The sequence below is a fragment of the Schistocerca nitens genome, chromosome 2 (assembly GCF_023898315.1).
Source record: "Schistocerca nitens isolate TAMUIC-IGC-003100 chromosome 2, iqSchNite1.1, whole genome shotgun sequence".
Taxonomy (NCBI): domain Eukaryota; kingdom Metazoa; phylum Arthropoda; class Insecta; order Orthoptera; family Acrididae; genus Schistocerca; species Schistocerca nitens.
The window spans coordinates 316032432-316176610 of record NC_064615.1 but is presented as its reverse complement, the minus strand read 5'-3'; the positions used below and the strand labels follow the sequence as shown (position 1 = coordinate 316176610).

The following is a 144179-nucleotide window of genomic DNA, read 5'->3' as shown; positions in this document are numbered from 1 at the left end:
AGTTTGACTCCTCTGACTGGATGTGTCAACTTTTAGCGGATTCTCTCTCATCCGTGAGTAACTTGGAATTGCAGGACTGATGACCTTGCTGTTTGGTCCCATAACCCCCCCGCCTCCTCCCCCTGGTCCCATAACCCCCGCCTCCTTTCCCTCAGTGAATCAATCAGTCTAATTCACTTTGGGGAAAGCTCATGCTCTGTGACCACGTGTGATGTATATGAAAGACTCTGAAAACTTAAGAATAAATTTAATAAGGATGCTAACTATATTAGAAGGGTAGATTGCAGCTCACAGTAAAAATGACACATGGAGTTGCAGACAGGCACAATGAAAAGACTGTTACATAATAAGTTTTTGTCCAAAGCCATCATCAGTAAAGAAAACAAAAACCAACACGCAATCATACAAGCAAGCATGTCACACACATGAATATAATCACCAGCAGCTTGGGTGCCACCTTTAACCCTACACCCAAATTTAACCCTGTCAGACTTTTCAAAGACGTACTCTCCTTCTCCTGATCCCTGCAATCGAAACACTTACTTGCACCAATGCTTCCATCAAAAGCCAACCTAATCCTAACAAAGAACCCTGCCTCTCCTAGTCCATACCACCAACCAACTGCGATCCTCCCTTCCCACCACCTAACAATCCATTGCTTATCTCCCAGGAATTCCTTACTTCCAATGTGGCCTCACCATCCTTTTCCAGGTCCCTTCCTAAGAACAATCTTTCAGTAGAAGAAAGGGCAGCCATACACAGCCTCAAATAAATCTTCGTCCACTCAACCTACCTGCAGACAAAGGTTCTATCACTATCATTATGAACTGCAGTGACTACCTGACTGAAGACTTGTGCCAGTTGTGTGATTTCTCCACCTATATACTTTGCCTGAGTGATCCCATCCCGGAATTCATACATAACATCCAATCTTTGCTTAAAGCCTTAGTCCCTTCCTTAACCTCTCCCCTGAACCTCCTTATCTCCTCACCCTTATAACACCCCACCCACCCACCCACCTTCTGTGTGCCCCCTAAAATCGACAAACACAGCAATCTTGAATGCCCCATTGTAGCTGGTTATTATGCCCCCATGCAAAGGAATTTCGGACCTCATTGACCAACACCTCCAACCAGTTGCCTGAAATCTAACCTCCCACATCAAAGATACCAACCACTTTCTTCAACATCTACACCCCTTTATCTCGTCACCATTGTTGCTGCTTCCCTATTCACCAGCATCCCTCATGCTCATGATCATGCCACTATTGAACACTACCTTTCCCAACATCCTTCAGACTCTAAACTCTCTACCTCATTCCTCATACTCCTACACACACATCCACAGCACAGTCATGGGCACACACATGGCACCCTCCTGTGCCATTTTGTTTATGGGCCATGTAGAGGAAACCTTCCTAGCATCCCAAAACCCCAAACCAGTGGTCTGGTTTCTGTTCATTGATGATATCTTCATGATTTGGACTCAGGCCCTAGACATACTATCCTCATTCCTTCATAACCTCAACACCTCTTCACCCACTTGCTTCACCTGGTCTTCCTCAGTCTGCCATACACCTTCCTGGATTTTGACTTCCTCCTCTCTGATGGCTCCATCCACACCTCTGTCCACATTAAACCTACCAACCACCAATAGTACCCACATTTTGACAGCTGCCATCCCTCCCACACCAATAAATCCTTCCCATACAGCCTGGCCACCTGGGAAGGCGTATCTGCAGTGATGAGAACTCCCTTGTTCAGTATGCTGAAAGCCTCACCAAGGCTTGGACAGATAAGCACTATTCCACAAACCTAGTCTGCAAAAAGATCTGTGTCATTTCCTCACACATGCCCAATCCTCCCACCACCTCCAAGAACCAGCTACAAAGGAGTGCCCCCTTCATCACCCAATATCGTCCTGGACTGGGACAACCCTACTACATCCTTCATCAGGGTGCTGATTACCTATCATCATGCTCTGAAATCAGGGATTTCCTCTCTAATATCCTTCCCACACCACTGAAAGTGGTGTTCCATAACCCATCCAACCTCCACATCTTAGTCCATCCCTGTGCTGCTCCCAATACCAAACCCTTGCCACAGTGATTGTAACCCTATGGAAGACACGGGTGCTAGAGCTGCCCAGTCCACCCACAAAGTACTTCCTATTCCAGTCCTGATGATGATGATGAGTCCCATACTCCTTTCCAGATCGTAGGGGAGCGACGCGGGAGAACCGCGCCGCCTTACTAGGCAAGGTCCTAGTGGAGGTGGTTTGCCAGTCCTGCAACAGGTTTATCTTAGCCCATCACAGGCCAGGCTACCTGTGAAAGCAGCTGTATCAGATATCAGCTCTGCTGCAGTCATTGCACAACTTTTTATAGTGGTATGACTACCAACCAGCTGTCCACTATAATGGACAGCCACCGCCAAACTGTGGCCAAGAGCAATGTAGACCATGGCTCAACATGCAGCTGAATATAACATGCTTGATTTCAGTGGCTGCTTCACAACCCAGGCTGTCTGTATCCTCCCCTCCATCACCAGCTTTTCTGAACTGTGCAGGTGAGAGTTATCCTTACAACAAATTCTCCACTCCCAAAATTATCCTGCTCCTAACCTACAGTAACATGTTGTTCCCACACTTTCCAGCCAACAGTCACCCCCGCCCTTTCCTATAACGTCCTCCCTATTCATGTCGACTCTTCCTTGTTGTTTTCCACCCTGTGCCAGCATGCCCACCTGTCCCACCTGTCTTTCTCCTTCCCTGCTCCTCTCCGTTTCTGCTTCCCGTTCCTGCCCACCTTCTTAGCTCACAGTCTCCCAACTCTGTGCCTAGCAACCTTGTCACTCCTCCATGTAGTCCCTGCATGCTCCACTTGACAGTGTTATTCTCTCCTCCCACCCATTTACTGCTGTCTGTCCATCACCCTTCTCCGACCCACTCCAGGTTGCTGGCTACTTATGTTTAATGTGACGGTTGGTCTGAGGTTCTGGTGGTGATCATTTGTGCGTGAGATGTGCTTACTTGTATGAATGTGTGTATGTTTTCTTTTCTGAAGAAGGCTTTGGTGAAAAACTAAATGTGTAACAATCTTTTTGTTGTGCCTGTGTGTAACTCATCTGGTCATCTTTACGGTGAGTAGAAATCTATACTTTTTGTAATATTGTTGATATTCCATCCTGGAGTTCCGCTTGTTCTGTTTAGGATACTTTGAGCATTCATTGCTGTAGTCAAAGGTGTAGTGCAGACTGTGAAACTTGGTAATGTAATGTAGACTATGGTGATCCATATATATTCTGTCACAGTACAAAAATTTTTGCAAGATGTAGCAGCAGAGAATTGGGACGTAGGTTACCACCAAACATTTCATGGCATAGATGGGAAAAATTTATTATTGTTTCGCTGTCATTTGGAATGAAATCGTGCTTTTTATCAGAATACAAGCAGGAACAAATGTAGTGACTGAATGATTTAAACTGGATATAAGATTCAGCATTCCTGCCAGAAGTAACAGTACAACTGATTATTTCAGTTTATGGCTGCACTGAAGAGTGCAGCTGATAGCTGAATGTTTATGAGAAAGCTAAATTTAATTGAAAGGCAACTGTTCAGTGCAGATTTAATATTTTTCAGTTTTCTTACTTTGTTAAGCTTTCATGTTCCAATTATTAGTAATTTAAAATAAACCCATTTGTAGATTTGGTGGTTGATTTACAGCTTTTGTTAAAGTGGTGTGCATTAAGTCAAGAAACATTTCCAAGGCCATAGAAAAGTATGTAATATGTTGTTTGTTCACTTAATTCTAAATACTATTTCCACAGCCATGGGAAGAATAAAAAACAAATGAATAATAGTGTGTTAGGTCCTAACAGTTCAGTGGAGTCTGTGTTCCAGTGAAGCTAATGCTTTTGATACCTGATATTCACTGTTTTCCAATAGAAAATTTCAGATTCCAGGATCCTTATAAACATACTAAATAGTGGTGATAGAACGGTGTTCATATTTCCTTTATTTCTTATTCCTTATTATATCATAACTCTGGATGTCTGATTGAATGGTGACTGTGTGCGACACATCTGCTGGCCTGTTAAAATAGCTCTCGAGACAACAGTATGTTGGCCCCTTTAACTGTTAATCATGAATAATAATGCAGTGTCATTTTAGCATTGAAAAAATAGGTACCCTTGCCAATTTCAGCTGTAATTTAGTGTAAACTTATTCCTATGTTACCTGTTTGTCTGACTCACTTTCTTTATTTTTCTTAATAGGACCTTTTAATGACAGTATTCTTATTGCTATTAATAACATAATCTTTAAGAAGCAAAAGTTTGTTACAGTGTGTGTCACAATGCCCAATATATAAGACATATGGCCTATACTTTTTTTTACGCAAAACAGGTTGAAAAACATTGGCTAACTGCCTCAGAGATACTTGGGGAGTGGAAAACTATTCATTTATTATGCACCATACAAACAAAAGCTATGAAAACACATTAATACTGGAGTTATACACAATATGCCTATGTAAGCTTTCAACACATCCCACATTATACTAGGTATTTTTTATGAATATGAGCCATGAAGCAAGCAGCAAACTTGCTAATTTTTTGCAATTTATTTTATGTCCAGATCTCATCGACACCGTTCAAGGAGCCGTAGTACAGAGAAACGTTCCAGGCGACATAAAAGTCGCAGTCGTAGCCCAGGTCATCGCAGTCATCGAAAGAAGAAGTCACGTCGTTCTGACCGTGAGAAGAGCAAAGAAGAAAGTGAATAATGTGCTCCAAATAAGATAAATACACATTGACGAAAACTTTAAAATGTGTAAAATTAATTATCAAGCAGTAAATAATTTTTATTTCAATAAGCAAAAATGGGTTTTTGTTTCCTCAGCTCACACCTCCCCAAAAGTCGCTTACTCCAAAAGTGAAGGATATGTTTTGAGCATATATGCCATATTGCAAGTGCTTACACTGTGAAACTTTTTAATTTGGAAACTAAACAGTGTACACAGTTAGTCATTTCATTTTATAAAATCTTCTTCCCAACTTTTCATTACTGTCCTGAGGCAATTCGCGAGTTACCGTATGACAGAAATATGATTTTCTATTATGAGTGAGAATGAATTCATCGACGTACTGGTCAGAAATGAACTTATTTTTTGACATGGCGCCATTTAGATCGATATAAAGGGTCCCTTAACTTTGACGTGTGTGGGTTCTAATTTTGTACTACAATTCTGGAATGTCTGCAAAATGCTCGTCTGTAGCTACCGTAGAATCTTGAATTATCACAAAAGTTATCCTAGCTGCAGATTTATTTTGATGCAGTTATGAAAAGAACTTGGTGGGTACCAGACCTGATGTTTCTTCCTACAGAGTTGGCACCTTTTTTGAAAATGGCAGAAGTGTTACAATTAGTTCAGTTAGAGGGATAGTAACAGAATGTTTTTTGCAAAAATACGGTAGGAGTAAAGGAGACCACTCACTAAAAAGCAGAAATGTTTAGTCGTCGACATGCTAGCAGTCAGAGTAATCCTTTCTTGAGCTACAGTACAAATATACACACATTGTTTTTCAAGTAATTACTTAGTGGTTCTCTGTCAATGGAATCTGTCTTAATTTAGGGGAAAAAATCCAGTATATTTAGTACTGTGCAGTAAATAGAGTAACAACAATTAGTCTTATCACATGAGGTCACTGAAAAACAAGTTGCTTTCAACTTTTGGATGTAAATATTTGATATAGAAGCTACATGATTTGAACTTCTCAAACCGCTAAGTTTAGCAACATTTACTCTTTGGAAATGTATCAACATCTTAATATATCTTGCATATTTCTACCCTACATACTTTGGACCTCAATGAGACTCTTTAGAATGTATAATATTAACTACCAAACAAACTTCTTATTGCAATAAATAAACATATTGCATATATTAACAGTGCAACCATAGGTTAGATTGGAAAGGAGAGGCCAAACTAATATATGGTTTCTGAAGAGATGCATAAGCCTTTTCAATGGTTGCATGGGCGACAGTCTGGATAATTGACTGATCTGGTTTTGTAACTTTAGCCAACATGGCCTTGCTATGTTGATGCTTCCAGATGGCTGAAAGCAAGGGAAAATTACAGCTGTTATATTTCTTGAGGACATGTAGCTGTACTTTATGGTTTAATGATTATAGCATTCTTGTTATATTAATGGGTTAAATATTCTGGAGATAAGACAATTCACTATGTGGATTCCCAGAGAGAGGAAGTAGTCTACAGAAAACATAAATTTATCTTTCTGTGAGTTGGAGGGTGTGTGTTCTTTATTTTTGTTGTAATTCATTGTTTTTCGGTATTATATTACAATTGGAAATATATCTGTCACTTACATTACATCTATTTACACCACACATTTAATTTACTTCCATTGTTGAAAAATTAAAACTATTAACTCCAGTTAATTAAAGAACAAATAAATCTGCAACTAAATAACATAGAATTTTTCAAAAGAAAACATTATTCTCTTTCAAGACATAATGCTGCCAAACCATCAGATACTGTTAATGGCACAGAGGCTCTTGAATGCAGAATTAGGACCGTTGTCCAAGACAATAACCTCCAGAAGATCTTTTAATTTGAATATGTAGGCTAACACCTGAGTGGCAGCTTCTGTTGAGTTGGAGGATCTTTGGACCATGTGAAGTTCAAGATTGCAACTGTGATTGCCATCCACATACTTCATTCAAATGGGCCTGCAAAGTCCACATGTAGGTGTTCCCAGATGCGTTGTGGTGGTGGTCAGGTCTGAAACTGCTGATCTATATGTACTTCTACATATATACATTGCAAGTCACTGTATAGTGCACGGCAAAAGTTTAATCGTATCAGTGTTGTTCACATAGTGGACAAGAGAAAAATGACTTTTTATATGCCACTGCCATGCATTCCTAATGTCTCATACCTTAGTTCAATGATCTCGGTGGGGTGTATACAATGGTGGCAGAATAATGCTAGCAAGTCTATGTTTAACACAGGTTCTCTAAATTTACCTAAGAGCATTTCACGAGAACTCTGTCATTTTTTGTTGGAGGATTCTCATTTAATTTCTTCAGCATTACTGTGACTTTTCTTAAGGGTTACAACAACTTGTTACATTCCTAACAGCCGGCCGGTGTGGCCGTGCGGTTCTAGGCGTGTTAGTCTGGAACCCCGAGACCGCTACAGTCGCAGGTTCGAATTCTGCCTCGGGCATGGATGTGTGTGATGTACTTAGTAGGTTTACCGTATTTACTCGAATCTAAGCCGCACTCGAATCTAAGCCGCACCTGAAAAATGAGACTCGAAATAAAGGAAAAAAAAATCCCGAATCTAAGCCGCACCTGAAATTTGAGACTCGAAATTCAAGGGGAGAGAAAAGTTTTAGGCCGCACCTCCAAATCGAAACAAAGTTGGTCCATTGTAATATGAGACACAATTTAGGTCGAATGAAAGACGATACAGCTACAGTAGTTTGGTTCGAGTCGTAAGCTTAGCAGTTAAGCTTTACCAGGTAGCCATTGCTATGCGTCAGGCGCTCCGTCCGTATTTATACGGGTACCCTTCCTTTTTCACGTGCTTCGTCTGGTTTGAATCGATTGCTTATTTTGCTTTGATCTGATAAGTGCCGTTTTCTTTGTTATAGGTGTTTACGTCACTCTAAACTGAAAATGCATTACTGTACTGTGTAATGCATTGTTTGTCGCATTTTGATAGTGCGTGTTGCGTGTTTACGGCCTGTCGCCGCTCGCGGCATGACTTGCTTTTGTGCGCGCTACCGCCGCTTAAAAAAAAAAGAGGAATCGTCTCATTAGCGAAACAATGGCAAGAGACTGCTATTTGTTGTTACTTACACTGCTGCTTTCTTTGATAATGATCAACAAGAACCAAATGCGTATGATAGAACATGCGTATGATAGAACATGTTCTGAACGAGAGTTTTGCGAAAATTTTCCTCCGTTTGAAAATCTTTGCGGCCGCTTCTTTAGTACATCAAATTCTGCACAGAAATTAGTCATCTTACATTTAAAATCTAGTCAGTTGCCGTGCTTCATTTCTGACTGTATCACTATTAGGCATAAGAATAATACGAATATAAACATGACACGATACGTATATTCTTCCGCGTTTGCTGTTGTCTCACTCTGGTTTCGTAGTTTATTACGCAGACAGGATTTAAATGAGATAGCAACAAACACGAAAGAATACATGGCAAAATGTTTATATTCGTATTATTCTTATGGTGAAGAGAATACTGCATGTGATTCACATTTCATCAGGTTCCTATTAGCAACCATCTTTTCTCACAGGTAGGAAAAAACTCGGAACGTAGAGTTGGCCATATTGACAAACATCCCTAACAGTCTTGCCAGTCGGATTTTCGTAGTACATTGAAATTCTGCTACATTCGAAGATGAACAATACGGAATTTGTATTTACTTCGTTGGATAATGTATGAAAATGCAGTGGTCGAAACTCGGGGCGGAGAAAAAAAAAACGCTCGTCTTCTACCTTTTTTTTAATTTATTTACTGATGCAGAGGTTTTGGCGCCAGTATTTATCTTTGTGCCCACAAAGCATGCTTGTGTAGAGCTACATATATTCGACGGCAGAAGTTAGTTGTGGCGGCACCTATCAACATTTTTCAGAACTTCCGCTTGCTTTACACTCGATTCTAAGCCGCAGGCGGTTTTTTGGATTACAAAAACCGGAAAAAAAGTGCGGCTTAGATTCGAGTAAATACGGTAAGTAGTTCTAAGTTCTAGGGGACTGATGACCTCAGAAGTTAAGTCCCATAGTGCTCAGAGCCATTTGAACCATTTTTGAACATTCCTAACATGTCTCTGAATTCTTTTGATGTCTGATGTCGTGCCTACTTGATAGTGTGCTTAACAACACACCATTTGGGTTCTTGGCAGATTACTTATGATGACACAATGGAGCAAAGAATGAACATTAAGTTATGCATTAAGTAAGCATGTGCAGGGGAAGCACAGCAATTGCACGGGGGTGGTCTCTGTCCCTAACAACCCATACATTATGTTATGTTGACAGTTGCACGTTGGCAGCACCAGTTGTGATTGTGCCTAGAACATAGGGGCTGGAACAGTGAGGAGCGGGGTCAAGTGTTATTCTTGGATGAGTGCAGATTCAGTCTGAGTAGTTATTGTGGACTTATCCTTATATGGGAAGAGATGGGAACACATAATGCACGAAGGAATGGAGGAACTCTCAGAATCAGAGGATCTCCAACAAATAGACTGGCCTGTCCGTTCCCCCCATCTTAAATCCCATCGAGCACATGTGGGAAGCATTGGGGAGATGTCTTGCAGCATATCCACATGCACCAACAACCAACCAGCTGTTGTCAGCCATTCAACTGTGCTGGTGCAGGAATGGAATGCCCTGCCTCATGAACTCTTTACAAAGCTTGTGGCCAGGATGGGAGCATATTGCAGAGCATCCATTGCCATCTGAGGTGATCACACTCCCTATTAAGAACCATGTTTCGCCTTTTGTTATCTCCAGGGACCATCATAAATCAAAGTGACTTAAGTGTAATTATCATCTTTGAATAAAAGTGTCATTTCTGTCTGCCTCATTGTGTATTTCTCTCAGACACCTCATGTACTATACTGTAACAGGTATTTTTATGTATAGTCCAACTTCCATCAAATTATGTTGCTTGTTGGTGACACATCTCGCAAAAGTTTTTTTGCCCTTAACTTTTGCACACCATTGTATTATAGTATGCTCAGGCTATTTCGTTGCCATCAAGTTTAAGTTATTTTTAAATGTATAAATGCTTCATGGAGTTCTTTCTGCATCATATTTGTCAGTCTCAAGCTTTCAATGAATTCGTCCATTTTAATTGTCAGCAGATATGAGATATGTCCACAAAGTAAGTTCCATTTGGTTATATAAAACAAATGTGTACAGATACAGAAAAAATATTTATTGAACAAAAATCTGCAACTGTTAAACTGCTTTTCTACATAGCTTCCGAAATTTTGTAGGCACTTGTCATAGCATGTCACAAGTTTTTGCATGCCCTGTTCATAGAAGGTTGCCGCCTGTGTATTCAACCATGTGGTAACATGTTCTTTCAGCTCATCATCATTGTTGAAGAGTTGACCACCAAGGGCAGATTTTAGGTGCAAGAAGAGATGAAAGTCGCTAGGAGCGAGGTTCAGGCTGTATGGAAGATGATCACATGCGTCCCAGTGAAATTCCTGCAAGAGTTGTTTGGTCACATTCGCCGTGTGCGGGTGGGCATTATCATTGAAAAAAACAACACCTTCTGACTGTAATCCTCGGTGCTTGTTCTGTATTGTGCAGCACAATTTCTTAATGGTCTCGGAGTAACCATGTGCATTGATTGTTTGACCTTGTGGTAAGAAATCAATCAGTAAAATGCCTTTTCTGTCCCAAAAAATGGTGCACATGACTTTTCGAGGTGTCAAGATTTGCTTGGACTTAACCTTCATTGAGGATGAAGTGTGCCTCCATTTCATTGATTGCCATTTTTTTTCAGGGGTGTCATACGATACCCAAGTTACATCCCACGTGACTATCCAAGAAAGAAAACCATCGCCTTCTTCATTGTATCGTGTCAAAAACTGAATGCACTGCCCATCCATTGTGTTTTGTATTGTTCAGTAAGAATTTTGGGTACCCAACGTGAGAAAAGTTTTCGAAATTTCAGTTTTTCAGTAACAATTTCATGAATTAGTGAATGTGAGATTTGTGGAACTTCCATAGCAAGGGCACTAAGTGTAAACTTATGGCTGTGCCTAATCTTCTCTTCAGTTGTGTGAACCACTCATAGCATTTTGTCCAAAAAACCTCACAGATTTGCTGATTAATTTCCTTTGGTTTAACTTTCTTTGCATTTAGAAAACGAGTCACAGATCTGATTTCACACGCGGCGGTATTTTCAATTACGGCTGACATTATAAAGAAGCACTGCAAAGCACATGTCGGCAGCAGCAATCTGAAAATGGCATACATGTCTTCTCCTTGAGTCAGAATAACTGCTGTGCATGCTCGGAACTGCGATCGTAGCACTGCCGTGGATAGAAATAGAAACGGAACTTACTTTGTGGACAACCCTCGTATTTCAGTAGTTCATTAGGTACTTTTGTTGGCTGAATTACATCACGAAAACATCATGGGGTCAGGGAACTCTGTATGCTACCAGAGAGAATGTCAATGTCTGTGGCTGAAGAATATTGGCAGCAGTGTTGATTTTGTTAGATGGTGGGTGATTCAGCAGAGTTCTCTGTTGCCTTTCAGCATCAAGTGCCCGTTTCCATGCACTAGTAAGGGTGTAGCCATTGTCTTGATCATAACTGTTACACATTCAGATTTCAGCGGCCTCTTTGATGACAGAATTTCTATAGATAGGTAAGTGCATTGGATAACATTTCTGTTTCATCAGACATAATTGTTTGTTTGTTGATGAGGCTATAATCACCAACAGCAGATTTGTTGAAATCACAATATTTAATGTGACATCAGTACTCTGTGCAGTGTTCTGAAATCATTCTTATTGACTGACTAATGTAACTGCTACCACAAAGTATTTTATAAAGTGTAGAAACACTGAGACCAAGACTGTCTTTTACTGGAAGCAGCAACTCTTTAATTTTCTTCAGTTACAGACATTGACATTATCTATGGTAGCATAGACTCCATGACATTTTCATGATGTAATTCGGCCGACTAAAGTACCTAACAGCCTATTGAAACATCTCATGACTATGATGACGGAGGAAGTTATTGAAAGCTCGAGGCTGACAAAGCTGGTGCAGCAAGAACTTCACGAAGCATTGAGTTTACTACCAATGTGTCTGAATCTTGTAGTTGGTAGATGCTTTCAGTTATTAATCTAAGTCCATGGACCCCAATAACTCTTGCCCATACAAGTTCACTGTTGAATTCATTTTGGACCTCGCTAGACCTAATGCTCCTGCTTATCACCACAAATACTCTTCCTCCTGCAGAGCCTAATCTATCTTCTGACATTCATTCCATGTGTTGTCAAAAAACTGCCGTACTCTCTACTTTGGGTTTCAACCAGCTCTTCAGTTTTTAGTATGATATGGGGACAACTGTTTTCTGGGAGAGATGGGAGCTCTGGGACATTATAGCAAATATTCTGGCAGTTTTTAGATTCTTACTCTCCACATTTTCAATCTGTTCTGCTGGAATAATTGGTTTATCTGATTCTGGTTTTCCACTTGGGGTCTCAGAGTGTCGTCTAACCTAACAGGAAAGGTTTATTCCACACACTTGGTTACAGACCAGGGGGGCCCATTCAGACTTTGGAATGATAGTACAAATCAACAGCTTTGAAGGCATCTCATGATGAGTCTTGCTGCCTCCACTACTTCCCGCCAGTCACCAGAAAGAATTGATAATGGTCTTGCAACCCAAGTGACAAACTTCATTGGTGCTGACGTGAGTGAAGATCTGCAGCTGACTTAATCTGTGCTCTCAGATGTTCCCAGGATGACCTCTTCCACCTGGTGGCAATTTCTTCTGCGATACACTCCAAGTGCACATTTGGTTCACTTCCCTCTCATGATGCTGTTTCCCTAAGAGGGCCCACCACATGCCTGCCATTGGAATTAATTACCACTAATGATCCTTTCTTTCCCTCTGTGGGTACCCTGACCACAACAGAGGAGAGACCACTGCACGAGCAAGAAAGGCAAGGCCATCTGGCTCCATCGGAGTATCAGCAGATGACAATACCTCCAAAACTGTTTGTTAGAGAAACCTTTCAGCCATTACCAACCTTAAACATTCCTCACTAAACAGCTCAAGATGCGGGCACATCCCATTAGTCACCATCAGATGACTGCTTGGTGCCAGACTGGAGTTCTCTGTGCACCATCTGTGATGGGGAGGTGGCTGGAATGAGCTACACACCTTGCAGTGTGTGAATATCTTGGCAACGTACTTGTTCATACTGTGCCAGGACAAGTAATGGCTCACCAGCTGCTTGTCTTGCCAGTGCCCCATCGTTCCTGATGGAAGAGTATGAAGAAATTCCTTTGGAGCACCTGTGAAATTAAAACACTTCCTAGTGTGACTGAAACAGGTGGCTGATGGAAGGAGAAAAGGCTTTTGACCTCAATTTGTTTTGGTTGGAATCCTGTAGGTCAGCAATTGTAAGTATAGTCACAAACATGCTGTAGAAGTTGTTGTTGTTGTTGTTGTTGTTGTTGTTGATGATGATGATGATTGAAAGGGGGCATAGCTAGGAGTTTCAGTCCCTTTATTCAGTTTTAGTCTATGAAAGATATTACAATTAAGTTGTTGGATTGCTAATCATACCCAGCTTCTCATCTTGGTTGATATCTGACATGTTTCACTTTAACAAGATGGATTAAAATGAGAAGCAATACCCTCAGTCGTAATGGTGGAAGTTGTTAGATCTAGAAGGCAGAAGGGAATTTGTGTGCCAGTGTGAAGGTGGACACCTCTCTGTGCAGTGTATTATCTGTAACAAGAGGCATTTCCGTCCACGTTCACCCCGCCCCCCCCAACCTCCCATCCCCCCCCCCACCACCACCACCACCACCACTGACATCAGTACAAAAAATATGTAGAGGGATGTGCATAAAACATGATATATAAAAAGGGCCTTTTTGGATTTGGGATACCACCAAGTAGCACCATCTCTGCACTCACTCCCTAAGCCAGTGCAATGAGTAACTACTTTAGATTTTATTGCAGTGCCTTCTGTCCCTCCCTCTTAAAAAAATGAGAAATATCTTTAACAGTCACATAATCAGCTAGCATTTAAGCTGGAGGCGCATCTAATTTCAATTTACATCATAGGTCAGTTAGGATGACACATTCTTTGAATATATAAAGTACCATCAGTGGTTCCTAACATGTGCAAAAGTGGGAGGGAGGTGAGGTGTTGCCATTGTTGCAAGAGATATTCATGATCAAGATTGGTGTGAGTGACACGTAATTGGGGTAAGATAACTGCTGCTTTTGGAGTGAAGGTCCCATTCTTTAGTTGTGTCTTTAATCAGTTAGTGATTGTCGATATGCGCAGTATTTTGCCACTCCGTGTCCCATGCCTGCGGGATGTGGAGTCTTCGATGTGATTGAATGTCAGTGCCTAGGGCTCTCAGTTGTAATGTTGCTGTTGCAGTTGCATTCTTGGTGAGTCTGTCAATGAGTTCACTGCATGGCATTTTCACGTGACTCAGTTGTCCAAAGGGTCACAGAACAGGAAACATCTCTACTAAACTGAATGGAAAGGCTATAAATGATGAGTCGGAGATAGCAAATACATTTAACTAGTGAACCTAGCAATGCTTTGCAATTGCTAAATATGCCTGGGAATTGGATACATTTCCTAATCTCCTTCTGCCCACTTTCTCTGGTCATAACCTCTTCCCCCTATTTCTCTCCATTTCCTCCTCCCTTTCTCTCTGTCCGTATCCTCCTTCCCATCTCTATATCCATTGCCTCCCCCCCCCTCCCCCCAATCCATCTCCTTTTTCTTTTTCTCTCTGATTTTGAGTCTTGTTTATTATTATTGCAAATGAAACCTTGATTCGAAGTTGACTTTTCTTAAAATGAATGAGAAAATGGAAAATGATGGGTATAATTGGTATGTGGGATATGAGAGAGACCTCTCCAGCTGCGGGGTCTGTAAGGATAATATCTTCAATGACGGTATATTGTATAATTTTAATCTGCAGATGGGTAGGATTAAAATGTTCCAGATGATTCAGATTCTGTAGTAGTATTCTAATCATAAGCCAATAATCCTTATTTTGTTTAAAAATCAACTGTGAGAAAGGGAAGAAAACAGTGAATTGTTGTGTATACAATGCTTCTTTAAAATTGTATTTGAGAACAAAGAATATATTTGAGAGAACCTGTCTAATGATTTAAATACCCTGCTATTGTAGTTGAAACTGACATGAAAATGTTAGCAAAACTGCACATTTTCACAGCACAGCATTTTCTTTCTTTCAGTTATTTTTAACAGAAAACATGGAAATTGTTGTTTGCAAAAATATATAGTCTTTGTCAGTATTTGGAGTAAATCGGTCAAGCACATTTCAAAATTAGTACTACATTTATCATATATGTGGCTCATGTCCATTTGAATGTGAATTTGAGTATCTCGTAAAATTTTCAAGTAAATCAGTCAAGAACTTTGGGATATTTGCTAACAACATTTCCCCTGTGTATATTGTTGTTGTTGTGGTCTTCAGTCCAGAGACTGGTTTGATGCAGCTCTCCATGCTATCCTATCCTGTGCAAGCTTCTTCATCTCCCAGTACCTACTGCAACCTACATCCTTCTGAATCTGCTTAGTGTATTCATCTCTTGGTCTCCCCCTACGATTTTTACCCTCCACAATGCCCTCCAATACTAAATTGGTGATCCCTTGATGCCTCAGAACATGTCCTACCAACCGATCCCTTCTTCTGGTCAAGTTGTGCCACAAACTTCTCTTCTCCCCAATCCTATTCAATACTTCCTCATTAGTTATGTGATCTACCCATCTAATCTTCAGCATTCTTCTGTAGCACCACATTTCGAAAGCTTCTATTCTCTTCTTGTCCAAACTATTTATCGTCCATGTTTCACTTCCATACATCGCTACACTCCATACAAATACTTTCAGAAATGACTTCCTGACACTTAAATCTATACTCGATGTCAACAAATTTCTCTTCTTCAGAAACGCTGTCCTTGCCATTGCCAGTCTACATTTTATATCCTCTCTACTTCGACCATCATCAGTTATTTTGCTCCCCAAATAGCAAAACTCCTTTACTACTTTAAGTGTCTCATTTCCTAATCTAATACCCTCAACATCACCCGACTTAATTTGACTACATTCCATTATCCTTGTTTTGCTTATGTTGATGTTCATCTTATATCCTCCTTTCAAGACACTGTCCATTCCATTCAACTGCTCTTCCAAGTCCTTTGCTGTCTCTGACAGAATTACAATGTCATCGGCGAACCTCAAAGTTTTTATTTCATCTCCATGGATTTTAATACCTACTCCGAATTCTTCTTTTGTTTCCTTTACTGCTTGCTCAATATACAGATTGAATAACATCGGGGAGAGGCTACAACCCTGTTTTACTCCCTTCCCAACCGCTGAAATATATATTAAAAATATGTAGCCTACATATGCCCAATCACTTACTAAAGTATCGTGGAAAATTTGAATTAATCAGTGAAGAACTTTTTGAGATCTTTGCTAACAACCTTTACCCTTTAAATATCAAAATATGTAGCCAATGTCTGTCCAAATGTTGGTGTGAGTAATGTGTAAAAATTTGTCTAAGAATCTGAGGTAAATTGCTCAAGAACTTTTAGGAAGTATAGGGACAGCAATGTGTTGAAAAAGCGACTCTTATAAAAGTCAGCCAAAAGAATGTATCATCCTTCTGCAATTAAGAAAATTATATATTTTCTCAAAAATAAAAGCTCATCTGATTTTGATGGTGTTTCTAATAGCCCACTAAAGATTTGTTCCCATGTAATAAGCCTGGGCTGAAATATGTAATGCATCACTAACTTAATCCATTGTTCCAGAGAGACTGAGTTATGCTACTGCCAAACCACTATTTAAAAAAAAGTGATGGGAGAGATATCAATAACTACCGAACTGTTTCACTGCTGGCATCAATACCCAAAATTTTTGAGAAGGTGATGTATTATAGAATAGTATCTCACCTGAGCAATATTATCCTCAGAAAATCACGGTCTGGATTTCAGAAGAGTTGTTTTACCAAGAAAGTCATTTACATGTTCATTCACCAAATTTGACAATCATTAATTAATAAAATTGTGCCAATTGGTATTTTGTGTGACCTGTCCTAATGCATTTGACTGTGTGACTCACAGTAATCTCCTAGATAAATTAAAGATTTATGGGATTGTTGACATAGGCAACTAATGGACAATGTCATATCTGACCAAAAGACTGTAGGAAGTTGTACTCGGTGAATCAACCAATGTATCCAGGGACATAATTCTGATGGGAGAAATCACTTATCGGATTCCCCAAGGTTCAATCACAGGTCACTATTGTCTTCGTATTTGTAAATGATCATCTGTCTAATACATAAGCGAAATTAGTTTATTCATTTTTTTTTAATTTTTTTTCCTGGATGACTCTAGTATTGTAGTCAGTCCAAGCATGCATCCAGAAACAGAAGAAATGGCAACCAGTGTTCTTAAAAGTATCATTTACTAGTTTTCTGCAAATGGTCTCACCCTCAATTTTAAAAAGATACAACATATTCAGTTTTGTACATCTGGGCTAATACAGTAATGACAAGTGCAACACATGATGAGGAAATAATAAATATGGTGGAAACTTCAAAATTCTTAGGCATCCATACTGATGAGAATTTAACCCTTTAATTGGCAAAGTTGCTCTCAAGCAACATCAAACTTCTATCCTGTTTTACACAACATGTTTAAGGTTTCATCCTGGGATGGTCAGTGGTGCTTCCACACCACATTTAAGCTCTCATAACAGCAATATTCTGTTGTCTCTGATGAAAAGTTTCTGAATAGTGTGCATTTTTAGCGGACAGTATGCAAGTAATGTGAGCATCAGTTGCCAGTATAGCAGTTTCTTTCTAATTGGTGGTGCTGTTTTTTCTTGTGCAATGTAAACTGCTTCTAAACGAAAAGAGGAAGTCTATAAAGTGAGTTATTACACAAATAAAAAAACTGAACTCCGCCCAAACAGGCCATGCAGGTTCTACAGTACTGACTGGCTGCCATGTCATCCTCAGACCACAAGCATCACTGGATGCGGATATGGAGAGGCATGTGGTCAGCGCACCACTCTCCTGGCCATGCAGCAGTTTACAAGACCGGAGCCATTACTTCTCAATGAAGTAGATCCTCAGTTTGCCTCACAAGGACTGAGTGCACCCTGCTTGCCAACAGTGTTCAACAGACCAGATGGTCACCCATCCAAGTGCTAGCCCAGCCCAACAGTGTGTACCACTGCGGCAAGTCTTATTACACAAATGTGTTAGCAAATTCTTTCCTAGGACATTGGAAATATGCTCATCTTTCCCAGGAAGAGGAAGCCTGGCATTGATTACTGGATGGACACCAAGAACAGAAGAAGAATAAAACAGTAGCTCCTGTGACAGTGAATGATGTACAGTATGACAGTTTTTATCATGTTCCAAAAGAATGCATGTAAAATTGTTCACATGATCATGAACATCTAATTCAAGTAACTTAATATTTGTTCATCATAATATTTCTGTATGTGCCAAATAAATGGTTAAACTGGAAAAAGCACATTTTGGAACTCCTAAAGCAATTTAGTTCAGCCACATTTGCACTTACAATAATTGCAAATATCGGTGAGAGACAAATCAGTAAGTTGACATATTTTGCACATTGTCATTCAGTAATGTCATATGAACTTTGTTATAGACAATTCACTGCAGTTCAAAAGGAACAATGATGTACATAATAGCAATACCAGAAAGAAAAACAATGTTCACTACTCCACACTGAAGTTGCCTTTAGCACAAAAAGGGGTGCACAATGCTTCAACAAAAATTTTGACCACTTACTTAATGATATAAAATGTCTGACAGGTATGAAAGTAAAATTTGAAAACAAACTGCAAAAGTTTCTTCTTGACAACTCCTTCCATTCCGTAGAAGAATTTCTATTATTGTAATGTGTGAAAGGCAGTGTGTAGAGTTTACTGATGTTCGGGATGTAGCACCGATATTTAGAAATTGATTTGTGATGTGAATGTAAAATGGCTGCTTCCGCATCATTATGATTCATCATGCAAAATGATCCATGAGGTTTCTGTTCTATTGAGGTCATAGATCAGGTAGTGAATGTTGTGGACCAACACATTTTGTTGATACCATTGGTCTACTGGTTGCACATGTGCTCAATGAGACACTGTATACAAGGAAACTAAGGTGTAGCCTACTTTGGATATGTTGGAGAGCTCTAAATTTAGCTTTCAGTTCTGCAGTAAATGTGCTGCAGATATTCGGCAGAAATCATTTCTCAGAACCTCCTGAATTTACATATACATAATTGACACTGTCACGGACCTTAGAGCCATCAGTATATGTGACTTCGTGGCGTGGATAATCATAACATACAGAGTTAAAAGTCCGCCAGTAAATGGTGAGCTCTATAGTTCCATTGGTGCCCCAGTGCATATCCATCCATATTACTGAACATACCATGGAGTCGTTTGAGATGAGGTTCTTTGCATACAAATGGGTGGGACAGTTGAAGTTCTGTATATATGTCCTCAGCCATACCTCAGCTGGTTTGCCAGTGCAGCAGTGGTTTATATGCAACCAGATCCTTTCATTTTGAAACAGAATTGGGTAACAAGGGTTTTCCAGTTGCTGGTTGATAGTGATCACATAGTTGATCAGGAAGAGGTGGCGTCTTACTCTCAAAGCTGGGATGCTCACTTCCATAATGGGGCTATTGACTGGACTGATATGAAATGCTCCAGCTGTTAGTCTTACTCTGTTATGGTCTAATAACCTAACACAGATCATGCTGCTGAACCATAAGCAACACATTCATATTCTAAGCGAGATAAAACTAGAATATTATAAAATCTTAATAAAACCACACAATCTGTTCCCTAAAAGTGTGGCTGAGGAAACAGAGAGCACTTGGTCTTCTCATTCAAGCATCCTTGAGTCATCGGAATATGTGGTGTCCATATTAGTTTATTATCGAATTATATTCCTAAAAAGTAGGTATGGTCAGATACTTCTAGTAGCTGGTCTCCTAAGTAAAGCTCTGTGTGAGGATGTACAGATTGAAGGCTGTAAAAATACACGACAGAAGATTTCATGGATGAACAACTGTACCCGCACTTCTGGAGCCAGTCTCTTATGCTTCATATAGCATTTTGAAGTTGCTGTTCTGCAGTATGGAGAGATAGAGGCCTGGAAAGTACATGATGTGTTTCAGAAGGAATGGCCAACATGCACACATATGACAGAAATGATTATTCAAAGCAAAAAAGTCTAGTAAATATGGGCTCTAAAATGCGTACCTGAAGCTTAACCTCATGACATCTGGACTTGGTTTCGCCAAGTGCTGAAGCCACTCACCACAGCACTCCTTGAACACCCAACAAGTCGTGCAGTTTCTGAAATGCTGTGTCGAGCCTTGAGGCCATCACAGTCTGCCCTTGGTCAAATTCAGACGGACCATGCACCTTCCCCATTCTACCCAAGGACAGCATGCTCACTGATACTGCAATGCACCATGCGTGCATCTGACTGTCAGTCATTCCTCACCAGGTGGTGTTGCTATTGCCTGGAAGGGTTTATATTGATAGTGCGTCGGTGATCACAATGTTCTGGCTCATCAACCAATTATATTGCCCCGAGCACTTAATCTAAATATAAACTCTGACCTTGACAAACACAATACCAGAAACATAGATCAGTTTCATCTCATAAGACATCAAACTGCATTTTATCAGAGAAACATATTATATGCAGGATTGAGGCTTGTCAGTTCATTACAGAGTTCAGTTGCATCACTTCCCACTGCAAAATTTAAAGCCAAACTAAAAAGAATATTGATCACCAGTCCACATTATGCACTAGATGAGTGTCTCTGTTTTGCACAGAATAAAGGCAATTTTGTATGGGCTTCGTTATGTACGTTTAGCATCGCATAATATAAACACTTCATCATCCGGTTTTAGTTTTAACTTATTTCTTAAATAGCTAATTTAAAATAGATCTTAGTTGAAATCAAACAATGGAAACTCCAGGTTGGAATGTCAACAATACAAGGAAAAGATAGATTGCTGCTCACGATAAAGATGGCATGTTGAATTCCAGACAGGCCCAACGAAAAGATACTAAACATTACTCCAAAGCCTTCTTCAGAAAATGAAAAACACACACACTCACTCACTCATTCATTCACAATGTGTGTGTGTGGGGGGGGGGGGGTATTTTTTTCCAAAAATGGAAGGCTTTGGTTTAAAGTGTCTTTTCGTTGTGCCTGGCCTGTCTGTAACTCAGTGTGTCTTATTTACAGTGATTAGCAATCCATCTTTTTTTTCCTTATATTGTTGATGAAGATCTTAGCTGCTAAGGTGAAATGCTCTCTTCCTTAAAATCAAGCAACCACTTATAAGTAAATTACTTGTAGACCTGTGCCTTAATGTATCACAATTTGTTGTAAAAAATTTACGTATGTGTAGGATTTGTTATGAACTGACAAATTCAGCAAAATGATCCTTGTATCATACAATGTTGAGTAAAGAATTGTCATTATTATAATTATAAGCATTATTATTGAGGAGAACCAGTTGTCCACTGTCACATTTCTAAATGATGAAACCATTTTGAAAACCGCTGTAGGTTGTCTGTTTAATTATGCAAGATGCCTTTATTGCATTACTGCCCAATCTTTTGCCAGTTCCAAATGTATAATGTTGGTAATGTGTATGTCACAATCTGTAACTAGTTTCATGCCACATGGGTTCAACAACAAACAAGTTTACAAACCACAGAAAATCTTACTTTCAGAATATCATGTCAAGTATTATCTATTGTAACACTGGTGCTCAATTGACAGTGCTAGCCATTACAAACTTAGCTGTCATAATATGCCACTAGGCAGCATGATTGTAGGGGTGCTGCGATCTTGTGTCAAAGTTTGATGGACAGTTGTTAACAAAATCAAATATCAACCACAAAATAACTGTAAACCATGGTAAAGGCTTTTTTTTTTTCCTTTATGAAAGCTAAGAATCATAAAAGTGTGAAGGATGGGATGGGAAGGAGAGGAAGACAAGAGAGACACAGTGGGAGGAGTACCAAATAATCTCAACTTTTATAAATGACAGACAGCAATCACTAGCACTGGCAAACTTAAAATATGGAAGAGACACCTGCTGTAACTCTATCAGTTGTTGCAAAAACACATAATAAGGTGAAAGTAAAATTTATTCACAGTGCATAAACATGTTATTAAATTATTACAGCTGTATATACATGAGCAGGGAACATATTCCATATAATGTTATTTCCAATCGATGAGTAGTCGGGATAGGAAGAAGTGTGGGTGAATATGCACCGGAATGGTTAGGAGGATTGTGGAGGAGCATAGGGCGGGCACTCGAAAAATTTATCTTTATTGACTTATAATGCCACTGCACTAACAAAGTCACAGTACAGTAAAATATCTTAAATTTACAAACAAAAAGCATTGACAGCAGCAATAGTGTTCACTAGGACTTAGAGAAGATCATATATTCCAACATTAAACATAGGAAAATGACATACATTTAAATACACTATGAATAGCATTAAAATGACAGTGCTGTTTTTCATATCTAAGAAGAAATCATCTATTCAGTCAGTTACACACAATCACTCACCCCTGGTTAAAAAACCACATCAGTTTATTTTTACAATGATTATTTATGGGATACACAAGTGAGGGGAAGGGAGCAAGAAAAAAAGGTGGAGCTGATTGTGCATGATTAAATGGAAAGTGATCATGCATGATCAAAGGAAGACGTAAACAGAAAATAGACTAAAGCTGTGGGAGGAAGGGGGGGGGGGGGATTGGGGCAGGGAGGCATATGAAACAAGGATAGCATTTTACTGTTTCTGGCACTGATGGCTGCAAATGCCAACATTAACAGTAAATGTAGATGTTATGTTGTAATGACTGGTATTGACAGTCAATAGGTGCTGGGTGCAGTAATATGGTCTTTGTGGAACCAGTCTGGCCTGTGGTTTTGCAATCAGGTGAGTGCCTTCTTTCTTCTCCCCATGTTTGGATATTGTTTACTGTTTTGTATAATTAATGACTTGTTTTTCATCTTCATGGATTATTACTAAAATGTTGCATGTGTTTGCATATTCAGCCAAGCATGAGATTGTGTATAAAGTTTGCATTCTTTGCAATATATGTATTAATTATCTAACAAGCTACCAGATGAAAGTGGGTTCCTATTAGCACACTGCTATAAATATTGCAGTTACATATTAGGACATGTGGTCCACAGTCTAATCTGAATGTTGTGATATAATTTCCTATGGTTTTGTACACTTCATCACCCCAAGCCCTCACCCTCACCCCTTTATTTCCTATTTAGCTTAGTTCTTCCCTTGCCCATGCCTGATCACCTTCCATTAGTCATGCAAAATCTAACCCTCCTCCCCCCCCCCCCACCCACCCCCACCCCAAAGCATATTCTGCCTGTGTAATTAGGTCAAATCTCTCAAGGAAACCAAGATATGATACCATTCAACCGAGCCTTGTGATCCAACACACAGAATGACTTCCACTCTGTGGTGCGACAACAAGTACGATACGTAGAGTCTAAATTGGCCGAGGAATCAGACTGGTCTTTTGGTCACCCTGAAAACATGAAACATGATGTGTCAAAGATACTCTGAGCCACAGAATACCAGGCATTTATAGTATTCCTCGCAAGTGTGGCATCAGTTATGTAGGGCAGTCTAAACAGACTGTTGCCGATTGCTGTGTTTAACATTGCCATCTTAATTACAGAAACATTGAAACCAGTAGTTCCAAGACCAGTCTAATAAATAAACACAAGATTGTTTGCACAGATGAGGATTCAGGCCCACAATACCAACTGTTGTGTGTCTACGGTTAGGAAAGCAGTACAAATTAGACTGTATGGTCACAACTTCAAGAGACACTCGTAGTGCACTTAGCAATTTATTTATTTGCTATTGTTTTTAATCTTAGCTAGATACAAGAACAGATCAAATGTCACACATAAGTTAGTATATATGAATATAAAACATAATATTTTAACACAATTTCAAACAAGGTAGTATATCTAATGCAATGCATGTAAACATGCACTTGAGAAAGGAAAATTGCAGAGGTAAACTTTACATAGTTTTACATCTACACATATCCACCGCGAGCCACTGTATGGTGTGTGGCGCTTGTACCACTACTAGTCATTTTCTTTCCTCTGAGTTTTCAAATTGACATGGCTTGAAAACTGAGAAGATTTTATTTATTTCCTTTCCTGTTCCACTCACAAATAGAGCAAGGGAAAAATGACTGTCTACAGCCTCCATATGATCCCTAATTTCTTTCATCTTATCTTTGTGGTCCTTATGTGAAATGTATATTGGTGGCAGTAAAACTGTTCTGCAGTCAGCTTCAAATACCGGTACTCTAAATTTTCTCAATAGCGTTCCTTGAAAAGATCATTGCCTTCCCTCCATGGATTTGCATTTGAGTTCCCAAAGCATTTCCATAATACTTACCATTGTTTGAACCTACCACTACCAAATCTAGCAGTCTGCCTCCGAATTGTTTCGACATTTTCCTTTAATCCAACATGGTGGGATCCCAAACACTCTTGCAGTTCTCAAGTATGTATCATACTAGTGCCCTATGTGCAGAGTCCTTTACAAACTATCCACACTTTTCCAAAATTCTCCCAATAAACTGAAGTCGACGATTAATGTCTTATCTACTAGAACCCTTACATGCCCTTACATGCCTGTTTCATATTGGTTTGCTACATTATGACTAGCTATTTAAACAAGTCCCTCCCATGGGACACTGCCTTATCATACGCACCTTCAGTGCCAGGTGGGAAGGTTTGCATGCCTTGATGAAGTCGAGAGCTATGCTGGTTGTAGCATAGCTACTGGCAGGGTCATCCAAGCCACACTGGACGCGACTGAGGAGCCAAATGAAGTGTGTCCCGTAACATAGGGAAGGGAGGGCTCTGTAGGCATAGGGAAGTCAACCTCCCTAGAGGAGTAAACTGTAAAGAAATCCAGGTCCTCCAAGACGGGGGTTGGTTGATAACCCCACACTGTAAAAATGACATATTACAGAACCTCAACAAGGGCCTTGGATGATGGATGAGACACAAAAAACACGACCTTGGCAAAGAAAAAGGACAGAAGATTTGGCAATAGTAATATGGAATGTATGAACCATGTTGAAACCTGGAAAAATGAAAGAAATAGCTGACGAGATCATGAAGTTCGAGCACAACATTGTAGTGCTACAAGAAATAATATGGCAAGGACAAGGACAGATAGATATGCCCCAGTATTCTCTGCTGTATAGTGGACCAGACAGAAGAGCAGGACAATCCATAATGGGATAAATAATAACAAAGGAGGTTGGTAAAAGTGTTTTGGAATCTGAAACCATAAATGAAAGACTTAGCAGACTGAGAGTGAAAGGGAAATTCAGAAATATAACAATAATAACAGAATATGCACCAACAGAGGAAGCAGAATAAGAAACAAAGGAAACGTTTTAAGAAGCTCTAGAAAGGGTATGCAGTAAAGTACAAAAGAATGATCTGTTCTTAGTTATGGGAGATTTTAATGCACAAGTTAGGCAAAGCAGATATGGAAGAGTATCTGGGAGATACACATTATATGAATAAAGTAATGAGAATGGATAAATGTTATGTCAGTTTGCTGCTAGAAATAGTCTAATCACCAGGAGCATGTTTCCCACGTAAAAGAATACATCTCAGAACATGGAAATCAAATGCAAGTAGAGTAGTCAATCAAATAGACCATGTGTTAGTAAAGGCACGACATGCTACGTCAATTATGGATGTGATGAACTGTAGGGGCCCTAATTGTGACTGAGACCATTATGCTGTAAAAGCTGTAGTGAGAAACAAACTATTTGTAACACCTAAACCTGGAATGGAGAAAAATAGAAACTGGGACACAGAAAAACTGAATGATTCAGAAATTGTGGAAGCACACCAAACAAAAGTTAGAGATGCACTGACCCCCAGCGAGGAAACAATGGGAACCCAAGAGAGATGGAATAAGATCCAGAAAGCGGTGAAAGAGGCAGCAGAAGACATAGTTGGGATGAGAATAAATGCAAGAAATGAGTAGTTTGATGATGAAAGCAGGCTAGTAATAGAATGTAAAAATGCGGCAAGACTGAGAGGCAAGACAGAGAGAAACAAAAAGAAACGTGGAGGTGTACAAAGAATTAAGATACAATGCCCAAAGAATATGCAAGAAAAAGGAATGGCTGAAATCAAAGTTTAAAGAGATAGAAGAATTAAAGGAATAGAATGAAATAAAGAAATTCTATCATGTTGTGGCAAAAAAGAGAAAAAATTTTCAACCCAAACAAAATGCATGCAAGAAACAAGAAACAGCAAGATAATAAGAGATGAACAAGAAATATTTCAGCGGTGGGCAGAATATTTTGAAGATATGCTCAACAAAAACTCAGATCAGGCCCCAAGAGGTACACAGGAACAGGAAGAGAACACAGAGGCAAGAGAAATTGAAAGGGATGAGGCACAAAAACCAACTGCTGGAAGTGGAAACAGTGATAAATAAACTAAAAAGTAACCATGCACCCGGTGTAGATGGGATTGTGTCTGAACTAATAAAATCAGGGAGGCAATCTCTAATACATGAAATATTTAAACTAATAAAGAACATATGGGAAAATGAAAGCATGCCGGAGGAGTGGAATACTGGAATAATATGCCCAATATATAAAAAAGGAGAAAAGCTGAATTGTGAAAAGTATAGGGGCGTAACCCTACTGAATATAGTATATAAGATTTTCTTTGGAGTGCTGAACGAAAAAATAAAGAAGTGCACCGAAAAGATACTTGGAGAATACCAATGTGGATTCCGACCAAACAGAGCTACATCTGACCAACTGTTTGTTGTTAGACAAACAATGGAAAAATTTTATGAATATGATATAGCTTTCCACTTCCTGTTCATTGTCTTTAAACAAGTTTTCAATAGTACTAATAAACCGGCATTGTATAAAGGGCTGAAAGAACTGAGCATCTGTGGCAAACTGAGAAGGTTAATCGAGATAACAATGAAGGATACAAAAGCAAAAGTAAAAGTGGAGAACAGAATGACCACACAGTTTGACTTTGGTTTCAAGGTAAACTTCATGGAAATCACAAGAGAAAACGAAAATACAGGAAGCTGTAATGATAACATTTTAACAAATCATAAATTTGATGATGCAAAGAAGTTATGTGTGGAATTAGGACTCTCAGACACCTCTGCTCTGTTCATGGACATAGGAAATGCAAATGAACCAAGTACTAAAAATACTTACAGCAAAAGACATTTTACTGCTGAAAATTTAAAACAGTTCTGCTCTAAATTAGAAGAGATGGAGTGGCAAGTTGAAGATGATACTCCAATCTCTGTACAATTTAACAGGTTTCTAGAAAGCTTCTTACATGTATTTAATGAAATATTTCCACTTAGAGTATTCCATACAAAGGTGTCAAATAAGGAATAAAAATATCCAGTTGGAAGAAAAGACAACTGCACAAGGAGTTGAAATACAACAAAGACCATGTTTTCATAAATTATGTCAAACGGTATAAAGGGTAGTGAAAGCTGCAAAAGAAATGGTAAATAATAAATACATCTTGGCTCATGAAAACAAATCAGAGGCAGTCTGGTCTGTCATAAAATCAGAACTGAGGATCAGAACTATCTCCAAAATTAAGGTGGGAAATAAAACTATAACAAATCCTGCTCTGATTTCAGAATCTCTTCACATTTTTTTTATAAATGTATCAAAATCAGTTGCAGATGTAAATGGTTATACGAAAAAGTACAATTAGGTCAGAAGGCGGAAGAACGCTTTAACAAATTTTAAAAAATTTCAGCCAAAGATGCAGAGAACACTATATTACAGCTCAAAAACAAAAATTCTGCAGGGTGAGATGGCAAACCTACTAAAGTAGTTAAATCACCTGCCAGGATAATAGCTCACCCCCTTTGCTCAATAATCAATAAATCACTCGAAGAAGGCCACTTTCCAGGCGCCCTGAAGCATGCAGAGGTAAAACCTTTGTTCAAAAAAAGCTCAAGAGAAGGTATGGAGAACTACTGCCCATTCTCTATTCTCCCAATTTTCTCAAAAATATTTGAAAAAGTGGTAGTAATGCAAATCAAAAAATTTATTAAAAAATCAAACTTATTATCAGATAATCAGTACGGCTTTCAGAACGGCAAAAACACAATAGACGCCGTAAATGATTTTGTGAAAAAAATTTCTTCTACCTTAGACAAGTCTAGCAAAGTTGCAGGATTGTTCTGTGACCTCACAAAAGCATTTGATTGTGTAAACCATCAATTGCTCCTATATAAAATGGAAAAATACGGAATTGGAGGTCGTGTTTTAGAGTGGTTCAGGTCATACCTCACAAAGAGAAAGCAAAGAGTATTTATATCATCCAGCAAGGGAAATTTCTTCTCTGAATTGATGATTATTTCACAAGGTGTTCCACAAGGCTCAATTCTGGGTCCAATTTTATTCTTACTTTATATAAATGACTTACCACTAAACATAAATTCACGCTCAGTTTTATTCACTGATGATACCTCATCAAAAGCAATCACTCACAACAAATTTCCTCAACTGTCACAAATCTACTAGACAGTTTAGAAAATACTGAATACTGGCAAAACACATTTACTACAGTTTAAAACTAAAACTCTAAGATAAATGAAATTCATATTACCTGCAGAAACCAGGAACTGAAAGAATCAGATTGTGTTAATTATTAAGAATACATTTGGACCAAAAATTTATCCTGGTCTTCACTTGTAGAATACTTAGTAAATAAGTTAAACAACCTGACCTTTTTATGAAGATTTTGTCATACTCAACTACCATGTAGATAACAAAAGTAGTTTATCACAGCTATTTTGAAGGTGTTATAAGGTATGGCATTATCATTTGGGGTAATACAAGCAAAGTCATTAGAATATTAAAATTACAAAAATCAATTGTTAGAATTATGTGTAATGCAAGACCAAAAGAATATTGTGGCCCACTGTTAAGAAATCTAAAAATATTAAGTGCCCTCTGTTTGTACATCTATGAACTGATTATTTTTGTATACAGTAACCCTTCGTTATTCACAGACAACAAGTTTAAGCATCAATACAGCACTAGAAATAAGACAAACTTCATGCTTCCTACTCACACGTTAAAGTTACATGCGCAAACCCTAGAATATATGAGCATGAAAATCTACAACAGACTAAAAAAGAAACAAATAAACAGCATGGAGCTAGGGCAACTGAAACCAAATCTGCACAAGTTATTAGTGCAGAAATGTTATTACTCCGTAGAAGAATTTATGAATGGTGATGTGGAAGTCTGAGCAAAGAAATGTCACCTGTAAATTAAACTTGGCAGTTTTGTGTCAAATAAATGAATGTAAAAATATGTTCACTACGTAAACACTGTTGTTATATATTACTGGAGTGTTGATATATTGTTTTTGTAGTACTGTATATACAAATTGTAATTGTAATATAAATGTAATGTTGACAAGTCCCCAGTACATCAGATCTGTGATTTGACTTTGTATGTTATGGGATAATAAAAATTCTGATTCTGATGGAGTGAAACAGGGTGATGGCCTCTCTGCACTCTGTTTAACTTAGTGCTGCATAGTATCATGTAAACAGTAGATAAAAGAGGAACAATAATGATGAAGTCCAGCCAGATATGCTCATATGCAGATGATATTGCCATTGTGACAAGGGATGTAACAATGCTTAAAGAAATATAGGGACAAATGGAAGCAGGAGGAACAAGAATTGGACTGCAAATGAAAGCAAGACAAAATATATGGTTATGTCCAATTCTGAAGGTAGAAGAACACCGCAGGACCTGCAGATCTCTGATAAATACTTCAAATATGTTAGATGCTTCCATTATTTAGGCATGAAATACAAATACAAGTACAAATGTTTTATTCCACTGCTGAACATTATTTACATGAAATTGGTGTTGTCGGTGTTTACATAATAATAATAACAATAATAATACTATAAACTTTGACATGACAAATGTTACTAACTACAACATAATAATCCAGGATGGATGCAATACATATTTGTGCAATTGTAAATAACAACAGGAAGTTTCCTAATAGATCAATTACAAGATAAATGAACTACATAGCTCAGTGGATGACAAATAAATACTCAAACAGATAATTAACAATAAGTACATGAAGTAGTAAAAAAAATACTTGCACAGTATGTCATATGTATAGGTTTCAGTTAATTTATAGTTAATTCTTGTAAGGAAAGTGGGTCATTTATCACACACTCAAGGAACTCTTGAGCAGAGTAAATTATTTTACTTTTGATCCCCCTTGAAAGACTAGTTTTAAATTTATTTACTGGCACTGTATAGGCATTTTCAGGTAATTTGTTGAAGTAGACAGGACCAAGACATTTGTAGCTGTTATGTGTCTTTTCAAGCCTAACCAATGATAATAGTATGAGACAATGCATTAGAGAAAGGATGCAAGCAGGAAACAAAGCCTATTATGCAAACCTAAATATACTCAAGAATTCTCTAATTATGAGAACAGCTAAATTGAGAGTATACTATTCCCTTTTGTGACCTGTTGCCACATACAGACCAGAAATGTGACAGAAACAGACAGTAACAGCCTAAGGGCATTTGAACGGAAAATCTTACGAAAAATCTATGGTCCAATGAGAGAGGCAGAAAGTTGGAGAGTGAGATACAACCATGAAATACAAGAGCTTATACAAGGGGAAGGTACAGTGAAATTTATCAAGTCTCAAAGAATATGTTGGTTAGGACAAATGGAGAGGATGTCGGAAGACAGGATGCCCAAACGAAAAATGAATGACAGACTGTATTCCAGCAGAAGGAAGGGCAGACGAAGAGCTAGATGGATGGACAATGTGCTGGCTGACCTTGCCAGGATGGGGATCTGTGGAAGGAAGAAAAAGGCTGAGAACAGAGAGAGATGGAGGAAGATTGTTGGGGAGGCCAAGGCCCACCAATGGCTGTAGTGCCAAAGAAGAGGAATTTAAACAACATAACTATAATGCTGTATTTTGAACATTACACAACTGTGTTTCCTATCCATCTGCATTTCAGGATAGAAAATGGGAAGTTGTGGTACAGAAAATGGCCCAGAGATCACCAGTGTGTGTGTGTGTAGTGAACGAAGAGTTATGAAACAATGTGTGTATAGTGGGTGCAGTGACTGATAGTGGGATATGAGTGAACAGTGTGGCATTACATTATTTAATAAGTTATTAGTAAAAAAAGGATTGTATACCAGGAGTAAATCCAATGATTGTCTCTAACTAGAAGTCTGTAAATGTATGTGTGCATGAATTAGCTTATTTTAAATTGGTCTAAACGTGTAGATATTTTGACATGTCCTATATCCTTGTAAAAAGAGATCTATGGATGAATAAAGCTACTACTACTACTAAGACATTACGGGAAAGCAGAAAGATGGAAGGAGTATATAGAAGGTCTACACAGTGGCGATGTACTTTAGAGGGCAATATTATGGAAATGTATGGAAAGGATGTAGATGAAGATGATATGGGAGATAAGATACTGTGAGAAGAATTTGACAGAGCACTGAAAGAAGTCAAAAAAAGTAATAGACAACATTCCACTAGAGCTACTGGTAGCCCTGGGAGAGCCAGCCATGGCAAAACTCTACCATCTGATGATCAAGATGAATGAGACAGGCAAAATACCCTCAGATTTCAAGAATTATATAATAATTCCAATCCCAAAGAAAGCAAGTGTTGACAGGAATGAAAATTACCAAACTATCAGTTTAATAAGTCACAGCTGCAAAATACTAACACGAATGTTTTACAAATCAATGGAAAACTGGTAGAAGCCAAAATCGGGGAAGGCCAGTTTCGATTGTTGGAACACGTGATGCAGTGCTGACCCTACAACGTATCTCAGAAGAAAGATTAAGGAAAGGCAAACCTACATTTCTAGCATTTGTAGACTTGGAGAAAGCTTTGGCAATGTTGACTGTAATACTCTCTTTCAAATTCTGAAGGTGGCAGGGGTAAAACACAGGGAACGAAAGGCTATTTACAATTTGTACAGAAATCAGATGTCAGTAACAAGAGTAGAGGGCTATGAAAGGAAAGAAGTGCTTGAGAAGGGAGTGAAACAGGGTTGTAGCCTATCCCCTGTGTTGTTCAATCTATATATTGAGCAAGCACTAAAGGAAACAAAAGAAAAATTTGGAATGAATTACAATCCATGGAGAAGAAATAAAAACTTTGAGGTTTGCCAATGACATTGTAATTCTGTCAGAGATAGCAAAGGATCTGGAAGAGCAGTTGAATGGAAAGCAGGATATAAGGTGAACATCAACAAAAGCAAAACGAGGACAATGGAATGTAGCTGAATGAAGTCAGGTTATGCTGACGGAATTAGATTAGGAAATGAGACACTTAAAGAAGTAGATGAGTTTTGCTATTTGGGGAGCAAAATAACTGATGATGGTCAAAGTAGAGAGGATATAAACTGTAGAGTGGCTAGGGCAAGGAAAACGTTTCTGAAGAAGAGAAATTTGCTAACATCAAGTACAGATTTAAGTGTCAGGAAGTCTTTTCTGAAAGTAATTGTATGGTGTGTAGCCAAGTACGGAAGTGAAACATGTACAATAAATAGTTTAGACAAGAAGAGAATAGAAACTTTCAAAATGTGGTGCTACAGAAAAATGCTTAAGATTAGATGAGTAGATCATGTAACTAATGAGGAGGTACTGAATAGAGTTGGGCAGAAGAGAAAATTGTGGCACAACCTGACAAGAAGAAAGGCCTGTTTTGTAGGACCATTCTGGGGCATCCAGGGAACACCAATTTAGTATTGGAGGGAATCGTGGAGGTTAAAAATTGTAGAGGTAGACCAAGAGATGAATATAGTTACAGGGTGTATACGTGGATGGGGAAAAAAATCCCGGATTTCCAAGTTAAAAATACACTTTCACCTGGATGGGGATACACTTTTTTCATGCCAAGTAACAGTATACTTTTCGTCGGGACTGTAAAACGTATCAATCCTTTCAACGGTTGTGGTTTCATACACCGGCGTAGAATTTCCCAGCAATTTACAGACGAACCTCAGGGAAACAAAACATGTTTTGGGAAGATGTCTGATGTGCAGCAACATGTACACTGCGTATTTTCATATGACGAAAGTATAAATTCGAATTCCACCAAAAACCGCATGTTACTTTCTGAAGGATTGAAATCGAGATTTAGATGTGCTTTTGTAAGCCAGTCGTAGCTTATGTCAAGCGATCTCGCCAGCCGATGACAACAGATATTCAGAGCATAAGAGACGTGATGTAGTCAGCCTATAGCAACATCACTGTTAAGTAGCTCGAACACACAAATAGGAAAAGATAATGGTTTAAGTTAATAGACATTATGTTGCTACAAGAAAAGAAAAGCTTTCACGTATAATATTGGTCTCTAAGATTAATAAGCTGCAAGACAAGCTAAGCTTTCACGCATAATGTTGATCTTTTTTGCGCATGTTACACTTCAAGATATATCACATAAATGTGCCAGTAAAATTTTTAACAACGACATAAATGTCTGATCTTCTGGGCTCGAAAATATTCTAAAATGTCCTCAAAGATGTGATTTTTGAGCGAGAGTCAAACGCTCTGTGATTTAAGAAATTCATCGGACATTCGCGCAGAGAGTTCATCTTGCGTAAAAGGAAATTTAGTTTGAAAGTAACGCTTTTACAACAACCATTCGGAATATTTTCCCGCGACCTCTTAGAAGAAATAGATTCGTTCCAGCAGTTGCCAGAGAGCCCCAGATAACAGGCGTCGCCGCGTTTGCGCAGCTACGATGACGCAGGAAGCCCGTTCGTTCGAACATGTAAAACATTGAAAGATCTTACATTATGTCATAAAAGAAACAAGATATTAGAGGATACTCAAAGAGCTTGGGAATTTTGTGAACTATATTAAAATGCACAATTCGGCTTAAAGTGCACATTCGTATGTCCAGATTCACACGTAAATTTTCTTGAAGTACCAGTCACAGTCTAACATTAGACTGTGGTACCAGTACTGCATTATTTCATGTTTGGTTCTTTATTAATGGCATAATACCATACGTGCTAGAACATGAAAACGTGAACATGAAATACAGCGGCCGGCCGAAGTGGCCGTGCGGTTAAAGGCGCTGCAGTCTGGAACCGCAAGACCGCTACGGTCGCAGGTTCGAATCCTGCCTCGGGCATGGATGTTTGTGATGTCCTTAGGTTAGTTAGGTTTAACTAGTTCTAAGTTCTAGGGGACTAATGACCTCAGCAGTTGAGTCCCATAGTGCTCAGAGCCATTTGAACCATTTTTTGAAATACAGCGAACAGTTGAAACTAGCCAATAGTGTGGAATTAAACACTTCGATTCAGATAAATTGACTGTCTCAGCAGAAAATATTAATAAAAGTCATTTTTTTAACAAACCGTAAAAAATAAATACTTGGTTCTGCAAGGGGATTAAAGTTTGACTGTCAGAAAGGTGGAAACAAAATAAAATCTGAAACTAATAGCATATTTTAGCCTTATCTAATTATGTGAATGTATTTTAATTTACTTGATAGCTTCCGGCCACAAGAAACCCGTTTTGCTTTTATTTGACATGAAAGCAATAAACGAAGAGGAAACAGCAAAATCACTTAAGGTAAACATGGGTCACGTGGAGACTACCACCTGCCCACTACAACTCAGACTACTCTGTGCTTCAGGTCCAGATCTACGATATTACCGAACCAGGGCAATATTAGATAGTGGCGCTCCCCCTCCCTTGAGTATTTGAGGTAGTATGTCAAAAATTTTAAAAAAAGTCGACTTTTCAAAAATATCTTCATTTTGCAGCACATATCTTTCTGAAGAGCCTGATACATAAAACCTATATGTTCGAGGGAACGTAAGACATATTATTTGATCTTATGTGTGCCAAAGTGCAGTGCCACACCTCTGCACACAGCATTCTTCCATCGCACGTCTCTGTATTTCGCTCTGTGGAATTCAAACGTCTAATATTTTGTAATGAGTGCCATCAAACTATATTCAGGCCAGTGGAAATTAAAATGTCCTGTGGTGCCTCTCCTGCTCCCAGGGATGGGATTATTTGTAACCGGCAGAACAAGAACTCTTCAGAAAATTTGCAGTCTTTACTGCTTATTAGCTAATAACTTGTTGCTTTGTGTGACATAAAATTAAGTATAGGATACATAAAACGAGTAAAGAGAAGAGACAAGCAAGGTAGTACATGTTTCTTCAATCCCTAAGTCCTAGCTTTTTTTTCTCTCTATTCTTGCCACAGCTTTATATGGCGTACTTTCCTTTCTGGGAAAGACTCTATTGCCTCATCAAAGTTTGTCAACGTTTTGCTACATGAAAAAAACGAAATGTCGTCGTCTAATACTAGAAACGCTGTTAATACAAATAGTACGTAAGACTGGTGTGGTTTCTCGATCTGATTACACGTATTTTGTCACTGTCTGCTAGATAAAACAAAATGGGCCTGCCTAATATTGCAGCAATTGTTACACACACCTGTTTTCGCACAAATGGTCATTTTTATAACACGACGGAATATAATTCACGAAGTACCAATATCAAATGCCTATTATGCCTACTACAAGCAAAAAGTTTTGTGTGACTCCCTGTTTCTTCTCCTTCCTCGTTCTAAGAAACAATATTGTCATCACTAATTCTGTAACTATTCCTGCCAGTGTCAAAACTTATTCTCTGATTAACTTCACTAACCCTGCCACAATCACCGATTTAGTTATCCCGCATTTATTCTCCGGTTTAGGCGTTATTATGTGTTTGAACAACGCGTTTTCCGCGCTACTCCCAGAATGGAACTTAAGTGGCTGCTAGCTGGAGACTGTATAAGTGGCCCTTACAAGGGAACCTCCCCATCGCACCCCCCTCAGATTTAGTTATGAGTTGGCACAGTGGATTGGCCTTGAAAAACTGAACACAGATCAATCGAGAAAACAGGAAGAAGTTGTGCGGAACTACGAAAAAAATAAAATATACAAACTGAGTAGTCCATGTACAAGATAGGCAACATCAAGGCAAGTGTAAGCTCAGGAGCGCAGTGGTCCCGTGGTTAGCATGAGCAGCTGTGGAACAAGAGGTCCTGGGTTCAAGTCTTCCCTCGAGTAAAAAGTTTGCTTTCTTTATTTTCGCAAAGTTATTTTCTCTCCATTCGTTCATTGGCGTCTCTGTTCACTGTAATAAGTTTAGTGTCTGTGTTTTGCAACCGCACCGCAATACCGTGCGATTAGTTAACAAAAGGACGTGCCTCTCCAATGGGAACCGAAAACATTTGATAGGAAGGTCATAGGTCAACCGATTCCTCCACAGGAAAACACGTTTGATATATTCTATGCGACACTGGTGACGGCATGTGCGTCACATGACAGGAATATGTTGTCGACCCACCTAACTTGTACACTTGGCGAATGGGTAAAAAGATTCTTCTACCTTGCCCGATTTAGGTTTTCTTGTGGATGTGATAATCACTCCCAAAAAAGTGATGAAAACATAAGAGTTTGTCACATAAACTGAAAATAAAAACTTAAACTCTTCACTTGCGGGAAGACTTAAAAGAACCCAGGACCTCTCGTTCCACAGCTGCTCACTCTAACCACTGGACCACAGCGCTACTGAGCTCACATACCCCTAGATGTTACATATCTTGCTCATTGACTACTCAGTTTGTATATTTTGTTTATTTTTTTCATAGTTCCACACAATTTCTTCCTCTTTTCTCGATTGATCTGTGTTCAGTTTTTCTAGGCCTATCCACTGTGCCAACATATAACTAAATCTGAGGGGGGTGCGATGGGGAGGTTGCCTTGTTAGTAGTGTAGCGGTCTGGGCAAAAATTTTCTGTCAAAATTTCATTTTCTTGGATACACGGAGAAAACAATAAGTAATCTTTGTTGTTTGTTATTCCTGTTAGTCGTTTATTTCCACTCTGGTATTCTAGATCTATGGAATTCGCTAGTAATTATAACAACGCTGATCATTTGTAAATCCAGTCAACCACATAAACAGCGATTGGCATTCACCCTTTCGGTATTCCGCTCAGCTCGTATAAACCTGTCCCCTTTTGTGCAGGAAAGTTTATTTCTAGATGCGACTCGGATTCCCCTGGCAAAGAAATTGCATACACTATGCACGCATTCAAAAATCAACTTATGATTCATTCAAAAATTAACTTAGAATTTGTTCAAAAATGTTCAAAAACCAACAGTGATGCGTTAAAAATCATAAGAGTATTTGATATATCTATGTGCTCTCAATGCTAGGCCCTTTATGACACAAGTCCCTACTGATGGTGATGAAGACTGTTATGAAAATGTAACATGGCAAATTAACAGAACTTTTTATCCATGTGAGTAAAATTATTATATAAAACTGATAACTGAGAATCTTAGAGAAATCTCTTCAGGGTCCTTGGGAGCCTTACACTTGCATGTCAATATATTTACTCCCTAATAGTATTTATTGTTTATTAATAGGTGTAATTTTACTATGTTCAGTGAAATGAACTTGCAAAATACAGGAAGTGAAAATAATGTCCATATACACTATGCATCCCTTCTTGCGATTCAGAATGGAATTTTACATTCTGATACAAAAGTCTTTAACAGATTGCTTGCTGGACATCAGGCAGAAAGCTGGAAATACCAAGATATTAAAAAAAATACAAAGTAAAAGATTATTTTATTACCCTCTCCTTCTATAATTAATTATAATTAAGCATAATGTTTAGACTGGAGAATGCATCTGTTGGTTAATATTAAAGTTTGTATTAAACGCAATGACGTAACTGTAATATGTAGCTTCGTATGAAGTATGAGAGAAAACAGCACTTGAATAAAAAAATCTGTTTCTAGCTTTCAGGATTATTAGTTCCTTCCTCTGGGAAGATGCATGTATTTCGAAAGATTGGGAAAGAGGGGAAGATAACTTAGACCACCTGTGCAGAACACGAGCTTGACCTATTCATGAGTACTGCTCAAACGTTTAACAGAACACATTGAAGCAACTCAGAGGTGGGCTGCTAGATAAGTTACAAGTGGGTTCAAACAACATGCAAGTATTATGAAGATGCTTGGCGGACTCATATGAGGATCCCTGGAGGGAAAACAATGTTCTTTGTGGAAAACTATTGAGAAAATTTAGAGAACCAGCATTTAGAGCTGATTGCAGAACCATTCTACCACCACCGATGTATATTTGGCATAAGGACGATGAAGATTGGAGAAATTAGGTTTCATATGGAGGCATATAGATAGCCTTTCTTCCCTCACTCTATTTGCTAGTGGAAATGAAAAGGAAATGATTTGTAGTGGTACAAGGCACCCTCCACTATGTATCATTTGGTTGCTTGCATAGTATCTATATATATTAAAATAAGGAAGAAAATCGTTTACAACATTAAAAAATATTAGTCAAAACTAACCCAAAACTTCACGATTTATTATCAAATGTTTGTTCCATATTTAACTGTATGTGATACACTATGATAATCAGTGACTTGCATCTGTAACAGTCATACAATTTTGGAGAAATGAGTATTGCTTAGATCTATTAATAATTCCTCGTTCAGCTCTGTTTATCAAAACGCCACATGAAAATGAACTGGGTTTTGAAAAACCACATATAGGAAGATGTGATTGACATACTACTCTGACATGTTCCACATCCTGGAGGACCGCCTCACTACGGATCAATTGGAATGAAAGTAAATCTAATCTAATCTAATACAGCTATTTGCTTACAGAACTATGGCGATCAAAATTTAAGCATATCAGTCACACAGATTGGGCAAGAGCACATACCCTAGCTAGAGCACTATATTGGATTACCCCTCCTCCCTCCTTCGCTAGAAACCTTGGCTGGAGTAACAAGGGGACTTATGACCACAGCAGTTGAGTCCCATAGTGCTCGGAGCCATTTTCGAGTAACAAGCTTATCTGCAGCGCAAGTCTGATGTCTACATTAAGTTGAAAGGTAATAATTTCATTGACATCTGTGGAACTCAGCGAATGTGGTAACATAAAGATGTGGGGCTTTCCTTGATATTGTGTTTGCTCCATATTTAAATGCACTTTTCGAAATTTAACGCATTTTTCATAATAGAAACTAAAACTACTGGATCATGCCTGATAACATATATTACACAATGAACAAGCATCCGACGTGTGTTTCGATGCATATTATGTACATATAGTGTACACAAACTGCAAGGGGCGTTCCACTACACAACTTTGATCCATTTTTGCTCATTTGATACTGCTGGTATAGATGTAAAGGCAAATTCGTAGTTAAGTATTGCAAACGTCTGAGTAGTAGCTACATTAGAAAGCTGCACTTAATATGTTAAAAAAACATTTGGAGGCATTTAGACAAAGGCGTAATATTATGTGTCATGCTGTAAATCACTCTGAGATTCAACTAATAATTCGTAATCAATTGGCTTCAATCAATCACATGCACTTACATGTAATACTAGCTACGCTATGGATTAATATGTCACCATGATCTGGATTATTCGCATTGGAACCTTGTTTCTACATTTAATTCTCATAACGGAAGCTTCATTCAAGCAATCTATTTTGACTTATTGTCCAAAATTGCAGAGGTGGGCAGGCCTGTATAAACGCTTTAGTCAACAGGTGGCTGACATCTACATCTACATGACTACTCTGCAATTCACATTTAAGTGCTTGGCAGAAGGTTCATCGAACCACAATCATACTATCTCTCTACCATTCCACTCCCGAACAGCGCGCGGGAAGTACGAACACCTAAACCTTTCTGTTCGAGCTCTGATTTCTCTTATTTTATTTTGATGATCATTCCTAGCTATGTAGGTTGGGCTCAACAAAATATTTTCGCATTCGGAAGAGAAAGTTGGTGACTGAAATTTCGTAAATAGATCTCGCCACGACGAAAAACGTCTTTGCTTTAATGACTTCCATCCCAACTCGCGTATCATATCTGCCACACTCTCTCCCCTATTACGTGATAATACAAAACGAGCTTCCCTTTTTTGCACCCTTTCGATGTCCTCCGTCAATCCCACCTGGTAAGGATCCCACACCGCGCAGCAATATTCTAACAGAGGACGAACGAGTGTAGTGAAGCTGTCTCTTTAGTGGACTTGTTGCATCTTCTAAGTGTCCTGCCAATGAAACGCAACCTTTGGCTCGCCTTCCCCATAATATTATCTATGTGGTCTTTCCAACTGAAGTTGTTCGTAATTTTAGCACCCAGGTACTTAGTTGAATTGACAGCCTTGAGAATTGTACTATTTATCGAGTAATCGAATTCCAACGGATTTCTTTTGGAACTCATGTGGATCACCTCACACTTTTCGTTATTTAGCGTCAACAGCCATTTGCCACACCATACAGCAATCTTTTCTAAACCGCTTTGCAACTGATACTGGTCTTCAGATGACCTTACTAGACAGTAAATTACAGCATCATCTGCGAACAACCTAAGAGAACTGCTCAGATTGTCACCCAGGTCATTTATATAGATCAGGAACAGCAGAGGTGCCAGGACACTTCCCTGGGGAACACCTGATATCACTTCAGTTTTACTCGATGATTTGCCATCTATTACTACGAACTGTGACCTTCCTGACAGGAAATCACGAATCCAGTCGCACAACTGAGACGATACCCCATAGGCCCGCAGCTTGATTAGAAGTCGCTTGTGAGGAACGGTATCAAAAGCTTTCCGGAAATCCAGAAATACGGAATCAACCTGAGATCCCCTGTCGATAGCGGCTATTACTTCGTGCGAATAAAGAACTAACTGAGTTGCACAAGAATGATGTTTTCTGAAACCATGCTGATCACGTATCAATAGATCGTTCCCTTCGAGGTGATTCATAATGTCTGAATACAGTATACGCTCCAAAACCCTACTGCAAACCAACGTCAATGATATAGGTCTGTAGTTCGATGGATTACTCCTACTACCCTTCTTAAACACTGGTGCGACCTGCGCAATTTTCCAATCTGCAGGTACAGATCTATCGGTGAGCGAGCGGTTGTATATGATTGCTAAGTAGGGAGCTATTGTATCAGCGTAATCTGAAAGGAACTTAATCGGTATACAATCTGGACCTGAAGACTTGCCCGTATCAAGCGATTTGAGTTGCTTCGCAACCCCTAAGGTATCTACTTCTAAGAAACTCATGCTAGCAGCTGTTCGTATTTCAAATTCTGGAATATTCCATTCGTCTTCCCTGGTGAAGGAATTTCGGAAAACTGCGTTCAATAACTCCGCTTTAGCGGCACAGTCGTCGGTAACAGTACCATCGGCACTGCGCAGCGAAGGTATTGACTGCGTCTTGCCGCTTGTGTACTTTACATACGACCAGAATTACTTCGGATTTTCTACCAAATTTCGAGACAATGTTTCGTTGTGGAACCTATTAAAGGCATCTCGCATTGAAGTCCGTGCCAAATTTCGCGCGTCTGTAAATTTTAGCCAATCTTCGGGATTTCTCGTCTTCTGAACTTTGCATGCTTTTTCCGTTGCCTCTACAACAGCGTTCGGATCTTTTTTGTGTACCACGGGGGATCAGTTCCATCTCTTACCAGTTTATGAGGTATGAATCTCTCAATTGCTGTTGCTACTATGTCTTTGAATTCGAGCCACATCTCGTCTATATTTGTATAGTCAGTTCGGAAGGAATGGAGATTGACTCTTAGGAGGGCTTCTAGTGACACTTTATCCGCTTTTTTAAATAAAATTATTTTGCGTTTGTTTCTGGTGGATTTGGAAGAAATGGTATTGAGCCTAACTACAACGACCTTGTGATAACTAATCCCTGTATCAGTCATGATGCTATCTATTAACTCTGGATTGTTTGTGGCTAAGAGATCAAATGTGTTTTCGCAACCATTTACAATTCGCGTGGGTTCGTGGACTAACCGCTCGAAATAATTTTCGGAGAAAGCAAGTAGGACAATCTCGGAAGATGTTTTCTGCCTACCACCGGTTTTGAAAAAGTATTTTTGCCAACATATCGAGGGAAGGTTGAAGTCCCCACCAACTATAACCGTATGAGTGGGGTATTTATTTGTTACGAGAATCAAATTTTCTCTGAACTGTTCAGCAACTATATCATCAGCGTCTGGGGGTCGGTAGAAGGAGCCAATTATTAACTTAGTTCGGCTGTTAAGTATAACCTCCACCCATACCAATTCGCAAGGAGTATGTACTTCGACTTCACTACAAGATAAACCACTACTGACAGACACAAATATTCCATCACCAATTCTGCCTAATCTACCTTTCCTGAACACTGTCTGAGACTTCGTAAAAATTTCTGCAGAACTTATTTCAGGCTTTAGCCAGCTTTCTGTACCTATAACGATTTCAGTTTCTGTGCTTTCTATTAGCGCTTGAAGCTCAGGGACTTTCCCAGCAAAACTACAACAATTTACAACTACAATTCCGACTGTTCCTTAATCCAAGCACGTCCTGTATTTGCCATGCACCCTTTGAGATTGCAGCCCACCCCGTACTTTCCCGAGGCCTTCTAACCTAAAAAACCGCCCAGTCCACGCCACACAGCCTCCGCTACCCGTGTAGCCGCCAGCTGAGTGTAGTGAACTCCTGACCTATTTAGTGGAACCCGAAACCCCAGCACCCTATGGCGCAAGTCAAGGAATCTGCAGCCGACACGGTCGCAAAACCGTCTGAGCCTCTGATTCAGACCCTCCACCCAGCTCTGCACCAAAGGTCCGCAGTCGGTTCTGTCAACGATGTTGCAGATGGTGAGCTCTGCCTTCATCTCGTAAGCAAGTCCGGCAGCCTTCACCAAATCATATAGCCGCTGGAATCCAGAGAGAATTTCCTCAGATCCAAAGCGACACACATCATTCGTGCCGACATGAGCGACCACCTGCAGATGGGTGCACCCTGTACCTTTCATGGCATCCGGAAGGACCATTTCCACATTTGGAATGACTCCCCCCGGTATGCACACGGAGTGCACATTGGTTTTCTTCCCCACTCTTGCTGCCATATCCCTAAGGGGCCCCATTACGCGCCTGACGTTGGAGCTCCCAACTACCAGTAAGCCCACCCTCTGCGACCGCCCGAATCTTGCAGACTGAGGAGCAACCTTTGGAACAGGACAAGCAGCCATGTCCAGCCGAAGATCAGTATCAGCTTGAGACAGAGCCTGAAACTGGTTCATCAAACAAACTGTAGAGGCCTTCCGTTCAGCACTCCGGTATGTCTTTCGCCCCCTGCCATTTGGCTTGGTATTTTCCAAAGATGAGGAGTCAGCACTAGTAGAGAATTTTTGACTGCCAGTAGAATGCATTATGGGTTGACTACAATTCAGTTGAGAATTCTTGGTTACCCGTATGCTTGTGTTTTATACTGCAAAATCCCTAAATCTTGTGAAGGAACAAAAATGGCGGGACATGATTGGTTCAAAGGCTTTATGGGATGACATAAGATACTATCGTTGAGGACCCCAGAAGCACCAAGTTTATGGCTAGCACCCAGCTTTAACAAACCAAATGTCTATCTCTTTTTAAATAATCAAAGTCTGTTTTTGAAAAATATTAACTTACACCAGATCACATATTCAATTGCGATGAACCAGGAATATCTACAGTCAGTACACCACCTAATGTTGTTGCAAAACGTGATGAAAACCAAGTAGGTCAGACAACATCTGCAGAAGCAGGGGAGCAAATTATGGCATTATTCACTGTAAATGCCACTGGGAATGTTTTTGCCTCCAGTTTTTATTTTTCCAAGAATTAGGTATAAAGATTTCTTTTTAAAGGGAAATGGATTTATTTTTGTTAACCTTTCCATTACATTGTATCCACTGACTCCAACCTCTTGACGAGTCAGTGTTAGCTCCATTTAAAACCCATTACAACTGAATTTGTAGTGACAGGTTACTAAATCACCCAGGAAAAACTATTTCCATCTGTTACATAGGTGAGCGGGTTGGACAAGCGTATCCTTTGGCTGTCACACAGAATACTATTTTTTCTGGGTTTAGGAAATCTGGCATACATCTATATAACAGTGAGCCCTTCACAGAGGCACAAATTTTTATATATTCTATAACTGATCGTCCTCTTCCATCTATGCAAGTTTCCCTTGAATCAGATGGACAAGAACCTACTACATCTAAAGAATCGATTCAGTCAAGTGTTTCTTCACAAGTTTCTTCTGTTTTAGTTGAAAAAGAATGTATAATTGGCAGTTCTTCAGTGATACAAGCAATAAGTCCTGAATAGGTTCGTCCTTTTCCGAAAGCAGAACCATGAAGAGAAGCTAAAAGAGGAAGGAAAAGGGACAAAAATTCGGATTTTAACTAGCACTGCAGAAGGCGCAGAGGCAGAAAGATTAGCACGTGAATAGAAAACAAAGCAATTAGGAAAATCAAGTAGACCCAGACCTAAAGTAGCTAAAACCTTTCAAAAAGTATACATTTGATAAAGATTCTGAATCATCAGAGGATGTCAAGTAAAAAGACATTGACATGTTTCTGAGCTCTGAGGAAGATGAAATGGAAGAAACAGACTGGGAAGGCAATCCAATGAAGATTCAGGAAGAAGACTCTGTTCTTGTAAAGTTTTCTACAACAAAATCTGTCATTTATTACATTGGCAGAATAATTAATTGTGATCCAAAGGATGAAATCGAAATTACATTTATGTGGAAAAAAGTGGAGTTTCTAAATTTTATTTTCCAGTTGAAAAAGATGTTAGTCTTGTGGAAACAGCAGATATTTTAATGTAGTTAGCAGCCCCATTGTGTTCTGGAAGCACTGAACATGTGTAATCTTTGTATACATTGTCTGTAAATCTTTCAATGTAGAATGTACAGTAGTGCTGTAGACCAATAAAAGTTATATGTTCAACAGAATCTTGACAAACTAGCACTGTATGATGTTGTCCCACACCTCCCTAGTTCTGTCCCATGCCCCCTTCAGTTATGGGAGGTGTGAGATATTTGCGCCAACTTACAGTACACTTCATAAATCACTGTTGAGGTGAATTATGCTGTCCATTTTCCTGAATTTGTGTGCATCAAAGATGGATGTAATATTATCTGTCATTAACTACATTTTAGAATCTATTGGAAATGAATGAGAATGAATAATTTAAATAATGTCACATTCCTCCCACTCTTACCCTACTCCTCAGAACTAGATGAGGAGTTTAGTCATGTAAAGTCGTGTAAAGAATGGACTGTTATTGGTTATCAAATAACATAATTAAAATGACAATACACTCAATCGCCAAACCATTAGCTTATATTTTTAATAAATGTGTAGAATTTGGAGTTTTTCCGGATGCACTCAAGGTATCAAAAGTTGTCCCAGTTTTTAAAAAAGGAGACGAACATCTCCCCCAAAGCTACAGAGCAGTCTCCATTGTTCCAATATTCTCAAAGGTATTTGAGGCGCTGATACACACACAAATAAGCAACTTCTTTGAAAAACACAATATCCTGTGTAACAATCAGTTTGGCTTTTGAAAGGGGAAGAACACAACAGGGGCCATCTTGGAAATCATTGACCAAAACTTAACAGCTTTTGAAAATAATAACATGGTATCACTGGTATTATGTGACCTAAGCAAAGCTTTCGATTGCATTCCTGTTGACATAGTACTGGGGAAACTAGAGTTTTATGGGGTGAGAGGGAGCATTTTATCTGTGATTAATTCTTATTTAAGTAACCGAAAACAATTCGTCTCAGTCAGAAATTTAAATTCTTCCATCATGGAAATCAGCACAGGTGTACCACAAGGGTCTATCCTTGGACCCTTCTTCTTCATTGTCGCTATTAATGGTTTACCTAAAAATATAGCTCACCCTGTTGTGTGTTATGCTGACGATACAACACTACTTACCACACATCAGAACATTTCAGATCTGAATAACCTAACAAAAAAAACACTAGATAAGGTCCTGGACTGTTTGCAGCCAATAAGCTCCTATGCAACCCTGACAAAACACAACAACTTTTAATGGGAACGTCAAATGAAGTACACAATAAGTCGGTAAAACTCTCAGGTATTCACATTGACTCAAAACTATATTGGGAGGAACATGTCAATCATGTATGTGAAAAAATATCTCGGGTGGCATACCTTCTCTTGAAACTAAGGGAGGTAGTGAGCTTGGAGTACCTCAGGGCGATATACTTTGGGCTATTCCAGTCACATATTTCATATGGTCTGATTATATGGGGGCACTCCCCTTACATCAAAAATGTATTGAAATTACAAAAAAAGTCATACGTATAATATGTAAAAATGGTCATAGGGAGCACTGTCGTCCTCTTTTTTCCAGCCTCAGAATACTTACAATTATAAATTTATACATCTATGTGTCTGTGCTCTATATTAAAAATAATATTTCAGAATTTATTGCCAGAAGGGAAATACACGAACACAACACCAGGGATAACGGTAATTTAGACATACCGCGCCACAGATTAGCGAGAACAGGAAATTCCCACAAAGTTAACCCTCTCAAAATGTTCAATAAACTGCCAGTTCATGTTCAGTCTATGGATACAAATGCTTTTAAAATTAAGTGGTACAGCTGGCTGTCAGATCATCCATTCTATGACATTATGAATTCTTTGAGATGCCTGAGGAGAATACAAGCATTTAAAAGTTGTCTGTACTTAAACATATTATTTTCTGCTGTGGTTAATCGTGTGTAATTACAAAGTTTATGCTATAAACAATAAAATACCATATTATAGTAGATTATAAGATAGCTTGTCCTACCAACCGATCCCTTCTTCGTGTCAAGTTGTGCCACAAACTCATCTTCTCCCCAATCCTATTCAATATTTCCTCATTAGTTACATGATGGACCCTTCTAATCTTCATCATTGTTCTGTAGCACCACATTTCAAAGGCTTTTATTCTCTTCTTGTCCAAACTATTTATCGTCCATGTTTCACTTCCATACATGGCTACACTCCATACAAATACTTTCAGAAGCGACTTTCTGACATTTAAATCTATACTCGATGTTAACAAATTTCTTTTTTCAGAAACGCTTTCCTTGCCATTGTCAGTCTACATTTTATATCCTCTCTACTTCGACCATCATCGGTTACTTTGCTCCACAAATAGCAAAACTCCTTTACTACTTTAAGTGTCTCATTTCCTAATCTAATTCCCTCAGAACCGCCCACTGTCCATTCCGTTCAACTGCTCTTACAAGTCCTTTGCTGTCTCTGACAGAATTACAATGTCATCGGCGAACCTCAAAGTTTTTATTTCTTCTCCATGGATTTTAATACCTACTCCGAATTTTTCCTTTGTTTCCTTTACTGCTTGCTCAATATACAGATTGAATAACATTGGGGAGAGGCTACAACCCTGTCTCACTCCCTTCCCAACCACTGCTTCCCTTTCAGGCCCCTCGACTCTTATAACCGCCGTCTGGTTTCTATACAAATTGTAAATAGCCTTTCGCTCCCTGTAGTTTACCCCTGCCACCTTCAGAATTTGAAAGAAATTATTCCAGTCAACATTGTCAAAAGCTTTCTCTAAGTCTACAAATGCTAGAAACGTAGGTTTGCCTTTTCTTAATCTATTTTCTAAGATAAGTTGTAGGGTCAGTATTGCCTCACGTGTTCCCATATTTCTATGGAATCCAAACTGATCTTCCCCAAGGTCGGCTTCTACCACTTTTTCCATTCGTCTGTACAGAATTCGCGTTAGTATTTTGCAGCCATGGTTTATTAAAGTGATAGTTCGTTAATTTTCACATCTGTCAACGCCTGCTTTCTTTGGGATTGGAATCATTATATTCTTCTAGAAGTCTGTGGGTATTTCGCCCGTCTCATACATTTTGCTCACCAGATGGTAGACTTTTGTCAGGACTGACTCTCCCAAGGCTGTCACTAGTTCTAATGGAATGTTGTCTACTCCCAGGGCCTTGTTTCGACTCAGGTCTTTCAGTGCTCTATCAAATTCTTCACGCAATATCATATCTCCCATTTCATATTCATCTACTTCCTCTTCCATTTCCATAATATTGTCCTCGAGAACATCGCCCTTGTATTGTCCCTCTATATACTCCTTCCACCTTTCTGCTTTCGCTTCTTTGCTTAGGACTGGGTTTCCATCTGCGTTCTTGATATTCATACAAGTGGTTCTCTTGCCTCCAAAGGTCTCTTTAATTTTCCTGTAGGCAGTATCTATCTTACCCCTAGTGAGGTAAGCCTCTACATCCTTACATTTTTCCTCTAGCCGTCCCTGCTTAGCCATTTTGCACTTCCTGTCGATCTCATTTTTGATACGTTTGTATTCCTTTTTGCCTGCTTCATTTACTGCATTTTTATATTTTCTCCTTTCATCAATTAAATTCAGTATTTCTTCTGTCACCTAAGGATTTCTACTAGCCCTTGTCTTTTTACCTACTTGATCCTCTGCTACCTTCACCACTTCATCCCTCAAAGCTATCCATTGTTCTTCTACTGTATTTCTTTCCCCCATTCTTGTCAATTGTTCCTTTATGCTCTTCCTGAAACTCTGTACTACCTCTGGTTCTTTCAGTTTATCCAGGTCCCATCTCCTTAAATTCCAACCTTTTTGCAGTTTCTTCAGTTTTAATCTACAGTTCATAACCAATAGATTGTGGTCAGAGTCCACATCTGCCCTGGAAATGTCTTACAATTTAAAACCTGGTTCCTAAATCTCTGTCTTACCATTATATAATCTATCTGATACCTTCTAGTATCTCCAGGATTCTTCCATGTATACAACCCCCTTTTATGATTCTTGGACCAAGTGTTAGCTATGATTAAGTTGTGCTCTGTGCAAACTTCTACCAGGTGGCTTCCTCTTTCATTTCTTAGCCCCAATCCATATTCACCTACTATGTTTCCCTCTCTTCCTTTTCCTACTATCGAATTCCAGTCACCCATGACTATACAATTTTCGTCTCCCTTCACTACCTGAATAATTTCTTTTATCTCATCATACATTTCTTCAATTTCTTCGTCATCTGCAGAGCTAGTTGGCATATAAACTTGTACTACTGTAGTAGGCGTGGGCTTCATGTCTATCTTGGCCACAATAATGCGTTCACTATGCTGTTTGTAGTAGCTTACCCAAACTCCTATTTTTTTTACTCATTATTTTAGTTGGCATATAAACTTGTACTACTGTAGTAGGCGTGGGCTTCATGTCTATCTTGGCCACAATAATGCGTTCACTATGCTGTTTGTAGTAGCTTACCCAAACTCCTATTTTTTTTTACTCATTATTTAACCTACTCCTGCATTACCCCTATTTGATTTTGTATTTATAACCCTGTATTCACCTGACCAAAAGTGTTGTTCCTTCTGCCACCGAACTTCATTAATTCCCACTATATCTAACTTTAACCTATCTCTTTCCCTTTTTAAATTTTCTAATCTACCTGCCCGATTAAGGGATCTGACATTCCACGCTCCGATCCGTAGAACGCCAGTTTTCTTTCTCCTGATAACGACGTCCTCTTGAGTAGTCCCTGCCTGGAGATCCGGATGGGGGACTATTTTACCTCCAGAATATTTTACCCAAGAGGACGCCATCATCATTTATACATACAGTAAAGCTGCATGCCCTCGGGAAAAATTACGGCCGTAGTTTCCCCTTGCTTTCAGCCGTTCGCAGTACCAGCACAGCAATGCCGTTTTGGTTAATGTTACAAGGCCAGATCAGTCACTCATCGAGACTGTTGCCCCTGCAACTACTGAAAAGGCTGCTGCCCCTCTTCAGGAACCACACGTTTGTCTGGCCTCTTAACAGATACCCCTCCGTTGTGGTTGCACCTACGGTACGGCTATTTGTGTCGCTGAAGCACGCAAGCCTCACCACTAGCGGCAAGGTCTATGGTTCATGGGGGTGGGGGGTGTCCAAGATACAGCCATGATAATAATATTTCCGTGTAAGTTAACCTTTTTACCAGGAGGTGGAATCGGATGTGACACATCTTGTTTGTTTTCGTTTGCAGAGGAAACAGCGCGAATGTTTCTTCTGTACCGCAAGTGAAACAACTCAAGTCGATTTGTAAGGGGAAAAACTATCTAAGTGTCATACACGGCACGGGCTTGCCACATGGGTCATTATATTCCATCTTGTGGCACGAAATCTAAAGATACTTACAAATGGCCGTTACTGTTTTATTTGCTGTAGGGGAGTGAAAAGAAGCTGAGGAGCTAATGAATACAGTTTCCCATTTAATCTGCAAATCCTTACAGAAGATTACATTTCAACATTCTTATCCCCGACTTTTAATCTCGAGGACCTCAGACTTTGTCATCTCAAAAAAATTATGGAAAGAACGATGTTTCCACAACGTTGTTCTACTCTCATACCAAATATTACGTTTTTCATATTTTGAATGTACACCATATTTCATCAGAATAAAACTGATGAAATAATAAATTTATTGATGTGAACAGTCTGAACTCTGTTTTGATGCATGTGCAATTGAAATATCTCATTTCTGAGTCATAGCCTATATAAGTTTAAAAATCGTATAAAAAGACTGTGTTGCATGTACAATTTAAATGTCTCATTTTTGAGATATAGCCTGTATATGTCTACAAATCGTAGCAAAAAACCTACTGTCCCTTACTTTGTAATGGTTCTCAGTGTAAAAAAAAGCGCTTTGACAATTTGGTTTACTTTTTTTAACTAATTGTCATTAGCAATGATAATTCCGTTTGTTTTGTATTTATCAGCAAATACACTAACGGGAGCCAGACAGAACAGGCAGTTTGTATTCTAAATGCTCACTCTTCTATGGTGCTAAAGTAATCTTAATAATCAATAATCCTGAATTCCTGCAATGCTGTTTGCACTTGACTGTTAATTTCTTAATTCGAAACGTCTTAAGCAAGAAAATTGCCCAGGTCACTAACACCGAGACTATGTACTCTAAAACAGTTTCCCAGTTTCCAGAATATTTCATGAACTCTGGTATAGTAGAGTTCTTGCTCTAATTAATTCTCATTAACATGATTATCTTATGCCAAAATACCAGTCAACTGTTTCTGATTCTCTACTTCAGTGGAATATATTAATAAACACTTCTGCACGTCCAAGATTGTGAAATATAATTACAACAGTGTTTGTGTTACTCGCAGACTCAATCTGTTGAAAGGAATGCCACATAAAAATACATAACCATACGAACTTCTCGAAAGAACTTCATGAAGCTCTGCCACTTAAAGATATAATTCAGCTTCAGGTTAATGAAAGAAACAAGTGACAGTGAGCTTTGTGCAGCTATCAGTGATAAACACCGGATTCAGCCCAATCTATCTGATTGGTCCTCTGCAGTCATAAAGTATATTATTAGTCGATTATGGCCATAAGAACTGGAACACTTTTCTCGTGAAAAGTTACTCGTAGTTTGACGATAACTTATTTATGTTTTTAGTTGTGAGATATATTTTCGAAGAATTTTTTGTGAAGTTATTCATTATCGTAAACTAGGTCCTAAGAGCTGCATAAGCGAGCTACATAGTTAATGTACAATTTTGAATTTCGCACAGAAAGAATCAAGCAGCTCCTTGTCCTTTGCGAATGTATAAGCTTTCATTGTCGTCTGTTAGTGCTACGAGCTGCAGACCCGAGGCCAGCCGAGCTCAACCGATCAGCACACCGGGTCGGCACCAAGATTTGCTGTCCCTTGACGCTGCTTGTTTGTGGCGCACAGAGACCACTGGATGGGCCCCTCTACTTTTACGACGCGACTGCCCAGGAATGCATGAGAGTGTGGGATAAATGTGCGCAAGCATCAGTATTGTACAAGCAGCTTGATGCTCGATGGAATTTTGATTATGCATGCTTGTGCAAGCCTTCAAACGTATGTGTACTTGAGTGTGTGTATCAAGAATAGGGAGGCTTGTGCAAGCATTTGTCAGTTACCTGCCCATGATTTAAATTTCATTGGTTATGATATATTACTTTCTGCACAAGGTTGTACTGTATTGGAAATCGCGTATCTGTTAGAAATCACAGTGACTGAGAAGTCACAGATATCACAGTAGCAACTTTACAGAATCTAACTGCGATTTCAGTCACAGTTAGCAGTCGCAAGTAGTATTTCACATTCAAAGACGTGAGCCATCTATTGGTCGAATTTAGCACTGCTTTCTGCGAGTTCAGTGACAAGTCGCAACTAAGAGTCGGAAGTAGCAACTAAAAAGCGCGGTTAACAGTGGCATCTGTTGGTCAAAGTTCGTACTACGTCCATCTCTGTGGTACGCTATGGAGTCCAACTGCGATTTCCGTGACAAGTCGCAACTAAGAGTCGCAAGTAGCAACTAAAAAGCGCAGTTAGCACTGCCATCTGTTGAGCAAAGTTCATACTACGCTATTCGCTACCGAGTCAAACTGCGATTTCTGTGACAAATCGCAACTAAGAGTCGCAAGTAGCAACTAAAAAGCGCAGTTAACATACTTTTCCTAGTGTCATCTGTTGACCGACGTACGTACTTCGTTATGAGAGCCTTGTGCCTCACGAGATCGATGTGCTGTGTGTGCATATGAAGGGCTTATTTCAATAGTGGTACAAGTCCATTTTTGTTCATTTTGAGATACAGAGTCGTAAAGTTAAATGAGCGCTGAAAAATCTGCAGTTGAGATACCAGAAATATTCAAGCATATGGCTTCTTGCTAGAGATGAACCTTTATTTATGTTTGTTTGGATCACTAATTTCAGAAGCATTATAGACAGAAAAGTGGAGGTAATGGACTTGTACCACTATTGAAATAAGCCCTTCATATTATATGAAGACATGCACATTCAGCATCAGTTATGGTTGGTCAAATACTGCTGTGACTCAATGTATTATATTAATAAGAAGCAACATTGCCTTTTTCTCCTGAAAATATCAAGTAACGTAACAAATGTGTTTGATTCTGCTTCCAATATGACAGTTTTGGTTAATACTCCACATGCCTACAGGACTTTGCAATGTTAACACAGAGGAACTCAGACATCTGTATAAGTGTAGTGAAATGAAAACAGTATTATTGGGTCATATGAATGCCTCACTTTTGTTCAGACACAGTTCAAGACTCGGGATAAAAGTTTTACACCTGGTGTTCTACATGGCAACTTCACACACAAGAACATTTTGCCGACACTACTACCACCTACATAAGTAAGCTTTTCCTGTGTTACTTTCAAGTAATGCACTTAACCTATTCCTGATTTAAATGTTAGATCTGTACTTCCCACTTTCATATCAACAGCCTCAAAATGCATATTGTAGACTTTGGGATATGTTACAGGTCAGTGTCACACCCAAGATTATTGGACACGGGGAGGGGGGGGGGGGCATGTCACTCTCCAACTAGTGTTTACCAGTAAATAAGTGGCGGAAAATTACGGGTGGGACGGCTTAAACATGTGGAAAATGAGATTTTCATTATTCTCTCACTGTATTTAACATTTATCATTCCTTTAAAATCGCACAACAACTTCAATAAAACACAGTTTAATCACTCATCTGCACACTTATTTCACAATTATGTCACTTTTAAACTGCAAAATCTTCTAAGAGCTGTCTTGAATCTTCACGAGTCTCTCTCAACAGCCTTGATGTGGATAGATACGTACAGCAACCAGTAATCAGAGTCAGAACTGTGTCTGCAAAATCACAGGGATTATTAAACAATTTTTGCTGTCACTAATTACAAGTAATATAATTGACAGAGTAGATTGCTAAAATTTGCTCTAATGAAAGCCACTCAATGGGGTACATTCCACATTTGCAAGAACGATCTCACTGAAGTAATTAAGTCCATCGAAACACTTAGAAACTAACCTCTCATCTGACGAAAACGGTCTAAAGATGCAGTGGCAATTTCTCCAAATCTGTTGACAACGATATTTTGAGTTATCACTTTACAGAGTGACTAAAATGTAGTTCGCTTACCTGTGAACATAACAATTTGGGAAATACAGAAGCGTCCGATCTTACCCGTCGGCTTTGACCCATGACGTCACAAATACCGCGGAAACGAGTATAAACAATTCCAATATGGCGGATATAAAAACATCGCATACGTATTGTAAACACTGAAATACACAAGTTTCACAAAAAGCCTAATGACTGTAACGGGACAAGCGTGGGAAATTAGGGGTTTTTGGGTGCGGAGAAACTAAATATACAGAAATGTAGCGACCGACCGCCATTCAAAACCACGCAAAACAACGAAGTAAATCAACATCACAAAACTGACCAAATACCAATACGTGTTTAAAGAACATGTATACGTAATATGAAGCAATTTGATGAACATATTGATCAAATCAATATTTTCGAATCATAGGCGGCCGCTGCCGCGGCCGCATTCCAAAAAAAAACTCCCAACCTAACCTCAAGTGGGCTACGCTACAGATCAATATGTTCATCAAATTGCTTCATATTACGTATACATGTTCATTAGTGTCAAATCAATATTTTCGAATCATAGGCGGCCGCTGCCGCGGCCGCATTCCAAAAAAGAAACTCCCAACCTAACCTCAAGTGGGCTACGCTACAGATCAATATGTTCATCAAATTGCTTCATATTACGTATACATGTTCATTAGTGTCAAATCAATATTTTCGAATCATAGGCGGCCGCTGCCGCGGCCGCATTCCAAAAAAAAACTCCCAACCTAACCTCGTATTCAGGGCTACGCTACAGATCAATGTGTAGGTCCCTTACGTGAGGGGTCAAAGCCGACGCGTGAGATCGGATGTTTCCAACCTATACCCAATACACAAAACATACATAAATAACCAAAAAAAAAAACGGAACTTACCTCAAAAAAGTTCCAGCTCCACAAACTAGATTGGCCACCACAATCACACACAAATGCACACACGCACGCACGCACAGACACACACACACACACACACACACACATACAAAAACACACACACACACACCAACGAAAAAATACTGAAGTAAAATAAAAACCCAACCCACCCAAACGTCAACCCCCTCCCCCACAACCCCAAAATACAACACACAAACACTATACAACAAAATAAACCACCCACCCACCTACCCAGCCCACCCTAACTAACCACTTTCGGTCTATACATTTTACCCACAGCCCTTAAAAAAACCCGAAGAATGCAATAGCCCTCTGGGACACTCTTCCGCCAACAGTACTCATCTAAATGAGACTGAAGGTTGGAAGAGCGCCTCTTACCCCTCCCAAGAACTGACTTAACCGCTCCCCACATCCCCTCAATTGTGTTAGTGCAAGCCCCAGTATCATAATTCTTAAACTCTAGACTGTGGTTCACTACTAAATGATTAAATCCCCTCTCACCCAACCCCCTATATGAAGAAAACGCATCTGAAACTACTGTGGACCCCGGCTCTACATACTCCTCAATTAACCCCACTAATTCAGGCTTCGACCTCCCCTCCACAATCCTAAAAACACATTCAGTACCCCCACCCCCCTGAACAACAGCCCCCCACACCCAAAGACCAGCCACAGACTTCCCCCTCCCATACTTCCTTTTACCAAACTGCGACTCATCCACCTCCACAAGCACCCCATGCCCACCCAACTTACCCCTGTACTTAATAAATTCGGAACACACCTCGCGGCAAAAGGAATACCAGTCTAAAACAGTCCTCTCACTCACACCAGTCTCAAACGCGCAAAAACTCTGTCCGCAACTGTAACAAAAATAATACGTAATAAGCACAATCTCACGCATGGCCAATCTAGACTTCTCGAACCAGGTACCACGCCTTACAGAACGCCATATGCCATCTTTCCGGCAACACCACATGTATCCGTCCCTGGTCCGAGAGTCCGGAACTTTAACCAATTTCATAGGTTCACGGCACACACCGCACTTCACGACCTCGGCAATTAAGCCAAATAGCTGAAGAAATTTAATCAGCTCTAAAGCTGTCTCCCCCATCATAGCCCTCAACCGAGAACTATTAATCCGGTCTTTCATATCCATTCCTGAACAAAAAACCACAACCGAATACACTTAATAACAAACTCACCCGACGTACAGCAATGAGCATTAAATTAACCATTAACTCACTATTAGAAATTCCGCTTCAAATCCAACACCTGAGCAACAGAAAACTGACCCCACCACACGAAACAAACGAAACAAACGAAAACCATGAACACACCACCAGAGAGCACGACAAAGAAAAACAAGACATCTACAAACACGCCACAATCGCAAATCAAACTCCGCGCCGTAATGACGTCACACACCACAACACGCTTACGTCACGGGTCAAAGCCGACGGGTAAGATCGGACGCTTCTGTTGACCCACAATTTGGTAGCATTCATTTTATAAACACGAACTATTACGCTACTGTATGGCTACTTACATATTAATTACACTATTAATATTTTCACAGTTGTTTCTTCAATACAAGATTAAAGGCAACGGAAGAACAAACGTAAAACATACTTACCAATGACAGGTTTGTTGAGATGCAATTTTCTGTGTGGACAGATGTAACTTTTTCATACGGTGGTAAGTCGCAGAAGTCGCAGAAGTAGCAGAAGTCGCAGAAGTAGCAGAAGTCGCAGAAATCACAGAAGTAGCAGAAATCACAGAAGTAGCAGAAATCACAGAAGTCGCAGAAATCGCGGAAGTAGCAGAAATCGCAGAAATAGCAGTGGCGGAGGGATACACGACCTAGGTCCCTTAACTGCGACTCTTAACTGCGACAAATCACAGTTAAGAATAACAGATACTGAAAAGTAGCATTCACAGAAATCACTGATATCGGAAAATCGCAGTTTAGCCCATCACTAGTACTGTGGATCAAGTCAAAGAATACAATGTTTCATGGAGAAACAGAGAAGAAAATCAACAGTATTGTGAGATAATTTCCATAGCGTTTCTACCACAAATAGTTAATATGGGAATAATGTTTTCGTTTCTTTAACCACTCTTACTCCTCATATCGCATTTCATTCCTTGTTGTTTTCGTAACACAAGCAAAAAGGTTGCTAAAGGCAGCGCATCATAGTCTGAGCTCGACATTTTCTGATAAACAAACTAATGCTTGTACAAACATGCTTGGCCGTGTGTAGGCGCCAGGAATTTGTCCATTATTGCTCAAGCACTCTTGCGCAAGCGTGATTGTCAAGCATGCATTTACGTGAGTGGCTGCCTGAAGAAAGCTGTGGCTTAACACTACCCAAAACAAACAACAATTGAAAAGAAAAAAATATTTGTAGAACGAACCTGGAAAACTGAAAACAAAGAGCCAGAAACGAAGCAAACGTGTCACAACAAAAGGGTGTAACTAAGAAAATACAAAAAAAATATGCCATATGTATATCTGAAATTTTTTTGCTTCTTTCTCAGTCCTCTATCCATTCGCCAGAGGTTTTCAAATGGCTCTGAGCACTATGGGACTCTACTGCTGTGGTCATAAGTCCCCTAGAACTTAGAACTACTTAAACCTAACTAACCTAAGGACATCACACACATCCATGCCCGAGGCAGGATTCGAACCTGCGACCGTAGCGGTCGTGCGGTTCCAGACTGTAGCGCCTTTAATCGCTCGGCCACTTCGGCCGGCCCAGAGGTTTTCCACATGCTAAGTAATACGTTGTATATTAATGACGTGGAAGACATTATTAACAGTGAATTCAGACTTTTTGCAGACGATGCAAAATGAGGTAGTATCCGAAGAAACCCGCAAAAAGAATATCAACGCTTGAGAATATTTCAGTGTGGTACAAAGATTCGCAGCTTCATTCAAATATCCAGAAAGGTAAAACTGTGCAATTCATAAAACGCTAGAATGAAATATCGTACGACTGCAAATCGAGTTCCAATTGGAATCTGTCATATACAATGAACAAATTTCGTCGGGAAGCATGTTGGCAGTCAACATGTTTGAAGGTCAATGTAAACGCATACGTCAACTAATACGAGATGTATTTTTAAAAAAATAACAATATTTGACTCTTTGCGACTGTTTGGGTGTCGAAACCATCCCCTGTCGCTCATTAGCTGAAATCAGTCATAATTATTGTTTACCTACGAGACACTTTTTTCTGATTGAAAGGAAAAAACTGTTTTGATCACGTGATATGTACTGTAGTTCTTGTAATAGGGATCGGGTTTGTCATGTGCTGCAGCTTAATCATTTAAGATTACAAGCTATGTCATTTTCAAGGTCCTTTCGCAGTGTCTTGCCGACGTGGTGGATTTCCTCTACAGTTGGCATGCACTGGACAGTGTGGACACTATATACTATATACTATATAGCACAATGAGCGCCGGAATCAGTGTTTTTGAACAACCGTAGAAAATGTTGTAGTTAAAAGTGAGTGAATGAATGCAACCGATTTTTATATGCCTCCAACATTAGATTAGTAGCCTCGTGGGGGAATCCCGTCGATGTAGAATGATAAACATGCCTGTTGTTAATCGTTCACCGGATGGTATTTAACAAATGAGATTTCAAATAGAAATTGTATATGATGGTGCATTTTTAGTTGATTTGTTGAATTTTAGCAATGAAACGTATCGTAGTAATTATAATTTATGTTGCTCATGTACATATTAACATTATTCAAGCATGGTACTTTGATCGATTAACAAATGTCGTTTCTGGAGTTTGGTGTCAAGCTTTCGAATGCTGTGATTCTACGTGGGAAAACGCCGACGTCTCACGTAAGTATTAAAAAAGAAAAAATCATGATTATACAAAGGACAGTGGACGGAGTTCTTTAAATTAGTAATCTTATGTAAAATATATTAGTAGCCGGCACAGCTTTCCTAGAATGACGGTGACGAAAACAAAGTAATCATTATTTTTTTCGTGTATTTATAGTCATAGCTTATCTAATTTCATAAGTCCTTTATTATATGTATAGACATGATAATTAGCTAAGACTAAAAAATCTATTTAGATTAAAAGAAAACTCATTGGCACCTACTGTGTAAAAAATTGATTTTAAGTTGTTAATTTTTCAGTGTTTTGAGTGATGAAATTCAAATCGGTTCACAGATTAATTTTAAAAAATCAGCCACTCAATGAAGTCACTGAACTTGCAGAAGCTTTGTGGGAATGAAGTCTCGGGCAAAATCTTTCGCACATTTATTTATTGCATAAGAGGTTTATTATGAACGAAAGATATTGATCGAATGGGACAAGTATAAGAGTACAGGCTTTACAGTTTTGTTATTTACTGGAAATTTTCTAGATGATTAGTAGAGAGAACCAAATTTCACCCACTCACTGTTCATTACTGTTAATATTGCTTTATATCTATCACAGAATTAGAATAACTAATTTTACATCCATTCATATATAGTTGTTTTACATTTCTGCTCTGTGAGCCCACATGTATTACAGAGTAGAGTAAGGATACTGCTTGGGAATGTCATGAGACATTTTCTATTTCCCTTCACAGTTGAAGCAAACGAAAAAAATCATTGTTTTATACCTGTGTGCTTTATGTTTTACATTTTCATTACTATTTTACCTAATAATGTCACAAGTTCATTGTGAGACTTATAACTGCACTGATTGTTTCACAGAAATGTACTTATTAACATTACACACTGTGAACCTTTATTGTAGACCCATCCAGAGAAATTTATTTGGCACATCAGTGGAGATGTCTTGTACTAATGAAATTGATCAGTCATGATCTGTGGTGATTGGTTTTTGACGCTTTACAGGACTAATGTGTAATAATGGGCTCCACACTAAAATGATGGGTGGACCTTTAGAGTAGCCCCAGAGAACCATAACCTGGTGTATGGCTTATGTTTAAACCAAATTTAAGTGGTCATTTGTTGTTACACATAGGCCTGCTGTGTGTACAAGGAAGAAACTGAATCATGTGGAAAGATGACAAAAAAATGTATTGCGCATTACCTGTTTTAAACAGTGGCAAATATTTAACTGTTAGAATGTAAGAATATTGTAAAGTGGATAACCATACATCTTGCAGTGTTTTCTAAGCAGTCTCCATTGTGGATGAAGTACAATCTTTTTAGCAATCTACCAATGGACTGAACTCTGCTACCTGCTACAGTTTAACCTAAGAGGTTTTTTCCCATGTTACCACAATTTGTGACATGCAGGTTTTTGAATGGGTTGACTGATCCGTTTGATACTCATCGATATTGTCATATACTATATTTTGCATTTTGTGACTAACACAGTTTGACATTTCTGAACATTTAAGGCAAGTTGCCATTGTTGACAACACTATGAAGTTTCAAGATCTGGCAGAATATTTCTGCAGCATTTTTTTACCTAATATTTAAGCATTAGATAACTGCTTCATTAATTGTGACGTTACCATTAATAGTCTGATAGGTCATTAATATACAACATGAACAGCAAGGGTCCATACTCTCCTAGTACACACCTGAAATTACTGTTACATCTGCTGAATGTGCTACATCAAAGATAACCGGCTGTGTCTTCAGACCCAGAATTCTTCAACCCAGTCTCAAACTTCATTTAATACCATGTATGTTGCACCTTTGTTAATAAACATTAGTATGGTACTGACTGAAACACTTTTTGGGAGCAAGGGAATGCTGCTTCAACCTGATTGTCTTGATCCATGCCTTTCATGATGTCGTGCAAGAAACGTCAGAGATGGGTTTGGCATGGATGGCATCATTCTGTTTGAGATACCTGATTATCTTATTAGAGCTAAGAATATGTTCTAAGATAACAATCAGTGGTATTAGATAATTGTTTTATGGACCACATCTGCTACTCTTATACATTTTTGTATTCCAGTAGTTCAATGCAACACTATACTGATCATTGCCGAAGCCACTTTCCCTTATCCTATAATTTTCAGCATTAACTCACACTGGATGGCAGTCAAAACTTGTTTTGTTGGTGCAATTAGAAATGTTTTCTAAAAGTATTGAGAGAAAACCATATTGCTTCACATGTAGAATAATATTTGTGTCTGAAATGACAATTGACAATTTGTGTCAGAACTAAGACTAGAAACTGCACTTCCTGTTTAGCATGCATCCTGGCCTGACAAAATTCTCTGTTTCAATTGATGCTCCCTACTAAATGTAAGAAAAAATATTCTCAAATCGAGGGCTGATTAGACAATCCCAGTGCCTTACTGAGTGTGGTTCTGTTGGAGTTGGTGTGCCGTTGCCTTCTTTTGACCTTTGAAGTGATCTACCTGGCCAATTATAGGAGATCTACAGTTTACAGTGAACCCCAAAGCACAGTGCAGCTTGGCGTTTTGCACATTAACAAAACATTGTTACAAGTGTTCCTTTAGACAACTGCATCATTCGTGAATGCCTCACAAAGCCTCCAACATTATCCTCTCGACTATTTATATTCATTGTAAGTAAATATTAACGGGCTTACAAAACTAACTTGAAGTTGTCTTGACACCATTCAGTATTGTTCTGTTAGGAACAGTGTATTGTTCTGTTTGAATTAATGTACTGAATTCATTCACAAGTCTAGTCTGATGCTTGTTAAGCTTGTATTTTGTTTGCTGAACAACAGTGCAGAACTGTACTGAATGACTTTCCAGAAGTTGAGGAACCACCTGGACACCTTTATCTATGGTGCTCTCAATCCCGTGAACAAACAAGTGGAGTTTTGCAAGTTCTCTGTTTGCAGAATCCATTTTAATTTTGGAGTATAGACTTTTGTTCTGAGAGAAAAAAAAAAAATTACAATGAGTGAGCGTAGAACGTGTTCCACAATTCTGCAACGATTAATATTAGTGATGTAGGCTTACAATTACATGCATGTGTTCAGTGACTTTTTGTTCCAATCATCTATGATCTATGACCGCTAAAAGGGAGGAAGTTCTTTCACATAATCTCCATAAGCCCCCCCCCCCCCCCTCCCTCTAGTCCCTATGGCTGTCTCATCCAGTCTAGTTGCCTTTCCACTTCTGAGCAGTTTTAGTTGATTTTCTACACTGTGATAGCTTATGTCAGCATGTGCAATATCGAAATTCATTCGGTGATTGAAAAGAGCAACTGTATTGTAGTAAAATGTAGTGTACAATTTCAGGAGATCGAAATCAGTGTTCTGTATGTCATCTTGTGGTTCGGTGCCTTTTTGGGCACTGAGCGACTGGATAAGTTATTTTGATTCACTTACTGTCTTTACATAAGGCCAGCGTTATGGTCACTTGTTTCCTTCCCCAATGTTAACCGATTTGCAAAGTTTGGGGCAGTTAGTTATTGGAAGGTCTAAGACATTGTCCTCAGGTATCAGTTCTTTAACTACTTGCTTGAAGTAATTTTCATACTAGACATTCCAAACAGACCCGATCTGGGGCAGGCAGCTATTCAAAATGATAGCGATGGTAACATCCAGAACACACTCTAATGAATCCTCTTCTCTGTCAACAAGTTCATTCCATGTGAAATCAACAAATAAAAAAATAAATTTGAAATTTGATGATTTATAGTTTTGTGATCTTTTTTGTCATTTTGTTCTACCTATCCAAATAAGGTAAAATAAGAAATTAAAGATTTTTAGATGTTACATTTTTAAGTTATTTAATTTCTAAAGTTTCCACAATTGTGCTATTTTTGTCATGTTTTGGAACCTTAACACGACCATACCTCAAAAATCATTTGACTTATAGACTTGCCATATTATTCAGTTTTTTTTATAGCCTTTAGAAGTATGCCTATGTGGCTATATTCAAATAAAAAGGATAAATTTTCCCAAACCAATTTTTTTTCAAAATCTGCATTTTTTTGTTGAAAAAATTTGTCTGGTGTGCACTGTTTAACATTTACACCAAATTTCGTGATGGTATTCTAGTGAGAACATATTGAATAAATTTTATTTTTCCTGAGATCTGTTTTCCTGCTGTCCCACAACAGCACATAGTTTTCAGGCTGCTTCATAAAACTAATGTTAAAATGAAAGTATTCTTTACAAATTAAGCATACTTCAGTTAATCACATTATCAGTGCAACAAACCAAGCCATAAAACAGTTTAAAATGGAGTTTACAGAACTTTATTTTTATCCCAATTTGAAAATAATTTCTTACTTTAATGATGGCACTGCAGCACAATTTAAAAATCTCAAAAACATTTATAATTTATGTCATCATTTTAAAGATTTGACAGGAATTGAGGCAGAATGGCATTTTTATGCTACTACACATGGAAAGGGGTTCGCTGCACATTAAAAAGGCTTGAATTCAAAGCCAGTTTGCAGAATCCTATGACTAATTGAATATTAACTCTTGTTAATATACAGGGTGTCCTATTTATCTTGACCACCCTAAATAACTGTTTGTCCAGATGCAAATTACAAAATGTTTCAAGCAAATGTTCTTTACCTGTCAGGGGGACATCAATCAGCATGATTGCCTTCATTGTAGCTTTGTTTTTTACAAAGATATGAACAGCGGTATGACTTTTTTTAAATGGCACCCTGTATTTTTTATTCAGTAATTCATTTGCTCTCTGAAATATCTATTCAAAAATGTATCACAGTATACGCCTCACTGAAACACAATGTTATTAATTACATTACATAACAGAACATTGACTTTGAATCCGGGATCACAAACTCGTTCACTTGCTGGAGTTGTCAGAAAACAAATGAAAACCAAGTCAAAACATAACACAAAATTGACTTTGACTCTCCTGTACCATTGCCCAGGAGTAGAACATTCAAAGGTGCTCAAAGTGGTGACCCTGGACACTGATACACTGGTGCACTCGTTGAGTGAAAGAATTATTTACTGCTTCCAGTGTTGCCTGATGAAGAGAGTTACAAGTAAGCACGATATGTTCCTGCATGTCCTCTGGAGTTGTTGGGATATCGTGATAGACAACGTCTTTAATGCATCCCCAAAGAAAAAAAATCCAGATGATTTAAATCTGGAGACCTAGCAGGCAAAGTAAATCTTCCTCCTCGACCAATCCATCTGGCAGGATACCTTACATTCAGAACATGACGTGCACGCAAGGCATTATGTGCTGGACATCCATCGTGTTGATGCCACATAATTATTCTGGTTCTTAGCAGCACTTCATCCAGAAGAGGAGGAAGAACCAGTCTGTGGAAGTTGGCATATGCTGTGCTGTTTAGACTACCATTGATGAAATAAGGGCCAATAATTGTAGTACCAAGCATCCCACACCAGACGTGAACTCTCCACTGACACTGATGTTCCATCTGTCTAAGCCATCGTGGGTTCTCGCTGGACCAATAATGCATGTTCCTTGTATTTACCTGTCCTTTGTTTGAGAAGGAACATTCGTTGGTAAATAGAACACAGGAAAAGAAGTTCGGGTTGGTGAAGATTTGCTGCTGTGCCCACTGACAGAACTGTACATGATTCTGGAAATCATTTCCATGCAATTCTTGATGTAAGTGTACATGGTAAGGATGGAACTGGTGATGTGTAAGAATACGATGTACACTGGTTTTAGGAACGCCAGTCTCGTGTTCAAGCTGTCATATGTATGCTCACATGTGGATTCACTGCAATGGAAGTGAGAACAGTAACTTCGGCAGCTTCGTCTGTGTGAGTGCTACAACGATTATGTTATCATGGGTTGGAGCTTCCCGTTTCCTGAAGGGTCACAACAAGACAAGAAAACATCCTTCGGGAAGGTGGGTTCTCGTCAGGATATCGCTGTCTGTACAGTTCCGTTGCTTGCATAGCATTTCACCTACCTTCAACAACAACAATAAAAGAAATGTTATGTTGATGCACTGTGTAGGAAGGATAGCCTTTACTGTATGTCTACTCCACACAACAGTATGACTAGGGCCCCCCGTCGGGCAGACCGTTCGCTGGATGCCGGTCTTTCAATTTGACGCCACATCGGCGACCTGCAGTCGATGAGTATGATAAGATGATGGTGATGGCAGCACAACACCCAGTCCTTGGGTGGAGAAAATTCGTCGACCCAACTGGGAATCGAACCCTGGCCCAGAGGATTGACAACCCGTCACGCTGCCCATTCAGCTACCAGAGGCGGACTTAGTTACAATAATAAATTTTAACTCCCTTCCAACTAAACTACTGTACTAAATGTACCCGTACAGTACTAAATGTTCCCATGCATAAGAAAACAGTATTGCAATTACTGTTCTGCTATCTTACATTCCCCAAAGACGAGTAGGATTTCGTTGGTGTACATTCTACTCACACAACTGACTATGGTAGATGGAATCACTGATGTGCATTCTATTTATGTTTGTATTTGTCCTTTGTCAACGTCAGCTCGTGGATGTGTTCCATGAGCCCGAGTACCTGCACTAAGTGCTGGGAGCGCCAACGTCAATGTTGTGTTACTAATTAATAACATTGTATTTCAGTGAATGGTACACTGTGATACATTTTTAGATAAGTATTTAGGAGAGGAAATGAATTACCGAATAAAAATTACAGCACGCCATTTAAAAAAAGTCATACCACTGTTCATATCTTTGTAAAAAACAAAGCTCCAATGAAGGCTGTCATGCTGACTGATGTCCCCCTGATGGCTAAAGAACATTTGCTTGAAAAATTTTGTAATTTGTGTCTGGATAAACAGTTATTTAGGGTGGTCAAGATAAATGGGACACCCTGTATATTTAATTGATGTTACGTGTTATTTTTTCTGGAATTCTCAGCTGGCTCTTATCACTGATCACCAAACATGCAAGAGCTTCATTCACAACACCACACAAAATTACAAGGCAGTGGTCGTCAGTAGACTACCAGTGTCATTTAGTGTGGTGTTGTTGATTCGGATCTTGCACATTTCCAGATTGGCAATGACAGTCATCTGTAATTCGGGGAAAATAATACCTAACAAAAGTAGATGTATATATTATTATATGTCTTAAGATTGGGCTGGGAGTCTCAAAATCAATCTTGTATTTTTAATACATCCTTGCAACCAGAGGATCTTTCAGTTAAAATTTATTTATTTAGTATTATGGCTAGGGCCCCCCCCCCCCCCCCCTCCATCAGGCAGACCGTTCGCTGGGTGCCGGTCTTTCAATTTGATGCCACATCGGCGCCCTGCAGTCGATGAGTATGATAAGAGGATGGTGATGACAGCACAACACCCAGTCCTTGGGTGGGGAGAAAATTCCTCGACCCAGCCGGGAATCGAACCAGGGCCCAGAGGATTGACAACCCGTCACGCTGCCCATTCAGCTACCAGGGGCGGACACTTAGTTACAATAATAAATATTAACTCCCTTCCAACTGTTGGAATCGTGTTAAGCAAATATCCCATTAGTCTTTTTTTCAATGTGGCAAATGGCGAGCATGTTGCAGAAGAAATGAGCTAGACAAAAAGATCTTATGAAGCATTAGCGGCCATAGGGAGTCAGAAATATCATACAATTACTCCCGTGAGCAAAGCCTTGGTTAAACCAAAAGTCATTTATGATTTTAAGGATTTTGATGCTCGTAAAATTCAACTTGACACAGATGCAGATGCCATGCCTTTTGAACAGATTGTAGTATTTGTCACTGTTGTGACAACAAAAGGTGGACAGCTTGTGTGCTATTGAGAGTTGGAATACAAAGAGAAGTAAACCTCATATTTGTGCATCCTTGTGGATCAGTTCCTTCTTCTTCATACCAAAGAAGACCAGATAAATTGTTTGTTCCAAAAGACATCATATTTTGCTAAATATGCCCCACAGCTTCCACTGGAAAAACATACAGACTATTAGGTGCAGAGATGCAAAGAAGATCATAGATTATTTTGGAAAAGACTATGTTGTAATATCAGTAATATTGCTTGAGAGGACAAGGTTACATCATTTAAAACAAGGCTGTAATATATAATCTTAGACTCTAATGAGATTGTAATTGGATCACCGTAATGTTTTTCTTGTTGAAGATGAATAGGTATTGTCTTATTGCGAGGCACTCAAATAACACAATACTAAAGAGTAACAGCTTTGGGAATTTTTAATTAATAATATCAATTAATATTATTATACTTGTAAAATAAAGGTATAGTTAACTTAATTATTTATTGTCTTTATTGAGTGTGTTTTGTTATGGTGTGTGTTAAAATATTTTCACAGTTAACAGGGAAAGCTAAAAGTGATTCAAAATTTAAATGTAGGATTCTGATAATCTAATAAATCAGTAGTCATGAAATAAAAAATAAGTGATGGTACAGCCTTGTTTTGTTTTCATCCTTTGATCTTTCTATTACAGCATAATAATGAGCACAAAGTCCTACATACTACATGCTGGATACTAAGTTCGCTAGCAAAATAAAATTTATTGTAACATGTTCACAAATATCATCATGAAATCTGGCTCATACACTAACAAATAGTATGTGACTATTTTTTTTCTTTTTTTCTTTCAAAAAAGAGATGAATTCAGATTCTGAAATTTGAAGAACTTCAAAAGATGTTGGTTTGACAACACACATTATATAAATTTATTGAAGTTTTAAATTCTTCAAACCTTAAAAGAAACTGAATAAAATGGTGCAATTCAAATGTTAAAAGTCAAATAAGGTCTCAAAATGTGGCAAAAATCACATAATTTTGGAACCTTTTGATATTAATAATTCGAAAACATAAAATTCAAAAAAGAAAAAATTAATTAATTTGAGGTTTTTCATGCAGGCAACTACTGCTCCCAATTTATAAAAATGTATCAAATTGTGAGACGTCAAGAACCAGACCATTGGTTGGTTTCACATGGAAGGACCCAACTGCTTTAATTGCACGACTTCCCCATATCTGGAATATTTTAAGTCTCGCCATATTACAGTAGCATGATCAGAAAACTTCCTCGGGTATTCTCTAAGTTATGTCTGAAGGCCCTGCCACTGCATCTCCTGACACAGGTGATCCATAAAAGTGTCAGATTACCATGTTTTACTCACCGTTGATCTTTACCTTTAGCCAGACTATTCCACATTCAGTATCTTTAATAACTTCACGATATACTATAGAGGTCTTTATGTCAATAAATATACCACCATCTGTGGTACCTATCCTATCCTATCCTGTCCTATCCTTGGGATATGTATTCCAATCAGAATTTAGTATTTTGCTGCTGATCACTTCCAATTCCGGTAAACTTTCTGTTCCTGATACTTTGTGAGTATCATTACTTTAAAAAAGCAGGACTATTCGGGGATCTTAGCATGGATGCCCCTGCAGTTGACTGATAACATTGTGTGAAATGAGTAAGTTTACTTAAATGTGCGGTACAGTGTTACTTGACAAGACAGTGGGTGGAGTACTTACGACATTAATGTTGAACATTACAGAACAGATATGTTTCTGTTGTGTTGTGTTAGGGAATCATTAATTTTTTTCATCTGATATAGTAATTGTGCCTTCATCAGATCCATCAACTCAGCACATCAAGACACTGGCTCATTTTCTGGAATAATATTATTCAGATTTGTGTGCATCCATACTGGTCCGTGTTTCATGTGGTTTAGATAAACAACTTAAGACAAACACATGAATATTTCTTTCATCCAGATTATGGTGTACTTAATCTCGTGTCCTATTCCAACTGGACTGGATGTCCATCATTGACCAACCTTTTTCTGCAAATAGTAATTCTACAGCTACACTTAATTGCTTTTAGTTTATGTATTCATATTTCTTCTACACATATAGTCCCAGGGTGACAGCCTTATTCTGCAGCATTCAGGCAAGCTGTCAAATTGGAACCTGGCATCATCACTGGGCACTTTGTAAATATTTATCCACTAACTATAGAAAAATACTTTTATCAATTATGCACTTACAAGTACATTTTCCTTCTAAGTTAATGGAGGGTATAATGGACACAGTCTTGAAGAGACACTAAACACCTATCTTTTTTTCATTGATACCAGTTGTAGAACAATCTTAACAGATGTTTCTTAATGTTTCAAACAATGGAAATCGAGGATGGAATAATGACCATCTTATGAAAGGAATAGTTTGCTACTTGTCATGTAATGAAGATGTTAAGTCATTGTATCGTGAATTTTTTAATGTTTATTTGAATTTTATCACCATATGTGAGAGATAGAAGAGTTTATTTTCTATCTTTAAAGCTGATTCTTGTAATGAAACTATTTGTATTAAGGTTAGTTTGAAAGAACCCCCATTAAATGATTGTTATTGTTATTCTCTTTCCTTTTTCAGGTTTGGATTATGAACTGGCAGAAAAACTGTATGGGCAACACATAGCTCATGACTTAATTGTCAATGCGATAAGAAGTCATGTGAAAGGTAATAATCATAAACCTTTAGTGATGAGCTTTCATGGCTGGCCGGGCGGTGGGAAGAATTATGTTACAAAGTTTATCATGAAGAACTTATTCAAGAATGGCGAAACTGATAAACATGTGCACATTTTTTCTGGGAAAGCTCATTTTCCTTTAATTCAAGAAGTTTCTTTATACCAGGTAGGAGAAATAAGTACTGTGTTTTCACATTGTATTGGAAAGTAACAAGTTAGAGGCATTTTAGTCAGAATTTTTACTAGATGCAAAACTGTATTGTTTGATCTTACATATACCTCTCTTTGAGTTCCCTTCCACTCTCTCCTATTGTATCTCCCTTAACCTTGTGTCTGTACTGACTTCCTCTCTTAATCCATAAATATTGTTGTTTCCATCAGATGGAGGAAATTTATATAAGCTCGATATCTCTCCTGAGAGTCTTCGGGTGCTTTATCTCTAGTGTTTTCTTTATGATATCAAAAATTCTGGCAGCAAATTGTAGCCACAGAAAGAGAGAGAGAGAGAGAGAGAGAGAGAGAGAGAGAGAGAGAAATATGCCAGGCATTCTGGCCTGAGCTACTGGAGTTGCGTGCATGAGGTACACTTGCTTGTGTGTATGAGTAGTGTGTGTATCTGTCTTTCTTTTCTCAGTTTTATTGATGGAGGCTGTGGCTGAAAGCTTTGTAAGTGTCTTTCAATTATGCCTGTCTGCAACTTAACGTGTCTTCTTTACAGCAAGTAGCAGTCTCTTTTCCTACATTGTTGATAAACCTTGTACATAGAATGAATTTTTCACTCTACGAAAGGGGAGGAGACGTGTAGAGTTTAACATCCCTGCCTGGTAGTTAATTATTTAGTTTCATGTTCTGTGGCTCATTCATACGAGTAATTGTAAAGATGTAAAATGAGTCAATTTACATTCCTATTACACATTAATATGTAAATATGGCCATAAAAGCTGATCATATGTGTTTTTTAAATTACAGTTGTGAGTTAATAATTCCTACCCATTACCTTTTACACATTACAAAATTAGGAAATATTCTGTGGAATGGTAGGAGTTCCGAAGGAGGAACTTTTTCAGTTTGTTCTCAGATTTAACTGTGCAGCCTGTCAGACATTTTTGTATCATTGGGTTAGTGATCAAAAATTTTGTTGGCAGCATTGTGCATCCCTTTTTGTGCTAAAGACAACTTTAATGTGGAGTAATGAATTTCATTTTTTTTTTCTGGTGATGTAATTATGTACATCATTATGCGTTTTGAACTACAGTGAGTTATTTATAACAAAATTCATGAGGGAATAAATATACCGTGAAGCAATAGTCACAATATCCATCTTGTTAAACATTGTCTACAAAACTTCCTGGCAGATTAAAACTGTATGCCGGGCCGAGACTCTAACTCGGGACCTTTGCCTTTCACAGGAGAGCTTCTGTAAAGTTTGGAAGGTAGGAGACGAGGTACTGGCAGAAGTAAAGCTGTGAGGATGGGGCGTGAGTCGTGCTTGGGTAGCTCAGTTGGTAGAGCACTTGCCCTCAAAAGGCAAAGGTCCCGAGTTCGAGTCTTGGCCCAGCACACAGTTTTAATCTGCCAGGAAGTTTCATATCAGCACATACTCCGCTACAGAGTGAAAATCTCAATATGTCTACAAGATGATCATGGATGAACACCACATATTATTCTTACAGCAAATTTTTGACCAGTGGAGACTTCCTCTTAAAGTTCAGTTACCCTATAACATCATCCTATATCACATTACTGAATGAAAATACGCAAAATATGTCAACTTACTGATTTGCCGCTCCCCAAGATTTGCAATAATTCAAAGCGCAAATGTGGCTGAAGTTTTTTTTGGAGTTCCAAAATGTATTTTTCCAGTTTAAATTCTCATTAATACGGACACTTAAAATTTTTGACTTTTATACCCTATTTATTACTTGCTCGCCGTGTGTTGATGTAGTACATCTAGATTTGCAGAACTGAAAATGTTGTGTCTTTTTGACCTTGAGATTGAGGTTATTTGCCGAAAACCACTAAATAATAGTGTTAAGAATGTTGCGTACTGTTGCTGTATGTTTGGCTGGGTTGATTAAAATACTATTGTCATTTGCAAAAAGAACTAATTCTGCTTGTTATACAAGGTATTCATAATTACAGTTCCAGTTTCAAAACACTTTTGATAGAGAACCATTGTTCAGAATGATGTCAAATTTGAACAGTGCATTATTGACTCAAGGAGAAATGCCATAGAACAAAATAAAAATATTAAAAAAATGAACCAGTAGATATAAATGGGGTTGGCTACAAATGACAGATGAATCACAATGTGGCGGCTATGGTTTGAGTTGCACAGCACACTACCCAAACTGTTCAGAATTGATGATGGCACAAGTTTGGTAGTCAACTGTTGTGGCACTGTGAGTTAGATAATCCCATCCACCATGGCAGTCTACATCTACATCCATACTCCGCAAGCCACCTGACGGTGTGTGGAGTCGTACCACATTGTGCATAGCATGTTTTCAGTTCAGCTACATTTGTAATTGGAGCACTGGACCTGACATCTTTCAGATAACCCCACAGGCAGAAGTCACACATATTAAGAACAGGTGGTCTGGATGGCCAGGCTGTAGGGAAATGATGACTGATAAACTCTAGCATTTCCAAAATGCCTCTACAGCTTCCACTTCACTGACTGTCCACTGTGCAGAGGAGCACCATATTACATAAAAATGATCCTACCGCACACATCCATGCTGTTGAAGGATTGGAATGACTGTGCAAAAGACTCTGTCAGCATTTACCAGGGACAGTATGTGTAAGAGGACCTGCATGAATAATCTCCTCGAAAAAATATGGCCCTATGATAAATGATAATCCTACAGAAATAAACGAAAAATATACCTATTCAAAAAAGCAGATAAAAATTCACTTGACGCCTTTCTGAGAGATAATCTCCACTCCTTCCAAATTAACAATGTAGGTGTAGATCAGATGTGGTTTGAATTCAAAGAAATAGTATTGGCAGCAATTGAGAGATTTGTACCAATTAAATTAATAAACAGTGGAACTGATCCTCCTCGGTACACAGACATGGTCAGAACATTATTGCAGAAATAGTGAAAAAAAAAAACATGCCAGATTTAAAGGGACATAAAATCTCCAAGATCGGCAATGTGTTACAGAAGCTCCACGAGACTAAGAGAGCCGTAGACACGGGTTCACAGGTGGATGCCGTGTTTCTTGACTTCCGCAAGGCATTCGATACAGTTCCCCACAGTCGTTTAATGAACAAATTAAGAGCATATGGACTATCACATCAATTGTGTGATTGGATTGAAGAATTCCTAGATAACAGAAAACAGCATGTCATTCTCAATGGAGAGAAGTCTTCCGAAGTAAGAGTGATTTCAGGTGTGCCGCAGGGGAGTGTCATAGGACCGTTGCTATTCACAATATACATAAATGACCTTGTGGATGACATCGGAAGTCCACTGAGGCTTTTTGCAGATGATGCTGTGGTGTATCGAGAGGTTGTAACAATGGAAAATTGTACTGAAATGCAGGAGGATCTACAGCGAATTGACGCATGGTGCAGGGAATGGCAATTGAATCTCAATGTAGACAAGTGTAATGTGCTGCGAATACATAGAAAGAAACATCCCTTATCATTTAGCTACAATATAGCAGGTCAGCAACTGGAAGCAGTTAATTCCATAAATTATCTGGGAGTACACATTAGGAGTGATTTAAAATGGAATGATCATATAAAGTTGATCGTCGGTAAAGCAGATGCCAGACTGAGATTCATTGGAAGAATCCAAAGGAAATGCTATCCGTAAACAAAGGAAGTAGGTCACAGTACGCTTGTTCGCCCACTGCTTGAATACTGCTCACCGGTGTGGAATCCGTACCAGATAGGGTTGATAGAAGAGATAGAGAAGATCCAACGGAGAGCAGCGCGCTTCGTTACAGGATCATTTAGTAATCGCGGATGCGTTACGGAGATGACGGATTAACTCTGCAAGAGAGACGCTCAGTAGCTCGGTACGGGCTTTTGTTGAAGTTTCGAAGTTTCGAGAACATACCTTCACCGAGGAGTCAAACAGTATATTGCTCCCTCCTACGTATATCTCGCGAAGAGACCATGAGGATAAAATCAGAGAGATTAGAGCCCACACAGAAGCATACCGACAATCCTTCTTTCCACGAACAATACGAGACTGGAATAGAAGGGAGAACTGATAGAGGTACTCAGGGTACCCTCTGCCACACACCGTCAGGTGGCTTGCAGAGTATGGATGTAGATGTAGAAGCTCGAAATTTAGTGCAGACTTCAATGTGAGGTGCTTATAATACAGTGGAACTTTGTCTCGAAACCTGGCAGAAAATCCAAAGAGATTCTGGTCGTAAGTGAAGTATGCTAGCAGCAAGACAGAATCAACACTTCCTCTGTGCAATTAACAGTGGAAATACTATAGACGACAGTGCTGCCGAAGCAGAGTTACTTAGCACACACAGTCTTCCGAAATTCCTTCACCAAAGACGACGAAGTAAATATTCCAGAATTTGAATCAAGAACAGCTGCCAACATGAGTAACATAGAAGTAGATATTGTCAGAGTAGTGAAGCAACTTAAATCACTTAATGAAAGCAAGTCTTCCAATCCAGACTGTATACCATTTAGATTCCTTTTAGAGTATGCTGATACAATAGCTCCATACTTAACAATCATATACAAATGTTTGCTCGACAAAAGATCTGTACCCTAAGACTGGAAAGTTGCACAACGTCACACCAGTATTCAAGAAAGGTAGTAGGAGTTATCCACTAAATTACAGGCCCATATACCTAACATCGATATGTAGCAGGATCATGGAACATATATTTTCTATCTATTCTGAATTACTCAGTTGCTGTTTCGCAGCCATGTTTAAAATTTTGAACATATATTGTGTTCAGACATTATGAATTACCTCAAAGAGGATGGTCCATTAACTCACAGTCAACACAGATTTAGCAAACATCGTTCTTGTGAAACACTACTGGCCTGTTATTCACATGAAGCCTTGAGTGCTGTTGACAAGGGATTTCAGATTGATTCCGTATTTCTAGATTTCTAGGTTTTTGACACGGTAGCACATAAGCGGCTTGTAGTTAAATTGCATGCGTATGGAATATCATCTCAGTTATGTGACTGGATTTGTGATTTACTGTTGGAGAGGTCACAGTTTGTAGTAATTGATGGGAAGTCATCGAGTAAAACAGATGTGATTTGTGGAGTTCCCCCGAGGCAGTGTTATATGCCCATTGCTGTTCCTTATCTACATAAACAATTTGGGAGGCAATGTGAGCAGCCATCTTAGGTTGTTTGCAGATGTTGCTGTTGTTTATCGACTAGTTAAGTCATCAGGAGATCAAAACAAATTGCAAAATGATTTAGAAAAGATATCTATATGGTGCGAAAATTGGCAATTGACCATAAATAACGAAAAGTGTGAGGTCATCCACATCAGTGCTAAAAGGAATCTTTTAAACTTGATTACACAATAAATCAGTGAAATCTAAAGGCTGTAAATTCAACTAAATGCTTAGGAATTAAAATTACGAACAATTTAAATTGGGAGGAACACATAGAAAATGTTGTGGTGAAGGTTAACCAAAGACACTGTTTCATTGGTGGGACACTTAGAAAAGGTAACATATCTAGAGAGACTGCCTGCACTGCCCTTGTCCGTCCACTTTGAGAATACTGCTGTGCGGTGTGGGATTCTTACCAGATCAGATTGACAGGGTACATCAAGAAAGTTCAAAGAAGGGCAGCATTATTTTGTATTACTGCGAAGTAGGTGAGAGAGTGTCACTGAAATGATACAGGATTTGGTGTGAACATAATTAAAACAAAGGCGTTTTTCGCTGCAGCAGAATCTTCCTACGAAATTTCAGTCACCAATTTTCTCCTCTGAATGCAAAAATATTTTGTTGTCATCAACCTACTTAGAGAGAAATGATCATCATAAAATGAGGGAAATCAGAGTTCGCGTAGAAAGATATAAGTGTTTGTTTTTTATGCACGCTGTACTAGATTGAAATAATAGAAAATTATTGTGAAGGTGGTTCGATGAACACTCTGCCAGGCACTGAAATGTGATTTGCAGAGTATTCATATAGATGTAGATGTCATCAATCCATACCACATTATCACCTTTGCAGACTGAAGAGGGACTGGTTGATGTGCATTTGAATTTTCAATCACCCATATTCTGCAGTTCTGCATTTTGACATGTTCTCAGAGATGGAAATCGCCTTTGTCTTCCCATAGAATATTCATTGATTGTTCATTGTCCACTTCCGCTTGAGCCAGAAATTCCACAGTGAACATTTGTCTTGCTGGCAGGTCAGCAAGAAGTAACTCCTGAACATGGATGATTTTGTATGAATAGCAGTGCAGAATGTTTTGTAGGATTTTATTCACCGTGCTGCAGGCGCGTCCAATGTTCAGGCAATTCCCCATGCACTCACTGCATGTTTGCACACCACCGCTTGACCCCTCCTGCAGTGGTGGGACCACATTTTAGACAGACACTGTATCAACTGCTCTTATCTCTCTTCCACACTGTTTTTCAGAAGAATCTGCCTTTTCAAATTTTGTAATCATTTTTCTACAGACCCTTAGCAGATATTGGGCCAATAGCTTTTTTCGTAGTCTTGAGTTTTTATGCAAGTTGCTTGTTCATCATACTCTTTCCATTTTTTCTAGGACATTTTGTCCCTTTATTTTCTAATACATTTAAGAAATGATAGTTAAACATGTCTACCACCTGTTACGGGTCATTTATAGCCTTTCCATTAAAGTTAATAATGATTTTATTCTTTTCCATGGCTTGTTGCTCTATGTCTTGTTTCACTACTTTCCATGTAGCCTTGACTCTGTTGCCAGAATTTTAAGTCCTGGCGTAACATGCATGTTCCTTGATTTTTATTAATATTTCTTAAGAATTTAGAGTAGTTCTCATAGTGTGCAGCTATTGCAGAATCTTTACTTGTTCTTTCCAGTGGATAAAACATCCTTTTTCCTTAACCTTCTAGAGATCCATGGTTTTCTTATGTAGCCATTTAAAGTTCTTACTGATTAGCTTATGTGGAAAATTGTTTTCAAATAACGAGAAAATGATATAACGAATTATTGAGGAATAAAGGAGACGACTCACTGAAAGGCAGAAGTGCTGCGTCATCAATAGGTACACAAACAAAAGGTACAGAGTTTGGCTGTGGGCTATCTAGGGATGCAGGTAGAGAGGGCAGGTGGTGGACAGCTGGGCATGCAATTTCATAGGCTAGGGCTTGAGATAACAGCATGCAACTAGCTGATGTAGGCAACACAACACACATGGGAGGGGGGGGGGGGGCAACGAGTTATCTTAGTAAGGTTACTGGAGCAAAGGATGCGCTGTAAGGATAGCTCCCATTGCACAGCCTGGAAAGCTGATGATGGTGGTGGGGAGGATCCAGATGGCACAGGTTGTGAAGCAGCTATAGAAATCTCGCATGTTACTCTCTGCTGAGTGTTGTGCCACTGAGTGGTCAAGCTTGTTTTTGGCAGTAGTTTGGTGGTGGCGATTCATTCTAGTTGACGCCAGGTTGGTTGTCATATCAGTGTAAAATGCTGTGCAGTGGTTGCAGCAGAGCTGGTATGTAACATGGCTGCTTTCACAGGTGGCCCAGCCTCTGATGGGGTAGTATAAGCCTGTGGCGAGACTGGGGAGGTTGTTGCTGGGTGAGCAGATTGGGCAGGTCTTGCATCTGGAGGTTCCACAGAAGTATGATCCCTGTGGCAGGGGTTTGGGAGAGGGAGTGGGTTAGGGATGAACTAGGATGTTGAGTAGGTTGGATGGGGGGTGGTTGTATATATCTTGGGTAGGATGTCTGTCATTTCAGGGCATGATAGATAACCAAAACCCTGACGAAAGACATGGTGCAGTCATTCCAGTCCGGGGTGGTAGTACATGACAAGGAGGCGGGTCTTTATGGTTGGTTCTTACGATGCATTAGAGGATCAGGTATGTGTGAGGATATGGCACGGGAGACCTGTTTGGGAATCAAGAAGTTATTGCCTGTCTGCGAAAGCCTTTGTGCAGCCTTCAGCGTACTGGGTGAGAGTGTTCTTATCACTGCAGATGTGTCTACCATGGGTGACCAGCCTGTGTGATGAGATGTAGGCAGTGGTGATTGCATAGTAACAGTATTTTGCAGAGGGAGTGGAGGTGGTTCAGGGATGCCTGTGCCATAGAGATTTTTTTTGTAGAACCAGGTTTGTGAGGGAAAGGGACTAGCGGAATCTGAAAAGATGGTTACTGTGGAAGGAAGGGTGGGATGCAGAAATAGGGATTTTTATGGTTAGGCTATGGGGGAGGGGGGGGGGAGGGGCTTAGGCAGCATTTACGGAACAGGATGCGGGACAGGTTTTTGTTTGTGGTGGGGAATTTTTCTGAACTGGTTCAGATAAATAGAGGCAGGGGGCCAATGTAGAGGGAGTGGGGGGGGGGGGGAGGATAGTACTGAGGAAAGAAGTTGGCATCCCACACTCCCACCTCTCCCCCTGCAGGTCTGGGGATTAGAATAGGCCAGAGGTATTCCTGCCTGTTGTAAGAGGCGACTAAAAGGAGTTTCACACATTTCAGCCTTTATGTGATGCTCCCCTGAAGAGTGAGCCAATTGGGGAAGAGTGCCGTACAAGGTGCATCGTGTCCATCGTGCATTGAGGTCTTTAGCCATGTATGCCAAGGGGTAGATGCCCATCCCCATGGGGGCATCAGGACTCCTGGCAAATGCCATCCTGCCAGGTGGCCTATGCTGCGGCTGGGTGGCCTCCATGGGGAGGGCCCCTGGTTTTAGTGCGTGGCATCAGGGCTGATGACACGCGATGAAGTGTAGTCCATCATCTCTTGCTCATGGTGAAACACCTGCAATCTCTAAGCGATCATGAGCTCACTTCAACACACAGAAGTACGACCCCAAATCGTTCCCCTCCCTGGCCACACCATGGGAGGAACGTCAGGCTAAGGATGGCAGTAGATCTTATTCACCCTGGTACCTTGTATGTTCGAGAGCTGATGGGGAATCTTTCATAATAATGAAGCCTCAGTTTTTTGTTGAGCATTTATAGGACAAGTTCAGGGAGGTGGAGGGCTTGTCCAAAATGAGATCTGGGTCAGTCTTGATCAAAACAGCATCCTCTGCCCAGTCACAGGAGTTACTCGCTTGTGATACGCTGGGGGATGTTTCTGCAACCATCACACGCCGTAAGAGCTTAAATATGGTCCAGGGTATCATATTTCATAGAGACCTTCTTTTGCAGTCCGACAATGAGCTGCACCCCAATTTGGAGCGGTGATGTGTACATTTCGTCTGGCGTGTCCACTGGGGTCCAAAGGACCACCCGGTTGCCACCGGGCCTTCATCTAGGCCTTTGAGGGTAATACATTGCCTGAGAAGGTCAAGGTGATGGTCTACCGGTGCAATGTAAAACCCTATATCCCTCCCCGATGCGATGCTTTAAGTGCTGGAAGTTCAGCCATATGTCTTCCCACTGTACTTTCAGCATCACATGTCGAGATTGTGGACGCCCAGCATATCCCAATACTCCATGTGCCCTGCCTCCCATATGTGTCAACTGTGGAGAGCACCATTCGCCTTGCTCGCCTGACTGCAGGATTCTCCAGAAAGAAAGGAAAATTGTGGAGTACAAGACCCTGGACAGACTGACCTACACTGAGGCTAAGAGAAAATTTGAACACCTGCATCCTGTGCGTATGACATTGTCTTAAGCTGCTGCTACAATAGTCCTGGCACCATCAGCTCCGCCAACCCAGGTTACCTCTCAGAGCCAGAAGACTACACCTGCTCCCTTGAACTGTGGCGGGCATTTCCCTCCCTATTGCTCCTGCACCACCTACTTCGGGAGCAACACCCCCCAACCATCAGTCTTCTTCGGCTTCTCTCGCTAGGAAGGGGTCCCTTGGGTCACTCCTTTCCCAGTTTTTTTTAGTGGGAAAGACGGGACACCCGCCAGTGGCTGAAGAGCCCAAAAGCAGCTGGTCGTATGGCTTCACGCTCATCCCAGAGACTGAGCCAGTGAAGTCCTCCCAGCCAGGAAAACCCAAGGAGCGGCGAGAGAAATCCAAAAAGAAAACCTCTAAGACCAAGTAAATTGCGGTGGCACCCATACCACCGCTACCTACAAGCTCTGCGGCTGAGGATGGGGTGGAGATTTTGGCATTTGCTTACGACCTATATCTCGCCAGACCCTCAGACAGAATGCATATGGACTGCTCGGGTAATAAGTCGGTGCCAGCAGGTGACCCTGAGGTGTAAACTGCCTAATTGAATGTTCCATGCCTTCCCAGTCTCACGATGACATCATCCTCCAGTGTAATTGCAGCGATTCTTTCCATCTCCTGGCTGAGCTATGGCTACTGTTGAGCTTTAACCTGCTATCTGCATTGCCCTCCAGGAAACCTGGTTCCCAGCAAAGCAGACCCCTGCCCTCTGCAGCTATAAGGGATATTACAGTAACCGTAGCGACTATAATCGAGTGTCAGGTGGAGTTTGCGTTTATGTCCTAAACTCGGTATGTAGTGAACATGTGCCCCTTCGAACCCCTCTTGAAGCTGTGGCTGTCAGAATAAGGAAGGTGCAGGAAATAACTGCCTGTGGTGTATATCTTCTTCCAGATGGTGCAGTACCCCTGAATGTATTAGCTGCACTGATTCATCAACTCCCTAAACCTTTCCTACTTCTGGGAGATTTTAATGCCCATAACCCCTTGTGGGGTGGTACCATGCGTACTGGCTGAGGCAGAGATATCGAAACTTTACTGTCGCAATTTGACCTCTGCCTCTTAAATATTGTGGCCACCATACATTTCAGTGTGACTCATGGTAATTACTTGGCCATTGATTTATCAGTTTGCAGCCCAGGACTTGTCCCATCTATCCACTGGAGAGCACATGATGACCTGTGTGGTAGTGACCACTTCCCATCTTCCTGTCACTGCCCCAGTGTCAGGCACACCGACGCCTGCCCAGATGGGCTTTGAACAAGGTGGACTGGGGAACTTTCACCTCTGCTGTCACCGCTGAATCTCCCCCACACGGTAACATCGATGTGATGGTTGAGTAGGTGACTAGCACAGTTGTTTCTGCTGCAGAAAATGCGATCCCTCTCTCTTTAGGCTGCCCAAGGTGTAAGGCACTCCGTCGGTGATCGCCGGAAGTCCTTGAAGCAATTGAGGAGTGTCAGCGAGCTCTACAGCAGCATAAGTGGCACCCTTCCCTGGAGCACCTCAAAGCCTTTAAACGGCTCCGTGCCCGTGCCTGCTACCTTACCAAACGACGGAAGAAGGGAGTGTCGGGAGGGATATGTCTCCACCATTGGGTGCCACACGGCACCTTCCCAAGTCTGGACAAAGATCAAACTTCTTTTCGGGTACCTGGCCCCAACAGCTGTCTTCGGTGTTACCATAAATGGCAAGTTATGTTCTGACGCAAACGGGATTGCCGAGCACTTTGATCGAGCCTCTGCATCAGAGAATTGACCCCCAGTCTTTCACACACTCAAATGGCGGCTGGAACGGAATGTCCTCTCATTGACTACATGCTGCAGTGATCCTATAACACCCCATTTACAGAGTGGGAGCTCCTCAGTGCCCTTGCACAATGCCTCGGCACAGCTCCTGATTTTTATCCAAAACTTCCTGTCGCTCCATACTTTCCATTTCCAAGTTGGTGACTCCCATAGTTCCATCCATATCCAGGAGAATAGAGTCCCGCAGGGCTCTGTATTGAGTGTCTCTCTATTTTTAGTGGCCATTGATGGTCTAGCAGCAGCAATCGGGCCATCCGTCTCACCTTCTCTGTATGCAGATGACTTCTGCATTTCGTACTGCTGCTCCAGTACTGTTGTTACTGAGCGGCACCCCCAGGGAGCCATCTTCAAGGTGCAGTCGTGGGCTCTAGCCCTTGGCTTCCAGTTTTCAGCCGCAAAGTCGTGTGTCATGCAATTCTGTCGGCATTGTACCGTTCATCCGGAACCCACACTTTACCTTAATGACAATCTACTCACTGTTGTGGAGACATATAAATTCCTAGGACTGGTTTTCGACACTCGATGGACTTGGCTCCCTCATCTTCGTCAGCTTAAGCAGAAGTGCTGGCAGCACCTCAATGCCCTCCATTGCCTGAGCAACACCAATTGGGGTACAGATTGCTGCACACTGCTGCAGCTCTGCAGAGCCCTTGTCCAATCCCGAATTGACTATGGGAGTGTGGTTTATGGTTCGACAGCGCCTTCAGCATTGCATTTACTCGACCCTGTGCTCCACTGTGGGGTTCAATTTGAGACAGGAGCTTTTAGGACGAGTTCGGTAACCAGCATACTGGTGGAGGCTGGTGTCCCTCCACTACAGATCAGACGTGTGCAACTGCTCGCCAGTTATGCAGCACACATTCATAGCTCCCCTGCGCATCCGAATAACCAACTCCTTTTCCCACCCGTAGCGGTCCATCTCCCGCATCGGCGGCCCAGATCGGGGCTAATGATTGCAGTTCATGTGCGGTCCCTTCTCTATGAACTGGAGTTCTTCCCTTTACCACCTCTGCTTGCGGTCCGTTCGCATACGCCTCCATGGTGTACACCTCAGTCGTAGCTTCGACTGGACCTTTTGCCTGGCCCTAAGGACTCTGTTAACCCCGCTGCTCTCCGCTGTCACTTCCTCTCGATTCTTGACATGTTCTGGGGCTCTGAAGTGGTTTACACCGACGGCTCAATGGCTGATGGTGACTTAGGCTTCGCATATGTTCATGGAGGACATGTTGAGCAGCACTCCTTGCCAGTTGGCTGCAGTTTGTCACTGCAGTGCTGGCGGCCATCTCTCGTGCTCTTGAGCACATCCGCTCATTCCCTGGCATGTCATTTCTCCTGTGTACTGACTCATTGAACAGCCTACAAGCTATCGACCAGTGCTTCCCTCGCCAACCTCTGGTAGCGTCCATTCAGGAGTCCAGCTGTGCCCTGGAACAGTCCCACCGCTCCGTAGTGTTTGTGTGGACCCCAGGACACGCTGGAATCCCCGGCAATGAACTTGTCGGCAGGCTGGCCAAACAGGCGATGCGGAAACCGCTTCTGGAGATAGGCATCTCCGAAGCTGACCTGCGTTCTGTCTTACACCACAGGGTTTTTTTGGCTTTGGGAGATGGAATGGCATAATAGCATGCATAACAAACTGCGTGTCAGTAAGGAGACGCGGGCCTCTCGCAGGGAATCAGTTGTCTTCTGCCGTCTCCGTATTGGCCATACGTGGCTAACGCATGGATACCTACTCCGTCGCGAGGACCCACCTCAGTGTCGCTGTGGCTCCCAAATGACAGTAGTCCACCTCTTGCTGGACTACCCACTTAAAGCCGCTCTGCGGCAGACTTTTAACTTTCTCAGCACCCTGCCTTCGGTGTTGGGCGACAATGCCTCCACAGCAGATTTAGTTTTACATTTTATCCATGAGAGTGGGTTTTATACTTCTATATAGGTTTTAACGCATGTCCTTTGTCACTCTTGTCTCTTCCACCCTAGTGCTTTTAGGGTTGAAGTTTTTAATGTGTTGCAGAGGGGTTGGCTTTCCCTTTCTATTTTCGTGATTGGCCAGCCACTGTAATCTGCTTTCATGTTTTACTCTCTTCTGTTTCTAGCGTCTCTGTTTTCGTGTCCTCTTTTGTTCCTTTTATTTTTCGTTGCCTTCTCTTTGTTCTTATGGCTTTTCCTTTCTTTCCATTTTGTGTTCTATGTTTCGTTGGTTTTATTCTCAAACTTGTGGCACTGTTTTATTAGGAACAAGGGACCGATGACCTCGTAATTTGTTCCCTTCTCCCGCCTTTAAACAAACCAACCAACCAACACTCCCACCTCAACCTAGTACACTCACCTTGGGCCAGAAAAGAATTGTGTGCAGGTAAGTGTGTGTTCGTATGCATGTTTTCCTCCAAACTTGAAAAAGGAAGTGCATCCCAAAAGTTAGCCAAGCTCTGTACCTTTTGTTTAAGTACCTGTCGATGACGCAGCACTTCAGCCTTTATTCCTAAATAATTCATAATTCTCAACCAGAACTTTCTGTACACAAATAATGATATAAATTTATCATGGAATGAATTAAGTCTTATGTTAGCATTTTCTTTATTGTAATTTTCATCTGAGGTCATCACCTGTAAATTATTCTTACTATTCTTAAAAATGTTTGTTATGGGATCATTAATTATTCTAACTGATTTACACTGAGAGTTATCTATATGGTAAGATACTATGTCATTTATCATAACTAATTGTGCATCATGATCAGAGAGAGCATTGAGTATATAGTTATTTTCTTAATTTGAGCTTCAGCAACAACTTTCTTCTCTATTTATCGACCTGTGTTGGAAGTTAGTCAAATTGTAGGATCCAGATAAGTTGTCCAGATCATTTTTCCTACCAGAATCCGTTAGAAAATCTACATTGAAATAACCACTTACTATTAACTGTCTGCTGCCTGTCTGACAAATAGCACATTAGGGAATCCAATTCCTCATAAACAGTTCCAAGTTTCCACTGGGGATCTGTATACAGTTAAACTCAAAAGTGAACGTTTTTCAGTTTTAATTTGCAAGCTCTCATCTGTGTGCTGATCACTACAAAATCTACTTGTCTTAATGAATGTAAGAACTCCGCTTTTTCCATATCAGGTCTATATGAGTGAGCTGCGAGAGTGTAACCATTTATATTAAACTTCTTGGACCCTATGGTTATTGCTGCTCAGGTTGGCACAGTATGTCTATATTTTCAGAGCTCTCCAAATTTTCCAAACAGACAAGAAGCTCTTCTGCCTTATTCAATCTTCTTCTTCTTCTTCTTCTTCTTCTTCTCTACACTGTGATTCAAAAAAAATGTTTACAAACTAACATGGCACATTGGGCATACAAAAAGTGTCAGTAATCACATACGAACTGGGGGTCACAAAGACTCGCTGAAACTACTAAATGGAGTTACATTTATTTAGTGACATGCTACAACTGGACAGCCACTACAGAAGATGATCAAAGTTTTGTCCAGATGCATTGAGACATGCCTAACAGTGACACTGCATTGAACTGCACATCCTCTCAAAGATACCTAGTGTATATCGAAGATATCGTGCTGCTGCAACAATCCTGCCCATTAGGGTGCTGTAATAGATGTTTCATATACAAGGGCCTTCAGATACCCCTCGCAGGAAAAATCGATTGGGGACAGATTGGGTGATGTTGCTCAGTATGTCTGTATGGTTTTGAAACGATGCAGTATGTTTATTTGCATGGGAATCTTCCACAGCAGATATGTATAAATTGTTGTTCTTTTTTTTTCTTGTCTTAAGCTTTTTGCAATTTAAGAGAAGTTTTTCACCACACTCATTTTGCTTTTATGTGCAATTTTCCTGTCTTAAGAGTACTGCAGATTGAAGAAGTTTTCCGGCAGGAGCTATTCGCGTATATCTATAAAGCATCTTCTTGTAGTCAGTGGTGCCTGTTCCTCTTGTCTATATGTTTTAAAATGCACTGTTTTTTTCTTTCATTCTTAGTGGATGTTGGAATCTGAAATGTAGTTGCACAGGTGCTGAGTGTGGAAGAAGTAGAACTACAGTTCGATTTCCATGAAAACAACTGTTGCAGACTTTACAAAAGATAAATGCAAAAAATCACCACAAAAGAAAAAACGACTTTGTGAAAGCCAAGAAATCACAAAGGTTAAATGATGTGCAACCATGGTTCCACCCCCCATCCCCCTTCCCCTGACTCTACAACGAAGGAAAAAGCAGTGGACTACAAAATATGTAAACAAGAGGAAACACCAGTGAACTCAGATGATGCTTTTTAAATACAAGCAAAACCTGCTTGGTGAGAAAAATCTTTTAAATTGCCATAATCATAAGGCGGCAAAACGAAGAATAATTGCAGATGTTGAAGTTATTGTTCTTCACAGTTCGTATAGCTTCCACTACAAAAACATGTCTCCATTCAAATGTCCCACTTTTTCAAGATGAGTATTTTTGTTGTTGCCAGAAAGTTATGGCAGCCCTGCTTTATGAATTCTGTTGAATTCACTCTTTTCACTAGGCTAACTGTATGTCGGTAAACATTTTCAAATTATGTTTTAGATAGTGTCAAATCACCAATTATCAATAAAAATTTCACTTGCGTAGCTCTAATAAAATGAAGAGAGAATGGTTTCATTTTCTTACTGCTTGCTGGACAAAAGTTAGAGAAATAATGAATAAACTTATGTTGTCCCAATTGCAGTTGTATAGTTACGTGTAAAGTTACGTGCGAACAGTGTTCATTGTCTTCTTAATTATTGAAACATCTTTCCCACTAGAGGTGGGCCAGAAATCACTTATCTTTTACAAATAATAATGGTTGAGACATCACAGTTTTCACAATAACAACTTTATAGCATTTAGCTGCAATTTCAGTCAAGCTGGGTCACAAGTAGCAACTAAAAGTTGCATTTAATGTCTCATGCTGTGAATGTATAACTTACCTATGGTTGAAGAAATGAAACCAAAAACTAATTTGCTGTGAGAAAATTTTACATTATATTTTTTTATCTGATATGTTTGACTAGAGAGTGATGTATGCTATTCAAACATCCCCTCCCTCTTCCACCTGCCTCCTGACACCTCTCCCTCTTCCACCTGCCTCCTGATACTCTCTCCCTTGTCCACCTGCCTCCTAATACTCTCCCCATCTGACTCCACATACCCTCTCTCTCTCTCTCTCTCTCTCTCTCTCTCTCTCTTCCTTATGCCTCCTGAACCCCTTTCCCACTTGCACACGAACGCTATCTATCTTTCACTTGCTTTCTACACCTCATCCTCGAACCTCGTCTCTGCACATCTCCTCCTCCTCCTCCTCCTCCTCTACTCCTAGTCCATCTACCTTCTCTCCCTCTCTCCATCTTCCTACTCTCCATGTACGTTCTCTCCCCCTCTCCATCTACCTTCTCCCCCCTCTCCATCTACCTTTTCCCCCCTCTCCATCTACCTTCTCTCCCCCTCTCCATCTACCTTCTCTCCCCCTCTCCATCTACCTTCTCTCCCCCTCTCCACCTACCTTCTCTCCCCCTCTCCACCTACCTTCTCTCCCCCTCTCCACCTACCTTCTCTCCCTCTCTCCATCTACCTTCTCTCCCTCTCTCCATCTACCTTCTCTCCCTCTCTCCATCTACCTTCTCTCCCTCTCTCCATCTACCTTCTCTCCCTCTCTCCATCTACCTTCTCTCCCTCTCTCCATCTACCTTCTCTCCCTCTCTCCATCTACCTTCTCTCCCTCTCTCCATCTACCTTCTCTCCCTCTCTCCATCAACCTTCTCTCCCTCTCTCCATCTACCTTCTCTCCCTCTCTCCATCTACCTTCTCTCCCTCTCTCCATCTACCTTCTCCCCCCTATCCATCCACCTCTCCCTCTCTCCCCCTTTAGCTGCCCCTCCCCCTCTCCCTCTCCGTCCATCTCCCTTTCCCCCATTCCTCACCATCCATCTCCCCCTCCCCCCTCCCTCACCATCCATCTCCACCCCTCTCCCTCTCCATCCATATCCCCTTCCCCCTCACCCTTTCCGTCCATCTCCCCCTCTCCCTCTCTGTCCATCTCCCCCTCTCCCTCTCTGTCCATCTCCCCCTCTCCCTCTCTGTCCATCTCCCCCTCTCCCTCTCTGTCCATCTCCCCCTCTCCCTCCCCCTCTCCCTCTCTGTCCATCTCCCCCTCTCCCTCCCCCTCTCCCTCTCTGTCCATCTCCCCCTCTCCCTCCCCCTCTCCCTCTCTGTCCATCTCCCCCTCTCCCTCCCCCTCTCCCTCTCTGTCCATCTCCCCCTCTCCCTCTCTGTCCATCTCCCCCTCTCCCTCTCTGTCCATCTCCCCCTCTCCCTCTCTGTCCATCTCCCCCTCTCCCTCCCCCTCTCCCTCTCTGTCCATCTCCCCCTCTCCCTCTCTGTCCATCTCCCCCTCTCCCTCTCTGTCCATCTCCTCCTCTCCCTCTCCGTCCATCTCCTCCTCTCCCTCTCCCTCTCTGTCCATCTCCCCCTCTCCATCTCCCTCTCTGTCCATCTCCCCCTCTCCCTCTCTGCCCATCTCCCCCTCTCCCTCTCCCTCTCTGTCCATCTCCCCCTCTCCCTCTCTGCCCATCTCCCCCTCTCCCTCTCTGTCCATCGCCCCCTCTCCCTCTCTGTCCATCGCCCCCTCTCCCTCTCCCTCTCTGTCCATCTCCCCCTCCCCCTCTCCCTCTCTGTCCATCTCCCCCTCCCCCTCTCCCTCTCTGTCCATCTCCCCCTCTCCCTCTCCCTCTCTGTCCATCTCCCCCTCTCCCTCTCTGTCCATCTCCCCCTCTCCCTCTCCCTCTCTGTCCATCTCCCCCTCTCCCTCTCTGTCCATCTCCCCCTCTCCCTCTCCCTCTCTGTCCATCTCCCCCTCTCCCTCTCTGTCCATCTCCCCCTCTCCCTCTCCCTCTCTGTCCATCTCCCCCTCTCCCACTCCCTCTCTGTCCATCTCCCCCTCTCCCTCTCCCTCTCTGTCCATCTCCCCCTCTCCCTCTCTGCCCATCTCCCCCTCTCCCTCTCTGTCCATCTCCCCCTCTCCCTCTCTGTCCATCTCCCCCTCTCCCTCTCTGTCCATCGCCCCCTCTCCCTCTCCCTCTCTGTCCATCTCCCCCTCTCCCTCTCCCTCTCTGTCCATCTCCCCCTCTCCCTCTCTGTCCATCTCCCCCTCTCCCTCTCTGTCCATCTCCCCCTCTCCCTCTCTGTCCATCTCCCCCCTCCGTCTCCCTCTCTGTCCATCTCCCCCCTCCCTCTCCCTCTCTGTCCACCTCCCCCTCTCCCTCTCTGTCCATCTCCCCCCTCCCTCTCCCTCTCTGTCCACCTCCCCCTCTCCCTCTCTGTCCATCTCCCCCTCTTCCTTTCCCCCTCTGTCCATCTCCCCCTCTTCCTCTCCCCCTCTGTCCATCTCCCCCTCTCCCTCTCCGTCTCTGTCCATCTCCCCGTGTCTGTGTCCGTCTCCTTGTCCCCCCCTCTCCCTGTATCTGTGTCCGTCTCCTTGTCCCCCCCCCTCTCTCGGTGTGTCTGTGTCTGTCTCTGTCTCCTTGTCCCCCCCCCCCTCTCTGTGTCTGTGTCTGTCTCTGTCTCCTTGTCCCCCTCTCTCTGTGTCTGTGACCGTCTTTTTGTCCCCCTCTCTCTGTGTCTGTGACCGTCTTTTTGTCCCCCTCTCTCTGTGTCTGTGACCGTCTTTTTGTCCCCCTCTCTCTGTGTCTGTGACCGTCTTTTTGTCCCCCTCTCTCTGTGTCTGTGACCGTCTTTTTGTCCCCTTCTCTCTGTGTCTGTGTCTGTGTCCGTATCCGTCTCCTTGTCCCCCCTCTCGCTGTGTCCGTATCCGTCTCATCTTCCCCTCCTCCGTGTATATGTCTGTCTCCTCATCCCTATTTCTGTGTGTATGTTCGTCTCCTCATCCCTCTTTTTGTGTGTATGTCCATCTCCTCATCCCTCTTTTTGTGTGTATGTCCGTCTCCTTCCCCCCCTCCCCCCACCCATCCCTGTCTGTGTTCTCCTCCACCCTCACCCCCTCCCTATCCACCTGCTCCTCCCCCTCCCATTCTCCCCTGTGTCTATCTGCTCCTCCTCCTCCCATTCTTCCTGTCCACCTTCTCCTTCCCCCTCCCACTCTCCCATTTTTATCTACCTGCTTCTTCTGCCTTATGAGTTATGAGGCAAGGGGTCAGGACCAGGGCTTGCGTGGAGATGGAGGAGGATATAGTATAGGTTTGGTGGTCGACGGAATAGCACTGTGGGAAGGGTGGGAAGGATTAGTGGATACTCATTTCAGGGAAGGTAGCCAAAACCCTGGCGAAAAATGTGATTAAACCGGTCCAGTCCTGGGTGGTGCTGAGTCATGGGGGCAGTACTCCTCTGTAGCCAGATGGTGGGTGACTGGAGAGAGACAGCACAAGAGATCTGTTCTTTACAAGGTTGGGAGGGTAATTATGGTCCCAATGAGACCCTTGGTATATTTCAAGAGGGTCTACTCTTCACTACAGATGCGATGCTCATGGGTGTCTAGGTTGTATGGAAGGGATTTCTTGGTATGGAATGGGTGACAGCTGTTGAAGTGGAGAGATTACTGGTGGTTGGTAGGTTTGATATGGACAGAGGTACTGATGGAGCCATCTTTGAAGTGGAGGTCAATATTGAGGAAGGTGACTTCTTGGGTTGAGAAGGACCAGGTTAAGCGAATGGGGAAAAGGTGTCCAGGTTCTGGAGGAATGTGGATAGGGTGTCCTCATCCTAGATCCAGATCACGATTTGAATCTGAACCAAGTGAGGGATTTGGGATTCTGGATGGTTAGGAAGGATTCCCCTAGATGGCCTTTGAATAGGTTGGCACAGGATGGTGCCATGCGGTGCCCATTGCCTTACCTCGTATTTGTTTGTAGGTGACACCTTCAGAAGATAAGTAATTGTGGGTGAGGATATAGTTGGACATGGTGACCAGAAAGGAGCCTGTAGGTTTGGAATTTATTGGGTGTTGGGGAAGGTAGTGTTCAATAGAGGCAAGGCCATGGGCTCTAGGGCTGTTAGTGTAAATGGAGGGGGTGGATCATAATTGGATAAAGTAGTGAACTTCAGTAAGACAGGGTTCAACATTGGTCTTTGGTTGAGTCTGTTAAGGTTGATGGTGAAAAAGTGTTTCCACTCTAGGGAGAAGGAGAGAAGGTCTTTAACGAGTCCTGCATGGTTAAATTTGGGAGTGGGGCAGTAAGTGAGGCTTTTGAAATGGCTTTTGTAGGGCTGAGGCTTTTGGAAGAAAGGATCAGATGTGTTTATGTTCTGGATTTTGTATGGTGGTGGGAGGAAGTTTTTGAGGGTGGGGTAACTGAAGATCTGTGAGGCAGGGTTTGTCATCTATGAGGGGATGTGGGAGAGGTTTGGCGGTTTTTGTAAAGGTGGCGGATAGTGGTAGTCCAAGATGAGAGTAGCAGGGGTGGCATTGTGCATGCTGATTTACTTCCTGGAGGGATCCAGGAATTGGAGATTGCATAGCAGGGAGACTGTTACAGGTGGAGAGGAGGTATTGCAAGGAGGTTTGGGCCTGATTGACATGGGTTTGCAGGACTATGTTGATGAGGGTTAAGGATTGGCAGAATCTGAACAGATGGAGGTCGTTGTGGGAGGAGGGGTTGCAGCTGGAGATACGTAATTCGATGGTAAGGTCATTTGGGGAGATTCCATGAGCCAAGCAACAATGCAGGAACAGTATGCGGGACTGAGTTCTGTCGAGGGATAAGGAAACTCTTCTGTATTGATGCAGATGGAGGGAACAAGGATCTATGGTGGAGGATAAAAACACTTAAAAAACATAAATGTAGAAATACGTGGGAAAAAATTTACAAAAATACACCAAATTACTTGAGAAAAATCACGAAGAGAATGAAATGGGTGAAGTATGGGGAAGTCATGAAATCTGAGGGAGTAGACTGATAATGAAAGCGGAAAATCAGCTGAAATCAACGTGAAAACAATGAAATCAAAGAAAAAATAAATAAAACTATTGTAATGTGGGTTGCAGGTCTGTGGGCAGATAAGTGTGAGGAAGGGGGACAGCAGATCAGATTAGATTAGGTGAACAGGAATAAGAGAGGAGAAAGAGTGAGGGGTTGGGAGGGCTTAGTAGGATGAGGCACAAGTTTGTATACTACAGGAAAATAAGATACGAAAATTTGGGAGAGTTATGGAGGAAGATTGATCAATTTGAAGATCTAAGAGTATTAGCAGGAGTGATGTGGGACATGAGATGTTGCACCAACAATCAGCATGGTTTTGTAGCTGTGTGTTGTGTGTGGACGAGATGGTTGATACAGGGTGCCTCATAAGTAGAGTGTGCGGTGCAGTTTTTAAGGTGAAATGTAAAAAACAGGAAAGAAGAGAAAGGAAAACGGACACTGAGTATAGTAATGTGTTACAAAATAATAACAAAGGAAAAAGCACTGGGTTATGGAATGGAAGAAACGCTGTTTGACAAAATCAAACAATGGAAAATCCAGCCTGGAATAATGACAATTTTAGGAAACGGATAGATTGCTATTTATCATATGTTGGAGATGTTGAGTCACATATAGGTACAACAAAAAGATGGTCAAACATGTAAGCATTTGGCCATAAAAGCTTTCATCCAAATTAGACAACATACACAACACACTCACTCAAATGCATCTCTCCCTGTTAACTTTTCAGGATTTCTTAACCTCGAACCTTGCCTCACCACCATTCCCCAAATCCTGCAACATGCAAACTAACCTTGCATCCGCAGAAAGAACCCCAATCCCCCACCTAACAACTGATCCCAGCCTCATAATCCTACATGCTGGCAAAGACTACACCACTGTTGTTTTGAACTACAAGGATTACCTGACAGAAGGACTCTGCAAGTTGTCAGATTCATCCACTTACAAACCCTGTTACAGTGACCCCATTCCAGAAATTCAGCAGGATCTCCCGTCTCTCCCCAAATCCTTAGCCCTATCCCAGAACATCTTCCAGGAGTCTATTTGTCTCCTCACCTCTACCACTCTACGCACTCCTACTATCTACATGCTTCATAATGTCTATAAACATGACCACACAGGACATCCCATTGTCGCACATTACTGTGCCCCTACTGTGAAACTTTTCCTCTCATAGACGAATACCTTCAGCCTATTACCCGCAACCTACCCTCCTATATAAAAGATACCAACAGTTTCCTTCACCAATCTCCACAGTTCCTGTTCCTGTACCTCATGTTGCCCTGCTTATTACCGTTGGTGCCACCTCCCTTACACTAAGATCCCTAATGCCCATGGCATTGCCACTGTTGAACACTACCTTTCCCAAATCTCGATAGATTCTAATCACCCAGAATCCCAAACACCTCATCTGGTTCAGATTCATTGATTACATCTTCGTGACCTGGAATGATGGTGAGGACACCCTATCCATATTCCTCCAGAGCCTCAGCACCTTTTCCGCCATTCACTTCACCTGGTGCTCATCAACCTTCTTTGATGTTGACCTTCACTTCAGAGGTGGCTACATCAGTACCTCTGTCCACATCAAACCTACCAATCACCAGCAATACCTCCATATCAACAGCTGCCACCCATTCTATACCTAGAAGTCCCTTCCATATAGCCTAGCCCCCCCCCCCCCCCCCACCTCCCCCCGCCATGGCCGTCACATCTTTAGTGACGAGCAGTCCTTGAAATATACCAAGGGTCTCACTGAGGCCATCATCATTATCATTATCCTCCCAAACTTGTACAGAAACAGATCTCTTGTGCCTTACCTCTCCAGTCTCCCACCACATTCCAAGGTTCTACCGTCTGGCTATAGAGGAGCATTCCCCTTGTGACTCAGTACCACCCAGGACTGGAGCAGTTGACTCACATTCACTGCCAGAGTTTTGACTACCTCCACTGAAATGAGGAATGTCGTACCCACTATCCTTCCCACCCCTCTCACAGTGGTATTCCGCTGCCCACCAAACCTACACTATATCCACCTTCATCTCCACACAAGCCCTGGTCCCAACCTCTTGTTCATGACTCATATCCCTATAATAGAAGTAGATGCAAGACCTGTTCCATAGATCCTACCACCACCACCACCACCACCACCACCACCTACTCCATTCTGGTCACAAGCATTACCTATCTCATCAAAGGCAGGCTTATCTGTGAAACCAGTCACGTGATCTACAACCTAAGCTGCAACAACTGTGGTGTGTTCTACGTGGGCACAACAATCAACAAGCTATCTATTCTGATGAATGGTCCTGAGGAAGTGGGACCAAGAAACAGCTGGATCACCAATTGCCGAGCATCCTGCCCAATACAATGTTCTTAGTTTTAATGACTGCTTCACAGTGTGTGCCCTCTGAACCCTTCCTAATGATACAAACTTTTTTCTGAATTGTGCAGGTGGGAACTCTCCTTGCAATATATCCTACATTCTTGTAACCCACCTGTCCTCAACCTTCGTTAATCATTTCCTACACCCACCTGTTCCCTTCCCTGTTCTCACTCCAGCGCTACCCAGCCCTCTATTCCATTGCTTCACCTCTCTTTCTCTCCTTTTTCACTGCCCCCTTCCCCCTCTGTCTAACCACTTGATTGCATCTAGCTGCCCTACCCTCTCTCCACTTCATCCCTTTATGCTCCCACAAGCAGCACTTGCCCATTACCCATCCCTACCCAGCTAACACTGCTTCGCGCCCCAGCCTCCTCGTTACCTCCACCATCCATATTGCTTCTCCCATCATGTGCTGCTGCTGCTTGCAATCTGGCCTCGGCAGCTAGAGACTGTGGTCGTGTGTGTGTGTGGTTTTTTTTTTTTTTTTTTTTTTTTTTTTTTTTTTTTTTTTTTTTATGAAGGCCTTTCTGGCAGAAAGCTTGCTTGTTTGACTGTCTTTTTGTTCCCATCTGCGACTCAACATCTCAGCTATGTGGTGAGTAACAATTGTTCTTTTCATAATATTGTCATTATTCTTGGAAAGAACACTTATGATAAACTGCTGATGGAAATGTAGAAAGTACTCACACAGAAGCTATGCAAAATCCGACAGATGTCATATTAGTTACAGTGGTTTTCAAATAGATTGTGCAGATTTAGTTCTGACAACAATCCTTGCAGATTTAGTTCTGACAACAATCCTCTCTCTTTTCTCCTTATGTACCTTGACTTCTCACTCAAGATTCTTTGAGATGCTACACATGAATTCAAGGATGAACAACTATTAAATTTTTTTGTTAATGTATTGATCTTTTTATTTTTCCGTAATTACCATTCCTTTATTTGGTCTTTATTTTTGTGTGTTTGCATATAGCTGACCTTCCACTTCTAAAATGAAAATTTCAGTTTCAGAGGGTGTCCCAAGAGGAATGGTATTTATGGATATGACAGGAACTGGCATTTGAAGCAAATAACTTCATATTTAGATGTGCCGTATTCTGAATGGTTTCCGAGATGAACACATTTTACCAGATGTGGGAGGGAATGTCTCAGCTGCATTTTACCTGATCTCTGGATTTATGGTGGTACTATAATTAACTGGTCACCAAGATTTCTGGAACGTAATGTCAGTAGATTTTTGTTTATGTGGTTGAATGAAGTGTGGTATGTGCAAATGAAAGTGGAATGTGTGAGATAAACTGTTTGGTCACATCACGGACACTTCTGTCCTTATTAGGAAACACGAAAAGTCACTCAGACAAGCAACATGTTATCCCAAGAGTGCACAAGTGCATTGAAGTTGACGGTGGAACAACCGAACATTTATTGTGAACTGTACAAAAATTGTTACGTGATGTGTACGATAACGCTTAAAGTTGAATGTGTTAAAAATATGTATTTTTCAATTGATACTTTGTAAAATACTCATTGTAATGTTAACTAACTGTTATACACGTGCAAATGTGACAGTGTATTGACCAAAGCAGGAAATAAATAACAAAATGCATGAAATGTGTTCTATCTCAGAATCATTCAGAATAGGGCATATATCTGTAGGAAGGTTTTTTGCTTCAAATGACCGTTCCTGCCGTATCGCCAAATACTGACCATTCCTCCTGGGACACTGTATAACTATTTCACTAGATTTGTTGCTAGATTTAGGCAGTGTATGATTATGCTTTAGTTAGTTAGTTAGTTTTTTCATGTTCTATGAATCTTAATTGTGATCTCCTGGTATGATGAGAAACAAGTCAGTTTACAGTTATAATTACACTTTCTTAGAAACTGTTGACCATATACATGAGCTGAGGAGTTGGATGATTCAAGAAACATTAAATTAATAAAAACAATCATTCTGATGATGTGTACAGCAGTAAAGGAGATCACATCCAGATCATGCCCTGTGTGTGTGATCTCCTTATTGTATAATGTGCCACAATGACTGTTCGAAAAATGGCCATTTGCACTGCTATAGATAAGAAGCCAGCAACAAGTGAGTTTTTATTTATGCTTTGCTTTGTTAACTCTGTATCAGGAAATCTTGGGAATTTATAACATTTTTTATGTTGATAGTTAAAACACTCAAATTGTATAAAGTAATTAATTACAGTTCTAGAAAGAAAAAAAGCTTGAAAATACTATGTAATTGCATCATGCAAACCATTCCAAGTCTTTAAAACATTCTTATTTGCATAGTTTATCTGTTTAAAGTTGTTTTTGTTCAAGTACTACTATTTTAAATAACCTGTCTTAGATGCAGCTCATCACTCTTACTTTAAGACATAATCTCGATGGGAAGCCTGCAAAGACGTTGTGAAATTTTAATTTATTGACCATTTACATTGTTCAGTTTTCATTATTTCCAGCACCAACTGAAAACTTGGATTAGAGGGAATGTGAGCCGGTGTTCTACATCAATGTTCGTTTTTGATGAAGTTGACAAAATGCCACCTGGCGTTTTTGATTCTATGAAGCCTTATCTTGACCATCACGGATGGTTTGATCACGTTGATTTTAGGTAATGTGCTCATTGCATTTAATATAATAATTGAAATTTTATTGGAAATACTGTGAAATATTTATATATTTTACGTATGTGGAAAAGTCCACCTGCATATTTAATTTGTAATGCTGAATGATACTATGTGGCGAGATAAGTAGCTACAATTTCTGCAGAAATGTTATGCGGTAAGTGTCCACTATCGCCAGATATGTGGGCAATGGCCACACTGTCCTGTTAAAGAGGCTTTTGTCATCAGTACAGATGAAGGTATACCTTTAGATATTGTTGAAACTGAAGCAAATTATCTTCCCTTTTTTTCATCTGAAGTAATTTGACTTTTTTTGATCACTTGCAGCCTGGAAAAGCATATTCCTCCCTCCATGTGGACCCTTTCCCATGACTTTCAATTTTCCCCCCAAGAAAATAGGATCATGCTTTTCTGTCATTGTACCACAGTTCATGTTGACCCATAACTCTATTTGGGAACCCAGCACTTGAATGTTTTTGCTTAGTTCCAGTCCAACTACAGGCAAAACCTTAGTGCTCTTTCCTTCATCACCCGTATGTGCTCCCCCCCCCCTTCTCTCTCTCTCTCTCTCTCTCTCTCTCTCTCACACACACACACACACACACACACACACACACACACACACGTACATAAGAAATTAGTTTGGCACGTCTGTTGTAATTGGGACATTTAGGAGATGCCATCAAGTAGTGTTCACCACAGAATCTAGATATTATCTCGACACAAGTGACCTTAAAATCTAAGTACTCTGCGATAATGTCTTAGCACAACATAAGCCAGGATTTCCTTGTGAAGTGGCACAGGCCAGAACAAGTCTTGTCATGGCATGGTGTTTCATCACCTGCACAAAATTCACCATCGAATCCCATCTTTTACTGTAAAAAGAAAATCATTTAACCCTGGTACTGAATGGATACTCAAACTTTCCATGACCTGTTCATGTACCAGTTTTCACATCTGTGTCATGGTGAATGATGCTTTGAAAATATTTTGCAAGTAAAATGGTCTTTTGTGTGGCAGTGATTATATTCTAAATTAAGCTTGATCTGCAGTGTAACAGTAATTTTTTTAAGCATTTGATACTTCAGTGATTCTATATTCAAAGTCAGTGGTATGTCTTAAATTATCATTGTATATTACTGATTTAAAATTTTTGCTGGCATATTGTCACATATACAAATTTCGTCATTTAATCCCATCTTGTCCAGTAATTTAACTATTTAACCCTGGTATTTGAATGGATTCTTAAAGTTTCCATCACCTGTTTATGTGCCAGTTTTCATATTGTCATGGTAAATGGTGCTTTGCAAATTTTTCACCAGTAAAATGGTCTTCTGTGTGCTAGTGATTATATTCTGTATTAAGGTTAATCTGATTTTACGTTTCAGGAATGCAATTTTCATATTTCTGTCCAACACTGGAAGTAATGTAATTACTAGGACAATGATTGAGCTTTACAAAAATGGGAGAAAACGTAATGATCTCAAATTAAGTGATTTTGAAAACCTAATAGCCAGTGGTGCTTTCAATGAAAAAGGTAATAACACCATTATTTTATTTCTCTCGTGGAAACTCTTTAAACATATTTGTAGTAAATAAACTTTTCCCTAGACGTAAGTAGTGACAGGTGGAGTATTTTCAACATATATACACTCCTGGAAATTGAAATAAGAACACCATGAATTCATTGTCCCAGGAAGGGGAAACTTTATTGACACATTCCTGGGGTCAGATACATCACATGATCACACTGACAGAACCACAGGCACATAGACACAGGCAACAGAGCATGCACAATGTCGGCACTAGTACAGTGTATACCCACCTTTCGCAGCAATGCAGGCTGCTATTCTCCCATGGAGATGATCGTAGAGATGCTGGATGTAGTCCTGTGGAACGGCTTGCCATGCCATTTCCACCTGGCGCCTCAGTTGGACCAGCGTTCGTGCTGGACGTGCAGACCGCGTGAGACGACGCTTCATCCAGTCCCAAACATGCTCAATGGGGGACAGATCCGGAGATCTTGCTGGCCAGGGTAGTTGACTTACACCTTCTAGAGCACGTTGGGTGGCACGGGATACATGCGGACGTGCATTGTCCTGTTGGAACAGCAAATTCCCTTGCCGGTCTAGGAATGGTAGAACGATGGGTTCGATGACGGTTTGGATGTACCGTGCACTATTCAGTGTCCCCTCGACGATCACCAGTGGTGTACGGCCAGTGTAGGAGATCGCTCCCCACACCATGATGCCGGGTGTTGGCCCTGTGTGCCTCGGTCGTATGCAGTCCTGATTGTGGCGCTCACCTGCACGGCGCCAAACACGCATACGACCATCATTGGCACCAAGGCAGAAGCGACTCTCATCGCTGAAGACGACACATCTCCATTCGTCCCTCCATTCACGCCTGTCGCGACACCACTGGAGGCGGGCTGCACGATGTTGGGGCGTGAGTGGAAGACGGCCTAACGGTTTGCGGGACCGTAGCCCAGCTTCATGGAGACGGTTGCGAATGGTCCTCACCGATACCCCAGGAGCAACAGTGTCCCTAATTTGCTGGGAAGTGGCGGTGCGGTCCCCTACGGCACTGCATAGGATCCTACGGTCTTGGCGTGCATCCGTGCGTCGCTGCGGTCCGGTCCCAGGTCGACGGGCACGTGCACCTTCCGCCGACCACTGGCGACAACATCGATGTACTGTGGAGACCTCACGCCCCACGTGTTGAGCAATTCGGCGGTACGTCCACCCGGCCTCCCGCATGCCCACTATACGCCCTCGCTCAAAGTCCGTCAACTGCACATACGGTTCACGTCCACGCTGTCGCGGCATGCTACCAGTGTTAAAGACTGCGATGGAGCTCCGTATGCCACGGCAAACTGGCTGACACTGACGGCGGCGGTGCACAAATGCTGCGCAGCTAGCGCCATTCGACGGCCAACACCGTGGTTCCTGGTGTGTCCGCTGTGCCTTGCGTGTGATCATTGCTTGTACAGCCCTCTCGCAGTGTCCGGAGCAAGTATGGTGGGTCTGACACACCGGTGTCAATGTGTTCTTTTTTCCATTTCCAGGAGTGTATTTCTTTGTTTTTTTCTTTTAATGGTACTTGAAGAAGTAAATACTATCAAGTAATAACTTTTTCATTGTATGTACCTTTCACTTTTCTTTCTAAAATTAAGTTTGTTTTTGAGAATTTGATCATGGACCTCCAAGACGTTGGCAAATTTAGTAATGCACCACCCAGGCTAGGGAGCACCACTAGGCAGCCGCTGAGAAAATGGTGAGTAGCTGTGGAAATGGAGTGGACAACAGCAAAAACTGTATAAAAGTACAAGAGGCAAACCGAGAGAAAGCCAAAACATGATTGCCAGGATGAGATTTTCACTCTGCAGTGGAGTGTGCACTGATATGAAACTTCCTGGCAGATTAAAACTGTGTGCCCGACCGAGACTCGAACTCGGGACCTTTGCCTTTCGCGGGCAAGTGCTCTACCAACTGAGCTACCGAAGCACGACTCACACCCGGTACTCACAGCTCTACTTCTGCCAGTACCTCGTCTCCTACCTTCCAAACTTTACAGAAGCTCTCCTGCGAACCTTGCAGAACTAGCACTCCTGAAAGAAAGGATATTGCGGAGACATGGCTTAGCCACAGCCTGTGGGATGTTTCCAGAATGAGATTTTCACTCTGCAGCGGAGTGTGCGCTGATATGAAACTTCCTGGCAGATTAAAACTGTGTGCCCGACCGAGACTCGAACTCGGGACCTTTGCCTTTCGCGGGCAAGTGCTCTACCATCGGAGCTACTGAAGCACGACTCACGCCCGGTACTCACAGCTTTACTTCTGCCATTATCTCGTCTAATCTGCCAGGAAGTTTCATGATTGCCAGGAATCATCAGCTGTGCACGAGCAAAACCACAGCAGCAAACCGAGAAAAATGGGAGTTACTGAGTGCGAATAATAATGTTGACAGTCCAAAAGCTTTTGATACATAAACACAACTGGACGAGGAAGGCGTGTGCATTTTTGTCATAGTTTAAGCCATCAGACAGTTTTGCCGACTGGCAAAAAGTTACACCATACACAGTACAGCCATGAAACCATACAAATCAAGATGGTTAATGCTGGGTGTTCATCTCTGTATCAGTGTTAAAGAGTCCAACAACAATACTAAGACAAATTTAGATAGCGTAATGGTTTCAGGGAACTTCTGTATAGTCTGGTATTCTAGATGGAAGACAAGCAGTAAATTTAATAAAGATGACGACACGTCTTTGGTGGAACTGATGTGCAATAGGTAGGCTCATAAAAAATTCATGGAGTTTGGCTGGTTAAATTAAAATATGTTGCTGACTTTAATTTTCTCTTATGTGGAAGCTTATGTTATTCCTGAATTTTATCATTTGCAAACCTGCACCAGCAACAAGTTTCCATGAAGTCAAAATGACAGGATATTAAATTCACAGTGTACTAGAAATTGAACTGACTTAAAATACAATATGAAATGCTTGAAATACAAGCCAAAGAAAATCTACATTATTAATATTAAAATACAGTACTAGTATACAGAATGAAATTTTTTGGCAGGTTATCTTGTGCAATGTGGGTCATCAGTCATAGCAGTGCAGAGTAAGATCATGCTGTGTACACCTTGTGTGAGAGCGGATCGGCCACTAGCACTTTGTTCCAGGGCCATGTTTACAGTTTATGAGTGTGGTCTTACTCTGTGCTGCATCACGAGGTAACCTCATGATGCCCTACCTGGGTGAAACACACAGTTTTTGAGCCAATAAAGAGCATTTTGCAATCTAGGACATTCTTTAATATTAATCGCAATAGAATGTTGCTGTACCACCGTTCCGCAATGGATTGGAATAAATTTTAATCTACATTATCTCCGTTTTTTGAGAAATAATACAAAGCTCATAACCAGAGATGCTATATTACAGTTCGTTCTTATGTGTGTGTCCACTGTTTAAGTATCCCCCACCATTAAAATTAAAATTTAAAACAGTCTTGATTGCAAATATATTTTTCTTTATTGGAGATCGCTCACTATGTTTTCAAAAATTTTATCCCCCACCATGGTGAGAGCTTTTCTTATTACATTGATATAAATAAACTCTTGTTTCAAGGCCTTCAGTCTCTGTTCTCTAATGTACAGTTAAAAATCACTTTCACTATGAATATAATTTTATTTTTATTTTAGTATTGTCACAAGAGCTGTTGGGGTTGTTTTAATGGATTTCCATAATTTCTGATGATAGTCTAAGAATAAAGAGAAACACAAAACTCATGACAACTAAGTGTTTTTTTTTTTCTTTTTTTAATAGCTCCAGTGATTAGGAATAAATACAAAGCCCTATGTACGAGTATAACTGATGTTGGCAAGCATCATGATAATGATTATAACATTGATAATAATTGACATCTGCGGTGGTTGTGGTTGTGGTGGTAGTAATGATGATATGGCAATGGTGATGGCAATGATGGGCGCTATGATGAGGCAGAGGGGAGAAAGAGAGCTATCAGCCAGTCCCTGGAGAGTGGAAGAAACAATGGGTTGTGATTCTCATGATAGTTAAGCAAACACAGAGCTGAGACGTTTTCTGCCTGTGCTGGATATTATGCTGTCTAGAAGAGTTTTACGAAGCAATAAGTGAAATCTACGCTGGTGAATCAATGCAGATAACAGCATGTTACGATGGCTCGCACAGAAATGTGGATAAATGTTTCCCAACTGCTTTGTTTCTGATGCAAAATGCACCTTCGAAAATTTTAGAAATGATAACTGAAATTTGTATCTGACAGGAACACAACAGTATTGTCGGAGGATCTTCGAGGAACCAAATAATATAGTGAAGCTTGACATTGTATTAAAGGATTTTTATCAGCTCCGTCGGTTGGCCTACAGGCAAAGCACCCTAAGTGAAAGGAGTGGCAAAAGAATACAAGCAGCACATAGACACTTGTATTCCATTTGCCAAATTACCCACTTATCATGAAGACTTTTAGGTGAAAATTAAAAAGAGAATCTTTACACTTATTCGGAATGATATGCTTTAATACAGAATAAATGAGAAGGCTACATATTTCCCATGGAAGCTCAAGCGATGCATTTGACTGCATTCAATAGCACAAGCAACCAATGAAGGTGGTTTTTACTGTGCTGAATCTTTATACAACAAAAAGCTGTATCACCCACCATTGTTTTAAAAATTTGATTCAATGTTTTCAAAATTATTGTCTGCATTTCGTATTCTATTTCAGTTTGTAGTGACTGGAGTTTCTATCACTTTGTCGCAATGGATTGTTACAGTCACCAGGGCTGTTGTCATGCTAGTGACGACTGAGATTAAAAAAAGAGTGAAGGGTAACCTAACATTTTTTCTCAATCAGATAGTGAGGGTGTCACTCACTTGCCGATCTTCCTTCCCTGGACTGCAAAGGCGTCCGTCTTCTTCACTTCCTTGCACGGGTTTGTCATTAAGTCAGTGTTATAATTAATAAAGAAGGGATGGGGGAAATCTGTAACAAGTGAATGGCCTTCAGTGAAGTTAAACATGAAAGTATGTTACAAATCTAAAGGAACACAAATTAAGGTAGCACTGTTACGCAGTTACATTTCTCTGCTCACAGTTACAATCAATTTGCTGCCTTCCTGCTGTAGGCCAGGTATTATACATGACAAGCACATTAAGAAGCTCAGTAAAGACCGTGAAATCGAACTGTGAGAGTTGTATAGTGAAAATTAGAAATGCAAACGATGGAAATCAACATTTGATGCCAGAAACAAGGGCGACAAGTTGAAGCTTACTGCATTACTGCTGATGACTCACAGTGCCGAATGCAAGCGAAGCATTCAGTGTGACTGCACGGTAGCGTCTACCATAGTTGCTGCAAGTTCTCGACTGCCTATCGTGTTACTCAATTGCTACCTGCTCTGTAAATGTCGCTGCATCCAAGGTGATGGAGAGACAGGCATGTTATGAGATGGTAGTAACTATCATGTTGTGTCTGCTTATGAAGCGACGATTGTGACATCTTGAAGCAACTGCATACAACAGAGGTCTGGAGATCAGTTCTTGGTGCTTTTGTTACCTTTGGTGGCACTCTGCAGTATCCTTTCATGGGAGGCGAAGTGGTGCTAGTAGCCAACATAAATAGAAGAAGCTAACAGTTTTTGTGGTCTCAGGCCAGTGGTGTGGATCAGGTGTTTGAAGTTTACATTACATGGCCTGTTTGGATGCCAATTCTCGCCGTCTTGAGTGATATTAATAATTAAATGGTGAACCAGAAAAATCTTCAGCTCTCTCCATTCAGTATTATCAGTCTGTTGTCCACTCAGTGTTATCAGTATGTTGTTACATGGCATGATATCACCTTTACCTGCACTGGTTCCAAGGTATTAAATTTTTCTGGTAAGCTGAATTTATCCACAGTCACTGTTTGTGTGCCCCCTCCATGAACCATGGACCTTGTCGTTGGTGGGGAGGCTTGCTTGCCTCAGCGATACAGATGGCCGTACCGTAGGTGCAACCACAATGGAGGGGTATCTGTTGAGAGGCCAGACAAACGTGTGTTTCCTGAAGAGGGGCAGCAGCCTTTTCAGTAGTTGCAGGGGCAACAGTCTGGATGATTGACTGATCTGGCCTTGTAAAACTAACCAAAATGGCCTTGCTGTGCTGGTACTGCGAACGGCTCAAAGCAAGGGGAAACTACAGCTGTAATTTTTCCCAAGGGCATGCAACTTTACTGTATTGTTAAATGATGATGGCGTCCTCTTGGGTAAAATATTCCGGAGGTAAAATAGTCCCCCATTCGGATCTCTGGGCATGGACTACTCAAGAGGACGTCGTTATCAGGAGAAAGAAAACTGGCGTTCTATGGATCGGAGCGTGGAATGTCAGATCCCTTAATCGGGCAGGTAGGTTAGAAAAATTAAAAAGGGAAATGGATAGGTTAAAGTTAGATATAGTGGGAATTAGTGAAGTTCGGTGGCAGGAGGAACAAGACTTTCGGTCAGGTGAATGCAGGGTTATAAATACAAAATCAAATTGGGGTAATGCATGAGTAGGTTTAATAATAAATAAATAAATAGGAGTGCGGGTAAGCTACTACAAACAGCATAGTGAACGCATTATTGTGGCCAAGATAGACACGAAGCCCATGCCTGCTACAGTAGTACAAGTTTATATGCCAACTAGCTCTGCAGATGATGAAGAAATTGATGAAATGTATGATGAGATAAAAGAAATTATTCAGGTAGTGAAGGGAGACGAAAATTCAATAGTCATGGGTGACTGGATTTCGAGAGTAGGAAAAGGGAGAGAAGGAAACATAGTAGGTGAATATGGATTGGGGGGAAGAAATGAAAGAGGAAGCCGTCTGGTAGAATTTTGCACAGAGCATAACTTAATCATAGCTAACACTTGGTTCAAGAATCATAAAAGAAGGTTGTATACATGGAAGAATCCTGGAGATACTAGAAGGTATCAGATAGATTATATAATGGTAAGACAGAGATTTAGGAACCAGGTTTTAAATTGTAAGACATTTCCAGTGGCAGATGTGAACTCTGACTACAATCTATTGGTTATGAACTGTAGATTAAAACTGAAGAAACTACAAAAAGGTGGGAATTTAAGGAGATAGGACCTGGATAAAATGAAAGAACCAGAGGTTGTACCGAGTTTCTGGGAGAGCATAAGGGAACAATTGACACAAATGGGGGAAAGAAATACCGTAGAAAAAGAATGGGTAGCTCTGAGGGGTGAAGTAGTGAAGGCAGCAGAGGATCAAGTAGGTCAAAAGACGAGGGCTAGTAGAAATCCTTGAGTAACAGAAGAAATATTGAATTTAATTGATGAAAGGAGAAAATATAAAAATGCAGTAAATGAAGCAGTCAAAAAGGAAAACAAACGTCTCAAAAATGTGATCGACAGGAAGTGCAAAATGGCTAAGCAGGGATGGCTAGAGGACAAATGTAAAGGATGTAGAGGCTTATCTCACTAGGGGTAAGATAGACAGTGCCTACAGGAAAATTAAAGAGACCTTTGGAGGAAAGAGGGCCACTTGTATGAATATCAAGAGCTCAGATGGAAACCCAGTTCTAAGCAAAGAAGGGAAAGCAGAAAGGTGAAAGGAGTATACAGAGGGTCTATACAAGGGCGATGTACTTGAGGACAATATTATGGGAATGGAAGAGGATGTAGATAAAGATGAAATGGGAGATACGATACTGCGTGAAGAGTTTGACAGAGAACTGAAAGACCTGAGTCGAAACAAGGCCCCGGGACTAGACAACATTCCATTGGAACTACTGACGGCCTTGGGCGATCCAGTCCTGACAAAACTCTGCCATCTGGTGAGCAAGAGGTATGAGACAGGCGAAATACCCACAGACTTCAAGAAGAATATAATAATTCCAATCCCAAAGAAAGCAGGTGTTGACAGATGTGAAAATTACCGAACTATCAGTTTAATAAGACAAAGCTGCAAAACACTAACGCGAATTCTTTACAGATGAATGGAAAAACTGGTAGAAGCCGACCTCGGGGAAGATCAGTTTGGATTCCGTAGAAATGTTGGAACACGTGAGGCAATACTAACCTTACGACTTACCTTAGAAGAAAGATTAAGGAAAGGCAAACCTACATTTCTAGCATTTGTAGACTTAGAGAAAGCTTTTGACAATGTTGATTGAATACTCTCTTTCAAATTCTGAAGATGGTAGGCGTAAAATACAGGGAGCGGAAGGCTACGTACAATTTGTACAGAAACCAGATGGCAGTTATAAGAGTCGAGGGGCATGAAAGGGAAGCAGTGGTTGGGAAAGGAGTGAGACAGGGTTGTAGCCTCTCCCCGATGTTATTCAATCTGTTTATTGAGCAAGCAGTAAAGGAAAGAAAAGAAAAATTCAGAGTAGGTATTAAAATGCAAATATAAAAAATAAATCTTTGAGGTTCGCCGATGACATTGTAATTCTGTCAGAGACAGCAAAGGACTTGGTAGAGCAGTTGAACGGAATGGACAGTGTCTTGAAAGGAGGATATAAGATGAACATAAACAAAGGAAAACTAGGATAATGGAATGTAGTCGAATTACATTGGGTGATGCTGAGGGAGTTAGATTGGGAAATGAGACACTTAAAGTAGTAAATGAGTTTTGCTATTTGGGGAGCAAAATAACTGATGATGGTCGAAGTAGAGAGGATATAAAATGTAAACTGGCAATGGCAAGGGAAGTGTTTCTGAAGAAGAGAAATTTGTTAACATCGAGTATAGATTTAAGTGTCAGGAAGTCGTTTCTGAAAGTATTTGTATGGAGTGTAGCCATGTATGGAAGTGAAACATGGACGATAGATAGTCTGGACAAGAAGAGAATAGAAGCTTTCGAAATGTGGTGGTAGAGAAGAATGCTGAAGATTAGATGGGTAGATCACATAACTAATGAGGAGGTATTGAATAGAACTGGGGAGAAGAGGAGTTTGTGGCACAACTTGACAAGAAGAAGGGACCGGTTGGTAGGACATGTTCTGAGGCATCAAGGGCTCACAAATTTAGCATTGAAGGGCAGCGTGGAGGGTAAAAATCGAAGAGGGAGACCAAGAGATGAATACACCAAGCAGATTCAGAAGGATGTAGGTTGCAGTAAGTACTGGGAGATGAAGAAGCTTGCACAGGATACAGTAGCATGGAGAGCTGCATCAAACCATTCTCAGGACTGAAGACCACAACAACAACACTGTTTGTGGCAGAGAATTGGCCAGTAACTGAACATAAGAAACTTGTGTTCAATTTTTTATATTATTGGTTTCTACAAACAGTACTTTACCTTACTTCTGAAGATGGTCCTAGTGCATTTGGAAACTAAGGGAAGAATGTGTCTCCCCAACGATTATTTTAATTCGTTTCCTGAAAGCTGCACAAGCAAGATCCAATCACTGTCTGTAATATAATTGCAAAGTTTTGCTGTCACTTCAGATCATTCCAAAAAATCACTTTGTAACATTCATACACTAGAGGTATTGACAAAGCAGTGCTCCATTAACACTCTAGTCAGTTTAGAGAAAGATTGTGGGAGCACAAGTAAATGCAATAAATAAAATGTATAGTCCAAAAAGCCATTTCATCATTATATCACCTCATTTTTTATTCTCCACCAAATAAATTTCTGTACATCTGTTTGTAGTGCCCATTGCTTCTGAACATTTTTCTTTGGCGTGATTCCTTCATGACATGTACTGTTAGACAATTCACTATTGGCATTGTACTTACTTAGATACTTACTTGTATAACTACTTATTTACTGTCAGTTTCCAAAATTACTTCTGCAGGTAGTGTTCCACAAATCTTAAATTATCCGAAGAGAAATCTTAGAACTATGAAAAGCTGTTATAGTATTACATTCCCCCCCCCCCCCCCCCCCCAACTGGTTTCAATCTAAAACTATCTACAGGTCAACAAATATTCGTTATGACAAGGAAGGATGACCTGTTGACATTAAAAGTCATGCAGAATGCAGGAATCCACTATATCAAGCATCGTGGTTTTACTCTCTAGCTCAGTTTGTTGACATCAGCTGAATAAGTTATGAACACCTGTTGTATGGTGCAGAAGTAACTCTTGGATAAATGTCAGAAAATCTTAAAACAGTTGAGCACAGTACACCCATACACTTGCCCACATGGCTAAATAGAGTCCAAGCATGTTTACAAGTTTTCATCACAGCCTTAAGTCAAGTGATCCAGTTGTAAATTTAACAGGAATCCTAGTTACTGCATGGGATTGGATTTGAGTTAACCTTTGGGAGTGTGCACCTATGTATAAAGTGCACCAGTCACAAATAACATTCTTTTACCATTTCATTGTTGTTTTACAATTGTGATCATGTACCTATTCCTTCATATTGCTTCAGCTAACAAGGTGATAAGTGGTGGTGTCACATGCCCAAGTGAGCAGCAGTACTACGAAATAAATAGTGAGCTAGGTGAGGAAAAAAACATATGATCTGTACAAGAATATGACCAGATTCCGAGCTAGCAGTACAGTCCCAAAATGAGGCAGTTATCTACAAGATAATTGGCAGGGATTTGATGCACCTGCGCTGCATAATGCTTCGAGTTGATCATTAATTTGGGATAACACTTGTAAATGGCAACAGAGTGATATAATGGAAGTTTAATTGATTATTGTATAATTAAACAGTGATTTAGCTCATATAACATAAGTTTATTTTATCGTTGCTTATTTAATCTGAGGTTAAACTGTGATTTTGGTTATACATGTTTCCCGTGGTAACATAAACACAGCTATTCTTATATGTGTACAAAGTACACCACAAGCCCACCCATGTTATGCAAACTGATGCATCTGCTTGACAGTTAATAGCTTTTTCCTGATAGTCTAATGTAAATAGTCTAATGTAAACACGTCTCTCTCTCTCTCTCTCTCTCTCTCTCTCTCTCTCTCTCTCAATCCCCCCTTTTTTTCCCAGGCCTGTCATAGTGTCCATCCATCACATCTGACAGTTGAAATGTTTGGGAAAAGGATAGTCTGTGTTAGTTTTGAATTCTTTTTATAAAAAATGAGTGACACTAGCATTAATCGAATTGCTAAGTTACTGTGCCTCTTATCTGATGTAAACCTGGTGTGATAGCATTACATCTGGTATTTTTACTAGAACTCTCAAGGATCTGATTATTATTAAAATATTCAGAGCATGTTGCTTGAAATTTTCTAGCCTATTGTTTCATCCTTGCCTTATTATAGACACAAGGAGTATGCAAAAGTATAATGAGATTTGCGGTGCATAATGGTAGTATTAGTGGCAGTGGAGCCTTTGACAAATCCCATTGTCAGCTTTTGTGAAAAATATGTTGTAGTCTCTCTTCATTTGTGCAAAATATGTTGGAGGTCTGTCCAGCAGTCATTCAAATTGTGTGTTATTGCTTTGTTTTTGTTGAATTTACTCCTTGTCAACACAGTATAAATCCATTAAGTATTGCACACAGGAATAGACGTGGAGTGAAGGGAAATCATTGGCTAAAGTTGAAGCAGATCTTCATGACCTCTTTACTTTTTATTTTGAAAAACCAGTAGCCTGGTTGAGATTTTAAACATCTATTGATATTCGAATGATGACATACGTGCCTTGTGTCCATTTGCCTTTTGTTACCATAGCAAATGGATATGTATGACTCGGTTGTCAGTTGAGATTGCATGACTTTTGGCAAGTTGTTGTTAGTTAATACAACTTCTTTCTCTTTTTCTCTTTTGGTATTTTAATCCTCCCTCACCAACTCCCTGTGCATCCCTTTAGATTTCTGTGTGGGTAAGCAAAAATACTGTCCAAATTGGCAGCACTTCTGCGACCCATCAGCAGTAAGTTGTTAAGAGAGCTGTCTGAAAAGTTCTCAGCCTCGCCCAGAGTTAGCAGCATTATTCACGTGATTTTTTTCCCTGTACATTGATACACATGTTAGTAGATGCCACATAAAATTACAAAAACATTCCAGTCAGCAGTGGGCTGTAGGAAGCAGTTGTGGTGTGAATGGAGTTGAAAAATTGAAAAAAATTGAGTACTGTGCAGTGATTAAATTCTTCATAATAAAAGCTTTAACACTACCCAGAATTAGTTTAAGGCTTGTAAATCTTTATGGCAGCTCTACACATTCAATTTCCAGTATGAAGAAGTGGGTGGCCAATTTTAAACATGCCATGGAAATGTCTCAGATGGTCCATGCCAAGGATGTGCAAAAAGTGCAAGCACACCAGAAATCATTGACTGAGTGCATGATATGATTTTGGAAGATTGGCATATAAACGTGTGTAAAATTTCTAATGTTCTAGGAAAAAGGAACATGTTGGTCATCTTGCGCTAGGAACTGAACATGAGAAAGCTTTGTGGAATGTGGGTGCCACATGTGTTCACTACAGATCACAAACACATTTGTACAACACTTTCCGAAAGGTGTGTTTCAAGAAAACAGAAGTGACTTGTTGCATCAATACGTGACAGTGGACGAAACATGGATTCGCAATAACTCATCTGAATCCAAACAGCTCTCTGTGCAGTGGATAGAAGCTGGTTCTTCAGCTCCAAAGAAGGCAAGGGTGGTACCATTGGCAGGGAAGATCATGGCATTGGTGTTTGGGGATGCAAAAGGAATTTTTTGTCTGATTGTTGTGAAAAAGATAAAACCATAACTAGAGGTTACTACTCTTATCTTTTAAGGAAAATGGACTGAAGCAGTCATGAAAACAGACCTGGCTTATGAAGGCAAAAATCATCTTCAGCAGAACCATGCACCTGCCCACAAATGGGGGAAACTGAGGGATCTGCACTATGAAGTGCTGGAACATCCACCCTATTCCCCAGATTTGGCTCCCTTAGACTTCCATCTATTCTCAAAACTGAAGAAATTCCTCACTAGTCAGCACTTTTCGTCCAGTCAAGAAGTCAATGGGAAGGGGATAATGGCATTGTAACACCGCTGGATGAAATGTATTGATATTAGAGGAGATTATGTTGAAACGTGAAACTTTTTTGAAAGCGTAAATTGTCATTTTCACTGCCAGGCTGAGATCTTTTCAGACTGTGCTCCACATCACATATTGTAATAATAAACTTTTTTGTAGTACCATAACCTGTTTGCTGTAATGTCAACGCTGATGCTTGCCTTAGCTGTTTTTTTTTTTTTAACCCTATAGTGTTAAAGGAGGCTTACCTGATGTTAATGACATATTTTATAGTTAGTGGGCCTCAAATTTTTTAGGAACTTGCTTCACAGATTGCACAGTCTTGACAACACAGTCAACATGTGCCAATAAAGCAGATTTTAGGTATCTGCAAACCTTTAAGATTATGCCCACTGCTGTATGTTTGGTAGCCATAAGAATAGGTATCAGAGATCTCAAATGAACAGGGCAGGCCAGTGTAGCTGAAACATAAATGTGGAATAATCAAACGCAGAGGATATGGGTGTGCTGGACAAGCAGGCACATGCCGCTGGTAGAAAGAAACCAGTACTCCGGGTTTCTACCTGGTGTGAACAGGGAGAAAATCTCTTGAATGGTGCTTCCACTTTTCATGTAGTATTTAATGATGGACTGTGTCAAGGCAACAAAATAAGGTAAAATGTTATATTCATAAAATCAGAACTATGGTTTAATATATCTAAAAACAAAGATGATGTGACTTACCAAATGAAAGTGCTGGCAGGTCGACAGACACACAAACATACATACAAAATTCAAGCTTTCGCAACAAACTGTTGCCTCATCAGGAAAGAGGGAAGGAGAGGGAAAGACGAAAGGATGTGGGTTTTAAGGGAGAGGGTAAGGAGTCATTCCAATCCCGGGAGCAGAAAGACTTACCTTAGGGGGAAAAAGGACGGGTATACACTCGCACACACACACATATCCATCCACACATATACAGACACAAGCAGACATATTTAAAGGTCTGCTTGTGTCTGTATATGTGTGGATGGATATGTGTGTGTGTGCGTGAGTGTATACCCGTCCTTTTTCCCCCTAAGGTAAGTCTTTCCGCTCCCGGGATTGGAATGACTCCTTACCCTCTCCCTTAAAACCCACATCCTTTCGTCTTTCCCTCTCCTTCCCTCTTTCCTGATGAGGCAACAGTTTGTTGCAAAAGCTTGAATTTTGTGTGTATGTTTGTGTTTGTTTGTGTGTCTGTTGACCTGCCAGCACTTTCATTTGGTAAGTCACATCATCTTTGTTTTTAGATATATTTTTCCTACGTGGAATGTTTCCCTCTATTAGAACTATGGTTTAATATATACAGTACCGTATGCAGTCAGATATACTAAAATGTTCATAACAATGAGAGAAATTAATTGCCACTAAACCTTTCAGTGAAGTATTATTGTGTGTTGCTTGAGGTTTACCAGATGGAGTAGTTGTAAATATGGTTCTCGGGCAAGATGTCAGATGTCGTCATGAAAATTCCAAAATATTTCATCTCTAGGTGTGGCCACTTATTTCTGACAATCAGAGAAGAAAATTATTATTGTTATTATTATTAGGTACATTGGACCATGTCAGATCATGCAGAGCTATTATGTTTCAATCTTCAGAGATTTCAAATGGCTCTCAGTTTTTCTCTGTAGATTCTTTTTCTTCCTTCTCCACTTTATTCCTGATCTGGTGGAGACTTCATTCTCTGACAGTACTTCCCATTTGTTGATTTTTTTATGTGTATAAGTTTCTGTTAAAAAATATCTGATGGAGTTATATTGATGGCAGGCTGTGAAAACGTTGTAACTTCATCTGTCTGTGAAAACTCGTAATTCCAGTAACTAATAATGCCGTGATCAAAAATAGATTTGAAGGTGCATGGATTTCTCAAATCTGTCAGTAATTAGGCTTCTACTTTGCTGTTACAATGTAGCAATTTTCTGTATCATTTTATATTATTTTTTTAAAAAACAGTTTTTGCTTCACTTGCAAAATTAACAAAATGAAGTTAAAAGGTTTACATTACCTACTATTGATATGAGTCTGTCCTAAATCCTTTTTGACCTGCTGGATCCAGGGTACGGTTTTGAGTTGCTCTAAATACATCGTAATTTCATGAGTGAGTCTTGTTGTTAGGAGCATGTTGATATGTCTACTGTGAGATTTGATAGTTTTTCGGGGTTTTAGTCTATCTGTCTTCTGTACATATGGGGTCAAGTACCTTTCTTAGAATTTTGCTTTCTTTTCATAGGATATCTTCCATATCACCTTTTCTGTGGAGAGCATTTTGCTAGTGTTGAAAGACTTCAGCCTTGATTACTGCGTTATAGCGGCTGATTTTGGTGCATGTGGACATACATTTTTATTGTAAATGTAGATTTTACTGTGAATTTTCCTATGTTTTTGCATCCAAATTTTCTGTGCCTTTTTCTCTCCCCCTGTAGGTTTAACGATTTCATCTAACTACTTCAAGTATGGAACTCTCCTGATTCATCCACATTTTGTGATCAGTTTTTGTGTAGGGTGTTTTGAATAGTTGTACTTGATGTTTTGGAAAGATATTTGGAGGCCAACTCGTGCGGCACATTTCTTAATAGATTTTTTCTGTTTAATTGTTCCTTGTCATCTGTTAGTATTGCCAGATCACCTGCCAGAGTTAGGCATGGAATTTGGGTGTCATTTTTAGGTCTTCCAAGTTCTATGGGTTTCTAAATCACAGTGGCTGGAAACATCTCTATATGATGAGAAACAATCTATCTCTTTCATAATATTGAATATTGTTGTTGCTGTATCATGGACTTACCTCTGTTTGACACTCCAATAGTCTTATTTCCCCACTCTCAGATGACTGTGTCCAAAACCAGATTAAAAACGATAGGAGGCAGACAGTTACCCTGCTGAACACCGGTTTTGATCAGAAATGGTTCTGACACCTCACCCATGAACTTTACTTTACTTTGGAGGTTGTGTCAGCGAATGTTTGAAGAGATTTAGTATTATAGGAAATGCGATTTTCATCCAAACGATATTCCTGACAAACATGTAGAAATAATAATTATGTAATACACTGAAATATCTAAACAAACAGTAGATTAGGCAATAGCTGAAGGTGTTAATTAAAGCCACTGAAGATCTCAGACCTGTGGCCATTGCACAGCTAGTTAAAGCCCGGTTTATTAATTTTAAATACGCAAATCATGCCAGAAGTTATACTCCTTCACAGATATGCTCTGTATGAACCAGCATATAAAGCCGAGACCTTTTACCTTTCTTTTTTAATATGTAACATGTATACATTTTTGTGTGATTTAGTGGTATTTTCAGTGATTAATAATACTGGTGATTAATAAAGATACTTGTCATTTGATTATGATGACTCTGCTCTAAAATCTGTCGACACCACCATAAAATGTGCAAAAACATGCTTCTAATGAATGTGTTATATGTGTTCCAATATATTTTTGTATATTTATTAGTGCATGTCCATGTGTTTTGTATTTTAATCTAGGTTATCACATTGTATTACAAGGTCTCAGAAGGGCCAGCAAAGAAGGCACTACTTTCACAACTTGTAACTTGTTTATTTGATTTTAAATGGCGGAACATTTTTGTTAAATTGGCAGTTATATGGCAGAGTTGAGGGAAGCCAGTGAGGAACATACGTGCTCAGGATCTTACATGAATGGTTGTCATTTGTGGCGGTACCTGTGTTATTCGTTAACATGCAGTTTCAAGTGGGTGATTTTGTGCAACAAGTTGGGCACAACAGCGAAATACTTTTACTTTTGTTCGTGCGTAGTGCAATTTTGGCAGATTCCCACGCCACATTGTTACCACCCTAACCTTCCTCCCCCTACACACACACACACACACACACACACACACACACACACACACACAGTGTCATAAAAAACTTGCAATAACCAAGAAGACCATCAGTGTCAGAGTGAAGGCTTTTTTGATTATGTCTTTGGTGTGATTACTATTAATTCACTTGTGTTTGATTTATCTTTTATATAGGTGGCCTTCATGGAAGTGATACTATTGCTGGCAATGTGATTGATCATTATGTACCATTCCTCCCATTAGAAGAGGAACATGTAAAGAAATGTGTCCGTGATGCATTTGAAAGCAAGACCTCTCAACTACCTTCGAACAGTGATTTAGAGTAAGTCTTCTTTAAAAATGTATAATGCTTACCTTCATTATGGATGTGATTGTAGTGTATATAATATATGATATTTGCTAAATGTTAATATTAAATGATTGTAGTTGCCTAACTAGACCAAAACCTTAGCCTTGACATCAAAACTTTTACAGGTAGATGCTGTATTTTGAACTTAAAATGTACCCTTAATAACTTGTCTGATGCCTCTTTAGTCTCATTAAAACCCATGAGTCGAAACTTCTTATAATAATTGCTAGGTTATCCAAACTGTTAACTGTAAAATACTAAAATTCCTTTTCTTTTCCTTTTTTCACTCATGTTTATTGTTAATAAGCAGTTCAGATGATCAGCTTGTTCTTTTTAGGATCCAGTTTTCAGTACACGAATCCATAAGTTACACATACAACGAGTGGTTTGACAGAATTTTTCACACAAAAATGACGTAATAGTTTCACTTTTTAACTACTGGTCATTGACCCCATGAGGCTTTGCGTGGAATGCCTATTTAAAGCATGCATATTACAGAAATTACAAAACAGTAAAATGCATGACTATTATGTTTTGGGTATTAGCATAAAAGATAGAAAAAATGGAAGATACAATGGACAGTGATGTAATTTTTTTAAAACTAAAAGCAGTCTAATTAGAAAATAGCAACACAATCAGTACTATCTTGTGGGAGCAAAGCTTTAATATGCACAAGCATTCCCAAAGTTAACCAAGAATTTCATAGATAATGATATTTTCCAATCGAAATAATTGATAAACTGACAGATTATTTCAGTTTAAGGAGTACACTTTGGAAACATAAAAGTTAGGACTACAAAATTATAAGATTGGAACATTCTGTAAAACGAACATTTTGAATAAGAATAATTTTTGAAGTATTAGTTTTTGAGAAAAAGTAAAACATTTGCTTGAAAGAGGAGAACGAGAGGTTTCACACAAGCTACGCCAGTCTAGAAATAAACAAAAAGAGGTGGAATTTTGTGGAGTTCATGGATATGGTAATTCATGAACTTTTTTATTATTTATTTATTTATTTTTTGAAAAAAGAAAAAAAATGTCATCACTCAACGTAAGTCACAATACACTTATTAAGAAACTCACACTCAAATCAGTAGTGGTGGGGGATATGAGGTCACCCATCTCTTGGCATGCAAGTGGCTACCTTTATGAGTGAGATGGCAATGGATGAAGCTGAGATTTTTCAGGTCTTTGTGGTTGGATACAATGCAGAATGACTCGAATGCCAGGCTAAGGGTGTAGATATGGTAGTGATAAGGAAATTAAACTTTGTGTTGGCTTACTGGCCTGCTTTTTAATGCTTCGTCAAGTGTTGCAATGAACAAGCAGAAGAGAACAGACACTTGTTTATAACTTCAGTAAGTGTAAAACATAGATGAAGCTTAAGAGGTTCTCTGCTCAGTTACCTAAGTGAATGGCTACACCAGCCTGTAACTTTATTAGGATTTGGGTATACACAGTGTCAGATTCTATTTCTCTAGTTGAACACTTAGGTTCATTTACACATAAACATGGAAGTGACTGTAGTGCTAGACACTTGAGGGCTCCATATACGGCATTTGGGCCCGTTTATTTTTAGATGGTACATGACTTTGTCACCTTTTTACCTCCAGTTCACATTCAGTGCATGTAAAATCAATGTTTCCCTCAACGCATATGACCTCGTACTGAACTGATGAAAACGGCTTGCATTGTATGTCTCCATCGAAGTTACAAGGCTTACTGCTAATATTCATACTTACATGATTTTTCTTTTTTTGGACAATCCTTTATGATTCGGTCATTACAAAATGTGCTATTTCATCAGCAGACTGTGAATAATAAAATTTAGTGAAATACTGCATGAATATGAATTTGGTAACTTAGTATACATATAATATATCCGTTAGTAATGAAGAGAAGCCATAAAAATTGTAAGTGAATAAGAACAAGTAGGGTAATCCCTATTGCTCTGTTACGTCAAGAGTACAGTATTTTTGCTTTTGTATGGTAGAAAGGAGAAAACGTTCTTAATTCAGGATCCAAAATGTCATTAAAATGCAGCCAGGTCTATGTGCAGGTATGAAGATGAATGTGACAGTGAGATTACAAGTTCAGAGGGCTTAGTAATTCAGACAGAGTACAATATCAAGGAAAAGACAGAAGTTGAAACTAAAGAGAGAAGTGAGGAAAATAAGCAATAGACCTACAAATTATCTCTGTGTTGAAGAAGGTAAGAGCCGTTGCAGGTAGAAAAGTGACAATGCAATGGTAGATTGTGAAAATGTACCATAACTTGTGTGACATAGCAACACACATGCTTGTAAGGAGGCAAAAAAGGAACAGATATGTGTAATTACTTAAGGAAAGGATCTGAGCACTGTCATGTGGATTGGAGGATGGGAAAGAGTTTGTGCATGTTTCATGTCTTGGTCTGCTCTTAAGAGGTGCCAAGGGCATGTTTTGACAGTTCTCACTATAGTCCAAAGGAGTGTCCTAGGTTAGTGTCTCGTCAGTGTCCTGTGGCTGTCCTACATGGTTATCCAGCCGGTGACCAGCTCTTGTTTGGGTGCAGGCAGATAGATGTTGGTCACAGTCCTGAGCTGCGCTGGATCAATGACATCTACATCTATGTAGATATCCACAAGCCACCGAACAGTGCGTGGCGGAGAGTACCCTGTACCACCACTATTAGTCATTTCCTTTCCTATGCCACTCGGATAGAGTGAGGGAAAAATGACTGTATGCTTCCGTATGAGCCCAAATTTCTTGAATTTTATCTTCGTGTTTTTATGTGCAGTGTATGATGGCAGCAGTGGAATCATTCAGCAGTCAGCTTAAAATGGCAGTTTCCTAAATTTTCTCAAGTGTTTCTCGAAAAGAACATCGCCTTCCCTCCAGGGATTCCCATTTGAGTTCCAGAAGCATCTGTGTAACACTTGAGTGTTGTTGAAACCTACTGGTAACAGATCTAGTGGCCTGCCTCTCTATTGCTCTGGTGTCATCCTTCAGTCTGACCTGGTACAGATCCCAAACACACCAGCAGTATTCAAGAATAGGTTGCACCCAGCAGTATTCAAGAGTCAGTTGCACCAGGATCCTATATGCGGTCTCCTCTTTCCTCTATTCTAAAATTCTCCCAGTAAACTGAAGCCGACCATTCACCTACCCTACCACAGTCCTCACATACTCACTCCATTTTGTATTGCCTTGCACTGTTACACCCTAATATTTAAATGACTTGACTGTGTCAAGCAGGACACTAGTAACACTGTAACCGAACATTAGAGGTTTTGTACTTTCTACTCATATGTATTAACTTACATGTTTCCACATTTAGTGCGAACTGCAATTCATCACATCAAATAGAAATTTTGTCTAAGTAATCTTGTATCTTCCTATAGTAACTCCACTTTGACACCCTGACGTACACCACAGCATCATCAAAAAACAACTGCGGGTTGCTGCCCACCCTGTCCCCAGGACAACAACAGTCCCATCAGACTTCCCTGGGGCACTCCTGACAATACCCTTGTCTCTGATGAACCTTCACCATCAAGGACAACATTCTGGATTGTATCACTTAAGAAATCTTCAAAACACTCACATATCTGTGAACTTATTCCGTATGTTCGTACCTCTGATAACAGCATGCAGTGGGGCACCATGTCAGATGCTTTCTGGAAATCTAAAAATATGGAATCTGCCCATTACCTTTCATCCTTAGTTTGCAGGATATCATATGAGAAAAGGACAAGCTGAGCCGCATGTGAGTGATGCTTTCTAAAACTACACTGATTCATGGACAAAAGTTTCTCAGTCTCAAGAAACTTTATTATGTTTGAACTGAGAACATGTTCAAGGATTCTGCAGTGAACTGAGAAGTTAGGAATATTGGTTGTAATTTCACAGGTCCAGTCGGAGAGCAGGATAGCACAGAGGACTGTTGCTGAAGATTGCTTCCAGTGGATCAGTTACAAGGGACAGCCAGCATTGAGCTTGGAGTGAGTGCTGTGCTAGCTGTCATGCTTCATCTTAAGTAATCTGGCAGAAGGATTTCTGTGAGGATCACATGAGGTGTGGACCCGTGTCCCATTCTGTCCGGATGAAATTCAGTGTCGCATTTGCAGCACTGCAGTCGGCTGCTTGCATTGCTGGCGGATGAAGCTGGTTCGTCTCGTCGATTCTGCTTTAGTCTGGCGTGTACGCAGAGGGATGTTAATGTTTCTGTTGTCCTCTTGCATGTACACAGAGTGGCGTGTACGACAAGAGTTGGGATAGCCGTGTGTGTCTGACTGTGGTGGAAAGCTGAGTGTATGGCAACTCCACAGCCGCATGTATGTTCTGTGTTGTACATTGCCAGGCGGAGGGCCAGATACTACAGCCCCTCCCCCCTTAAAAATGGAAGGCAAAGCCATTGTGTACAGATGGCTGGAGGGAAGGAGGAGATGAACAGAAGGTGGAGAGGGGGGCCAGGGGTGCTGGGTGTGATACAGGCACCAAAAAGTGGAGAATGGGGTTGAGCATGCAAGGAGCTTGAACAATGGAGAAGTGATCGATGGCACAGATGTGTCAGAGAGAAGAAGCGTTTATGCTCAAGGAAGAAATGAATTGGAAGATATGAAGATAAAGGCACTGAAAGAGGAGGAAACCCAGTTAATGAAGAAGGCACAGAGGAAAACATGCATCAAAGAGGTGTAAAAGGAAAACGGGAGAGTCCAGAAATGTCAGTATATTACTGGGGAAGAGGTGGAGCAACACCACACTGAGATGCAGGCCGATGTCCAATTGTGATGGCAGCCACAGGTGAGGAAAGCTGCAGTGCATGCGTGGACGTGTGCAGTGTTGCATGTGGGAGCATGGTGGTGCCTGTTGGAAGGGAATGTAGGTGGGGACCTCATTGCCTGTAGATTTATTGCGCCACCCATGGAGGGGAGGCTGACCATGGCTGTATCCTCATAACACAGGCAGCAAGACTATGCGCGGCCAGGTCTTGCGACAAAACTTGCAAGTCTGGAGAACTGGAGAACAGGAGGTGCATGGAAGTCCATTGCGGCCAGCACACTGCGCAGAGCAGGAGGCCCGAGAGCAGGGTGTATACGACCCGGGAGATCTGGGAAAAACCCAGGAATTTTTTCATCCGGGAGAAAACTGGGAGTTTTTTAGAATTCCAGGAATTTTTCATTGTTTTAGTTTTTCAGTTAAATTTTTGTAACTTTGATTGGTAAGTACTGTATCTTGCTACTGCAGAATAATATTGCAGCAATAAAACATGAACGAGAGAGGGGGGAGGGGGGGGGGAGACTTAAGTTACAAAGGAAATGCGCCATATAAAATAACAAATCAGTGCTCATACAAATGTCTGGCAACAGCAAAATGTGTCAAAGGCTTTAGGAAGATTATGCAATGCTTCATAACAACAAATTACCTCCGATTAGTGTGACGTCACAACTGCTTACATTAGATTTGTTTGAGTGGTTGCGAGTGAGCTCACGCGCGCGCTCAGTTGAGTTGCGTATGAGTAGTACCTTCTCCCGCTTCTGGCGACAGAAGTGTCGCAGTTAGCTGTATAAGCAATAGCAGCAGGCAGCCAGATGCTGTCTGGAAAAATTTTACTGGTATGCCTAAGCTGCCAGATTCACGTATGCGCAACAGGCCCAGAACTAGGGGATGGGGGCAAACTGGGGTATCTGCCCCGGCCGGCAATTTCATTTGGGGGGGGGGGGGGAGGGGCAGGGGGGTGCACCAAGTGCATAGTATTGAGGGAAAGACCTTGTTTCACAAAGCGCCTAGCATCCAGCTATCAATTATTCATATGATTTTGAAATGCATCCCTGTTGATTTTTGAACAAATTCTAAGTTGATTTCTGAATGAATCGTTAGTTGATTTTTGAATGCATGCGTAGTGTATGTGATGTCTCTGCCAGGTGAATCCCCATCACATCTAGAAATAAACTTTCCTGCAGACAAAAGGGCATGGGGCTATACGAGCTGTGTCAAATAAAGCTGAACGGGTGAATGACATTCTCTGTTTATGTGGTTCAGTGGAAATAAAAGACTAACAGGAATAACAGATAACAAAGATTATGTATTATCATCTCCGTGTATCCAAGAAAACAAAATTTTGACAGAAAAGTTTTGGCCAGACCGCTACACTACTAAGGGCTAGTTATACAGTCCCCAGCTAGCAGCCGCTGAAATTCTATTCTGTGAGTAGCACAGAAAACGTGTTGTATGAACACGTAATAACACCTAACCGGAGAATAAACTCGGGATAACTAAACCGGTGGCTGTGGCAGTTAGTGAAGTTAACCAGAGAATAAGTATTGACACTGGCAGGAATAGTTACAGAATTAGTGATGACAATATTGTTGTTAGAACGAGGAAGGAGAAGAAACGGGACTCTCACAAATTATGGAAGAATAGGACGATTCCAAATTTACGTAAAAGTTTCGTACTACTACTCTTTGATCTCGTGCGTCAGGAGCTATTTCCTGACATAAAACTTTTAGCTTGTAGTTGGCCTAATAGGCATTTTATATTGGTACTTCGTAAATTATATTCTGTTGTGTTATAAAAATGACCATTTGTGCCAAAACAGTCTCGTTTATTTAGTGTGTGTAACAATTGCTGCAATATTAGGCAGGTCTATTTTGTTTTATATAGCAGACAGTGACAAAATACATGTAATCAGATCGAGAAACCACACCAGTCTTACGTATTATTTGTATTAAGAGCTTTTCTAGTATTAGGCGACGACATTTCGTTTTTTTCATGTAGCTAATCGTTGACGAACTTTGATGAGGTTATAGATTCTTTCCCAGAAAGGAAAGTATGCCATATAAAGCTGTGGCAAGATTAGAGAGAAAAAATTCTAGGACTTAAGGATTGAAGAAATGTGTACTATCTTGCTTGTCTCTTGTCTTTACTCATTTTATGTACCTTATACTTAATTTTATGTCACACAAAACAGCAAGTTATTAGCTAATAAGCAGTAAAGACTGCAAATTTTCTGAAGAGTTCTTGTTCTGCCGCTTACAAATAATCCCATCCAGTATTAATTGCGAGGTTTTTTTTTAAGAGGGGCAGGATGTCAGACTGGCCGACTGGGAGCAGGAGAGGCACCACAGGATATTATAATTTCCACTGTCCTGAATGTAGTTTGATAGCGCCCATTACAAAATATTACAGCTTTGAATTCCACAGAGCGAAATACAGAGACATGCGATGGAGGAATGCTGTGTGAAGAGGCATAGCACTGCACTTTCGCACACTTACAACCAAATAACATGTCTTACGTTCCCTCGAACATATAGGTTTTATGTATCAGACTCTTCAGAAAGATGTGTGCTGCAAAATGAAGATATTTTGAAAAGTCGACTTTTTTTAAATTTTTGACGTACTACCTCAAATACTCAATGGAGGGGGAACGCCACTATCTAATATTGCCCTGGTTCGGAAATATCGTAGATCTGGACCTGAAGCACAGAACAGTCTTGAGTTGTAATGGGGAGGTGATAGTCTCCACATTACCTGTGTTTACATTAAGTGAGTTTGCTGTCTCCTTTTCGTTTATTGCTCTCACGTCAAATGGAAACAAAACAGATTTCTGTGGCCGGAAGCTATCAAGTAAATTAAAATACTTTCACATAATTACAGAAGGCTAAAATATGTTATTAGTTTCAGATTTTATTTTATTTCCACCTTTCTGACAGTCAAGCATTAATTGTCTTACAGAACAATGAAGTTATTTTTGTTGGTTTGTTAAAGAAATTTGGCTTTTATTAACCTTTTCTGTTGAGACAGTTAATTTATTTGAAACGAATTGTTTTATTCCACACTATTGGCTAGTTTCAACTGATCGCTGCATTTCAAGTGCACGTTTTCATCTTCTAGCACATATGTCACTATGCCATAATAAAGAACCAAACATGAGATAATACAGTACTGGTACTCCAAGAAAATTTACATCTGAATCTGGACATACGAATGTGCACTTTAAGCCGAATTATGCATTTTAGTATGGTTCACAAAATTCCCATGCTCTTTGAGTATCCTCTGATGTCTTGTTTCTTTTATGACATAATGCAAGATCTTTTAATGTTTTACACATACAAATATGTGGCCTTCCTGCATCATCGGAGCTGCGCATGCGCAGTGGCACCTGTTATCTGGCACTCTCTGGCAACTGCTGAAACGAACCTATTTCTAACAGACTGCAGGAAAATATTCCGAACAGTTGTTTGAAAAGCGTTACTTTCAAAGTAAATTTCCTTTCACGCAAGATGAACTCTGTTCGAGAATGTACGATGAATTTATTAAATCACAGAGCCTTTGACTCTCATTCAAAAATCAACTTTTTGAGGACGACCATTTAGAATAATTTTGAGCCCAGAAGATCAGACATTTATGTGGTGGTTAAAAATTTTACTGGCACATTTGTGTGATGTACCCTAAAGTGTAACACATGTAAAAAAGATCAACATTATGTGTGAAAGCTTAGCTTCTCTTGCAGCTTATTAATCGTAGAGACCAATATTATATGTGAAAGCTTTTCAATTCTTGTAGCAACACTGCGTATATTAATTTAAACCATTACCCTTTCCCAATTTTTGTGTTCACGCTTCTTAACAGTGATGTTGCTATTGGCTGACTACATCACGTGTCCTATTCTGTCATTGGCTGGCGAGATCACTTGACATGAGCTACGACTGGCTTACAAAAGCACATTGCAATCTCGATTTCAGTGCTTCAGAAAGTAACATGCGGTGTTTGGTGGAATTCGAATTTATACTTTTGTAATATGAAAATATTTGTTTTCTAAAGTGCCGGGCAATTCTATGCCACTGTTTAAAACCACAACCATTGCAAGGATTGACAAGTTTTACAATTATGAAGAAAAGTATACTGTCACTTAACACGGAAAAAGTGTATTTTCATACGGGAGAAAGTGTATTTTTAACTGGGATCATCATCATCAGTGCTCTGCCTAAAGGCAGGTTTTCACATGGTAGTTCTCCAGGCTGTCCGGTCTTCTGCCATCCTCTTCAGGTTTGTATAATTTCCTCTTCCCTTTATGTCGTTTATCACCTTGTATCTCCTTCTTCCTCTCAGTCTTCTCCCACAAACCAATCCTTCCAAAGCATCTACTAGCAAGCACTCCCTTCTCAATGAATGTCCCAACCAGTTCTTTTTCCTTTCTCTTACAACCTTCAGCAGACATCTTCTCTCACCAACCCTTTCCAATACTCTTTCATTACTCACACTTTCCATCCAACTTATTCTCTCCATTCTCCTCCACATCCACATCTCAAATGCTTCTAACCTTTTTTCATCCTCTCGTCTCATTGTCCATTTTTCTGCCCCATATAGTGGCACACTCCAGACAAAACATTTGCCAAGCCTTTTCCTTAGTCCTTTATCTAATTTGCCACATAAGAGTCTCCTCTTTCTGTTGAATGCCTCCTTCGCTACGGCAATTCGAGTTTTCACCTCCTGGTGACATCTCAAGTCTTCAGCTATTGTGCTTCCGAGATATTTAAATTCACTTACTTGGCTAATGGTAGATTGTCCGATTTTAATAATGGACAGTCTGCGTCTTGTACTGATGACCATACTCTTTGTTTTGCTGTGTTTATTTGCATCTCATATTCCACACAAGCTTCATTCAGATCTTTGAGCATGTTATTCAATGTCCGCTCACTTTCTGCCACTAATACCATGTCATCAGCAAATCTTATACATTCTATTCTCTTTCCACCAATACATATTCCTCTTTTCCCATCTAAGCTTTTTGCAATAATCTCTTCAAGGTATATGTTAAACAACAGTGGGGAAAGGCAAGAACCTTGTCTTAACACCTCATCCAATGCTGCTTCCTTCTGACATTTCATTTCCAATCCTTATCCTTACTTTCTGGTGTAAATATAGATTCTGTATCAGTCGTCTCTCTGTCGAATCTACTCCTTTCCTCTTCAAGATATCCATCAGCTTGTTCCACTGAACTCTTTTCTAAACCTATAAAAACACAAAAGATTTCTCTACCCTTTTCCATATATCGTTCCCCTATAGTTCTCAGCAGGCCAATAGCATCTCTTGTTCCTTTTCCTCTTCTAAATCCGAACTGCTGCTCTGCAATCCCTCTATCCAGCTTGCCATATAACCTTCTATTCAACACTCTCAGCTAGACCTCAGCTGCATGGGAAATTAGACTGATGGTCCGGTGCTCTTCACATTTTTTAGTGTTTCTCTTTTTCTCTATCGGTATCGTAACTGTTGCAGTGAAGTCCTCAGGCCATTCCCCTTTGTCATATATCTCGTTACATAGGTAGGCTATTTCTTTTCTTGCCTTGTTTTCCAGACTCTTCAACAGTTCTGCTGGCAAATCATCTATTCCACATGCCTTCCTATTCTTCATCTCCTTCAGCACCTTTTCTAGTTCTGCTTCCAAGATGGTAAATCCTTTTCCATCTTCCGGCACATATTGCTCCTCTTCAACCTTAATTTTGCTTTGCATTTCATCCCCCTTATACAGACATTCAATATATTCTTGCCACCTGTTCAAAACCTCCTGTGGACTGGCCGGCTACTGACAGCATCTGACTCATGGTGAGCGGCTGACTTTAAGCTATGCATCCTACTGCCTATGTGGAAAGTAATGGGAAACTACCACATTACATTCCCAAGCAGTACATGGTATGTCTCTTTAACTGGGAAATCCGGGAAAAATCCAGGAACTTTTTCCTCGACCACATATATTGCCCTGCAGAGGCCACAGGAGATGCCAGTGACAGGGGACATATGAGAGCGGTGACTAGGCCAAGGCGGCCCCAGACAGGGCCATGCAGTAGGTGCACCGAGTGCCTTGTAGTAATCTGCCAGACTAGAAGGTCAATACATGAGATGGGTGATGGATGTAACACACGTAGAGAAAGCAAGAGGCCCAGAATGGGATGGGGTGAACCAGGGACACAATGGAAGTGTCAGCTGTAGGCAGAACATACACTCCTGGAAATTGAAATAAGAACACCGTGAATTCATTGTCCCAGGAAGGGGAAACTTTATTGACACATTCCTGGGGTCAGATACATCACATGATCACACTGACAGAACCACAGGCACATAGACACAGGCAACAGAGCATGCACAATGTCGGCACTAGTACAGTGTATATCCACCTTTCGCAGCAATGCAGGCTGCTCGTCTCCCATGGAGATGATCGTAGAGATGCTGGATGTAGTCCTGTGGAACGGCTTGCCATGCCATTTCCACCTGGCGCCTCAGTTGGACCAGCGTTCGTGCTGGACGTGCAGACCGCGTGAGACGACGCTTCATCCAGTCCCAAATATGCTCAATGGGGGACAGATCTGGAGATCTTGCTGGCCAGGGTAGTTGACTTACACCTTCTAGAGCACGTTGGGTGGCACGGGATACATGCGGACGTGCATTGTCCTGTTGGAACAGCAAGTTCCCTTGCCGGTCTAGGAATGGTAGAACGATGGGTTCGATGACGGTTTGGATGTACCGTGCACTATTCAGTGTTTCCTCGACGATCACCAGTGGTGTACGGCCAGTGAAGGAGATCGCTCCCCACACCATGATGCCGGGTGTTGGCCCTGTGTGCCTCGGTCGTATGCAGTCCTGATTGTGGCGCTCACCTGCATGGCGCCAAATACGCATACGACCATCATTGGCACCTAGGCAGAAGCGACTCTCATCGCTGAAGACGACACGTCTCCATTCGTCCCTCCATTCACGCCTGTCGCGACACCACTGGAGGCGGGCTGCACGATGTTGGGGCGTGAGCGGAAGACGGCCTAACGGTGTGCGGGACCGTAGCCCAGCTTGCGAATGGTCCTCGCCGATACCCCAGGAGCAACAGTGTCCCTAATTTGCTGGGAAGTGGCGGTGTGGTCCCCTACGGCACTGCGTAGGATCCTACGGTCTTGGCGTGCATCCGTGCGTCGCTGCGGTCCGGTCCCAGGTCGACGGGCACGTGCACCTTCCGCCGACCACTGGTGACAACATCGATGTACTGTGGAGACCTCACGCCCCACGTGTTGAGCAATTCGACGGTATGCCCACTATACACCCTCGCTCAAAGTCCGTCAACTGCACATACGGTTCACGTCCATGCTGTCGCGGCATGCTACCAGTGTTAAAGACTGCGATGGAGCTCCGTATGCCACGGCAAACTGGCTGACACTGACGGCGGCGGTGCACAAATGCTGCGCAGCTAGCGCCATTCGACGGCCAACACCGCGGTTCCTGGTGTGTCCGCTGTGCCGTGCGTGTGATCATTGCTTGTACAGCCCTCTCGCAGTGTCCGGAGCAAGTATGGTGGGTCTGACACACCGGTGTCAATGTGTTCTTTTTTCCATTTCCAGGAGTGTAGGTTACATGTCAGGAGGTGACACACCTGTGTCCACAGAGTTGGAAAAGAGCAGATCGATGTGACCATAGGACGAAGAAGGAGAGTCCACAGAGTGGATGGGTACCGAGGGCACTGGAAATAATGGAGAAAGTCTTAAAGGGAGGGTGGTGTGGTAACATGCCAGCTGGTGGCATGTTGCGATGGTTAATTGCATGATGAGCAGGCCAGTGATGCTGGAGGCAGCTGTACTGGAACCAGGGTGGACACTTGGATTGGTGGCAGCAGAGGAGTAGGCAGCACAGGAGGAGGTGTTGTCCCAGATGGAGGTACATGTGCCGGAGGCACTGAGACATGTAGGTTCCATGGTGCATGAGCTAGCATGGCCCATGCCATAGCAGCTGGATTGGTGGATGCTTCTGGGCTGGGGGACTGGCAGAGCTTGAAGAGACAGGAAGGTTGAAGTAGGCAGTGGAGCCAAGGGATCCTTGAAAACTATAGAAGGTATGGGGGCCGAGGCTGCATTAAAGCAGGAGAGGGTACTGGACTCAAAGAATGCATTAGAGCAAGTGAGAGAATCAAGAATCCAGGGAAACTGCACTGGAGGTTGTGGTGCCAGAGGCAGACAGGCCAGATACAACCAGGAGAGACATATCAAGAAGCACTGAGATGTGGAGTAAGTGGTTCAGCCATGCAGGGAAGGTGGGTCCTAAATTCAAAGCATGGCTGAACTCCGGGCAAGCAGCAGCTTACATGCTGAGTCCCAAGCTGGGTGGGGGAGGTGGGAGGGGGGGGGGGCTGGGAGGGGTAGAGGAGGGCATTCGAATGCGTGAGGCACTGTCAAAGCAGCTCAGTGGTGTGCAAGAAGTGTCATGCAGGATTCAGAAGCTGTGCTGTTTCTTCTGTAGCGTGTGGTGGCGTTGTCACCAAAGAGTGCAGAATCGAGCAAGCCATGCCATGGGTGAGACATTACAACTGTAGATCACATAACAGTGAGAGTTCCAGTGCAGGTTGAGCCGTAGTGATAACAACGATAAGAGAAGTGTCCATGAAAGAAGAATTGCACATGTAAGATCATTCCTTGTCACCACTTCTATGGTTTGGTCGTACGAAGTGGCTGGGACAGCACGTAATAAAAGTCCCTCCACACGTTACAATGAAAGAACACTTTTATTGGTAACATACTAACAAACAGTTCACTGTTTGACATGAAATAGAAAATAAGAGTCACTTGTAATAAAATGCTACGAGTTCTCACTGTAGTCCAAATTGGGGTCCTAGGTTGGTGTCTGGTCAATGTCCAGCTGAAGTGTTAGATAGTGACTAGACTTGGTCAGGTATGGACAAATCAGTATTGGTTAGAGTCCTGGACTGTGCTGGGTTGACGTCTCGTCGGAGATCGGGATGGCTTTGAACATTGCTGCTGTAGAGCGCTACTGACGGATGAGGCTTAAGTGGAAGCTGGTATTGAGCCTGGAGCGAGTGCTGTGCTAGTGGTCAAGTGCCACCTTAAGTACTCTGACAGAAGGATTTCCATCAGTGCCATGTGAAATGCAGATGGGGCTGATGTGGTATGCGGAAGAAAGGTCGTGTGGCGTTTGCAGCAGGGCAGTTGACTGTGCTTGGTCAGCTGTGTGCGTTGCTGGGGGGTGATGCTGGTGCCTCTCACGCAGTCTGCTGGAGTCTGGCGTGTACAGAGAGGGAAGTTTATGTTTCTGTTGTCATCTGGCATGTACACAGAGTACTATGTACAAACAGAGTTGGGATTGCTACTTGTGTCTGGTTTCAGGGGAGGACGCTGGTGTACAGCAACCTTCTCTCTCTCTCTCTGTGTGTGTGTGTGTGTGTGTGTGTGTGTGTACAAGTTTAGTGGAGTTTTTAGATTTTGTGCTTATGAATGTTAAGCACTCCGATTCCTTGTGTCACTGTGTAGTGTGCTTTATACCTATCGATAGGCCATAGAGGATTATTGCTTAGTTCAGATTATTAGAACATGTTGCCTGTTGTAAAATTTTAATTTGTTGCAAGTAAAATTTTGGTGTAACTCTACTTTCAACTTTCATGATGAAAAGTGTCATAGACAACTGTTTGATCCAAATTTTACGAAATTCAGTGTTTACATTCACCTAAAAAATGAAGTCCTCAAACATTTAGTAAAAGTTATATATGTAATGAATCATATTCATTAAATCTTTGTTGTAAAAGGATTGGTATGTGGTACTTGCTATGCCCAATAAGCAGTTAATGTATTGTATTTTTGCATTCTTTGTTTTGTGTGTTTGGATAAAATGTGTCTCTGAAGGTATGACACAGATGTTACCAATTTCATGGTTATCTCTATGCAGAAGTTCACATCCCCCGCAGTTTGTACCATATGATAACTATGATAGTGCTATTCAGCCCAGGGGCACACTTAACTTTTCCACTTTTACTTGACTGTGGATATTTTATGCAAGGAGATTATTATGTTTTATCTGCTAATTTCTAATTTTTCAGAAAGGAGCAATGCAATAAAGAATTGGAGCAGTTAGATTTTTATGCCAGTAGCACTACAGATTTGAGTGGTGCACTTCAGAGAGGATTTTTAGATTAGAGAATTGTTGTGTTAGGTCATTGGAAGTATATCAGTGGAAACATTGGCAACTCAAAAATATCTAGAAGCAACCGTCTGGACCACCCTAAGGTCAAATGACCATGTAAAGCCGATTTTAGAAAAAAGCAGAAATGATTGTAATGAGAAAAATCTAGAGAAATTAGAGCCTATGAAGAGTTTTGCTGACAGCCATTCTTCCCATGCACCATTCACAAATGGAATGGTTAATAGGGGTGGGAGAGTGATAATGTTACCAGAAGTGACATTTGCCCACTCAACTTAAAATGGGTCATGGAGTATAGATGTAAGTGTAGAATAGGAAGCGTACTACTTTTAGTATAGCCCAGTTTTGCTGGAAAACATTTTTCATGACTTGGGATTAACAATTCCATGCCTTCAGGATAATGATTTTTCCTTTGCCTCCAAAATGTTCTGTAAGAGATGTAAGGATTTCTTCATCATTTTGAAATTCGCTTCCTCGAAGATGAGACATAATCTTGCAAAGACCAAATTGTCGTTTTGATGGCAAGAAGACTACAGTGAATGAAAAAGTTGTATATGACACACTCTTGAATTGTAGCGCCACTATTGAATATCACAGGCAGAAATATCAGTGATCTTGAAAGTGTGGATTAGTCCTGTAAATATGTTGAATCATTTAGTAAGTTAAGAAGATTGTTCATGGTAGGCCTAAGCAGAGAATTAAAGTTTGAATCTTTCAGAAGTTTACATCTAGCACTTCCAGTCTTAAAGATGCAATCATGAAGTCCAGTTCTCAGTATTTGCTATTTTGTGTAGTACTTCTCCTGGAGTGTATCAATTAAACTTGCATCTCAGGTTGTTGCTTTGATGATTTTCTTTTCTATCTTCAACAGAGATTATTCTCCACAACACTAGCCTTTTGACTCCCTCTTAGATGGAGGTTCCTAAGATATTTTTTTAAATGATTTTGATAATTATTTGTTTTAAATTAAATGAATTGATTTAAATGTATTTATTTTTATTTCGAATCCTGTGTCATGTTAATTTAATCATCATATTAACATTTTCATTTTCACTCATTTTTCTTCCTGTTTTTATTTTTTTTCATTTGGTATCTTTAAAATAACATGGACAATTATGTTTAGTATTAACTTTGATTTAATTTGTTCTGTTGTATTATCTGATATTTTTGACCATTTTTAGCATTCATTATTTCTATTCCTCATTTTGCTTGAATTTTGTTTTGTTTGTAATCCTTTAACTCTTCTGCTGCATTATTTTATCCTCAGTGTAATAAAAATTTGTGTTACAAATGTTTGTGTGATATTTACCATCCCAAAATAATTAAAATCATATGCATGGAGACACCATATGAAAAAAGAATGACAGGTTGCAAAAAATGAGAGCAAATGACAAAAGTTAATATGGTGATTACAATAATGTGACAAAGGATTGTAAATAAAAAAATTACATTTTTACCAATTAACTGAATAAAAATAATCAGTGTCATTTCAATAAAAATGTAAAAATAAATAATTTCAAAGCACCTGATGACATTCGAACCACCACCTTCTGGATGTTAGCAAGGTACCAAAACTACTACACTGCTCTTCCGATCTGCTTACTGCTATCAATTTTAAGGCTCTAGAGCAGTATTTGTCCCTCCCTCTCTCTCTCTCTCTATCTCTCTCTCTCTCTCTCTCTCTCTCTTTTCCCCCCCAAGAGCTATCACTGACATCGTGGGGCACTGCCTCAGGTCGCATATATACCAACCTTATTATTAACTGGGAATTTACATAAATGAGGATGTTATGAGCTCCCCAGTAGACTAGGTATGGTAAGAGCGTGATAAGTTGGCTGCCAGCCCCCAAGTGCTGATGGTTAAAAGTTGACACAGTTTGTAACGCTTTGTGTTGACTGTACTCTGTTTCAGATTGCTGCCCTCCTCAGCAACCCTAAACCCTAAAGTTGTGACTGTAATTGCCTGATGATATGTTGTATTGTCCGGCATTATGCAAAATGAGACATGATCACAAATATTTACTAAATATTTTGAATGTCTTTTCCTTCTACTCATCGTGTTGTATTATAGCAGTCTAAATTTAATTTCATATTCCTAGTTACCAAGATGTACTGCATGAGCAGTCTTTCTACAACAGCTTAATTAACAGTTTTCTTACCAGAAAGTCATGTGCCATCATCCAGAAAGTGGTTCCTCATTAATTTAAATAAAACTGGAACATCTGAGAACACCCAGACACATTTATTTTTGTACTGCAGATTTAGAAAGCAGATATTTGTCTCTGTTACATTAAGACCTTTCCACACTGATCGATATTTTGTGCCGAGATCAAACACTGCTGCAGCAGTATTGTACCCATTATCTTGCATGGAGAAGATAATTGATCATCTGTTATCCATGTATCAAAATCATATAGAGTGGTTGCTTCCATTCAGCAAACAAACCACGTACCATAACAAATAACACATTAGTGTGTGGCCACATAACACGATCTTTATCAGAATCATATTTAACACTACTGTATACATTCATTTCATTGAATGAGAATACATGTTGAGCTTTTGACAATACTGATGATTGGACTTCAGTTAGCTACAAAATATATGTAAGCACGCCAGGAAAGCATCTGAAAGAGTGTGATGTCCATCTTTTCAGTGTTGATAGTCGACCTGATTTCTTAAAAACAAATAACACTTCCTAGATACAGCGTAAGAGTAACTATCTTGCAAATATCTTCTCTTTGCCACTTTGCTTGTTCCTTTCCCCTTAGCAAGCAGTTTATCTGCATTCTTGAAATCAGTTTCCCTCATGTTTGTTACCTCCTCTTCCACTTACTTCTTTTTAATAAATTTGCTCATGCTTTATTTTCTCAACACTAAATTTCACTTTTTGTTTCAGGCACTTCTCACTGTACTTCAGTTTTGCACACACAGCTGTCAGTCTGTGGTTCCTATATTCTAAGCCTTATCTGCATTTACAAAGTTCACTGATTTGTTTACTGTCACCTTTTGTCTTCCTGCTGTACGACAGGCATCCCATTACAGCACAGCCAGGCACTTTAAAACAAGACTTTTATTAAGCACCATAAAGTACCACAAACAAGCAAACAGAACAACTCTGTTGTGTGCCTTAATAGACAGTGGAATTGCATGCTCCTACAATGACAACATGCCTAGAACAACAAAATGTTCAGCAATTTGTGCATGCCATTTGGACTCCCCCTGCCTGGGATTCTGACCCACATCACTGTATAGATGGTATCAAAAAATCTTTTCCAACCCTGAGGACCATGCCTTGTTAGAATATATAACATATTCTGATTCACTCTATTGGGTAGGAAGACACGATCCACAGTGATAACCATCTTGAGTATTAAGCTACACATTGCTGTCATCTCTGCCTTTTCCTGGATGTACATAAAATGGATCTGACCAAGAATTATTAGGCTTTCTTACATTTTAGATCTAACCATTGTGATAATTTTTATTAATTACTATAACCTGTTGAGGCCAATACTGCCGAAATTACAGCACTAAAAAAGTCTGTGTCTGAATACGAGAAAAAGGCACGAAGTTGGAAGTGAAGCTATCTGCCGCAACTGACGAACTAGAACAGTACCAAAGGCGAAATAGTCTACGACTGTTTGGAGTAGTAGAAAATAAGGAGGAAGACACGGACAACCTGCTTATACAGGTTGCGCGTGAAAAATTAGGCGTTGAAGTGACCAAGGCAGACATTGACAGGAGCCATCGGGTGGGGCGAAAACTACCAGGTGCCACCAAACCTCGTCCAATAATAATTAAATTTGTCTCGTACCGAAAAAGGGCAGAGATCTTTACCCAGAAGAAGAAGTTAGCAAGGACAGGGCTTACAATAAGGGAAGATCTGACACACGAACGGCTAAAGATTTTAAACAGTGCCATATCCCATTTCGGTCTTCAGAATGTGTGGACTCAGGATGGCAGAGTAATCATTAAGACAGCAGCTGGAAAGAAGACAGTCACAAACATGACAGAACTGAATAGTATTAAGTGAAGCTACTTGAGCCAAAAGTGCAAACTTAACACCATTTGCAAATTGTAACAGCCCTATACTCAGATATAGTCTTGTAATTTTATTAATTTTTTTAATTATACCCATATTTGTACCTTCAACTAATTGTTTTTGTAACTGTATTAACTTTTCACTTTTTTTTGTCTCTGTAGCTCTAACCATTACTTAATTTTAGTTACTGCTAATACTTTTTTTCATTTTCTCAGTTTATTCTCTTCCGTTCTGAAATAGTTCTATTGCAATTATTAGTCTCTCCTTTAGTTCATTAATCACCCATCTCTTCGGTTTAAATTGTTCATAACAAAAATCACTATCAGTATCACTTTAGCAAATTTTAATCTAATTGTAGCTTCCTACGATAATCACTACCAGTATCACTTTAGTAAATTTCAATTTAATTCTAGCTTCCTACGATAATCTATTAATTATTAAGCTTACTTCTCTCTGCTGGCAGCATCGGCCTCTTAAATCACTCCCTTTTCCCTTATTTCCACCCTAAGCTGTTTCAAATACGCTAATTACATTTCTCCTCTTACGACAGAGGATACACAGTGACACACACCCGTCACTATTTTGGTCATATTCTCCTTGCACCGAATACCACTAATCCATTTTCTATACTCCCGCAACCTCAGGAAATCTCTAGCAGTCGCCTTTCTTTCGGCACTCGCTGTGTCACAAACAGGGCGCGCAAAATCTCGGACACCCCTGTGTTATGTCACTTGGCGGAAGCAGCGGCCAGTGCCCCTCGCGGCAGGTAGTGCCTAACAAAGGGACAAACCAGTCTGCCACCCTACTACAGGCTGCTCAGCGGAACGGGTCAGAGCTTTTAGCAGCTCACTGCAACATCCAGTCTTTACCTGCACATTACGAAGAACTTAGCCTCCTCTTCAACCAACTAAACTACCACGTAATCCTCCTATCCGAAACGTGGTTGAAACCACACATATCCTCTGCATCTTTTCATCTCCCAGGGTACACATTTCTTAGGGCAGACAGATCAAAAAAGCGAGGTGGCGGGGTCGGCGCGTATATACGAACAGATCTCAAAGCGAAAGTCTTATGTACGTCAAATCCTGCTGAAGAAAAAGAGGCTGAATTCATGTTCATTGAAATAAATATACAAAGTCGGAAATTCTTGACTGGCGTCGTGTACAAGCCGCCAAAAATAAGCTCAGTGAGTTCCTTCCAGTCAGAATTACATTCACTTCAGTGTCAATACGAACATGTCATCGTAATGGGTGACTTGAACATAGACCTGCTAAGAGACACTCCCTCCGCAATAAACCTAAGAAGACTGTTTAGTTGCAATAGCATGAACATTCTTCCATTACAACCTACACACCATACGGCGCACAGTCATACTCTTATAGACGTAATTGCAACGAAACAGACTGACAAAGTAAGAGATGTTGGTCAAACATCGGCCCCTGGCCTCTCAGCACATGATGTAATATTCCTGGCCTACTCTGTGCAGCCCCCAAGGATCAAATCGCGTTACATAACTTGTAGGAACATGAAACGTATTGACTTTGACGCTCTAACAGCCGATTCCTCAGAAATCTCATGGCATCAAATAATCAGAAAACCCACAATCGACGGCAAAATTAATGAACTTGGTGATCAACTCACTGCCCTCTATGATAAACATGCACCTGTGCGCACAATCCGTGTAAGAAAATCTCCTGCTCCATGGCTGACAGCTGAATTATGTCAAATGATGACTAATAGGGATGCTGCCCACAGGCGTTTCAAGGCAGATCCGAAACCCGAGCGTTTCGAAGAATATAGAAAGCTACGGAACAGAGTGAAACAATGCATTCGCAATGCTAAAATCAGGCACGCTCGCTCCCTTGTATCCAGCGATCTGACGCCCACGACTCTATGGAAGAATCTCCGTAGCTTGGGGGTCGGAAAGGCAAAATCGGAAACTACTTTTCATGTGTCAGCTAACGAATTAAATGAATTCTTCTCTGCACCTCTGAATACCAGCACAGCTGATAATTACCGTCCACAAGAATCCCCAAACAGGATAACTAACAACGATACCTTCCATCTAAAACGTGTAACAACAAATACGGCAAGAAAAGCAATAATGAGAATCTCTTCTGATGCGATAGGCAACGACAGTATCAGTATAACCATGATTAAGAATGTTGCCGATATCTTAGTACCTGTCTTAACTGACATATTTAATTTTTCCCTCGTGAACGGAATATATCCCACTGCATGGAAAAGAAGCCTAATTCGACCCATCCCTAAGATCGAAAACCCGCAACTGCCTAGTGATTACCGACCAATTAGCATACTGCCTGCTGTTTCCAAAGCACTTGAATATATTGTTCATGACCAAATCACTGAACACTTGCATGAATTCAGCCTATATGACAAATTTCAATCCGGTTTCCGTAAACATCACAGCACAAACACTGCTCTAATTAAAGTAACCGATGACCTGAAATATGCCATCGACAATCGAAAGGCAACAATTTTGACGCTACTGGACTTCAGCAAAGCTTTTGATACTGTTAGCTTTGACATATTGCTCAGAAAAATGCAACAGCTTAATTTCTCTGATAGTGCAATGAAATGGTTTGAAAGCTACTTAAAAGACAGACAGCAATGTGTTGTCTGCGTAAATGAAAAATCTTCCTGGAAACATGTTTCCTCGGGAGTGCCCCAAGGATCAGTCTTAGGACCACTTTTGTTTTCTTTATATGTCAACGATATTTCGTCGGTTCTGTCCTCCTGTAAATATCATTTCTATGCCGACGACCTCCAGCTCTACTTAAGCGTCAGGCCTGAAGATGTAAACACTGCAATCGCTCAGATGAATGATGATCTGTCTTCAGTACTGACATGGGCGAAAAACCTGGGGCTTAAACTAAATGCAAAAAAGACGCAAGTAATCTTAATAGCCCATCAGAAATTAATAAGTTCAGATTTCCGCGAACGGCTACCTCCTATTCTGCTCGACGGTACTCCAATACCATATCAGAAAACAGTGAAGAACTTGGGTGTAACTTTGGATGAGCATCTCAACTGGGCGGAGAATACAGTCGCAGTGTGCCGAAAGACGTCTGCTTGTCTCTATGCTCTCAAAAAGTTTCGGAACAGGACTTGAAACGCCAGGTCGTGCAAGCACTCGTTCTACCGAATCTCCACTATTGTGATGTGATTCAACAAGGCATGAGTAGTGAAAACAAAAGACGGCTAGAGCTAACCATGAATGCCTGTGTGCGTTACACCTGCAACATTCGCCGATATGATCATGTTAGTGCTTCATACTCCGAGCTAGGGTGGCTGCGGCCGGACAAATTGCGTGACTACCACACTCTATGTCTACCTCACCAACTCCTCGTCGCGCAAGCACCCCAGTACCTTGCTTCAGAGATTAAAAACCTGTCATGCCATCATAATCGAAACACGAGGTCACTGTTATTTGGTATCCTAACTGTGCCCACTCACAAAACAAAAACTTTTACAAACTCCTTCTCAGTTGCCGCTGTCCGCCTCTGGAACAAACTGCCCCTTACCTTCCGCAAAATTCAATCTCCTGCTGCTTTTAAGAAGAAGCTGAAGCATTTCCTACTATCATCCTGATAAAGTTCTCCACAAAACTGATGTACAAGGCCAATCCTCTCATCCGTCAAATAGCAAAGCTAGCGTCTCCTATCTTGCTCTTGAGATGCCTTCCTCTTCATCTATCTCTATTAGCCACGCAATCTTCTTTTCCTTTGTATTTCCTTAATTATGTTTCATCATGTCTCTCTATTCTTCTCCTCCCGTCACCATGAGTCTCCCTCAAACTCCCTGCTGCCAGCACTCTTATCTAAAATCTGTCTCTTCAATAATGTCTAATTATAACAGTACTTGTGATCTAAGAATATAAACTCTATATGTATGTATTTTTCCAGGTGTACCTTTCAAATTGTTTATTTCACTTTTTATACTAGATGTAGTTTAACATGCCTACTAAAACATATGAATGTAAAATAAGTAGAATGCCTGGTTAGATGTAAGAGAGGGCCTGATGGCCCTAATCTTGCCAGGTTAAATAAATCAATAAATAAAATAAAATAAAATAAATAAAATAACCTTTTGTCCAACAAGCACTTCCATTACCCAGGGTTTTGAATGACACATTCTTCCAGGCTTCTTGTTAGGATGTCTTTGTACTGTTAAATAACAAACGTTCTGTTGTGTAAGCTTGAGAATTGCTCATTTATTACTAGTGTGTGTGTGTGTGTGCAACCTTTCATGTTGGGGAATGCAGGGTTATTACAAATGATTGAAGCGATTTCACAGCTCTACAATAACTTTATTATTTGAGATATTTTCACAATGCTTTGCACACACATACAAAAACTCAAAAAGTTTTTTTAGGCATTCACAAATGTTCGATATGTGCCCCTTTAGTGATTCGGCAGACATCAAGCCGATAATCAAGTTCCTCCCACACTCGGCGCAGCATGTCCCAATCAATAAATTTGAAAGCATCGTTGATGCGAGCTCGCAGTTCTGGCACGTTTCTTGGTAGAGGAGGTTTAAACACTGAATCTTTCACATGACCCCACAGAAAGAAATCGCATGGGGTTAAGTCGGGAGAGCGTGGAGGCCATGACATGAAGTGCTGATCATGATCTCCACCACGTCCGATTCATCGGTTTTCCAATCTCCTGTTTAAGAAATGCCGAACATCATGATGGAAGTGCGGTGGAGCACCATCCTGTTGAAAGATGAAGTCGGCGCTGTCGGTCTCCAGTTGTGACATGAGCTAATTTTCCGGCATGTCCAGATACACGTGTCCTGTAACGTTTTTTTCGCAGAAGAAAAAGGGGCCATAAACTTTAAACAGTGAGATTGCACAAAACACGTTAACTTTTGGTGAATTGCGAATTTGCTGCACGAATGCGTGAGGATTCTCTACCGCCCAGATTCGCACATTGTGTCTGTTCACTTCACCATTAAGAAAACATGTTGCTTCATCACTGAAAACAAGTTTCGCACTGAACGCGTACTCTTCCATGAGCTGTTGCAACCGCGCCGAAAATTCAAAGCGTTTGACTTTGTCATCAGGTGTCAGGGCTTGTAGCAATTGTAAACGGTAAGGCTTCTGCTTTAGCCTTTTCCGTAAGATTTTCCAAACCATCGGCTGTGGTACGTTTAGCTCCCTGCTTGCTTTATTCGTCGACATCCGCGGGCTACGCGTGAAACTTGCCCGCACGCGTTCAACCGTTTCTTCGCTCACTGCAGGCCAACCCGTTGATTTTCGCTTACAGAGGCATCCAGAAGCTTTAAACTACGCATACCATCGCCGAATGGAGTTAGCAGTTGGTGGATCTTTGTTGAACTTCGTCCTGAAGTGTCGTTGCACTGTTATGACTGACTGATGTGAGTGCATTTCAAGCACGACATACGCTTTCTCGGCTCCTGTCGCCATTTTGTCTCACTGCGCTCTCAAGCGCTCTGGCGGCAGAAACCTGAAGTGCGGCTTCAGCCGAACAAAACTTTGAGTTTTTCTACGTATCTGTAGTGTGTCGTGACCATGGAGCTACAGTGAATTTATGAAATCGCTTCAATCATTTGTAATAGCCCTGTAGTTTGTTCTTAACTCTTTGTTTTTAAAATTTCCATAACAGAAGTTACTGTTTGTATAATAATACTTATACAACCTTGTGCCACCTCATTAAGGCTGTAATATTGATTTTTTTTAATTTCAGAGAAGTTTTGGAATACTTAACATATGGCCCAGAGGAAATGAAAATATTTTCAAACTCTGGATGTAAAAGAGTTTCACAGAAGGTTGCAACAGTTGTGGAAAAGAAGAGGTACCCTCCAAGACGTACAGAGCTTTGAATTGTTTTTGATCATTATATTTACTTTCAGTATTGAATCTTTGATCTTACCGTGTCTGAGCATTTTATGTCTTGTATCAGATTTTTAACCCACTATATAGCAAAAGTTGTTGTGATGTGAACAATTTACTGAAAGCAATTTTTTATGTTTATTGTACAATGTTTTATAGGCAGTGTAATTGTGTGTGTGTGTGTGTGTGTGTAGGAAGGAGATGGGTTAACAGATGTTTGTATGCCATGTTTTCCAATACTTGATTGGGTCCGTAATTGAAACTCTTTTTATTTTCATTGCTTGTTATAGGCATTAAAAGCTATCTGTGATACTCCTTTTTATTTTGTTGCACTATTTTGTCTGTGAGTGGCTGATGTAAAAAAAAGGTGTAAAATATATAAAATATAGCTTTGTTGCACATTACAGCATGACACAAGCGCAGCTTAAAAACCTTATGCTGGTTTACCATAGACATTATAAGACGGCAGCTACTTTTTAAGACAGCAGAAATGAATGTTTGCATATTGTTTTGTATGGATTGTATAAATGTACTTTGATATGCACACATAAGTTATTTGTGAATAAATACAGAAAGCACATATTTATAGAACATTGTATATGAGAAATATTTTCAGTGCAGTAATCATACTAAGGATCTTGTGATATTTCTGTAAGTGTACTTTGTTATGCAATAATGTAAAAAAATAAAAGAAATTTATTAACACATTAAAAATGAAACTTTCATATTGGAATGCATTGAAATGAGTTTGGAACCTATTTTTGGACACAGCAGTGTAACACTACCTACATTATTGTTATTTTTTGAAAGCAGTCCTGTTACTTTAGTGTAATTATGAAACTTATTCTCAGTTCTTCATGAAGAGGACAGAAATGCTCACTTGTAAACTGAAAAAAAAACTTCAAATCTTAGATGAGCATGTTTCTGCTTTCCTGGAGTTTAAAATACTACAGCTGTTTTTTGAAGGTCAACTAAAAAATTCAGTAATACCTGCTGCTGTCCTACTCTACTTATGCTATGATACTGCAGTGGTCATCTTTTTCTATTCATTTGCATTTATCCATAAATAACAGATTCATATTCCTTCCTTTGTGTGAGAGCAACTTTATTGCTTCGGAGCTTCTTGGTGTTTTACACACACACACACACACACATACACACACACACTTTTGAGCCAACATGATCGCTGCCATTGCAAAATACTGAATGCTGCCTGGTGGCATTGTGGGCACGTGATGCGATAAGTAAGGTATATAAGTGGAGTAGAGATGAATGAGAATTTGTTCAGGTGACAAAATGAGCCACAAATAGTCTACTGGCAAAGGGCACATTCTTATGGCCTATTCCTGTACTACTGTTCTGAACACTGTGGACAATAGTTGAAGGACAGTGAAACCATGAGTAGGCGGCAAGGTGTTGGATGTCCATTCTTAATTACAGGATGTCTGGATCAGAGGTTTGCTTACTCTGTAAAGTAGGATACTTCTCAATGAGATCTGATGACGAAGTACAGTGATGGCATAGGGGCAAGTGTTTTGGAGCACACCATTCATTCAGCTCCCCCCCCCCCCCCCCTCCATTGACAATGGCTTTTGTTTTTCCACTGACAAAATGGTTTGTATGAATTTCTGGTTTCTCTCACCAACTTTACATCTTGGGCCTGTTGCTCTTCCTTTCGCTGAAACTACGAAATTCTTGGGGCTCCTTCTTGATAGGAAACTCTTTTGGTCATCCCATGTCTTACCTGGCAGCCCACTGTGTGTGGTCCCTCAATGTCCTACGTGTTGTCAATGGTACTTCCAGGGGTGCGGACGAACCACCGTCTTCCATTTGTACCGGTTCCTTAGCTGTTCAAAACTAGACTATGAGTGCTTTGTTAATGCATATGCACGTCGTCCCTCTTATTCTGTCTCAATATATCCACCATCATGGCATCCTTTTCACCACTGGCACCTTTTACACTAGCCCGGTTGAGAGTCTGTATGCAGAAGCTGCCGAACTATCGCAGCCCTACCACTGTGACTTTCTCCTCAGCAGACATGCATGCTGTTTGTTTGCCATGCATGGCCGCCCATGTTGTGCCCCCTTATTCGACAACTCCTTTGATTATCAGTGTGGGGTGCGCCCCTCTTTTCTATTACCTCTTGGAGTTCGCTTTCAGCTCTTGCTCCGGCAGATTAACTTCACACTCCCTGCACCTTTCCTGGTGGGTGTGAACCTTTCACCAACTTGGCTTCACGCGGCAGTCTGTGTTCACCTTCATTCACTTCCTAAGGATACTACTCCATCCTCACTCTATTGGCTTCAGTTTTATGATCTTCGTACGGAACTTCACGATAGTACCTTTGTGTACACTGATGGGTCTCAGACTGACCGTGGTGTTGGGTGTGCCTTCATCATTGGCACCGACGTTTTCGGTATCGGCTTCCAGCATACAGTAAATTAGTAAGTAGTACTTTGAAAAAAGCATTGTATCCCCATTTTTACTCAACAGTATAGCTTCTGTTTATCAGCTGATGGTAGTTTAATATTTACTTGACTACAATGTTATTTTTCAAAGAAATATTTTCTTATATATGTAAATTGTGAGTGCTATTTGCATTTTGCCTTGAAATCAACAGACTTTTTCAAACTCTGAATCAAGATAGTCACATAATTGTAGGAAGTTCAGCTAATGTTTTTATTTTATTTATTTATTTTTAACTAGCAGGTTTTTTTTCTCTGTGTTTGCTGGGAGCTTGTTGAATGCCTTTGAACCAGAGTGCATAAATCCATTCTGAATGAGACAAACTCAACATGAAAATAATTCTTTGCATTGTATCAATTATGTAATCTCATTTAGCTGAAACTGATTTTAAAAAGGCTTCTGCAAGGCATACGGTTACCTCCTTTGCGCAGTATTCGTACTTTATGAGGGTTGTCATAGGTTCTGGAAACTAGGGAATTTCAAATGTGTTGGAGAAATATGGGGGAAAAAAAAACACTGGAAAAATCTCATTTTTGTCTCAGTAAATGACATGGTTTGTTTACTGAGATGTCAATGCATCATCACTGGTTGGGTGCAGGTGAGCACATACACAGCTTCCCTACTCCCTCATTGCTACAGCTTCCTACCACACCCCTCAGCTTGCAGTCAGTGCTGCCATCAGTTGTTGCCTCTAGCCTAAACCGAGCGAGGTGGTGCAGTGGTTTGCACACTGGATTCGCATTCAGGAGGATGACGATTCAAACCCGTCTCTGACTATCCTCATTTAGGTTCTCCATGATTTCCCTAACTCATTTCAGGTAAATGCCGGGATGATTCCTTTGAAAGGGCACGGCAGATTTCCTTCCCTAATCCAAGCTTGTGCTCTGTCTCTAATGACCTCCTTGTCAGTGGGACGTTAAACACTAATCTCCTCCTCCGCTAGCCTAAGCAGCTGCAGACTAAAAGGCAGGGAGGCATGAGGAGTGGTTTGTTTGGATCTGATTCTCAGAGACTAGCTGCAGCACCAGGAGATGATCATGTTTGCACGAGTCTTGTCTGAGTGGTTGTATGAATGTGTGTGTGCTCTCGTTTTATGACAAAGACTACAGCCGAAAATTTAGTTGTTTTCTACATACCTGCCTGCGGCTCAGCAATCATTTGGATGGTGCATTGCTACCTATCCTCATTACTGTTGATTCTCAGAATAATTGCACAAGTTATTTGTTGCATGGATTGATCACCACGGTCCTATTTCATGGACATGCTGTCTGTGACTTCTTGATAACTGGCCACACTAGTGGATTTTTGTGACAGGCCATTTCTGCAGGTATCTCTTAACGGATCGGGCCGGCTGATCTGAAGCCCTTCGTTTCCAACTAATGTGCAGGTCCTGCCCATCAGATCTAGTCTCATCGACCTGCCCACAGGCTGGGCCTGTTTCTCTGTGGCATAATGCAGCAAATGTTCATGGCTTATCCGTGGACCAAGGACTATAGTGCTTCTCGGCAGGCCAGAGGCCACAGGTGATGAATTTATGAAATTTCCACTGTCTCATTGCAAGTATGGTGCAAAGTGCGGCATTTTATAGATATTTTATTTATTCTAGTACATTTTGGCACTTCGAGAGTTGTTTATATATTAAAAAGAATGGATGATAAGAAGAAGAAAACGTGGCAGTTTGTACGCTATGTGCTAAAAAATTTCTCAAAATAAAAATCACATAATACCTGTAAAATAATAGATGTAACACAGTGGGCAATAACTGACAATAATGAACATAGTGGAACCACGTTTTATTGGAGTCATCTATAATTCTTTCCTACCTTGTATACTTCTTTCAAAAGCCCTATTTTTTCTGAGGTTATTTCTGAAATCAGTGAAGGTATTTAAAATCTGTCTTGCAACTCCAAGTAAATGCATATTTTGCCACCAAATGTGTTTCATTGTATTGATATAAAACAACATCAGTAGTCTTAATGAAACACATGTATCATTTGACTTGCTTTCTCCATCAAAAAACAGATCATTACAAAAGATGTTGATGTTAGTACTTTAGATTTTTGTTCACATTAGGAAACACCATCTGTTTGCAAGGTTGGTTTATTTTTCCTTGTTTGGCAGTATTGTTTCTTGTACCATAGTTGCAAAGACGGATTGTCAACTTATGCAGGTCCACTTTACTTTTTGAACTCACTGAAAGAAAATGTTTCTACTTGATATTTACTCATCAGGATAAGGAGTTGGGACTATCAATAAAAGTTTTGGGTTCTAACTGATTGATATAGTCTTTAAAAGTTCACATA

At 40.5% G+C, this 144179-nt stretch overlaps 2 protein-coding genes and 1 non-coding gene across 7 annotated transcripts in view; all 3 read left to right on the top strand.

The window, feature by feature from the left end:
• LOC126236088 (pre-mRNA 3'-end-processing factor FIP1) overlaps positions 1 to 4880 on the top strand; it is a 91049-nt gene extending 86169 nt beyond the window's left edge. For all 4 annotated transcript variants that reach the window (XM_049945154.1, XM_049945153.1, XM_049945152.1 and 1 more), the window contains exon 8: positions 4636 to 4880. In XM_049945154.1, coding sequence (XP_049801111.1) covers positions 4636 to 4783 — 148 coding nt within the window. In that variant the 3' untranslated portion in view covers positions 4784 to 4880. The remainder of the gene's footprint in view (positions 1 to 4635) is intronic.
• Positions 4881 to 58208: 53328 nt separating this feature from the next.
• LOC126236086 (torsin-1A-like) lies at positions 58209 to 140059 on the top strand. Of its 2 annotated transcripts, XM_049945150.1 has the most exons (7): positions 58209 to 58479; positions 58616 to 58711; positions 69167 to 69429; positions 95700 to 95851; positions 97253 to 97401; positions 114367 to 114514; positions 139264 to 140059. In XM_049945150.1, the coding sequence occupies exons 1-7, from the start codon at positions 58443 to 58445 to the stop codon at positions 139397 to 139399; spliced, it is 981 nt and encodes a 326-aa protein (XP_049801107.1). In that variant the 5' UTR covers positions 58209 to 58442; the 3' UTR covers positions 139400 to 140059. The 2 variants fall into 2 exon arrangements, with proteins under 2 accessions (XP_049801107.1, XP_049801106.1); XM_049945149.1 differs by having other exon boundaries at positions 58213 to 58711.
• Trnal-caa (transfer RNA leucine (anticodon CAA)) lies at positions 70750 to 70824 on the top strand. Its single transcript has one exon. It is a non-coding gene; the product is annotated as a tRNA-Leu (tRNA).
• Positions 140060 to 144179: the final 4120 nt, after the last annotated feature.

Bases quoted from the DNA above. Each gene is read 5' to 3' on its own strand.
- LOC126236086 (XM_049945149.1), top strand. From the start codon at position 58,555: ATGAAACGTATCGTAGTAATTATAATTTATGTTGCTCATGTACATATT. The intron at 58,712-69,166 runs GTAAGTATTAAA...TTCCTTTTTCAG, and splicing joins GGAAAACGCCGACGTCTCAC to GTTTGGATTATGAACTGGCA. The intron at 95,852-97,252 runs GTAATGTGCTCA...TTTACGTTTCAG, and splicing joins TTTGATCACGTTGATTTTAG to GAATGCAATTTTCATATTTC.